At 39.5% G+C, this 144179-nt stretch overlaps 5 protein-coding genes across 7 annotated transcripts in view; 2 read left to right on the top strand and 3 right to left on the bottom strand.

Moving 5' to 3' along the window:
* Positions 1-36609: 36609 nt before the first annotated feature.
* On the bottom strand, positions 36610-38215 carry LOC130091660 (N-acetyllactosaminide beta-1,3-N-acetylglucosaminyltransferase 3-like). Its single transcript, XM_056259674.1, has one exon. The coding sequence runs from the start codon at positions 38112-38114 to the stop codon at positions 36960-36962; it is 1155 nt and encodes a 384-aa protein (XP_056115649.1). The 5' UTR covers positions 38115-38215; the 3' UTR covers positions 36610-36959.
* Positions 38216-49739: 11524 nt separating this feature from the next.
* On the bottom strand, positions 49740-72997 carry LOC130091659 (low-density lipoprotein receptor-related protein 8-like). 2 transcript variants are annotated; one of them, XM_056259672.1, is made up of 13 exons: positions 72892-72997; positions 70315-70665; positions 69220-69339; positions 68675-68800; positions 68149-68320; positions 67839-68054; positions 61844-61962; positions 60094-60233; positions 59727-59871; positions 57360-57470; positions 56148-56222; positions 55171-55325; positions 49740-50743 (listed from the first exon to the last, which is right to left on the bottom strand). In XM_056259672.1, the coding sequence occupies exons 1-13, from the start codon at positions 72953-72955 to the stop codon at positions 50717-50719; spliced, it is 1821 nt and encodes a 606-aa protein (XP_056115647.1). In that variant the 5' UTR covers positions 72956-72997; the 3' UTR covers positions 49740-50716. The 2 variants fall into 2 exon arrangements, with proteins under 2 accessions (XP_056115647.1, XP_056115648.1); XM_056259673.1 differs by lacking the exon at positions 57360-57470.
* A 1458-nt stretch (positions 72998-74455) lies between these two features.
* On the top strand, positions 74456-84182 carry lonrf1l (LON peptidase N-terminal domain and ring finger 1, like). The gene is made up of 12 exons (XM_056259671.1): positions 74456-75174; positions 76558-76673; positions 77623-77745; positions 79062-79262; positions 79358-79583; positions 79959-80067; positions 80863-80977; positions 81481-81602; positions 82010-82168; positions 82259-82421; positions 82571-82723; positions 83687-84182. The coding sequence occupies exons 1-12, from the start codon at positions 74550-74552 to the stop codon at positions 83843-83845; spliced, it is 2271 nt and encodes a 756-aa protein (XP_056115646.1). The 5' UTR covers positions 74456-74549; the 3' UTR covers positions 83846-84182.
* Positions 84183-85673: 1491 nt separating this feature from the next.
* On the bottom strand, positions 85674-102061 carry cabp4 (calcium binding protein 4). Its single transcript, XM_056259522.1, has 8 exons — positions 101942-102061; positions 94167-94202; positions 93894-94086; positions 90786-90816; positions 88161-88304; positions 87356-87465; positions 87057-87204; positions 85674-85751 (listed from the first exon to the last, which is right to left on the bottom strand). The coding sequence occupies exons 2-8, from the start codon at positions 94199-94201 to the stop codon at positions 85723-85725; spliced, it is 690 nt and encodes a 229-aa protein (XP_056115497.1). The 5' UTR covers position 94202; positions 101942-102061; the 3' UTR covers positions 85674-85722.
* A 32307-nt stretch (positions 102062-134368) lies between these two features.
* Positions 134369-144179, top strand: part of doc2d (double C2-like domains, delta) — a 90885-nt gene continuing 81074 nt past the window's right edge. The window contains exons 1-4 of one of the 2 annotated variants that reach the window (XM_056259670.1): positions 134369-134576; positions 136579-137002; positions 137699-137778; positions 138942-139016. In XM_056259670.1, the coding sequence (XP_056115645.1) occupies positions 136597-137002; positions 137699-137778; positions 138942-139016 (561 nt within the window). In that variant the 5' untranslated portion in view covers positions 134369-134576; positions 136579-136596. The remainder of the gene's footprint in view (positions 134577-136578; positions 137003-137698; positions 137779-138941; positions 139017-144179) is intronic. The other variant, XM_056259669.1, reaches the window with a different exon arrangement.

The following is a 144179-nucleotide window of genomic DNA, read 5'->3' as shown; positions in this document are numbered from 1 at the left end:
TCTGTCATTATTGGACAAACTGATTAATCCAGGTGTGCCTGGCCTCAGTAACAATAATCAGGCACACCTGGATTAATCAGTTTGTCCAATAATGACAGACAGGAAACAAAGGGCTGGCTGAAGTTCAGGAAGTAGTGAAGCTGTGCATAAAGCCTATTGGGATTCTGCACAGGGTGTTTATTATAAAATTGACAGTGTTTTTTGACTTTTATTTTGTATTTACGGTGCGGCTTGGACGCGGCGTCCGTCAAAAATAGACTAGGCGCCTATATTTAGCGAAGCGGCGCGGAGAGCAGCTTCTGGGAAGCTTCTGAAACGCGCCGCTTCGCGGCCGGTGTAAACACACGCATTGACTAGAATGGCCGCGATCTATGGAGGGATTATTGGGTCAGATTGAAAACTAAAAGTCTAAAACTAAAAGTCTTAAACGAAAACCAAAAGTCTAAGTTTGAAACTAAAAGTCTAAGTTGAAAACTAAAAGTTTAAGTCAAAAATGAATTTGGTATTTAGGATTGGGCATTTGGTATTTAGGATTGGGCATTTGGTATTTAGGATTGGGCATTTGGTATTTAGGATAGGGCATTTCGTATTTAGGATTGGGCATTTGGTCATTTAGCCATTTAGGATTTAGGATTGGGCATTTAGGGATTTAGGATTGGGCATTTAATCATTTAGCCATTTAGGATTGGGCATTTGAGGATTGAGGATTGAGGAGTGTATGCAAATAAGGAGGCGTGGCCCAAATACTGGAGGCTGGGTTTGAAATGGCTGGTGCAGATGCACCTTATGGACAGCAGAGGGAGCTCCAGTCAGTCCAGTGCTAAGGAGCACACTGTAATGAAACCAAACAGAGCGAGTGAGCAGCATAGACAGTAAAAGAAATGGACACAGCGACCCCATAGACTTCAATGGAGAAAAGTGAAGTCAATTAGAAGCACTCACTTCCTGATTGCCAAGCGTACTGCGCAGGCTCAAACTGAGCTTGACGACGTAGATGTGACGTGAGCAACTTGTACGTCTTCTAGTAGCTGTGCCAAAAGGAATCTGAATCATTCCCTTCCGAATGTTGCAGAGCCGGAGTTCGTGAGTATTAGCTGTCCATGAGCTAGCAGCAGGAGCAACTTTATGACACTCTATGGGCTTCTCCCTTGACTTTATGCCTCCACGTCCCCCCGATTGCGCGCGAGCTTCTACTTCTGTCTATACGGTAATTTATCTACTGTGCGACAGAGAGTCGCGTGTTATGACGCAATCGTTAGCCTATTTTTACAAAAACTGCTTCTACGGGGCCATAACGTAAGATACAAGGTAATGGAGCCTTTTATACATTGTCGTGTTTCTTTAGAAATAAACAATGGACAAATGGAGTCTTTAAACGCCTCAGATGTAAAGTTATTCACTGTCAAAGTGACGCAAAAATGAATGGGAGTCAATGGGATGCTAACAGCAGGTGAAGGCTTGTTAGCCAATGGCGGCCCCCGCTGAGACTTCAGTTTCCGGCTGGTGGATTACCCCCTTGGTGAGCAGGTCTGGAGCGAGGACTGTACTTTATAATGTGATAACTTCAACTTAATGACAGCGTTGTATAGGGGTACTGGAACGGTACATGTATTCCTATTGAACCGAACCGGTAGCCTACGGCCGTCACGGTTCGGTGCACAAATTTACACAGAGAATACACGGTATAAAAATAAATAAAACTCTAAATAGCGATACATTTCGCTCTATTTGCGTTTGGTGTGAACGCAGCATAATAAACAGGCTGCGACGTCAAGGTTGCAATGTTGGAGTGTGTGCTGCAAAGTTCAAACTGCAAAGTGTGTATATTTGTGTACACTCGCAATAAAATACAATATTGTGCTTTTGTCACACTCTAAAATCTTGTCAAACTGTAACCTACAACTGTCACCCAACCAAAATCACACACACACACACACACTCTCTCTCTCTCTCTCTCTCTCTCTCTCTCTCTCTCTCTCTCTCTCACACACACACACACACCTAGTTCGTTCGCGCCCACGCCTCCCCCTCTCTCTCGCGCGCACACACACACTCCAGCATTGCAATCTTGATATCGCAGCCTGTTTATTATGCTGCGTTCACACCAAACGCGAATAGAGCGAAATGTATCGCTATTTAGAGTTTTATTTATTTTTATACCGTGTATTCTCCGTGTAAAAACGCCCGTAGGCTACCGGTTCGGTTCAATAGGAATACATGTACCGTTCCAGTACCCCTATACAATGCGGTCATTAAGTTGAAGTTATCACATTATAAAGTACAGTCCTCGCTCCAGACCTGCTCACTCGCTCTGTTTGGTTTCATTACAGTGTGCTCCTTAGCACTGGACTGACTGGAGCTCCCTCTGCTGTCCATAAGGTGCATCTGCACCAGCCATTTCAAACCCAGCCTCCAGTATTTGGGCCACGCCTCCTTATTTGCATACACTCCTCAATCCTCAATCCTCAAATGCCCAATCCTAAATGGCTAAATGATTAAATGCCCAATCCTAAATCCCTAAATGCCCCATCCTAAATCCTAAATGGCTAAATGACCAAATGCCCAATCCTAAATACCAAATGCCCTATCCTAAATACCAAATGCCCAATCCTAAATACCAAATGCCCAATCCTAAATACCAAATGCCCAATCCTAAATACCAAATTCATTTTCGACTTAGACTTTTAGTTTTCGACTTAGACTTTTAGTTTCAAACTTAGACTTTTGGTTTTCGTTTAAGACTTTTAGTTTTAGACTTTTAGTTTTCAATCTGACCCAATAATCCCTCCATAGCGATCAGCTCCGGTAGCCGTGTCGCAGCCGTAATGCGCCGCAGACGTGTGCAGTGTAAATGAGGGGTTACACTATCACACTAAAGGGCAACTGAATGTTGTTAGTTAGGTTGTTTGTCGGCTGTACGAGACAGTAAGCTAGATCGACATTAGAATAACATACAGATCATATTCTAACATTTCATCATGTTGAACTAAATAACATTGATTAGTTTTATGTACATTTGCTCACCTGTCTAATAAAGTAACATGCAACACTTGCATCTCTGTCAAGTCGAAGTTAGTCGCGGACGTGGAGCTCTCGGCATCTCGAAAGATGTTGATCTTCGTTTTAGACCTCTTTTTGTCTCAAAGTCTGCTTGCCATGATCCATAATGTTTGAACAAAACAACAACAGCGTGAGCGTCGGCGTCCTGCTAGGCATAACGGGCATAACCCAGTTGTCAACGTCTGTCGCCATGGTTACTATTGCAGCACGAGCGGAAACCGGGGCTAACGCGGATATGACGCCATTGACTGGCGATTCCCTCACCCCTGCTCACACACCCCGTTTCATTGGTTAAAATCACAATTTTCTCACGATTTACAAATAGTGGGAAACATTTGGGATATTGTAAGTTATCAACTAAACAAAATATATAACATTGGACTAGTGGTTTTTGGATTTCCATTACACGAGAGTAGATGTTAAAACTTCATGCTGATTTGTACTCGGCTTTCGCCAAGATAAGCAACACTAAGACGTAGCTTTACAGTAACCTATGCTTCACCCATTTACGCTTCTTTCCATATGGTGGTGTGACTCCCCTTCTGTCCGGCATTAACGACTGCAGTGTAGTTGGCGCGTCAGCACACACGACGGCTGCAACTACAGTGTGGTCTCCCTAGTGGACCAGCACGACAACCGTCTGGATTGAGCCAAGTAGGGGACATCTCTAGGGTCTTCAAGTGGGCACCTTCCGTCCTCAGTGTTTCATCGACTCGCCCACGACACCTCAAGAGGGCTCGACAGTGACTCTGGCGTCCCAGAGTCACCCCCCTCCGTCCCCCACTCAACTCAGCCCAGCTTACTGACCTCTACATCCCTCCTGCTGCTGAGACCTAACCACAATCTCACAATCTCTCCGCAACCCAACCATACGCGCCAACCCGTTTGACTAAGGCTGTCGAGCCCCACTGGTGCGTTAATATGCAGTTTCAGTGGCAACGGTTCCGTATGGCATACTACCTACCGCAAAACACAATATCTGCCCAACCACCCGTCATTCACGCAATATACGCAGGAACGTAATGACTGTAAATACTATACAACCTATACAAATAAACCAACAGACTCTTCAAGTTTTCAAGAATTCTACGAAACCGTAGCGTGGCGGCCTGTACACAGCCAGCTAGAATCTTTCTGTCTCAACCACAGCCAGTTGCTGCTCCTTTCTGCTGCTTCAGATAAGTTCTTTAATGTGCGACGCTTGGCCACTGAATCCGACGTCTCTGAGGAACCGGGTTGTAGAGTGTGCCACAAAACCTCGACAACCCACTTCCACTGGATAAACCTGGACTCTCCATCCTCGCTGTTCTGCTTCAGCGGCCAGATGAGCATACCGCAGTTTCTTCCTCTCATATGCCTCATCTACAGCATCCTCCCATGGCACTGTTAACTCTATCAGTTAAACAAAGCGTGCTGATCCAGACCACAAAACAATATCTGGTCGTAGGTTAGTGGTGGCAATCTCAGGTGGAAAAATAAGCCGTTGATCAAGATCAGCCAGCATCTTCCAGTCCCTAGCAGCTTCCAGTTGTCCTGGGCGAGAATTGGTGTTAGCACCTTTTCTTGGTGGTTGCTCGCCTGGGCGGAGGAATATTGTCTTCTGCGTGTAATGTTTTGCTAGAACAGGCGGCAACTTATTGGTCATACTACGCTTGCCTTCCAATGCTAAAGCCAAACATCACAATACTTGGTCATGGCGCCAAGTAAACCGACCTTGGCTAAGAGCCACCTTACATCCTGTCAAAATGTGCCTTAACGTGGCAGGTGATGAACACAAAGGACAAGAGGGATCCTCTCCTACCCAGAGGTTTAGGTTATGCGGTGATGGGAGAACATCATATGTTGACTTAATAAGGAAACTGATCCTAGTCTCTTCCATTGACTAAAGGTCTTGCCAGCCCATTTTGCGTTGTTCCACACTCTCCCATCTCATCCACTCTCCCTGCTTGGCCTGGGAAATGGCCTTTATACACCTCATCCTCTCCTCCTGCTTTCGCACCTCGTTGACTTACTGCATATTTTACTGCAAAAATCCTACATATTTTACCTTTAAGAGGAATAGGAAAATGTTTTTGGGCCAAGCTACCTGATGATGGTAGTAATGCACTGTTTAGTGCGGTTGTCAATAAAAAACAGAAGAAGAAGGAGACATTACCTGAATGTGATCTCTTGATTTATGAGACTATAGGTTACAACACGCTGGCGACGAGGATGGTAGTTCATCTTCCTCCTACATACTTACAATGTGCTGGCAAACCTACAATTTCATTTGGAATAAGGACGCAAATGTTTGAGAACTACCTGTTGGCGATTCATGCAGAGGGAGATGACTGGCCTGATACTCGTGAGCGTTACATTGCTTCACTGCCTCGGAACAGAAGCACAGAGAATTTTCCTGTACACCTTCCTACCAAACACTGGTACAACTTATGCATCTCCACTCACGGCTCCCAGGGCGCACTTTGTACCGAAAGTTAATGTCATTGTGGAGGGACATAAATTTCGCCAAAGGGAGCAAAGGCATGACGAAAATATTCTGCAACATGTGCCTGTGCTCTGTGATATGGTGTCATTGTGTGCACTTGGTCGGTGTCGGTGATAAAGAAAATGAAATGCTGAGAGATCTAATCATTGAGAAAGTGTACAACAGTCGAATTTGTGAACGTTTATTGCTTGAAGCAGATTTAACGTGAGACAGTTGCAATACAAGTGGAAAATGCAATGGCACATGCGAGTGCATTTGCGAAGCCTGCCGAATTATTAGTTAAAAGACTGCACGTGAGAAAAAATTACACAAACAAGAGGCACACAAGAAAAGCAGCTGAGTCGAATGCAAGTGCATTCTGAACGCAAATGTTGTGATTCCAGAACCCATTTAACAAATTCCAAGCAGTACCCAGCATTAAACAAGACTTGTAAAAAATGCAGCAAAATTATAGCTACATTTTGCAAAAGTGTGCCGCTCTGCACGGAAACAGAACATCTGTGAAATTAAAGTTCCTGAACTGACTGTCTTGTACATGACTAGCACATCTGCTGCAAACAAAATTGTGTGTAACATTGAAGTGGGCACATTGTCAGGCACTACAATGCAAGAATTAATTGTTGATACAGGATCTTCTGTATCTTTGTTGCCAAAGCGTATATATATATGTGGCATTAACAAGTGGAGGGAAACAGGAATTACAATTTAAACTAATCCGACTACGCCACCCAGTGGGGCGCCAGGGAAATACTCCCAATAAGGACACGGGTGAGTAGCCTATTACAAATTGAAGGCAAATAAATTATTATGTGAGACATGAGTATCAGAACAAAAAAATACACTTTATTATAAAAACACAATCATCAATAAAAAAACGGACATCATGGACTCTCTCTCTCTAAGAAACAAAGCACAAAATTATAAAAAATACTCCAGGGCTAGGCTTAGCGGGAACAAGGCAGCAACTCAGGAATTCAATCAAACCCCTAAAGTCACACCAAATCAGCCACCACGTGCACACACCATAAGGAAATTGTGTCAGCACCAAGGGGGTAATCCATTAGCCGGAAACTGAAGTCTCCTCGGTGGCCGCCATTGGCTAACAAGCCTTCACCTGCTGTTAGCATTCCATTGACTCCCATTCATTTTGACAGCGAATAACTTTTCATCTGAGGCGTTTAAAGACTCCATTTGTCCATTGTTTATTTCTAAAGAAACACGACAATGTATAAAAAGCTCCATCTTGTATCTTACGTTATGGCCCCCGAGAAGCAGTTTTTGTAAAAAATAGGCTAACTTAGGCTAACTTGTTATGATTGCGTCATAACACGCGATTATCTGTCGCACAGTACAGAAATTACCGTATAAATGGACTGGACTGCATTTTATATAGCGCTTTCACAGACCCAATGGCCACCAAAGCGCTTTACAGTTTGCCTCACATTCACCCATTCATACACTCATTCATACACCGACGGCGGTGTCAGCCATACAAGGCGCCATCCAGCTCGTCGGGAGCAGCCGGGGTTAGGTGTCTTGCTCATGGACACCTCGACACCTGGCCAGGTGGAACCGGGGATTAAACCACCAACCTTCCGGTTTGTAGACAACCTACATGAACCACTGAGCCACTGCCGCCCCATATAAACAGAAGTAGAAGCTTGCGCACAATCGGGGGGACGTGGGAGGCATAAAGTCAAGGGAGAAGTCCATAGAGAGTCATAAAGTTGATCCTGCTGCTAGCTCATGGACAGCTAATACTCACGCTCTCTGGCTCTGCAAGATTTGGAAGGGAATGATTCAGATTTCACTCAGCACAGCTACTAGAATACGTACAACTGTCAGACAGGTTGCTCACGTCTACGTCGTCAAGCTCAGTTTGAGCCTGCGCAGTTCGCTTGGCAATCAGGAACTGAGTGCTTCTAATTGACTTCACTTTTCTCCGTTGAAGTCTATGGGGTCGCTGTGTCCATTTATTTTACTGTCTATGGTCAGCACACTGTGAAACACACCACCGTATGAAAGCAGCTAGCCTCCCTTGTTCCACACAGAGATCTCACTGGCTCCTGGAGAGAAAAGAAGAGAGACATACATTAACCAGGGACTGCAATAGAAACACTGAATAATACAAGGAAGAAAACCAAGATGCAATTTATTTGAATTTATTAAAATGTATTATCTGAGAGGGTTAACAAGAAGAATCAGGTGCTGACGAGATCAAGGGGCACAGGGAATTTGACCCTTCACACACATGCAAACTGTTCATTAAGTCCAGGCAGGACTCACTCTCAGTGGCGGGAGGGTGGGCTGGGCTCGCTTCCATTACCTCGTACTCCACGAGGACTCCCACAGCGATGGAAGAGTCAGCCGGCTCGCACACCTGGTCAGAAGGGTTCCCCTCAGGCTCGGGTGTGATGTCAGGCTCGATCGCTCCTTCTGGCGTGGGCTCCGACATCGCGCAGCCGAGGTGTTCTCTCCGTCTGCGATGGGCACGTACTGTTGTTCCTCGCACCGGGGTGGTACTGGATTGAGAGTGGGGCTGGCAGTGTCCGAGACTAAATCAAATCTGTAACCATGGCAACAAACTAGTCGCAGGAAATAGTCCAAACTGAGTGAAACTGTGACAATATGAGAATGATTTCTGAAGGATCATGTGACACTGAAGACTGGAGTAATGATGCTGAAAATACAGCTTTGCATCACAGGAATAAATTACATCTTAAAATGTATTCAAATAGAAAACTGTTCCTTTAAATTGTAATATTTCACAATAGTACTTTCTTTACTGTATTTTGATCAAATAAATGCACCCTTGGTAAGCATTACGGAGATATATGCACCATAAACTATTCATAAAAGTCCTTATGACTTGTGTTTTATATCTTCTGAAATGGACCAAAATGTTTATTTTATGAATCAGTAAGATGAAACAGAGAACCGAATAAGCCCTTTTTGTGAACAAATCACTAGCTTGTGAACCGGATCAAGCTATTATTTGAAAAGATCTGCCTCAAAAGAACAATCCATTTGCAAATCCCAAGTTCGCAACTTCCCTAATTTGTCAAAAGTGCACATTTTACAGCCTACTCTTATACAATACCTGCTATAGCTTTACATAAGAGCTTTATAGGACTGATTTCGATTGGATGGAGTGAGATGAAGATTTATGCTTTTCATATATCATCAGAACTATTATTGTAATGAAACAATAAACCTGCTTTCCATTGATGTATTTTAAGGGCTAAATTGTTCTCTGAGAACAAAGAATTTCCCTTTTTTTTTCCTGTAACTTAAACTGGGTGGAGGAATTTGTGATGTGAAGTAGTTAAATGCTTGACTTGATTTTCTAAAAGCCTAAAGCCCAACAAAAGGCCTGCAAAAAGTTCTGACATTATTTTAATTAAAGGGTCATGAAACCCTAAACCCAGTTCTCTGAGAATTTAACAGAGGTATGTGTGTTGAACACCATTGAAGACAATGTTAGCATCTGGTAGATTTAATAGTAGGGGGAAAATTGTTAAATTTTAGTTTTTTTCCACTATTTTTGTCTTCCGGGTTTAAAATCTTCATTGTGTCCACGTCACAGGCTGTGAGTGCTTTGATGACTCATCAAATGTCTCATAATTATTCATGAGACTGAGTTTTCTTATCCTATGAGAAGACACTGTCTCTTAATTATTCATGACTCCACGTGGATCTTTCCAATGACAGACATGTCAAACTGTGATTTCGCGCAGTAGATGAGCAAAAGTTCCAGTGCGTTGCATATCTTTCCCTGCGATGCTGCCAGGGCTAGACTCTGGCTGCGAGTGGTTGGTTGGCCATCAACCACGGACACATCTAAACTATGTGTGTGTAGCAAGCATTTTTGTAGCGGGAGAGCTTCGAGAACTGGAGAATGGTGGTTCTCTTACGAGAGGTTCTCTCGTATTGCGTAAGCTAGCTTACGCCAGGGGAAAGATTCATCTTTTCTGAAATATTGAAGCCAAAAATTATCCTTAATTTTGTATCCATTGTCAACGCAGTGCAGCAGCTGCAGACCTTGAGCGGGCTAGCTAGCGAGCTCATGGGTCGCTCTGCGGCAACTGCTGCAGCCTATGGACGGACAGAATTAACTCACGTCCAATGAGAGGCGCTCGCGCCTTCATCACGTCACAGCCCGCCAAACTGGGCGTGGCTAGAGTGTATATTAGCGAGGTCCGAAGGCTGCATCCCTGATTTTCATCTCTTCAGCGAAGCTCTTCGCATCTGATCCACAGAAGCCACGTCGCCGTCTGAGGGGCATTTTAGCGAGCTTGGACAGCGCCTGAAGAAGCCGGCCGTCTTCGCCACCTTCAGCCATCCGGCAAGCCACGCCATCCGGTGACGTATCCTTTTTCAGAGCTAGCTAGTTCCTCAGTGAACTATCACAAAAGAGCACGAGCGTCTTTGTAAATATGCCTCGCACCACCTGCGGTTCATGCCGCGGCCCTCTCAGCGCCGGAGACCGCCACCTCATCTGCGCTCTCTGCCTGGGACTGGAGCACGCAGAGCTCGCTCTCGCTGACGGCGGATGCGACCTCTGCGAGGAGCTTCCGATGTCGACCCTGCGGGCTCGACTCGAAGCATTTAAAACCGAAGCCGCCGCGCCGCCTTTCGTCTCGACGCGCAAGAAGAAGCGCCGCTCCCAAAGGCCGCCGGAACCGGTGCTGGAAGCGACTGTCTCGCCGGAGCCTCTCCCTCGAGCCTCGCTTTCACCCCCCCCCACCCCCCCCCCACCCCCCCCCCCCGCCCTCCACCGGACGTGCAGTTGCCGCCGAGGGGTCGCACTGCTGCCATTTCGGATGACGAGGCGGAAGTAAAGGACTGCTGTTCAGTCATGGCTTCGGACAGCGAGGAGTGGTCAGGCTCCTTCGCCTCCTCCTCGGCCCACGAATCCAGCAGGACCCGCGCCGGAGTCGAAGAGGAATTAATGCGCCTCCTCAAGCTAGGTACTACCCGTTTGCCTGCATCCAAACGCCGTTTTTACGGCGACCCAGAGAAATATCTTAAAAGCAAACATGCCTCATGTGTAGAAAATGTGCCAACAACACAGTGTTCACCCCTACACTCAAGCATTACACTGCCCGTGTCCCTGTCAGAGTGCACTCTCATAAAGCGGGCACACCCCGCTCGAGTGTTAGAGTCAATAACCGCGCCCACGAGCCCGTGCGCGCACCCCCTCTCTGCCCGCTCTGTCACACGGCCAGCCATCACCTCTCTGTATGCAAGTCCCGTGCCCGTGACTATGCTCGCGCATCACTTAATAGATGTGGCTCTTTCCCCATTCACCCCATTCGGGAAGTCACTCACAGAACAGCCTGTCCCTGCTGTTTTTGCGAGCCGTCATGCATAAGCACAATAAGCGCGCTCACACATTCTGTTCAGCTCGCTGTGTGCGGCAATCAGGGCGATTTGGCCACTCACCCTCTAGCGTTACGCTTCAAAGCGTGGGAAGCTATCCCAGGGATATCCAAATGGGCACCTTTGTCAGATTTTACAATCTGGAAGTACCCGCCCTGCAGGCGAAATTACTAGCGGTCTAATACGCTACAGCTCTCCTGGTGAGCTGCACTGATGGGAAACTCTCCACAGACCGACACTGCCGCTCTGTCTCTTTCCCACTATGTGCTTATGTATTACATATACACTGGCCCGCACTCTTGCTGACCAAAATGTTTTCCCCACTCATAGGGCTCCCCGGGGTTTCCCCCCCCTGGGCTCATGCTGTGGATGCTTGGCGCGCACGGCGTTGACAATGGGTTCCCGTAGCGTAAGCTAGCTTACGCAATTCACGAGTTCACACTTACAAATAAGTCAGATAGAATAAATGCATATTTGGCGTGCTGTCCGAGGAGAGGGCTCCGGGCTCGGTATGCGGCCCGAACCCATAGTACTCCCCCGTTCCTAAATGTGGAAGAATGAGCCAGGAGTGAGGAGTCGGGGTGGTGGAGGGATGCTGAAACTGTCAAGGAATGTTAGGTGAGTTGACAGTGGATATTTATATATGCTTCCTCTCGTGCTGATAGGGTAGACATGTAATAGTTTGGTGACGAGTTGATTGGAATGATTTATTTGAACGTGCTCCTCCCGAAACTTGTTTATAAAACATCATTACGAGAGAACCTCTCGTAAGAGAACAAATCGGTTACCTAACGTAACCTCGGTTCTCTCTAGATGAGGGAACGAGTATTGCGTAGCCTGCCGTGCTCGCGCCACAACGATTTTTCGCTTCATTCTATGAAAACCAGGGATGCAGCCTTCGGACCTCGCTAATATACACTCTAGCCACGCCCATTTTGGCGGGCTGTGACGTGATGAAGGCGCGAGCGCCTCTCATTGGACGCGAGTTCATTCTGTCCGCCCATAGGCTGCAGCAGTTGCCACAGAGCGACCAATGAGCTCGCTAGCTAGCCCGCTCAAGGTCTGCAGCTGCTGCACAGCGTTGACAATGGATACAAAATTAAGGATAATTTTTGGCTTCAATATTTCAGAAAAGATTAATCTTTCCCGTAGCGTAAGCTAGCTTACGCAATACTCGTTCCCTCATCTAGAGAGAACCGAGTTTACGTTAGGTAACCGATTCGACTTCGGCCTTGTTCACCAATCCAAGTTAAGTCTTGCGAGTGATGCGGTAACAAGCAAGTCCCGAGGACTTTTCTATTCCTTCAGAGGTGTGTGTGTGTCTAAAATGTAACCCTGACCGTTTTACTTGCCTTAGTTTTGTTAAACCTCTGGGGTCGACAAACGCGCCGGCGCGTTTTGCTGGATTTTTTTCACATAGCAGCAAAATAGACTGAAAATACTCCGTTATTTATGGTCATACAGACTTAAGAAATATAAAAAAATAAACTGTTAAATGTCTACTTTTTTATGTGTCCACTTACAATCGAAACCAAACTGTGTGCTTTTATAAAATAAAGAAAATAAACAGGATGTGCTTTCTGCCTCTTCGTCTCCGTGAACTTTTTTTCGGGAGCACGTCTCTAAACTTAAACAAAACTCAGCGAGTACTTTTCACCCAGGCAAGAGCAGTATATCTTTATAATAATTTAAAATGAATTATTTTCAAATATATGCATTTATAGTGTGTATATAAACAAATGTATATTTTATAATGACATTATAATTGTACATGTACATTAATATGTTTTAAATAGAATTACGATTACTTGTAGGCTAATATACGCCTATGTAGCAGGGTATTCAGTTACTTTTGAAAGGACAAAAATAAGATGTCAGTGTATTTCATTAGACTTTAACTTTGCCAGCTATAAACAATCTAGTATTTCCTCACGTTTTACCACTGATTTTTTTAGTGACAGTTGAAATACATGGGCCACTGGCCAATGACAGTTATCCCGCCCTTCCCTCTCCCCTGCCGTGCCATACCATACCACACCCACTCCCCTCCCTTCTTATCACAGCCATCCACGCCCATTTAAGTTGCATTTTTTCAAAAATATTGTGAGCTAGACTTGAGCTGAAAGAGGGGGGTTTCATGACCCTTTAAAAGTCTAAAATGTGTACACTTGTAGATAGATAGATTGTTATTGTCATTGTTAAAAGAAACAACGAAACATGTTTGGCAGCTCTCAGATTTAGCAGGATAACTATAAACGATGTAAACAGTGTATATAAATAACAGGGACAATTGAAAAAGATAGACACAATGTAAATGAGAATAGATAAATATATCCTAACAAATAAAGACATACGAATGCAAAATAAGATATAACTACAAAGATAGACACAATGGACATAAACATTGAGTTGGTGCAAAGTGAATGATAATGCAGTACATGAATGTAGTGAAGGAAAGAGACGTTATTGCACTTCTTTCTTGGTCATATGCAAACGACTGGTACGTCACTTCGTACCGTGACGTCACTAGGTTCAAAGGATCTAGAACGAGCTGTATTTAGAGCTTGATTAAATAAATGGTTAGTTTATAATGGGGAGGACGTCTTAAGCTATGAAACTTGCAGGAGGTGTTAATGGTGCAAAGACCTCTTAAAGGATTAGTTCACTTTTAAAAAAACTTTTGCTGATAATTTACTCACCCCCATGTGATGGTACCCCACGAGCCGTCACTCATTGACCAATTGTAGGCTTCTGGTAGGGATGTAGACTAGTCACTTTTGAACCCTTTGTTCTAGAAAAATTAAACGTATACACCTGATTCCTGTCATAATGGTGATCACATTCAAGGTCTTTCATAAGACTCCACCCATTACAGTAGTTGCTAGTTTGAAAAGTACAGTATTCAGTTTTTTTGCCACTCCTAAATTTTGTCCAATCCTTACAAAAATTGGTTCAGATGATCTTTGGACCGAGCCGCAGAGAAATGACTAAACATAATTTTTTTATTCATATTTTTTCTAAAGTTACAATGACCCAAAAGTAGTTCAGAGGCTAAATCTTGGCAAAACTTTGATCACTCAATTTTGCTAGGATCGGATTGTCATGTTAGGCAGAAACACAGGAAGCAATCGCGAGTATAATACAATATTTATTTGAAGCACAAAACACACAAGTCCAGGGTGCAGTGAGCCAGGTGGAGATAGGTGACGCAGGGACTTCGATGGTCAATACCGGTGACGTGCAGACAAACGGTGAGACGATCCAAATCCACACGGAAGACGACGAACAGGAAACACCAGGCAGGAACACGAACCAGAAGACAGGGGAACATCAAACAACGATCTGACAAAGGTGAGAGAACAGCGGTGAGTTTAAGAAGCGTGGTGAGATGAACTGCAGCTGGTGATTGTAATGATGAACAGCTGGAGTGGATCAGGTAATGACATACAGACACGCCCCTTGCACACGTGCACTCATACAACAACATAAACACCAGACTAGAAGGAACCAGCGAATACATCTACCGTGACACGGATTAACCATTGGTCTGCCATTTTGAAATTTGTCTTAAATTGCAATATCTTTAAACTATTTGACATATCAGCACAAAATTAGACAGGGATCATCATCAACTTAGCGCCACTTATTGTTCCAGATATAAAAGGATTTTTTCTTATAACTTTTGAAAATATTGTCCAAATTTTGTTGTTTTTTTGTGTCCTTTTGTTCCCTGGCGCATGCCGATTCTGACAATATTATTTGTCATTTTCCATCAATTTGCCTGTCTGCCATATTGAAGTAAATGAAAAACAGTTTTTTTACTACTCCTACAAATTTTGTCCAAAATCTGATCAGATGATCTTTGGACGGAGCCTCACAGAAATTACTGCTGCGTTCAAAACCGCATACTTCCCTACTATATAGTAGGGGAAAAAGAGTAGGCGAGCGAAAACTATGTACGAATCCTCTGTATTCATAAAAGAGTAGGTGAGAATTACCTGGGTGACGTACTAATTATCGCAAGATTCGGACGTACGTATACTTATAGTGCGTTCGAATATGCCTACTTTCCTACTATATAGTAGGAGAAAACAGTACGTGAAAGAAGCAGTAGGCCTACGTTCGAAACATCAGTATTCATAAAAGAGTAGGCGAGAAGTTCCCGGCCGGATGGCTTACTGCTTCCGGCCAGATTTTCGAGTGCTCATCCGATAGATACTTTTCTATCCCAGGAGGCCACGCGAGAGAATTCGTCATTATCAACAATCGCGGAGATCAGGGGGCTGTACCATGAAGGTAGCTGAACAAACTCGGGGTTACAGGATTAGTTTTGAGTTGACAAAACCAAACCGATGCAATCAGGCTTTATTGGTACCATGAAGCAGCTCATCAACTTTCTCTGTCAACTCAGGCTTTGATCTTAACTTATGATTAATCCACGAGCGCGTGCACATAAAAGAGTGACGTCGGCACTGAACAACCAATCGCGTTCGAAATGGATAGAGCGAGAGCTATATATTTTTCCGCGCAGGAGCAAGAGATAATTATTCAAAAATATGAAGAATATAAAAGTGAAGCACGCAGTAACACTGTATCTGCTGCCAAAGCAAGAGAAGATTCTTGGAGGAAGATTGCTGATTGCGTTAATGCGTAAGTTAAACAATTAATGTAAAATGATGTAATCATATTAAAAATGTATTAAATGCTAAAATAAACATGTGTGTATTCGTGTTGATATACATGCATGCATACTGTACATACGTGTGTGTAGATGTATGTAAAATGTGAATGTATAGGCTATTCCTAAGAAAGATTGATATTCATATATTTTTAGATGCAACCCCAACTCCAAACGTTCTTGGCAGCAGATCAAGACAAAATATAAAAATATAATTCAAAGTGGTGAGTATTTACCACAACCTTTTATTATTTTTGTGAACATTTATTCATAAAAACTTGTTTGCAGCAAACAGAAAAAAAATGTGAAATCAAGAAAACTGGGGGAGGGCCACCTCCTCAAAACTGTGGCCGAGGAGTTGGCGCTGAGTAATAATAAGGGACGGCCGATTATGGATGGCATTGCAAGTGCTGTACAGTCTGACCCTGGTGCTGGCTCCTCGAAGCAAGTGACACTGGGTACGTGTGTGCAATGCATTACTAATGTTTTAAAAAGGGTTAAATTTGGCTGACTCTGTTCTGCAGTAGAGGGAAATACAGTGTCCCTGTTGAAGCCAGCACACACACACAGTCTCCCACACAGAGGTCAGTATATGCAGCAGACAGATCACCATGAACATAGCCTGCTTTATAACAGTTATGCTTTATATTTGCCTTTTATTTATTAGGGTGAACCAAATGATGAAGACACTCTGTCTGTGTGTTCTGAGACAGTTGCTGAGGTGAATGCACTGGGCTTTTTATTACGGCACACATTTGAATGTCATAATTAAGTGACTGGCCCTTACACATCTCTTTTATTGTAGGATTTTTCACAACCTGCCCCAGAAACTGAAGCCTCTACCTCAATGGGCTACAGAAGGAATGTGAACAAGGTAATGCTTTAAACCCTTGACATAAGTTACAGTCAGTCCTATGTTTGTAGATAGTCATGCCACTTTTTGTGATTTGATCAACCTCCAGAAAACTTGTAATGATCATGTTTGTGGTGGAATTATTTTTCAGGTGGAAACAGACTCAGTCAGGGCCCTTTACAAAAGGAGCCTATAGAGCTAGACTGCACACTAAAGGAGCCTATAGAGCTAGACTGCACACTAAAGGAGCCTATAGAGCTAGATTGCACACTAAAGGAGCCTATGGAGCTAGACTGCACACTAAAGGAGCCTATGGAGCTAGACTGCACACTAAAGGAGCTTATGGAGCTAGACTGCATACTAAAGGAGCCTGACTGTGAGCTGAGGAGGCTCCACATTTAAAAAAATAAATGCAACAGCTGGATTAAACTGATCTCAGTATGTGAACTTATTTAACCAAGTAACACTTTAGCATGAATATTTATTAATGCAACTTTCTATTGCTCTCTTCTCATTCTGCACTCATATTGTGCAGAATGGCACATGCAGACACTATCTGTGATGCCCACTCTGGTGACTCTTAAACTCCGAAGACAGTTGAAACGTGCCTTTAGGATGCCAAAGATCATCTCTAACTTTTACTATGGTTTTACTGACACATGAGGGTCATGATAGGGGATTATTGTGTAGGTTTTGCTGTCCCAATTCAAATTAACAGTGTTTTACTGTACCACATTTAACTAGCTTTCCTCAAAGCGCTGACACAACATACTCATGGAAAGTAGATTGTTATCTGTTAATTTTACTATTAATTTAAAGATTCATCTCACAGAAAATAATAATTTCACATGTTCACATAATCTCTACCTGAACATTAAGGCTGTGAAAGGACTTTCTATTAACATAATCTGCCTCATGTTCTCCTAGAGAAGTGGAGATTGCAACATGTGTGCAGGCTATTGCTCCAATGACTCTATAGGGAATCCTATCATAAGATTAACCGAATAAAAAAATAAAAAGATTTAAAATAATGCTTAACATGTACTGTATTGTATAGTACATTTGTGAAATTTGCTTTTTGAAAGAAAAAAAAACGTGATGTCACCCTATCAATATATCTTACCGGCAATTTAATAAAAACCCTCTCTTATGGACATGGTCAATAAATGTCTGGGGAACACTATTAAACTATTAATGTACTCCTGCAGAGCGAGGACAACCTTGCGAATGGTTCGACAAACCGTGTTTTCCCCTAGATTCTGTGCATCACCGATCGTGCAAGTTTGTAGGCTACCACTTGCAAAAAAAAAAAAAAAACGCAACGCAATACCATTTATGGTACAGTAAGTACATGAATTCGACGTGTTAAATTATTTATGTGCGGCTCAAGAAGTTCGCAAAGATAAGATATTCCTTCCGCGAAAATCTGTATCTTTCATACAAGTAACTATCAGGAAAGGCAAGGGGATTTTGTCCGGCTAAAAACTCATTCTCTACGATGTGCTCGTCTAACAATTTGCGCTGAGATGTCCACAGGATTTGAAAGAAAATGTAAAGCCATTGCAACAAACACTGGGAATTAGTTACGTCACCTATATGTTTCTTTGCTCACAGCTGATTGGTCAAACTTCAGTCTGAGATCTCGAATCCAGAACTTAACCTGCCCCGGAGCAGGTTAGCCGTGCAGCGTAAGGTACCATGGCAACGAACACCGATTAAAGCCGAGCTACTTTCATAGTACCTAAAACCCAGAGTTGGCGGAAACTAAGCTGAAACATAGCTGGCTAGCCACCTAAACCGGCTTCATGGTATAGGCCCCAGGTGTTTTCAAATGTGAGTAAACACGGTCCCTTGTGTTAAGATTGCATGTGTTGAACTACTGTAGAGTAAACTGTTGAATTGTTGAAGGTGTAAAGACGTTAGACAGTATAGTATAGTTGTGATTTTGCTGTAAAACCCAGTTTTATTATGTATAGTTAACAGGGGAGCTGCAGTAAGGACACGTAAGTTACGTCTCCAAAGTGGATTTACATAAACAACACATCTTAAAGACGCTTATTTTAAATGTCTATTTATATCTGACAGGAAAATCTTCAATAAGTATTGCCAGAGACTATTTGGTATTGCAGAAGGGCACATCACAATATGAAATAGACATCTGAGTGATGTATGTGTGCCATTATGTCCCAGCAAACATTGGTCCGACGGCAACGTCGTGTCCCTGGCCAAAAATAGTTGCGGCCAGGACGTCATAAATCGGTAAAAAATGTAACACAGAACATTTCCTAAAAATGCATTCAGATACATTTGTACATGTCTACAGTTGCATGTATAATTGTTATTTTAACTTTTAGCTCGTGTAGTTATGTTTAGTGTATCGGGTGAGAGGACGTCACCTGGCGACGTCTTTTACACGTGCATTTATAGTCCATCATGACCCTCTATGAAATCCTTGTTAAATATGCAAAAGCTGCGCTTAATCCTCGCATGGTTAATACTGCAATAATTAATGTAGTTGCCCATGAAGTTTTTAAGAGGTTGTGAAGAAGAAGTCCACTGGCGTCCTTTACACGTCTAGTCTAGCAAGACAGAAAAAAATTATCAGGATTTATAATTCTTTATAAAATACACGATTTATATACAAATGAATATATATTTACTTTATCTTGTTTTTATAAATTATAATCACAAAATGCACAGTATAGTCAAGTGATTGCAAAGCCACTGCCTTTTAATCATTATTTTAACCTGTTGTAGGCCTACCTGATGTATTCGTTGTTATTTTTTTATGGAATGTATATACATGTAAAACAGAAATATACCCGGTCACCATTTATGTCTGAGTTGGATGTAATTACCCAAACCCTCTGCCCAAACCATAAACTGTGCTGCCAAGATGTAGTAACAAAAGATCTCGCGATATTACAAAATCCTGCGATGGGATTATCTCGCGAGATGTTAACGCGTTCTCCCCATAGATTCTGGAACTTTGAACAAACACGAGGAGAGGAGGGAGTTGTGTCGATATTATTAAAAATCTACTGTTGGGTAAGTACATTTTGTATTAGATTAACGTGCTTGAGTTTTACTTGTGTGACATGAATGAACCGAAAGAAATAATGCCCACATTGTCAACTGAAATTTACTGAGTTTGGCTAAAATTAGCCAGTAGGCTAAAAGTAACTTTGAAAGTATACAACAACGGTAACGTTATACCAAGTATATTGTTTAATGATACAGTCATTACTGTAACTTATTAATGTAGCCTTTTGAGAGTTTCTTTCAGAAAGTAAATTATCTGAAATGGAATGAAATGTTTAGCTGGATTTTAACATGTATGTTTTTAGTAACTGCTTTAAAAATAAAAGCAGAACATATTTTATACAATAAAATAAAATGTAACGCATGTTGATTACCTTTTTCTAATGTGTCATTCATGATTCATTCATCTTGTTCCATGTTTTTTTTTTTTTTTAGCTGTAGACCATAAAAAATATTTTGAAAATAAGTGCATATCATTTACCTCCAATTTTAATTTTATAATAATTTTATTTATTTAAATATATATATATTCTCTTCCGTTCGCTTTTCCACTGCATAGTACGGTACGGTTCGGTTCGGTACGGCACGCTTTGGCGCTTTTCCACTGCATAGTACGGTACGGTTCGGTTCGGTACGGCTCATTCGTGGTGCTTTTCCACTGCATGGTCCGGTACGGTACGGCTCGCTTCGGCTCGCTTTAAATGGTACCTGGTCTGTTGAGGTTCCAAGCGTACCGTACCGGTACTAAAATGTGACGTAAAAACACTGCAGATCACTGATTGGTCAGACAGAATCGTCACTACCAGCGTCATTGGACACTAAACCCGCTAGATTTAAATAACCAGTAGACAACAGCCAACGCGGTAGCATCTGTTTTTTAAACTTTAAAAAGAAATGGTTGAATCGTGGTCAGTGGACGAGGTGCAGACGTTCCTCTCGTTGGTTGCCGAGGAGCGGATCCAGCGAGAGCTGGATGGGGCAAAACGGAATGAAAAAGTGTTCCAAGAAGTAGCTCAGCTCTTAGCCGCACACGGCTATCACCGGACCTACAAACAGTGTAGGGACAAAATAACGATCAGTCCCACCCACTTTGAAGAGGTACTAACTGCGGTGGAAAAGCAACCGAGCTAAAGCGAACCGAACTGTGCCGTACCGAGTCGAGTCGTACCACGCAGTGGAAAAGCGAAGCGAGCCGAACCGTTCCGCGCCGAGTCGAACCGTACCGAGCCGAACCGAGCCGTACCAGCAGTGGAAAAGCGCCATTAGATGCTGTGAAGAGGTGGAGCCCAAATGCTACAGACTCTGAAATTGATGCAGCTATGGCAGAACACCTGAAACACGCTCCAGGAACAGCTGGTGGATACAAAAACTGAGCCAAACAATGTGTTTTTAAACGGATAGTTTCCCCAAAAATGAAAATTGTCATCATTTACTCAACCTCATGTTTCAAACCTGTATACCTTTCTTCATTGAATTTTCATTTTTGGGTGAACTATCCCTTTATATAATAATTCAGTATTTTGTAATTGGTATTTTAGTTTGGTTAACATTGGCGGAGCAGTCGGTCAATCCCACCTTTCCAGTAAATACGACTTGTGATTGGACTGTACGTCAGCAGACAGCAAAGCATTGGCCAAGAGCAGAAGGCCCTCCCTCCAGGCTTTTTTTTAAGTTGCGAGGTTGCGAAGCTTCATTTTCGCTCAGTCTGAGTTTCAGAGTTTCAGAGCAGAGCTGCGTGACAACGCTGCCACAAATCACGTGAGTCGCAAGCTCGCAACTGTGTGGGCGTATCTCCGCAAACTGGGTGTTGTAAACTCAGCTCTGAAAAAATAGTCTGCAATAGGAGTGCACATGTAATGTAATGTAATAAGTTTCGCCCTTTCGAACCTCAGTTTTCAGAGTTTCAAAACTGTTTTTCACCTATTCGCACACCAGTTTTCAGATCACCATTTACAAGGTTTCAAATCTGGAAAACAAACTATACACTGGGAGAACAGTGACAAATTCGAAACTCTGAAAAAATGATTGCACAGCACCGTAAAAAAGAGTGTTGCACTTCTGAAGAAGGAAAACTCAAAAACAAAATTATGTTTGCAGAGATTTAATTTTTTTTACCCCTTTGCAAGCCTGCAAAAGTCTGTTTTCAGAGTTTCAAAACTTTTTTTCACACATTCGCACACCAGTTTTCAGATCACCATTTACAAGGTTTCAAACCTGGAAAACAAACTAATACAGTGGGAGGACACTGACAAATGTGAAACTCTGAAAAATTGTTTGCGCAACATCGTAAAAAAAATGTTGCAGTTCTGAAGAAGGAAATCTCAAAAACAACATAATGTTTGCAGAGATATTTTTATTTTTTTTACATTTTGCAAGCTTGCAAATCTTATTTTTCGATCTTGCAAAACTTTTTTTTGTAAGATTTTGAGTTTTCGAACACTTAGTTTCAACCTTTCAGAACTTTATTTTCAGTTTTGAATCATGGCAGGATATTAATCCCATACAGATGAGCTGAGTCCGTCTTTTTGGTTTGTTTATGTCATTATTTTCGTTTTAGTTTATTTTTATTGTTTTGAGTTCTTTCAATCTAGTTTGTTCTCCCTTGTCATGTGAACAGTATAGAAAATGTCTTTTCAGATGATTTGCAGGAGGTGTGACTATTAGTTTATAATACAATAAGGTTATATTGTAAAAAAAAAAAAAAAAAAGAAAAAAAGTTCTGACCAATGGAAGAGAGCGAAGGGGTGTCGTCCATCTTTTTTTACAGTCTATGATGCCCTTATGAGACCCTCCATCACTCCACCTGCCCTTATTGCCTCAGATTGTGAAGCACAACACATCACGCAGCAACCTCAGGCACGAAGGAACGGCTCACCTCTGGCGGTCAGCTGATTCATCAGAATAAAGCCGCAGAATGGGAACCGCTGTGTTGAGATGGCAGTAGGATGATTGTAGTTTGAATAAAGCTTTGTTTTATGTGTTGACTTATGCATTTGTTTATTGTGTGATGATGACTTTCATTCATTCTTTTACTAATTTATTAATATTTCTCATTGTTGTCAGTAAATAAAATATAATTATTTAATTAATTAATGCTTTAATTAATTGTTTGAATGAAAATGTAGATGTGTTCACTATATACACATCTAGAGTGTATTCATGCATAGCTATGTCATATGACATACATTACATGTTGTTTGTTTTATTGAATTATATCATTTTCAGTAAAAAGTAATATAATTATGTATTGGTCAGCATTTATCGTTGTTATTATTGTATGTTTTGGGGTGGGATAGCAATGCAATTCATTCTGGGGTAATATTAATTTTTAATATTAATGATACCAGTATAAAATCAACAGTTTTCTCCAAAGGCAAATCTTCACACAGCTGCCCAACGTCTCCTTTGTTCAGACATTACAAACCCTGAGGAAAACCGTTCTAGGGCTGTCGAGTTACTGATGTAATGAGGTATATATAGGCTATATATATATAAAAATCATGGGTTTGCATACATAATATGAGATTTTATACACAGGAAAAAAGAACCTACAAGGTTGAATATCTTAATATATTTTTTCTTAATTCATTAAAATACAATTAAAAATGCATTTTTTGTTATTTATAGGCCTGAGGGATGAAACGAGAGGAATTCAACAAGAAAAAGAGGAAAACAAAGCAGTAAGACACTTTTGCTTGTGGATGAAAATGTTTGGATATAAAATAAAGAAATGAACAACATATTCAAGAGATGACAAATTTGGGATTTCGTAATAGCATAGACAGTAAAACAAATGGACACAGCGACCCCATAGACTTCAACGGAGAAAAGTGAAGTCAATTAGAAGCACTCACTTCCTGATTGCCAAGCGTACTGCGCAGGCTCAAACTGAGCTTGAAGACGTAGATGTGACGTGAGCAACTTGTACGTCTTCTAGTAGCTGTGCCAAGAGGAATCTGAATCATTCCCTTCTGAATCTTGCAGAGCCGGAGTTCGTGAGTATTCGCTGTCCATGAGCTAGCAGCAGGAGCAACTTTATGACACTCTATGGGCTTCTCCCTTGACTTTATGCCTCTACGTCCCCCCGATTGCGTGCGAGCTTCTACTTCTGTCTATACGGTAATTTCTTTGCGACAGAGAGTCGCGTGTTATGACGCAATCGTTAGCCTATTTTTACAAAAACTGCTTCTACGGGGCCATAACGTAAGATACAAGGTAATGGAGGCTTTTATACACTGTCGTGTTTCTTTAGAAATAAACAATGGACAAGTGGAGTCTTTAAACGCCTCAGATGTAAAGTTATTCGCTGTCAAAGTGACGCAAAAATGAATGGGAGTCAATGGGATGCTAACAGCAGGTGAAGGCTTGTTAGCCAATGGCGGCGCCCGGGGAGACTTCAGTTTCCGGCTGGTGGATTACCCCCTTGCGTAATAGAGGGTTCCCTTTCAAGGCGGTCACTTCGACATTACGTCATACTGACGTATATGGGAACTCCTCCCTTCTCCATTTTCACTGAAATCTTATAGGATAACGCCAGCTGGAGACAGCTGGCCAATTGACGCAAAACATGCAAATGCTGACCGGTCCGCGGGCAGTATAAAATAGCATGGGCGCGACAATTACGTCAGAATCTCTTTCTTCACGCTAGAAGTCTTATCTGAAGTCATCGTGGAAGTTGCAATAGAGGTTACTCACCATGTTTCCTCCCCGCATCCGATGGCTGCTACATGCCAGATATGTGCGGTATTGACTCGCTCTACCCAAACAAGGATCTACCGAGGCCGCACTCACGGACGACTGGCATACGTGCTGGTCTACCAGTGCGTGCCCTCATAAACTCCGGGCATCAGCAGGGATGAGGCCCACTGCCGCCAGCGGCAGCTGGTGGGCCCTCTCACGCCCAAAGAAGAGTTGACAGTCGTTCTCCCCTGTGGCCCAGTGGCGGAACCTGAAGCCTTCGCGCGAGAGACCCGTGTTCGATCCCGGCTCTCGCAGCAGATACATTTTAAACCTGCCCGTCGCCTCTCCGGTCCTTTTCGCGGGCTCGCAAGACGGACTCGACGCGATAGGCTTCGTCGGAAAGGATACTTTTATTATTTTACTTAGCCCGGTATCTAACAGCCAGGCTACTTCAAGAAAGATTCCGTCTTCACGACGTCCTATGGTAAGTCATGCGAAGACGCATCCAGAGAGACGAGGCAAGGCGATGGCTCTGTGTCTAAAGGCGCGAAAGTGGTTGTTTCCCCCTGTGGCTCAGTGGCGAACCCCAAAGCCGTCGCACGGGAGACCCGTGTTCGATCCCAGCTCTCACAGCAGATAAAATTTAGTCGCGCCGCGGCCAGACATTAAACCGAAACTTTTGATCTCTATACGTCCAGCCTTCCTCGGTGTCTCTCTTCGTCGGCACCTCGTCCCGCCTAATTCGGCTACAGCCGCCAAAACGGTTCGAACCCGTAACGAACCGGATCTTCACCGTTGGCAGAGGGCGGGACCGGGAATGTGGCGACACAGGCCACGGAGAGCGCCGCGTCAGGACGCCCCGCTCTGGTAATGGAGGTGCACAGCTTACAGCTTATGTCGTCAGGCTGCCCTGTATCCTTCAGTGCAACTGGCCATTCTGATTTAACCACGTATCCACAGTTGTTGTCGCTACGCCACTGACGCTGTGTTTATGTTCAGACTACACACTGATATGTGCTATGATTTGTGCCGTCATATATTGCCCTGTTTCTTTCAGTGCGAATGGCTATTCTGATTACCACGTATCCACAGTTGTTGTCGCTATGCCACTGACGCTGTGTTTATGTACACACTGCACACTGATATGTGCTATGATTTAACTGTTATATCCTTATATATTGCCCTGTATCCCTCAGTGCAACTGGCTATTCTGATTTAACCACGTAATCACAGTTGTTGTCGCTACGCCACTGACGCTGTGTTTATGTACACACTGCACACTGATTTGTGCTATGATCAGTGTTGTGCTAGTTACTAAGAAATAGTAACTAGTTACAGTTACTAGTTACTTCATTCAAAAAGTAACTCAATTACTTTGTTGATTACTTGCACCAAAAAGTAATGCGTTACTGTGAAAAGTAACTTTTTAGTTACTTTTTTAAAGAAAGTTCTTTAATGTTCCCATTAATGCCCTTTTATGCGTTATGGTCTATACAAACACAAAACTGACTTAAACAGAAAGTAATTTTTAAACACTATTTTATTTAAGTCAGACCAGCACAAACTGAATATATCACAAGGATTTCTGAAATAAATAACAAAACAAGCATGTGTAAAGCTAGTGATGTGTTTGCTTTCTCAACATTGATATGTTCATGCAGCTGACAGTAATACGTTTTTACTGCATGAATGAATATTTGAGCAATACAATTGTACCTTGATCATTCTTGTTAGTTCATAGTAGGCTAATTAACTAAGGTAATAACAGATACAATAACAATTTAAACTCAATTTCAAATGTATTAAGTAAATGTTGAAATTAAAAAACTAACAATGAATGATACTTCTACAACATTTATTAACCATATTTAATGCTAAAATTGTAATCTCATTGTAAAGTGTTACCATTTTATATGATTCAAGCTTATAGAAGATGGCCATATTTAAATATCTGCAAAGGCCAGAGCATTAAAATTACATAAATGTAGACCTATATATTACATGTATAGTCTTTCACTTTATTTGCTTAAATTTTAGAACACTTGATTAGGAAACTTGATGTCGCTGCATGAACATATCAATGTAAGCATTGCAATCACGTCAGCTTTAAAAATACAACTTCGCCGGCTAATGAATGCATAACAGTGACCAGCTGGATATAAACTAATGCAAATAGATGGTAACAATTGCGACATAAAACATCTGGGTCAGGTCTGCGTGTGTTTTGGTCACATTGCTTTAATCGCTTGAGGTAAGTTAGCCGTTACTAATGTTATTCCTCTCAGACTCGACGGCAAGCTTCTGTTCTTTCTCTGTTGATGCAGCATCTAGACAAAATATTACTTTATAATGATATGGCAATGTGTACTTTAGTGTTCTGTATTCATACCGTTTCGCTGTCTGTGTTTTAAATGCGCATCTGAAGTGCTCAGCGCTCTCCGTGCAGCTTGTAATCTCCGTGCTCGCGCGGCCTCACGTGTTAACGTAAACAACTCAGCCAGTGAGTTTATGTGTCCTCTCGCTCTGTATAATGCTAGCAGTCTCTTCAGTGATCTCGTACTGTGTAACAGCGCACACTTCTCAGCCGCTCCAGCAACTAATTAATTTAAAAAAGTAACGGACAACGCACCATATGGTAACGATAACGGAGTTACTTTATTTAAAAAGTAATGCGTTACAGTATTAGTTACTGTCAAAAGTAACTGCGTTACAGTAACGCGTTACTAGTAACGCGTTACTGCCCAACACTGGCTATGATTTAACTGTTATGCCCTTATATATTGCCCTGTATCCCTCAGTGCAACTGGCTATTCTATTAACCACGTAATCACAGTTGTTGTCGCTACGCCACTGACGCTGTGTTTATGTACACACTGCACACTGATATGTGCTATGATTTAACTGTTATGCCCTTATATTTTGCCCTGTATCCCTCAGTGCAACTGGCCATTCTGATTTAACCACGTAATCACAGTTGTTGTCGCTACGCCACTGACGCTGTGTTTGTTCACACTGCACACTGATATGTGCTAAGATTTGCGCCGTTATATGCTGCCCTGTTTCTTCAGTGCAAATGGCTATTCTGATTACCACGTATTCACAGTTGTTGTGCGATGAAATGACGCTGTGTTTACGTGCACTCTACACACTGATATGTGTTCATGATTCATGCCGCTATAAATTGCCCTGTATCCTTCAGTGCAACTGGCTATTCTGATTCACAGTTGTGCGATGCCACTGACGCTGTGTTTATGTACACTGATATGTGTGTGTTATGCTTATGCCACGATATTGCCCTGTACCCTTCAGTGCTACTGGCTATTCTGATTACTACGTATTCACAGTTGTTGCGTTGCAACGGACGCTGTGTTACGTACACACTACGCACTGTTATGTGTATGATTTACGCCATTATATATTGCCCTGTTCCTTATCCTTCAGTGCAAATGGCTATTCCGATTACTACGTATTCACAGTCTTGCGATGCAACTGACGCTGTGTTACGTACACACCGTACACTGCGTTATGAATTTTGCCGTTGTTGCCCTGTATCCTTCAGTGCAAATGGCTATTCTGATTACTACGTATTCACAGTTGTTGTGCGATGCAACTGACGCTGTGTTACGTACACACTACACAGCGTTATGTGTGGGGATTTATGCCATTATATGTTGCCCTGTAATTTTCAGTGCAAATGGCTATTCTGATTACTATGCAGTACGTATTCACAGTTGTTGTGCGATGCAACTGACGCTGTGTTTATGTACACACTACACACTATGTGTTATGAATTTTGCCTTTGTATTTTGCCCTGTATCCTTCAGTGCAAATAACTATTCTGATTACTACGTATTCACAGTGTGGTGCGATGCAACTGACACTGTGTTACGTACATACAACTCACTGTTATGTGTATGATTTATGCCATTATATATTGCCCTGTTTCTTTCAGTGCAAATGGCTATTCTGATTACTACGCAGTGCATATTCACAGTTGTCTTGTGATGCAACTGACGCCGTGTCTATGTACACTCTACACACTGTATGTGTTATGCTTATGCCGTTGTACATTGCCCTGTATCCTTCAGTGCAAATGGCTATTCTGATTACGTACACAGTTGTTGTGCGGTGCAACTGACGCTGTGTACACGCTACGCACTGATGTGCTATGTTTACGCCGCTAAATATTGCCCTGTATCATCAGTGCAACCGGCTATTCTGACTTACTATGTATTCACAGTCGATGTCGCGATGCCTCTGACGTTGTGTTTTTGTACACACTAATGTGACTATGCTATCGCGTTGCCCTGTATCCTTCAGTGCACCTAGCTATCCTATCTAGTGTGTCGCTACGGCGACTTGCGCTGCATCTGTGTCCACACTGAAGCGATTATGCAGTTATGTTGCTAACGTAACTGACCATTATGTGAACTGTGCATATTCATGCAGTCTCGGTCGCTTCATCGACTTGCACCGCATTATACACTCAGATGTTTGATATGTGCACACTGATGGGTAATGCTGTTATGTTGCCCTCTATCCTTCAGTGCAACATCCAGCTATCCTATCTAAATGCATATTCAGTTCTGTCGCTATGGCGACTACACGGCACGTACAAGGACGTGTTTTTGCTATTTTGTTGCCCTGTTTCCTTCAGTGCAAAACTAGCTATCCTAATCTAACCGTGCATATTCACAGTTCTGGATGTATGTACGTAAACGGATGTGTTATGCTGTAATGCTGCCCTGTTTCCTTCAGTGCTGCTAGCCATCCTAATCTAACTATGCATCTTAGTTTCTGAAAAATGCTGTACGTGCATGTGCTACGCTGTTATATTGCCCCGTTCCTATCAGGGCAACTGGTTATTCTGTGCAAACTCATATATACACAGTTGTAGCTACAGTTATGACTGTTTGTTTGCTTACTGAGGTGCTATGCTATTATGGGGCTATTTTCTAACTGCGTATATTCACAGTTGTCGTCGCTACGGCCGCTGGCACTGTGTTTATGTACATTCAGTTATGTGTTGATTTGCACTTCTGTACATTGGCTATAGAACATTGGCTATGTTCTACAAGGTGGCACCCCAGCCCCAAGCTGTGGAACCTTCTTGTGTGTCCGCTGCTGGGTCCTTAGTTGAGCAAGACACTTCACACTGACAAGTGCTGAGAAACGGAGCTCTCCCTAAGATGGCCTTACCACCGGCTCTCGCCCCAGCGAAGCACTTGGAGACTTACGCTCATTCTAGTGAATGTTGTCGCATTGTCTCGGACCTGATGACTGCAGCGTCACTCCCAGTCCGATACCAAGCTACGTTCCGAAGTCGCTTACACCGTTCAGAGCACAGGTTGATCCCTGCCCGCCTTATCTGCTGAGTTTCAGCCTCGCATGATGCCGATGCTCAGAGTGATGTTGGCCCTGTAAGGGATTTGTGGATGTACGTGGATCACTTGGCAGCAGTCTACCAGCTGTTGTGTGCTTGGTGGATGGTACTAGGGACGTGCTGTTTTATACAGAGACTTCTCTCTGAATTCGATGCTTTAAATGGTTGCTTAATGCCTATGGGATTTAGGTATGCTGGCTGTCTTCTCAGAACACATTCGCCAGGGTTCCAAGTTTGATGCACCACCTTAGCGTCGTGGGTTCGGTGAGTTTTATTAATGTACTCATGAAACTGTTACCACCAGCTGTGCAGTAGTCTGTATTGCAGAGTTACCATTGCTGCTAACTCTGTGTTATGACTATAAGGTTACATAGCTGTTTCCACATTACGCAGTAGTTCCAACGTACTGTTAACTCTGTGTGTGGCTTAAGGTTATGCAGCTGTCACCGCTATGCCGTCAACACTGTGTTAGCTCTTGTGCTCGAGTGCTTATGGTATTCTGCTGCCCTGTCCAGTGCAGCTTTCGCCTCATTGCAGTGGATGCGCAACTTGGTAAGACGGAGCAGACGTTGGTCTAGTTTCGCCTATCAGTTTTGAGTGCTCCTAGCGGCGCTGCTGGCTTAGAACTGTTGTTCCTGTGGGAGTGTAGCTTGAACCCGTTCAGGGCTTATCTTCACTGCGCTCACGGCGGGATTCTATACAGTTCCCATATACGTCAGTATGACGTAATGTCGAAGTGACCGCCTTGAAAGGGAACGTCTCCGGTTACTATCGTAACCTCGGTTCCCTGAGAGGCGGGAACGAGACATTACGTCAACCGCCGTGCTCGCCGTTTGATCAGCTGTGCTAGCGTTCAGTCTTGATTCTGACGTAATTGTCGCGCCCATGCTATTTTATACTGCCCGCGGACCGGTCAGCATTTGCATGTTTTGCGTCAATTGGCCAGCTGTCTCCAGCTGGCGTTATCCTATAAGATTTCAGTGAAAATGGAGAAGGGAGGAGTTCCCATATACGTCAGTATGACGTAATGTCTCGTTCCCGCCTCTCAGGGAACCGAGGTTACGATAGTAACCGGAGACGTTTTCACCAATGTCACGTTCTGGGCGGTAACCCGGATGCGCGGCCATTATGGAGGCACTCGGATGTAAACAACGGCATGGATTGCACTGTTTATGTACTACTGAACACATTGTTGCACTAATAAACCATGGTAAAAACACGTAGTAGGTGCGAAATCATATAGAGAAGGACTTAGTAAGCAGGAGAGAGCGAAACATTTTGACAAACTAAAGTTAATATGTGGTAAAGGTCCGAACGAGCTAGCTTCTCTAGCCCGTACTGCAGTTCTTCCTTCTATTTCTTATCCCGACACAGGCTACGTTCAGATTGTCAGTCCAAAAAAGCACATGAAATCCGTTTCAAGCTACATCCATATGTGGTTTGAAATCCTATTCAAATCTCATATCAGGGCATCGGCTTCAGTCGATTACGTACGTTACCTATTCTGATTACGTACACAGTTGTTGTGCGGTGCAACTGACGCTGTGTACACGCTACGCACTGATGTGCTATGTTTACGCCGCTAAATATTGCCCTGTATCATCAGTGCAACCGGCTATTCTGACTTACTATGTATTCACAGTCGATGTCGCGATGCCTCTGACGTTGTGTTTTTGTACACACTAATGTGACTATGCTATCGCGTTGCCCTGTATCCTTCAGTGCACCTAGCTATCCTATCTAGTGTGTCGCTACGGCGACTTGCGCTGCATCTGTGTCCACACTGAAGCGATTATGCAGTTATGTTGCTAACGTAACTGACCATTATGTGAACTGTGCATATTCATGCAGTCTCGGTCGCTTCATCGACTTGCACCGCATTATACACTCAGATGTTTGATATGTGCACACTGATGGGTAATGCTGTTATGTTGCCCTCTATCCTTCAGTGCAACATCCAGCTATCCTATCTAAATGCATATTCAGTTCTGTCGCTATGGCGACTACACGGCACGTACAAGGACGTGTTTTTGCTATTTTGTTGCCCTGTTTCCTTCAGTGCAAAACTAGCTATCCTAATCTAACCGTGCATATTCACAGTTCTGGATGTATGTACGTAAACGGATGTGTTATGCTGTAATGCTGCCCTGTTTCCTTCAGTGCTGCTAGCCATCCTAATCTAACTATGCATCTTAGTTTCTGAAAAATGCTGTACGTGCATGTGCTACGCTGTTATATTGCCCCGTTCCTATCAGGGCAACTGGTTATTCTGTGCAAACTCATATATACACAGTTGTAGCTACAGTTATGACTGTTTGTTTGCTTACTGAGGTGCTATGCTATTATGGGGCTATTTTCTAACTGCGTATATTCACAGTTGTCGTCGCTACGGCCGCTGGCACTGTGTTTATGTACATTCAGTTATGTGTTGATTTGCACTTCTGTACATTGGCTATAGAACATTGGCTATGTTCTACAAGGTGGCACCCCAGCCCCAAGCTGTGGAACCTTCTTGTGTGTCCGCTGCTGGGTCCTTAGTTGAGTAAGACACTTCACACTGACAAGTGCTGAGAAACGGAGCTCTCCCTAAGATGGCCTTACCACCGGCTCTCGCCCCAGCGAAGCACTTGGAGACTTACGCTCATTCTAGTGAATGTTGTCGCATTGTCTCGGACCTGATGACTGCAGCGTCACTCCCAGTCCGATACCAAGCTACGTTCCGAAGTCGCTTACACCGTTCAGAGCACAGGTTGATCCCTGCCCGCCTTATCTGCTGAGTTTCAGCCTCGCATGATGCCGATGCTCAGAGTGATGTTGGCCCTGTAAGGGATTTGTGGATGTACGTGGATCACTTGGCAGCAGTCTACCAGCTGTTGTGTGCTTGGTGGATGGTACTAGGGACGTGCTGTTTTATACAGAGACTTCTCTCTGAATTCGATGCTTTAAATGGTTGCTTAATGCCTATGGGATTTAGGTATGCTGGCTGTCTTCTCAGAACACATTCGCCAGGGTTCCAAGTTTGATGCACCACCTTAGCGTCGTGGGTTCGGTGAGTTTTATTAATGTACTCATGAAACTGTTACCACCAGCTGTGCAGTAGTCTGTATTGCAGAGTTACCATTGCTGCTAACTCTGTGTTATGACTATAAGGTTACATAGCTGTTTCCACATTACGCAGTAGTTCCAACGTACTGTTAACTCTGTGTGTGGCTTAAGGTTATGCAGCTGTCACCGCTATGCCGTCAACACTGTGTTAGCTCTTGTGCTCGAGTGCTTATGGTATTCTGCTGCCCTGTCCAGTGCAGCTTTCGCCTCATTGCAGTGGATGCGCAACTTGGTAAGCCGGAGCAGACGTTGGTCTAGTTTCGCCTATCAGTTTTGAGTGCTCCTAGCGGCGCTGCTGGCTTAGAACTGTTGTTCCTGTGGGAGTGTAGCTTGAACCCGTTCAGGGCTTATCTTCACTGCGCTCACGGCGGGATTCTATACAGTTCCCATATACGTCAGTATGACGTAATGTCGAAGTGACCGCCTTGAAAGGGAACGTCTCCGGTTACTATCGTAACCTCGGTTCCCTGAGAGGCGGGAACGAGACATTACGTCAACCGCCGTGCTCGCCGTTTGATCAGCTGTGCTAGCGTTCAGTCTTGATTCTGACGTAATTGTCGCGCCCATGCTATTTTATACTGCCCGCGGACCGGTCAGCATTTGCATGTTTTGCGTCAATTGGCCAGCTGTCTCCAGCTGGCGTTATCCTATAAGATTTCAGTGAAAATGGAGAAGGGAGGAGTTCCCATATACGTCAGTATGACGTAATGTCTCGTTCCCGCCTCTCAGGGAACCGAGGTTACGATAGTAACCGGAGACGTTTTCACCAATGTCACGTTCTGGGCGGTAACCCGGATGCGCGGCCATTATGGAGGCACTCGGATGTAAACAACGGCATGGATTGCACTGTTTATGTACTACTGAACACATTGTTGCACTAATAAACCATGGTAAAAACACGTAGTAGGTGCGAAATCATATAGAGAAGGACTTAGTAAGCAGGAGAGAGCGAAACATTTTGACAAACTAAAGTTAATATGTGGTAAAGGTCCGAACGAGCTAGCTTCTCTAGCCCGTACTGCAGTTCTTCCTTCTATTTCTTATCCCGACACAGGCTACGTTCAGATTGTCAGTCCAAAAAAGCACATGAAATCCGTTTCAAGCTACATCCATATGTGGTTTGAAATCCTATTCAAATCACATATCAGGGCATCGGCTTCAGTCTGAACGATCGGATTTCGCGTGGTATGTGAATCTCACGTTAAATGTAAACGTCAGACGTTGTTAGAGGAAACACGCTGAAAGTCGCTGTCGAAACAATTCTGTGTTGTTGCAAAGTGCCGGACGAGCAGAACATTATTATTTCTGAAACATATTTTGAAACCAGCGCGGAAAAAAAGCTGTAGTACAAAATATCCTCATACAGTTCTGCAGCTCAAGACACAGTAGTCCAGCGCGGCGGCTACACATTTCCATGTTGTAAAATTTAAATAAGACGACATCTCTATTGCAAATGCAAACCCCTCCAGCAACACAATGTCAGTGCCATATTGCCCAAGAGCTGCATGGATACACACATCGGATCTGAACAGTTGCGATACACAGTGTGGACATCATTTTAGATCAGATTCCAATCGGATACAAAGATAATCGGATTTGGACTGACAGTGTGAATTTAGCCATAGTTAAATACGTCAACATTTCAGCCATAGTCAACGCTTCATTAACACATGTCATGTGGTTGATGAGCTGATGCTGTGCCTCTCAACCACAAACGCCTTCTTTCATCAGTTTTTTACACTCTTCTCTTTAACTTTTGGCAGTAGATAGAACTCGAAATGTTTTTTCCCGATGCGACCGATTAGTACAGACCAAAACTCGACCATTTTTCAGCAGCAATAATCAGCCAAATTTGCAAGTCCGTTCAGTTCAATGGCATTGTTTACGTTCAGTGCCTCCAAAATGGCCGACTTCCGGTTTGATGACGCGTCGTGAAAACCCTCTATAAAAATAAATAATATCGTTAAGGATAAAACGGTGGGTCACATTAGTAGAATTAAATACAATAACTTAAATCAACCCTAAATGTCAAGATATTTACAGATAGATTAATTAAACGTGTCTTCAAAACTTTTAAGTTATTTCGCTTGTGATAATGCGTCATAGGTCACATGATAACGTCAACATGGCAGATGTCCGGTTCGCAATCGTTCGCAATACCCGTCACCTGTGTCTAGCCCTTTATTAGTCTGTTTGTTCCCTCCCTTTGTGTTCAGTCTTGAGCCTATATGCTGTGCCTCAGTGCTCAAGGTAAGTTTGTTCTTTATTATACCTTTTGACCCTCGTGTCTATTTTGTTTCACTGTATTATGGAAGCTTGGCTTTCCTTGTTTATTTGTACTTTGTATTTTTTTTTTTTTTTTTTTTTAAGATTATACTTTTGGAAAGGAACACAGGCTTTCTGGCTCATTGCTTTTCTGCTTTTGGGTTCAACTTTTGGGGAGTTAGCTCAGTGGAAGACACCTTGCACTTGAGCGCTGCAGACCCGGGGTCGATCCCCGCCTAGGCAGCCCTGTTATAAATTATTAATCTTCAGTGAATGTTAATTTCAACATTTACTAATATATTATTAAAATCAAATGTTTGCATTTATTAACATTACATAATGCACTGTGAACTAACATGAACAATAAAGGAACAGCTGGATTTTTATTAACTAACAATTAATAAATCTGTAACAAATTACCCAAAATCTTTATTTTGAGTTCTTCAGCTGGGTGCATGCATGTCCCTGGAGTGGCGTGTGGTGATAAGCAGTGAACACTTGACCAGAAAGTGTGGGGTTTGAATCCCCTATGGTGAAATGTCCAAATTGTTCATGATATGCCAAGTACATTCATGGCTTTATTTGGCTCTTTATTGAAACTGTTGCTTTCTGTCATTTGAAAGTAACAAATCCTGTCTAAAAATGTTCACCGTGAATATCACTTTTCATATCAAAACAGAAGTCTTGTCATCTCTGTGACACATTATGCTTAGCTACAGAATACAGAAGTTTGTGTTTAAATTTGTGTTTAAACCATTTTGACATGAACCATTTTACCTGTACTCTGTCAAAACATATATATATTTTTAAGAATTTAAAGAATTAAGAATTTTTAACTTTAAAAAGTAACCAAAGTATTTTTAGCAAATTTTTCAACTCATGGAACCATTGAAAGGGCTTGACCCTGTGACTGCAGATAGGCTATTTGTTTTGCTTTGATCTGGCCTAATTATGTTATTGTGTTTCCTTGAATAACATGTACTGAATTTATAAATGACTGATGATTATGATATCAATTATACTGTCAGTACTAAACAATCCTATTTTATAAATAACAGTACAGCTGGTTATGACAATGGTGAGGTGCTGCTGAAGTCTATGTAAGAGTAAACTCAAGGGAACTGCTCTGAATGATTCAGTGAGTGAGTGAGTGAGTCATACTTCAGTGGATCTTTGGTGCATAAAACAACAAAGCAAACTAAGAGAATAAAGATACATCTACACAACACCGTGAAAAAATGCAAATGATACAGCATTTTATAACTATTTGACCTTTGAAGATGGTATTTGCCTTTTATTAATACAAACATTTCTAGAAGAGAACAGGAGAGTTGTCACTAACAAACTTTATCACATGTCAAAACGTAGCCTATCAAAATAATTTATGTCGTATTTATAATTTGAAAACACACATTAAAGCATACTTGAACAGACGCTTCTCTTTAAAATGACTTGCACGTAGTCCAGTGAATCTTGCAATTCAGATTCGTGATTCACGAAATGAATAATTCAGATGAACCATCTGAATTTGCGAACCGCTTTGATTCAAAAGAACTGAAATGATGGAAAGATTCTATCCTGCTGTACTTTGTTACAGTACAGCACCGTAATTCTTAAAACATTCAGAGGTGTAAAAACCTTAATTTGCTTTTGCAGCAATCTGCATAGACTGTGTGTAAGTGAATGCCACTTCATACTACACTTAATTAACTATCCTGATAAAATTAGATTTAAAAAAGGGAAAGATATAGATTTATATCTCCATAAGCACTCTCTAATTATTTAAAAGAAAGAATAAAACCATAAAGACTACAACGTCTTCTGCTGAGAAAGAAATCAACCACCCTTTTCATTTCCGTTAAAGTGCAATAAAATACACCAAATAATGTTCTTGATAAGTGACAATTGTAAAACATGGTGTAGAAAAAAAGTTAATTCATTGATTATAAAAGAAACTTGATCACATCAATTCCAGCAAGCTATTATGTTTCCCTTTTTAAATGAATCACACACCCTGTTCTTTTGTTTATGGGCTTCCCTGAAGAGAGGAATTTGTCTTTCCACATTGCAAATGTGGGTTTTGTATTTCATCCCACATCACAAAAATCATGTGTGGCAGAAATCTGTGGACTAAAATGATTTCTCTGTAATAGCAAGGGTGAAATTTGTCAACGTTCTCAGCTGGGACATGCAGACCAGCGGTTCTTACACCAAAGTGGGATGTAGGTTTAAGGCCAGCCTTTTCCAAACACATTCCCATGTAAACATCATCAATGGGCAGTATAATTATAGAGTGAGACATGTTGTAGATTGTTCTGGCCGTGAAGCCCGAGAGAAGAAAGCCTCCTCCACCACAGTAAGGAGGATAGCTCTCAGACTCCTGAACCTGCACTGGGACAAAGTATTTACTTGAAGAGTGTCTAATAGGACCTACGTTCTGGATGAGGTGCCCGGTAAAGAGATGTTTACTTCCATCATTGTCCTCTTGACCTTGAAGATACTCAATCATATTAAATGTATTGGCAAAGATGTCATCGTCCCCGTTTAAGAGAAATCTAGCCTGTGGGCACCATCTTTCCATCCACTCTAAGAAAAGGATCTGCTTCAGTGTGAGGTTAAAGAATGAATCATTGAAGTCCCACTGTAAAATGTCCTTGTTCTCATTGTTCTCCAGCTTCAATAGCTTATTCAACCTGCGCTTCTCGAAGCCAGTTTTAGTTGTTCCGATTATGAAGACTCTACGGATCCACACACCTTTGTGCAGTCGTTCCTCAGCCCATGTTTTCCGCAGGACTTCTCGCCGCTCGTAGTTTTCTGGAGAACTCTTGATGACCAGCAGAAGGAAGACATCTGCAGAGTTCAGGGGTCCGCCACACTTATTAGGCTGGTCGAGCAGCATGGGAAAATTCCTACAGTGTCGGTAAAGCAGGAAATCTTGGATATGACCCGGCAGAGTAGAAAATCCAGTCACCTCATAAGCCGACATATTCTGCTGACAACGTGAAGACAACGGCTGGAAAATTTTGGATCTGGGCAAATGGATTTGATGATGGAACATCTCATATGTGTCTTTGCTATTTGATATCACGTCGTCTTCAGTGTCGTTTTTGTTCATAATAATGAAGAGACACACAGCTCCTGTGAGAATTAATGCTATTGTCTCTGTGTTTTTCTTTCTCATCTTCGCACCTGTTTAGGAAAAGAGACACAATTCACAGTATAAACACAAAAGTTCTCTCAACAAGGATTTTTCAGACCTAATTAAAAAATATTAATTCAAGGCTGTCCATGAAACTTAATTAATGAAAGGTATAGTTCAGCTACAAATTAAAATTCTGTCATTTACTCAGAAAATATTTTATTGGGGGGTTGGATATATATATTATCATTATTACTATGATTATATAATGTGTAGATGTGTATTTTTATAAAGGTTTTTTTTTTTTGGTTGTTGTTTGGAATAATATAGTGTATATAAAATATCTACTTTTGTGTTCTACTGAAGGGGGTTGGATTAACAGTCCCACTTTTATTATATCATGAATTGAAAATCATTACAATTACAAGTTATATTTTGTAGAAAGAGATTTTTCGTTTTTAACTGTATTTTTATTTTATTCTGCTCTTCTCATGACAGCTGTATGAGATATGTAAAAGACAATTGTGTCTAATGTCAACAACGCATATGCATATTTAATGTGTGTGTGTTTTGTTTTTGTTTGTTTTTTGGTATTAGTAGCACAATTTGTCATTGTGTTAAACTATTACAGTGAATCATGTGTAGAAGTTGTATCAGTGCTCTGTGCCCTGCGTGGATGTAGTTTTCATGTTCTGTTCCAGTGAAGTCCTGACAAAAAAAATCCGCCTCAATGTCTAAAAGATAATGACTTTAAAAGAACTAATTGGCAGAAAGAACAGAATACCATGGTCGGTGCAATTTGCTGTACTGTTAACATATTTGAAACTTGTATGGCATCAACTGATTATCCATATGGTTATAAATATGTTTCTCTATACGCTATAGATCGAGGCTGGATACTCTTACTCATTTTTCTAGGCTTATATGGAAGTGTTGAAAACTTTGCTTTCAGTAAACTCTCTGTCAACTGATTGAACCTCAACTGACTCTAACTGTAATTCGAGTTCAAGTCAGGTTTGAAACAACATGAGGGTTTTCAGAATTTCAGAACACACATTCACACTTCATGCACGTCAATGTCCTTAAATTCTTGGCATGCAGACCTTTGGTTTGATGAATGTTGAAACTCAACAATAGAAATGCACTGCACTACACAAGGAAACAATAGAACAAAGGAGAACCTCAGCATTTCCAGTTTACAACATTAAAAGTTTACAGGGCACATTACAGGCCAAACATTCAGTATTGCTTATCATCAATAATCCTAAATTTGTTTTTGGGAAAACATAACACTGTTATAAATTACAGTATGTGAAAGCTAGCAGCCAATAACTAATTTGCTCTTCATGCTTGGTTTTGGATTCACTATAATGAAAGTTTCTTAAAGATACTTAAATCATCAAACTGCGCATGTGTAAAACATTAAAAGCTCACTGAAATGATACTGGGAGAGCAGACATAATGAAGTTCTCACGCTATTCTTCTTCGGGCACGATCACTTTATTAGCAAAAATCTCACCACTTGCTGGTATGTTTAAGTCACACTCAGTCGCTACTCTATGTATGGTCTAAAATGAAATTGCCTTCATGTTTTGCCACAGCAATTGCGAGCAAATTTTCTATCATCTTCGCAGGAATTAAAAATGAAGATTGTACAAAGTAACGTATTTTTGGCAACTGTGAAAGTGAATAGCACATAGCAGGCACATACCTGTATTTACAGGTATCTTTCAGTACAATATGCATCACATGATTATATACATCATTGTTTTCAAATACCTGTGTTTTCACAGTCCACACTACAATGGGAAAAAGGAGTTTTGTAATTGATCCACTTGGGAGCGTCTTAAAGAAAACTTAAAGAAAGGAGCACTCAAATTCTGCACCTAACAGGACTAATGTGGTTGTTTTGTAGCTATTTTTAAAAACACACAGACAGTTGTCAAAAGCCTGACCAGTCAAAGACAGAAAGAATAACCTTCAACTGAACTATCTTGACAGGAGCCACATACATCTGCCTTTGTCTAGAGTCACTGCAGCAGGGGTTGAAGACAGAAGTTGCTTTAAGTTTTTAAGTAGGGGTGGAACGGTACACAGAAGTCACGGTTCGGTTCATACCTCGGTTCAGACATCACGGTTCGGTACGATTTCGGTACAATGGAGTGAAAAGCAAAGCAAAAATGCAGAAGGCATTTTTATAAATGTCTTTAACCTTGTATTTTTTAAAATAAGTTTTATTAATAAAGGCATAGAACCTGTTTATTTGTAGTGCACTGACAGTAGTTTTATATAATTAGTTTATTAATTAAATTATTAAAAAGACGAAAAGACCTTGAGATATGTTTGGTAATTGTACCTGAATGAATTTAAAATTAATTTGCTATTTCAGATCAAGATATTTGTTTTCCTTCATTTTAATTAACTAACTTTATTCTCATCTGAATTATAAATAATTGATTTCCGTATAAAATAATACTACCATAAAAACTTGTTAACAGTTGTAGGTTACAGTTTGACAAGAGTTTAGAGTGTGACAAAAGCACAATGTTGTGTTTTATTTCCAGTGTACACAAATATAAGTAAACAATTTGCAGTTTTAATGATGTCCTGTATGAAAAAAATGACGGAGTATGTTTTTACGTTTCCACTGTTCGATCGCCCGTGCCTCTCTCTCTCTCTCACACACACACACTGTTCATCGCGCGATTCGCGCCCGCGCCTCTCTCTCTCGCACGCGCGCGCACACACACACACACTGTTCGATCGCGCCTCTCTCTCTCTCTCGCACACACACACACACACACTGTTCATCGCGCCTCTCTCTCTCTCTCTCGCGCGCACACAGACACACACACTCCTGCATTGCAATCTTGATTGCAGCCTGTTCATTGCTGCGTTAACAGTCACACCAAAAGCGAATAGAGCGAAATTTATCGCTATAAGAGGTTTTTTTTATTTATTTGTACCGTGTATTCTGCGTGCAAATTCGTGCACCGAACCGTGACGCCCGTACCGTTTCGGTTCAATACGAATACATGTACCGTTCCACCCCTATTTTTAAGCATATGTATAACAAGCTTTTCAGTCAAATCTTGACATGACTGTCACAAGATAAGTGCATGATCTTAGATCAGGTGAAAAGGGCAAATTCGGTTTGCAGATTTCCTCAAGATCTATATACATTTTAAACAATGACTCTTAATTAGCCTACTGTATAAAATCTTATGTGCATTTACATTCTCAAATCATGATTATGCATCATAGCCACAATGTGTAAGTTCTTGTAAACATTGTAAAAATCTGTTCAAAAATCATCGATGTGAAACAGAGAGACCTTAATGTCTTCTGTAACCAACAAATAGTTCGGAAGGCAGCGAGTATTAGCCTCTCCGGGACATGCAGGTGAATTTTCTCTGTTGCCTTCTGGGCTCTGGGCGTCGTTATGCGCTTCCTGTGTGTAGGCTAAGACGAACCGCCACTCCAAATCTTTCATCCCTTCTGCGATCAAACTTTTAAACTCTGTGTAGGGTTCTTTGGGGTATTTAAATGTGCACATAATTGACTGCTTGTATGTTGTGAATAATGTGTGTGATTTGTGTTATGTAGCCTACTGTTGTATATGCTGCTCTTAACTAATTGCCCCTTGTGGGATTAATCCAGAGAGCTGTGTAAATTTGGAAGATTCTCCTTCTGTTTAACACTATTTTGGCGTAAGTTATAGGCCTACAGGCTACATTTAAATAACATGTTAATTTTGAGGCATTTGAATAATGTACAGGCTACTTTAGTTAATCAATCATTTGCACTGAAATGCATTTTTAAAGGAAACTCCTATCTCCCAGCTAACTGTCAATAATGATTAAAGAAAGCTTTCTTCTAGAATTTTCATTTTAGGGTAGACACATGTTTTAACTGTAGGCTACAACACATTAAAACAGCATTAATGTCGAGTAGTTTGAGAAGCAATGGATTGGAGAAGTAAAATCGTAAAGGAGGAAGTTTTAAAAAACCAAAGTTGTTGCACAGTGTCCGGATTCTATCAAAACGTTATTATTATTATTTGGTCTATTAATGTCAATATAAAGGCAACCGTATTTTTCCCCCTCTCATTTACAAAACTGTTTCGTTAAATTTGACATTCAAAAGCCTACATAAGAGCCTATAGCCTACATAAGAGAATCATAGCCTATACCATAAAAATAATAGCCCTAATTAGATTTAGCTATAAAACAGACAATATGCTACTGTTAGTAGCATTGTCGTCGCATTAGGTTTGTTTTCTAATGGCAACCGAAAACCAAAATAATTTAAACGCATTTAATTCAATAGTTTAACGAAGCAGATAGAAACCATATTTATCTTACCTGATCGTTAACTTCTTCGGATACCGTCTCAATAAGTAAGCCTATTTTTAGGTTTGTTTTACTCAAATCAACAACCATCCCCACCCTGTAGTGTATTCACTGCTCACACTCTCTCCTAGCGAGGAACTGAAGCCGTCAGCCGTGGTGTCTCTAGAGGAAAGTCAAATCATTAACCTGTTAACTGTCACCCCCCTTTTTCTTGCATAGACATAAAAATCACTATCCAAACTTAAATGGTTGTAATTGAGGAATGCTTTGGAATATAGACCTATGGCTGGTCTTGTTTTAAAGAAGACATTTTCCAGATTATTGTAGAAGTCTAGAAATTATAAAAATGAACAGAAAAAAAGTTATATAAGTTTGAGTTTATGAAATTGTGTAATGTAAAAATATAATTATTAATATTTTATATAAAATATATATATTACAAAATATATTTTACTCTAAATCTGCAAGAAAATTAAAGACAAAAATCTGAACAAGTTGTATTCCAAATTTTAGATTGATATCTAAAAAAATGAGCTTTCAGTAAGATTTTATTTGGGCGCAGTACCCATCTTTTTCACTAGACTCCATTACTGCCCATATAAGGGCGCCTCCATTTTCATATATGTTTTGAGTGATCTGAACCATGTATTTTCATAATTTTCATACAATTTATGAAGTAGACATCCTATTCAGAAGTAGTATGGGTGGTTTGGCAGTATTTGATTTGAATTCAACCTCTAATAAATGCATAAAAAGACTACGTTATAGCGTTACAGCTCGTAGCCAATCACAAATCGAGAATCCATACATTTTTATTTATATTTAAAACATTTTCAGACCTTTTTTTCTCATAAAAATGGAATTGGTGTTATCTTTTGAACTCATGGCATGAAAACAAACTGAGGTTTCTACCAATCTTTCATGATTTTTCGTGTTTATTGTTATTTCAAAATAAAGGCCTAAATACTCCTAATGAATATGAAATATTCTTGTTGCAAATTGATAAATTACTGCTCCTCTGTAATTTATTTTAGATAACAGCCACCAAATATGAAAACTAGAGATTTTAAGCTTTCAAATGATATATAATTTGGCAATATTACTTTAGGTTTTTACTAAGATATTATTGTTTTAAACATGCAATGGCAAATGGAGGTTAAGTGAAGGTTAAGTTAAGAAAGAAAGTGTCTCAAAACCTGGGGCCTATACCATGAAGCCGGTTTAGGTGGCTAGCCAGCTATGTTTCAGCTTAGTTTCCGCCAACCCTGGGTTTTAGGTACTATGAAGCTCGGCTTTAATCTGTGTTCGTTGCCATGGTACCTTACGCTGCACGGCTAACCTGCTCCGGGGCAGGTTAAGTTCTGGATTCGAGATCTCAGACTGAAGTTTGACCAATCAGCTGTGAGCAAAGAAACATATAGGTGACGTAACTAATTCCCAGTGTTTGTTGCAATGGCTTTACATTTTCTTTCAAATCCATGTGGACATCTCAGCGCAAATTGTTAGACGAGCACATCGTAGAGAAAGAGTTTTTAGCCGGACAAAATCCCCTTGCCTTTTCTGATAGTGTATGAAAGATACAGATTTTCTGCGGAAGGAATATCTTATCTTTGCGAACTTCTTGAGCCGCACATAAATAATTTAACACATCGAATTCATGCACTTACTGTACCCTAAATGGTATTGCGTTGCGTTTTTTTGCAAGTGGTAGCCTACATACTTGCACGATCGGTGATGCACATAATCTAGGGGAAAACGAACGATTTGGTTTGTCGAACCATTCGCAAGGTGGTCCTCGCTCTGCAGGAGTACATTAATAGTTTAATAGTGTTCCCCAGACATTTAGTGACCATGTCCATAAGAGAGGCTTTTTATAAAATTGCCGGTAAAATATATTGATATAGGGTGACATCACGTTTTTTTGAAAAAAAAAAAGCAAATTTCACAAATGTACTATACAGTACATGTTAAGCATTATTTTAATCTTATGATATGATTCCCTATAGAGTCATTGGAGCAATAGCCTGCACACATGTTGCAATCTCCACTTCTCTAGGAGAACGTGAGGCAGATTATGTTAATAGAAAGTCTTTTCACAGCCTTAATGTTCAGGTAGAGATTATGTGAACATGTGAAATTATTATTTTCTGTGAGATAAATCTTTAAATTAATAGTAAAATTAACAGATAACAATCTACTTTCCGTGAGTATGTTGTGTCAGCGCTTTGAGGAAAGCTAGTTAAATTTGGTACAGTATAAAACACTGTTAATTTGATTTGGGACAGCAAAACCTACACAATAACCCCCTATCATGACCCTCATGTGTCAGTAAAACCATAGTAAAAGTTAGAGATGATCTTTGGCATCCTAAAGGCACGTTTCAACTGTCTTCGGCGCTTAAGAGTCACCAGAGTGGGCATCACAGATAGTGTCTGCATGTGCCATTCTGCACAATATAGCCACCATAGAAAGGAGCCAGGGGGGAAAGAAAGCAATAGAAAGTTGCATTAATAAATATTCATGCTAAAGTGTTACTTGGTTAAATAAGTTCACATGCTGAGTGAGATCAGTTTAATCTAGCTGTTGCATTTATTTTTTAAATGTGGAGCCTCCTCAGCTCACAGTTAGGCTCCTTTAGTGTGCAGTCTAGCTCTATATGCTCCTTTAGTGTGCAGTCTAGCTCTATATGCTCCTTTAGTGTGCAGTCTAGCTCTATATGCTCCTTTAGTTTGCAGTCTAGCTCTATATGCTCCTTTAGTGTGCAGTCTAGCTCTATATGCTCCTTTAGTGTGCAGTCTAGCTCTATATGCTCCTTTAGTGTGCAGTCTAGCTCTATAGGCTCCTTTTGTAAAGGGCCCTGACTGAGTCTGTTTCCACCTGAAACATAATTCCACCACAAACATGATCATTACAAGTTTTTGGGAGGCTAATCAACTCACAAAAAGTTCCTTGACAAACACCTGTTATATATGTCAAGGGTTTTAAATCCTTAATTGTTCACATTTCTTTTGAAGCCTGTTGAGGTAGAGGCTTCAGTTTCTGGGACAGGTTGTGAAAAATCCAAAAAAAAAAAACAATAAAAGAGATGTGTCACTTGGGCCAGTCCCTGTTTTATGCCACACATTCAAATGTTTGCCTTAATAAAAAGCCCAGTGCATTCACCTCAGCAACTGTCCCAGAACACAGACAGAGTGTCTTCATCATTTCCTCCTCCCTGATAAATAAAAGTAGGCCAATATGTTTCTGGTGTTCTGTCTTCTGCATACTGACCTCTGTGTTGGGGAGACTGTGTGTGTGTGCTGGCTTCAACAGGGACACTGCATTTCCCTCTACTGCAGAACATACAGTCAGCCATATTTAAAACTTAAAATAGTAATGCATCGCACACGTACCCAGTGTTACTTGCTTAGATGAGCCGGCACCAGGGTCAGATTGTACAGCACCTGTAATCCCATCCATAATCAGCCGTCCCTTATTCCTATCAGAGCCAACTCAGTGTTTTCTGAAGGAGTGGCCCTCCACTGGTTTTCTGAATTTCACTCTTTTTTCGGTTTGCCTCAAACAAGTGTTAATAAAAAAATAATACAAGGTTGTGTGTAAATACTTACTAGGCTACTTTGAATTATATTTTTATATTTTGTCTTTATCAGCTGCCAAGATTGTTTGGAGTTGCATCTAAAAATCAATGAATATTAATCTTTATTAGTATATACATGCACATTTTTTATATATATTATAAAAATATAGGCTATATTTCACACACACATACATTCATAGCCTATTTATACATCATTTTACATGAATAAAGAACGTATTTATTTAGCTTACACATTAACACAATCAGCAATCTTTCTCCAACAGTCTTCTCTTGCTTTGGCAGCAGAGACCGTATTGTTTCGAGCTTGTAATACATATTTAAATTCATCGTAATTCTGAATGAATAGGCTTGTTTGAGATGAGCAAAATCTGCGCAGAACCGATCACCGGTGATCAGCGCGAGATGCATGCCGGTTAGAAATGTGTCCGAGTGCGGTGCGCCTTGCTCTGATGTCATGCTGACGTGTGTCAAAAAACTCTCGCGACCGCAAGGCGCACGTGTCGGATTCTGCAGTCGCGCGCAGTTGCTCTCCACCGACTGCGCTGATCAAAAGCATGATGGGAAACGACTTGCTGACGGCACAGCTTAATGCTCATTGGTTTAAACAACCGTGATGTATTGTTCTCTTTTAAAATGTTTGATTTTAAAACTCTGATATCATGTTTTATGTGTATAGATTATGTGTGGATATCCCCAAACTCTCTGACAGTGCGATCTATGTGATGTAATTTTTAAAAAAATAAATAAAAATAAAAACACATATCTGTAAAGAAAAAAAATGACTCATAAACATATAGGCCTATTTAAAATGGAATTAAATAAGTACTTTGGGTGTCTTGTTCATTATATTTATTTTCATATTCAAGCAACAAAACTTAAAATAGCCTACATCCAGTTTATTAGCAACACCGTGCACGAGTGTGAATCCCGCGATATCCGCCTTTGATCTCACAGGTGTCAGATCCACTGCGAGAAGAGCGATCTGTCCGGCTTGCCTGCGCTTTTTTCACTCCTCCTCTCACTGCAGCCGCCTACTCTCGACTACATTTCAGGCGAGGCAAGGCGCATCTCAAACAAGCCTATTATCTCTTGCTCCTCCGCGGAAAGAAAATAGGCTTGTTTGAGATGCGCCTTGCCTCGCCTGAAATGTAGTCGAGAGTAGGCGGCTGCAGTGAGAGGAGGAGTGAAAAAAGCGCAGGCAAGCCGGACAGATCGCTCTTCTCGCAGTGGATCTGACACCTGTGAGATCAAAGGCGGATATCGCGGGATTCACGGGATTCACACTCGTGCACGGTGTTGCTAATAAACTGGATGTATTTTAAGTTTTGTTGCTTGAATATGAAAATAAATATAATGAACAAGACACTCAAAGTACTTATTTAATTCCATTTTAAATAGGCCTATATGTTTATGAATCATTTTTTTTCTTTACAGATATGTGTTTTTATTTTTAATAAAAACTAAAAAAAATCACATCAAATAGATCGCACTGTCTGAGAGTTTGGGGATATCCACACATAATCTATACACATAAAACATGATATCAGAGTTTTAAAATCAAACATTTTAAAAGAGAACAATACATCACGGTTGTTTAAACCAATGAGCATTAAGCTGTGCCGTCAGCAAGTCGTTTCCCATCATGCTTTTGATCAGCGCAGTCGGTGGAGAGCAACTGCGCGCGACTGCAGAATCCGACACGTGTGCCTTGCGGTCGCGAGACTTTTTTGACTCACGTCAGCATGACATCAGAGCAAGGCGGACCGCACTCGGACACATTTCTAACCGGCATGCATCTCGCGCTGATCACCGGTGATCGGTTCTGCGCAGATTTTGCTCATCTCAAACAAGCCTATTATCGCTCTCGCTCTATCCATATCGAACGCGATTGGTTGTTCGGTGCCAACGTCACTTTGGTATGTGCACGCGCTCGTGGAGTAATCAAAGCCTGAGTTGACAGAGAAAGTTGATGAGCTGCGTCATGGTACCAATAAAGCCTGATTGCATCGGTTTGGTTTTGTCAACTCAAAACTAATCCTGTAACTCCGAGTTTGTTCAGCTACCTTCATGGTACAGGCCCCTGGTGTGCTGCCTACACAGCATGATGAACAACACCCTCAAGGTAGCCAGCTCACTGGCTAATCATTTGTAAAAAAAAACAACAACAAAAAACAACAACATTACATTTATTAGCCAAACGGTTTAATATAATATACAGTTTTATTATTAAATATATATTTTTTTTTTTTACAAATTATTTGATTTCTTCTTCTGAGACTAACAAAGCAGCACACATTTCTGACTGTTTTTGCAAATATATATATATATATTATTTAAATATTATTATATAGGCCAATATAATATAAACAACTCCAAGACAAGTTGTTATTCCAAGATAGACCAGAGCCCCTGTAAGACCTAAATCCCTTTAGCTTTTCATTTGGAAAAGAAAACAAACAGGGGGATGTGGCATTCAGAGAGGGGAAAGATAAACGCTCGTCTGCACACACGTCTTTGAGAGAGAGATGAAATTTAACAGGCTTTACTTCTGGACGGTTGCACACACACCTTATTGTCTTCTGATGAAAAGGCAAGGAGATACTCAAACCCTTGCAAAAAGGCATTTCCTTTAAAACATGATTGTTCAGTGCATCGTGTACTTGCGTGTAAAATACTTTAAAACACTTATAATAAAATATACATATATTTGCTCAAGGACAGTAAAACAAACTCCAATAAAGTGATTTCAGTAAATTCAGCATGTAATATTGGTCCTGGAACAACAATCCTGTTGATTCAAGAACATGTGGAACTAGGGGGAAAAAATTGTATAGTAAAGGGAATGCAAGTTAATATACACAAAGAGGATGTGTAACAGGATGTGCATTAAGACAGAAGCAATAGACCCCTCCCTTAAAGGGCCCCAAAAGTGAGACAGAAACCGTATAAATTGAAAATCAAATAGGAGATGCTTCAGTAGACTTAATAAAACTGCCTTTGTATAGGAACAGCTCATTACGTAATAAATTGCCTGTCTGCTAATCTTTAACATGTTTGCTCACATACTCATTTTGGAGTGGCTGTAGGCTATGTAAACTGTGAAAATGACAGACTTCTCTCTGATGACGTATGCTAGATTTCTCCAATCATTTGGTGCAATTAAACCCCACCCCTGCAAACTTGCATTCATCTGCCTTCATCTGCCACATCTTAAAATTCAATACACAACGATGCAGAGCCAAATCCCCACCCCACATTTTTTTATTTTTTGGATAATCTGTTAAAATCATATTCACGTCACAATACGGAAGAAAATATCTCTCTCTCTCCCTACTTTGATTTCACCATGACTTTGCAGTGATTCAGGGCACATTCCACAATGTTCAGACTGATAACAAAACTGAAATTATTCAGACATAATATAGCATCGATATATAATATATATATATATATACACACATGATCTAAAACAACTTTGTCAATTTTTTTGTTTTGTTTTTTGTTTCAAATGTTAACTTTTCTGGCTTTACCGTTCACAACTGCTTCTTAGATCCCACTATGACTCTGTGTGTGTGTGTGTCTACTTTACATTCTTGCTTCTTACATGACTTTAACATAGTCTTTACATTTACCGGCTTTAAATGCAAATTGCCTAAACCAAAGCCACTGGGGTGGCTTGATCACAGTCTCTAACTGAGCAAAGATTGGGACAACAAATCTGGCAAATATTACCTCTTTAATTCAAACTTATTTCAACCATCTCTGTATGGTCTCTTTATGCAATGTTAGGTAAAAACAAATCTGAAAACGTTACAATTTTTTCTTATTTTTGTTTAAATTAAGTAACTGCTCATGGACTGGACCCCCAGGATCACTTGACCATAAAAAGCTTAACCTTGTTAAAGGGCATGTGAAGGGATTCAACAGCTCAAAAGTACAATTTACAACTCATATCATTTATTTCACCAAGCCCAACATATGACCATGAAACGCATTCAAAACACCTTTTTTCAAACTCAAGACTGTATATAATCAGAAGAACTAAACCTGTTTTTAACACTAACTTAAAGTAAACAGGAAGTGATCGAAACCAAAAAATAAATAGCATTTCTTTTTTTCTCCTCGCATAATATAAATATAACACAACTATAATCAAAGGCATTTCCAACATCAGCAAATTTTAAAATAAAATCTTTTCCTAACTGATTTTGTCTCTATGCGCACATGACGAAGGCAAGACAGAGATTGTCAACTTAAATGGTGAATGGAGATTATTCCCTTCACAAATGACAGCAGAATACACTAAACAGACCAATATCTTAAAACAAGTTCAAAACTAATAAACGTCATGTAATATCTCACAGATCTGTTGTGTCACTACATGATCGATTAATTATTGACATGGAGCTCTGAATACTCTCACCGTCCTATTTTGGGGTGATACACATAAGTTAAAGGACTAAAAAGTCTGATACAGTGATGGTAGTGTATTTTTATACATGCTACACTGAGTTCAAATTCAGTTTGACTGGTGTTCTGTATGATTATCAATCATAAATAGACATTTGAAAAAAATATAACAGCATTTTTGGGGTCACCAAGCAGGATGATGTGATGGAATCCATCTTCCTGTCTGGGTCCTGTGATATCTACCACAGGAAGGGTGCAGTTTCCATTACCGGAAAATACTGTTATCATGTTGAACCATTCTGTATGGCATCCTGAACACACAAACAACATATTTTCTATGCAGATAAGCATGCATCTGATCATTTGAACAAGAAAATCAATATGCAAAACACCATATAGCAGCTGCTATTCGAAATAAACATGTTATAAAGAACACAACAGAAACAAAATAACTGAATCATTGGGAGACAATAGCCATCAAAATTGAATAACTTGTTTCCTTAATGCATTCACTGATGAAGTATTATAATTAGGGTTGGGCGATGTGGCCAAAAATATCACAATATTTTTTTTCCATATCATACTATAACATGATATATATTTATCATGATATTCATTTACCATTAATGGGGAAGGAAATGCTTTCCACATATTTGTTAGATCTTGAGAATGACAGAACAGACAGAATTGTCACAACAGAATTGTTTAAATTAAAAACATGGATAAAAAAAAATATGATATTCCTTATATTACTATTATTACTTTTAGAAGTACATTTGATTTTAGTATACAGTAGTGATATATTTCCGTCGTTAAGCCAAACTTTTATTTTGATGGTTTGTTGTGAAGATCTTTCCGTTTTAGTTTCAGTGTGTATTTGACAGTAGTATTTCTCAAATGAAAGGGTGAAAAGCTTGTGAAGTGACTCTCAAAGCAGTTCAGGAAATTAAGTCATAGGTTCATATCCACATATATTGAGTGAGTGTCACATGTGTGAGCTTGGAGAGCCTGCTCACTGCAGAGCAAATGGGTGGAGCTTAACCCTCTGGGGACCAAGAACGCACCCGTGCGTTTTGGCAGATTTTTTTCACATAGCAGAAAAATAGACTTAAACTACTCCATCATTTCTGGTCATACAGAGTTATGAAACATATAAAAAAAAAACTGTTAAATGTTAAACTGTTAAGACGTTTTTATGCGCCCACCTACAATCGAAATAAAATATTGTGCTTTTGTAAAATAAAGAAAATAAACAGGGTGTGCGTTCTGCCTCTCCGTGTCCGTGAACTTTTTTTTTGGAGCACGTCTCTAAACTTAAACAAAACTCAGCTAAATTCACCCAGACATGAGCAATATATGTTTATGATCATTTAAGTTTGTACTTTTAAATTATCTAATTTAAAACTAAAATAAATATTCCCTGTTTATGTAATCTATATAAAAAGAGAGAGGTGTCAGCCGTTCTCATTATCGTTCTCGCATCTCATTATTCCGCTAATGTGACACGCCCATGGAGAGCGCGCACTATTCAAACGCTAATAATCTGAAGCAACACATTGAGACGTGTAAACGCCCACACAAACTCGGTAAACACACTATATTTAGTCAGATTTATGTACTGTCGTCTTGCGCGGCTGTGAGGAATAATCCTGGGACATTTACCTACCTCAGAACAAGTGCTGGTTTATTTTCACTTCGAGGAGCGAGCTGAACTGTAAGTGTTTTTATTCTTGTTCTAATTCGCAATATATAATAACGTTAGTGTCTGTAAACGCAAAAATAGCCTACTGTTTAAATTTGAATCATGTTTCTGTGTGTGTGTGTGTGTGACTAGTTTTGGATAGATTATAAAGTTAACTCTAAAATAGACATCAAATAAGCTTTTGTTAGCAGTTTCTGCTCATATGTTAAATATATAGTATGTTTTGTCAATAAACTAATCAACTAAGAATAGTGTTTGTTCCAATGCAAGCTATATCAAAATAATGAATCCTTAACTTTGAAATATGTATGATAAAATGTATTGGCCTACTAAGACATTTATGGAAAAAGACAATTTTCTTTTCAAGATGTTTCCAACTCTAACTTTGAACCAATTCTGTAGAATGGCCCATATAACCTATTTGAACAGGATTTGTTTCCAGGTATGACTACAAATGTGCTTTTGACTTTCATTTATATATGTATGTGTATGTGTATGTGTATGTGTGTGTGTGTGTGTGTGTGTGTGTGTGTGTGTGTGTGTGTGTGTGTGTGTGTGTGTGTGTGTGTGTGTGTGTGTGTGTGCGTGTGCGTGTTGTCCTTGCATTCTTTCTTGTGTGACACACCTGAATGAAAGGCTCATTAATATGCGGGGTCTTTGTCTTCTCAACCACCTAATTATTCACAATGGGGTTGGGCCGTTCACGCCTATTCGCATATTGCCTTGGCTAACAAAAAAATGTTTTTTCACAATTTAAAAGAATCTATTATGTTATGTGAATGATTAGAAAGGATGATTTTCAGATCATTTTCAAGCAAAAACTCTAGGCCACAACTTCCATTAGTCAAAAGTCTTGTGGTATGTGTTTAGTAGTTTAGTATATTTAGTATGTGTTTTGTGGCTTTATTTCAGAAACTTTAATTTTTAGTTTTTTCAATAACCATGCATAAACAATATTCTCTCAAAAATACAAACATGTACATTAGGGGTGTGACGACACGCTTATCTCACGAGACGAGACGAGACACGAGATTGGGTTCACGAGAACGAGACGAGATTTTTGCACAATTTTTCAGAAATCCTCAATGACAAAATTCATGACTGGAAAAATAGTATGCAGGTGCATTTTTCAATGTTTTAACTAATAATCTTCTAATGCATGTCATTTCAGGTCTACTTTATGAGTATGAATTATCAAATGCATTGAAAGAAAACAATATTCAAGCACTGTAAAAGGTTTTTATTGACTGGCTTTTCTTCTGTATGATTTCACATGAGTCTCTTCAGACCTTAATGTACATGTAAGAGCTTTCAGAGCTTCTGATTGAGGCTGTGTGTGACCTCCTAACTGAACTCCTTTACATACATTTAACAGAGAAATAAAAACAGTATAAATAACAAAAATAAATAACAGTTTTCTCTTAGTCTTATTAAGTGCAAACAATAAGTGCAACCATAATCAAAGTTAGCACACAGACTCTTTATAATTGTTGTGAAATTGCTGTTTTATTTTGCACCGGCAGTTATAGGGTTAATGCAGTGAGTTCGGAAAAGGCCGGGTAGAGAGAAACGAGGCTGGTGCGTTTGTCTCTACAGCGTTCCGATTATAAGTTCAGAAACGGAGCTTCCCTTGTCTGTTGTCCTTTATACGTTACAGTGCTGGGTATTGGGAGACGGACTATTGTATGTATGCAGCCTAATTTGTGCACAATGCACATCAGGGAGCTTGTGTTTTACTTTCACTTACAAATTCGTGACCGCGCGTATAGGGAGCAGCGGTGCTGAGCACGCATATTCTAGAAGATAAGACATTTATCAGACGTTTAGTCTGTTGCGCAACGAATCCTCCGCTCCGCCATCGTCACGCGATCAGTGAACTGGGATTCGTGCTGCACTGATTGCAACAGCAACTCGTGCTGGATGAGCAGAGCAGACTTTCACATTAGTTTATAATGGTTTTTATTTTTTTTATAAAAACAACAAAACGATAGTTTAGGCGAATGTGAGTGTAGCGGTGAAATATTCATGGCGATATCGCGAGACAGCTTTTTCACTCGACGAGAAATCTCGTCATATTTAGTCTCGCGAGATCTCGTGGCACGAGATCTCGTCACACCCCTAATGTATATACATGTTGCTCACATATTATGGTAGCCCTGTTTGTGCTAAATAGAGTGTAATTTCACCTGTGCCATTAATATGTTTATAAGCAACTGAAAAAAGCACAAATGTCAGGGCATGTCAAAACATCTCAAGGACCCCAAAAACACCTTGGTCCCCAGAGGGTTAAAAGTCCGAAATTTTCGCACGTTAAAAAATAAATACAACCTCACGTTATGTCAATCACGCTTGCACACTGCCTCTGAAACTTTCGTCCGTCATATAAAAAAAAATCGGATCGGGTTCGATTTTCTGCGTTTTTCACATCTGTAGCAAGCAGTTTAAATGGTGTTTTGACAATTCACAGCCACCGAATCACGAATACAAAAGAACGCATACAAAAATTGCGGACTCAGTGTGCAAGGACCTTAAGTCTAGCTAGACATCCAGTGAGGAGGAGCGAGTGTACTTTGGGCCTAATAGACTGCATTTTATATATGGGTGGATTATATCTAATGGGTGGAACTGCAATATCCAACCACACCCTAACCCTACACACAACTCTATCCCTCCACCCCATTAGACGTCCAGAGAGGTGGAGCTGGATGTCATTTGACTCTGCAGTGAGCACCACTTGTGAGTTTGTGTATCAGACAAAACCGTGTGCCGTTCATTCACGGATAGACACACAGAAATCACTTATTAGCAACATGCACTGACTAGCTGTTTTCGCGTTTATTTCTGCTGTGTGATAGGCTGTCAGATTATTAATCCATATTGAGAAAAACTGTCTAGACCTTTTCGTTATCGACGTACATTTTATCGCGATGTCAATATGATATTGTTTTACGCCCAGCCCTTTAATTGCAATACATTAATTTCAATTCATGGTCATTCCATTTTGAATGAATCATTTTTTATTGTTGTGGCTCTTACTTTATGCTTGTGTACCACAGGTAGCTTGGATAACAGAAGAGGATCCTGGGATTCTTTAAGAGTCACATCTCCAAGAAGAGAAAGAGAACGAGAGGCACAGAATTCAGACCGCTGCCACCATAGCACCACCCCCACCAACAGCAAACTGATGATGACTAACAGACAAAGAACAAATAAAGGTTATCAAGGGAACATTAGTCCAGACATTTCTCAAAAAATCCTGAATGCATTAAAGGGGTCCTATTATGCTTTTTCACTTTAGTTAGTGTGTAATGTTGCCGTTTGAGCATAAAACATATCTGCAAGGTTACAAAGCTCAAAGTCCACTTCAAAAGGAAGACATTTTATTTAACAGAAGCCACTTTCCAAGAACTATAATGTGTTTTTTCCGGGCTTTATGAAGTCACAATGTTACTCATTTAAATAATCCCCACCCATGGAATACGCAAAAAAAAGGGGACGAGGCCTGGTTGAGCTGCTGCTATGTCAAAGAGATGCTTTATTTCCACCCCTTTTCCAAAACTCATTTGTTTGTCCTTTTCTAAAGCTGACGAACTTAAGAGTGGTTAAAATGTATTGTAAACACTGTTCCTGAACATTATAATCCCAACGTTTATCTGTGTGCTGCACATTTTACGGAGAACAGCTTCCAGAACCTAAGAGAGTACAATGCAGGCTACGCATAAAAGCTTCTCCTGAAATGGAGCAGTTTTCATTTTATCAAGACAATCTGTTTGGATCACTTGTATGTCTTATTATTTGTAGTTGCATTTTCTATTAACAATTACAACTTGCGTTCGAGTAAGACTGGGGAGGCGCTGTAATAATGTAAAATATATAAAAAATGATGTGTTTTTTTAACAATCACGCATGAAAGCATATTCTAGTACACCCCAAAAACAAAATCAAGAGTTCAAGACTTCCTAAAAAAGCATGATAGGGCCCCTTTAAGGTTGCAACAGAGAAGTTGAACCAACCAGTCAAAGACAGAATCCATGGAAATCCTGAATCAGGAAGTGGGGTTCCTGTTCCCGACTGCAATGGATCTTTGTCTGAAAATACAAAGTAAAACTAAAAGCAAGAGGAAGAAAACTAAGAGGAAGAAAGGAACACTTTCTCTTTTTGTTCTTGACACTGAAAGCTGTGCAATGTGCATACAATCAAATTCTACTGTACTGTGCCACAAATGTAGTTGCCACTTAGTTGAAGCCAGGCAAATTGCAAAATCTGAACTGCTAAATGTGGACAATAATGCATTCAGACATTATAAACATTAACACCATGGATGCCTGTTAAGCTCATTTGAAACAATGCGTGTTGTGAATAGCGCTATATAAATAAAACTGACTTGAGAAAACAAGGCATAGTAAAAAAGAAAAAGAAAAGCTTGAACAAATGCTGCTACATGAAACCATTTAGAAAAAAGAAACAATTAGTCTCAGTCATCCTGCTTCTGATCTCAAGTTTTGCTTTTGTATGAGACCCTTTTCCAGTAATTGTTTCGGTGAGTACACAACTAACTAAACTGTCCCTCTTATTTGGTTCTCCCAGTGCACTGTAGTGCTTCACGAGATCCGGAGGGCATTGCAGAAGACTGTAGAATAAAATAAAAAAATCTAACAAATTTTAGAAACCAAGATTATATACCGGTATTTTTCTTTTCAGCCTATGCCATGTTAATCATTCAGTATTTTATCAGATCCATGCATTTTGTCATAATTGTAATACATTTATAGTCAGTTTTTAAAATCACAGGTTAGAACCAGTAGTTTAAAGCATAACAAATAAACAAGGCTTGTACAAAATTAAATGCACACAAGACACAGTTGAAAAAAAAAGAAAGAAAAAAAAAAAACCAGAAGTGGTATTCACAGCAAAGGTGTGATGACAGATCAAATGCAGCATTTTGGAAAGTACATTTCACTTTTTCAAAACTCATATTAAGATTCACAGCACCAATGAAACAGCATGTTAGAGCACACAAAGACTTTCCACTAAGCAACAAAAGGCCACTTGTAGCAACTAAATCAAAACATTGTGTTTGACATAGCAGGTGCTTACCTAACAAAAGAGCAAAATAAGCAAGACATGGTCTACTAAATAGTAAATTGTACCTCAGTCAGTAACTAACAAGAACCTGGGATTATGAAGTTTACCACTAATGTACACAGACACAAATACTCACGTACCAAAGTCAGTCTGTTGTGGGTCAGAGCAAATGAGTTGAGGTTTTTCAGAGAAGAGATCCGTGACGCAGACTGACAAACAAACCTCTCCAGAGATACCGCATGCAGCATGACCTGAAGTTGCATGTGCAAACACACAGGTACAAACACATCAACACATCGAAAAATATTGCATTTCTCTCTATGTATTAGAGTTGTCAGTAGATTCAAACCATGTTTTGGTTTTGTAGCTAATGCGATTAACCACAAATTCTTTTGAAGTTGTTGTAATAAACTAATTTTGTTTTATTACTATTTGTCACATTTCAGAATGATAGTCATCAGAATGGAAGCAAGAATTCTTTAGTGACCAAAATAAAATCGTACACAAATCTGCACACTCTATACGTTCTCTATGAAACTAAAGTTGTCAAATGCATCCTGTGTTGTTTTCTTTAACACTACTGAATAAGTTTATATGTGTCATTTGAAGTTGGCATTTTTAAGATAATGGAAAACATAAATTCAGACAAGTTTTTTCAAACTTATTACCAGCAGAGTATAACTTAGGAGTTGTTAACATGAACTAACGATGAATAATCATTTGTACAGCATTTATTAACCACATCCTTGTTAATGTGTTCATGTTAGTTCACAGTGCATCAAAGTTAGTTCACCCAAAAATTTAAATTCTGTCATTTTTGGTTTGGAACAACATAAGAGTGCGTAATTGATGACAGAATTTTTATTTTTGGGTGAACTAACCCTTTGATGCACTGTGAACTAAAATGATCATAAACCTTTAACTGATGGTAACAGATAGAACTTTTGATCTTAAAACTGTATTAGTAAAAGTTGAAATTGACATTAAGATTAATAAATGCTGTACAAGTATTGATCATTGTTATTTCATGTAAACAAATGAAATCTTATTGGAAACTGTTACCACTAGTAGTGCATCCTTGTAAGTACGTGTAACACTAGATTAAGGTATTTTATTTACCTAAAAATATTTTTTGCCAAAAAGAGCAAACTACAGCTACAGGTTTTTATTTTATTTTAAACAAAAAGCATACATTTACCACTACAGCATAATCAATTATTAACTCTTTCCCCGCCATTGATGGAATTTTCCGGCTTTATGTGTTTACAGTGTTTTACGGTAGGGGGGCGCTATTACGCATCTTCTGAATGAGTACTGAAACTCCTGATCAAAACATATGTGAAGAAAATGCAGAAATAAGCAATATCATATGTAATCATATGCATATGTAAAATAACGCAATCACCAAAAATAAACAGCAAATAAATCAAAACGGCCTAATGTCACTCAGTAAAATGTCGACCCACAACAAGCTATAGGACTGTGCAAGCATTAGGGGTTGATGGACTTGATCTACTCCATCTATGTTTTGACCATCATTCTGAATCCGATCTGGATGTAGTCTGACAAAAACGTGATTTTCTTAAGTGTTGATAAGAAAAGAAAGCATGAAGCTGGAATAAAACTGCTTTTAAACACATTATTTTCTTTAAAAGCAGAGGGTCTCTTCTTTCTTATGATATATTGCATGTTAAGATATACACACAACAAAGTATTCTGGGGGGGCCAAAAGGTAATAAGTTATTAAGAGATTTAAGGATAACCTGTAAGGAGGGTTTGTCTTCCAGGCAAATGGCACTCTACCCCCAAGAGGTATAAACTCTGAATGCAAATTGCTATTGTTAGCAAATGTTTCTGTCTACATAATGAAATGCAGCAAGGGGCTCGGCGCGATTTGTAACTCAGATTAGCCCATAATGTTGAAGGACCACAGGGCTTCAGCATTATGTATTTTTCTAAATGTCGGGTTTAACCTGCATCTTTTACTCATTTGATGTTATTATTTTGATTATTTTTTGAACCGATTATGAATTTGGCACGATACATTTACCTGACATAATAAATTGTAAACATTTGATTTTATTCTAACAAACTCTGACATTATTTTCAGTAAAGAGTTAAAAAGAATAGTCAAACATTGACTTACATATAATGATGCACAGATATCATTAAAAACTTTTCATTTATGGAGTCAGATGAAATAACAAGTTAGTACATCAAAAAATTATTTCATTTAATCAAATTACTTTGCCACGAGGAAAGACAGTAACGCATACCAGCATTGGATCGATTGAGTCGGGCTTACACTATATCCGCACAATTTGGCATGTTTCATTGCATTATCACATATAAAACAATTGACTCCAAGCACAACTATGCAATATACTTACAAAATCTTAAACACATTTTTAATGTTATCTAAACAAAGGGTGAAGAATCTGAAGATATCAATTTTTCTAGGCCGGACATTACTTTTGGCCACTAACAGTGTAAAGATTTTTGTCTACCTGCAGGCTGTAACAGTGGCTGAATGATAACCAGCCCAGCTGGTGAAACGGATCCGAGTCTCTGAGACACCTGGAGCATATTGCCGTTGTGCTTGTCTGCACTGCAGATGGATTTGGTAAATTGGTCACTCCAGTACACTCGACTCTGCAGGGCATATACATCAGAAATTCAGAACTACTCCATTATCAATGGCATTATATATTTTATAATATTAATATTTCCATAAAAATCAAAACACATAATATGTGAATATGGATAATATAAAACTTTATAGTGTCACAGGTGTTTTCGTGTTGTTGCCGTTATAAAATCAACTGTGGTCATTCGTATTGAAATTAATTGCATGCATTGTGTTACGTACTGTACCTCAAATACGGCCAGTCCGAATGGCTGATCTAGATAACCATTGGACTCTACAACCATCTTTCTATGTTGTCCATCAAATGCAACCCTTGATATTGTGCGCAGACCTGAGTCAGCCCAGTACAGCAGACCACGAGGGATATCTTAATAAGGAAAGAAAAAATATATCAATCAGCTTATTTATTAACTTTAACTTGACCAAAATAGATGACACAATTAATGTTTTATCAAACTCTTATTTTGTTTTCTAACTCTTATCTAGTTTTTCTTGTTTGATTAATGGATTAGTTTAAAGGGGTCAAAAGATCAAGGAAAATCCGTTTTCTCATTTTTTGTCATATAAGAGGTCATTGTACAATAAAAATAACCTTTAAGTTTCAAAACTCAAAACTTCCTTGTTAGTCCAAAAATGGCTTTAATTGAAACCAAGCTCCGAAAACTACTTGTTTCGGATTTTGTCACATTATTCCGTCATTGTGTGATGAAAGACTACGTCAGACTTCGTACTTCCGCTCAATTTCAGTTCGCGATAGCGACCTATCTCTCAGTTTTCCTCCGGCCTGAAAACAGCCGGCCAATCAACGAACAGAGGGCGGGCTGAGAGCTGTGACGTAGACGCTAAGCGCCGAGTTTAAGATTGTATTTTGGATTAGGGAAATCGAAAACGACCGCGGATATGGAGATACGGGATGCAATTAGCTCTGTTGTGGAGAATATTCCCGGCATTTGCAAACTGAAGCCCGAACAAGAGTGTTTGTTAAACATTTTGAATGGAGGTGATGTTTAAGTTGGAGAGAGAGGTGATTGCGCTATGTGATTGGCTTACGGGTAACCAATGATTTTATACTTCAGACAAGCGTTTATACTTCAAACTGAATAGTTGTGAAAGTTGCGATTTGCTGTTCTTTCCTTTGCTTCAGCATTTATGGGGTTAATGCATTGGATTAGCCTATTAGAACAGTAGCACCTCATTGCAGTACACGAGATCCAGAGGGCGGAGTTGGATCCAGATCTAAGGGGTGGAGATGGGTAGGATTAGGGGTGGGGTTAGGGATCAGGGGGCGGAGATGGGTTTTAGGTATATGTAAGGTGGGATGGGATCTGGATCCAACTCCTCCCCCTGGATTTCATGTTCTGCAGTGAGGACCATCTCCATTAGAACGCATGTATGTGATCCAAACCATTCGCTGTAAGACTGACTAAAAGCTTCAGTAAGCGACATCTTCGGTTTAGTCATCAGTAAGACATTCCAATGAGTTTAACTTTATTAAAACACGACACTACAAATGACAATGAATTATTTTTTTACTTTATCGAAAATGATGAACTATTAATAACCTATAAGAACGACAAACAATGGTACATTCATTCATAATTTAGTTTTTATGAAACACCGCAAGTCATACTTTGTCAATTATAACTGTGGTAACTTCAAGTAGCCAACTTAAACTTTATTTGCCACAACGAAGACATAGGCTATGAGCATATGTAATACGTTGTTTCAAATTGTTGGCAAATGTTTCAACTATGTAACAAGATATTTTTCAATATTGGAAGTTAGAATAGAAAATATCTTATTACTTCTAAATTACAATTTTTTTTATGTGATCTTGATAACATTATAAGTGGACCTCAGAGAACATTATAAAAAATGCCGTTCATGACCTCTTTAAGGATGAGTTTGGTTTAATTTATATAAATAAAAATCTTGGTACCTGGGACCTTTTTGTAAAGTGTTACAGAGAAGTCTAACCTAGGGAGATTGCGACAGGGGAACGTATGGATGAATTTATCAATGATATTCTGCTTGTCCCATCCAAACTGACTCGCTCAATTCTGGGAGACGCCCCACTCTCTGCCCAGAACAGATACCTAGTGGAAGAAAAACAGGTTTAGGACACAAACTAATTCAAACAAATTAAGGAACACAAACAAAGATGTGTAGAACATTTACATTTCTTTGAGTCCATATAATGGAAGTGGATGGGCCACTCAAAGCTGACGCTTCAAGAACCACGCAAAATAAACAACGATAATCCATAACACTTTAGTTGAGAAATCAGAAGCCGCGTTTTCATTACAGATTTGCGCAAAACTTTTGCGATATTTTCTATATGTCGATAAAAAAACATTGCGAAATGACACAGTTTTCATTAACCGATGTTATGCGACTAAAACATCTTTTTTTTTTTTTTTCGCGATAAGTCATTCTAAAAATCATGGCGACGGCAACATCGATAACGGATGTTGTTCTTTATTAAGGAGGAACAATTAAGACTAAGATCAACAAGATCTGTGCAGACACTAAACTCAACTGGGTGGAAGCATTGCCCCTCGCACTGATGAGCTACCGTATGCAGACCAGCAGAATCACTAACTTGACTCCACATGAGATGTTGACAGGAAGACCCATGCCTGTGGCTCACTTGAGAGCCCCATATGAAGGGCCACCTTTAGAACAGCTCCAAATGGAGTTAAGGACATACACTCACCGGCCACTTTATTAGGTACACCTGTCCAACTGCTCGTTAACACTTAATTTCTAAGCAGCCAATCACATGGCGGCAACTCAGTGCATTTAGGCATGTAGACATGGTCAAGACAATCTCCTGCAGTTCAAACCGAGCATCAGTATGGGGAAGAACGTTGATTTGAGTGACTTTGAACGTGGCATGATTGTTGGTGCCAGAAGGGCTGGTCTGAGTATTTCAGAAACTGCTAATCTACTGGGATTTTCACGCACAACCATCTCTAGGGTTTACAGAGAATGGTCCGAAAAAGAAAAAACATCCAGTGAGCGGCAGTTCTGTGGGCGGAAATGCCTTGTTGATGCCAGAGGTCAGAGGAGAATGGCCAGACTGGTTCGAGCTGATAGAAGGGCAACAGTGACTGAAATAACCACTCGTTACAACCGAGGTATGCAGCAAAGCATTTGTGAAGCCACAACACGCACAACCTTGAGGCGGATGGGCTACAACAGCAGAAGACTCCACCGGGTACCACTCATCTCCACTACAAATAGGAAAAAGAGGCTACAATTTGCAAGAGCTCACCAAAATTGAACAGTTGAAGACTGGAAAAATGTTGCCTGGTCTGATGAGTCTCGATTTCTGTTGAGACATTCAGATGTTAGAGTCAGAATTTGGCGTAAACAGAATGAGAACATGGAACCATCATGCCTTGTTACCACTGTGCAGGCTGGTGGTGGTGGTGTAATGGTGTGGGGGATGTTTTCCTGGCACACTTTAGGCCCCTTAGTGCCAATTGGGCATCGTTTAAATGCCACGGCCTACCTGAGCATTGTTTCTGACCATGTCCATCCCTTTATGGCCACCATGTGCCCATCCTCTGATGGCTACTTCCACCATGTCACAAAGCTCTAATCATTTCAAATTGTTTTCTTGAACATGACAATGAGTTCACTGTACTAAAATGGCCTCCACAGTCACCAGATCTCAACCCAATAGAGCATCTTTGGGATGTGGTGGAACGGGAGATTCGCATCATGGATGTGCAGCCGACAAATCTGCGGCAACTGTGTGATGCCATCATGTCAATATGGACCAAACTCCCTGAGGAATGCTTCCAGCACCTTGTTGAATCTATGCCACGAAGAATTGAGGCAGTTCTGAAGGCAAAAGGGGGTCCAACCCGTTACTAGCATGGGGTACCTAATAAAGTGGCCGGTGAGTGTATATGAGACAAATGACTACTACACATGAAGCTATTCATTCACAGGAACAAATCAGAGGGCCTAGAAAAGAAGAGAAAGCGCCCTGCCCAATAATCCCCGCCGGAGACCAAGTATATTTAAGAGTCTAGGAGACAAGAAGAGGAAGTAGATAGTTCAGAAGGGAGCCACGAGGGAATAGAACAAAATGCCCAGACAGAACAGAGAGCTGAAGGTGAATATAATAATGTTACTGAACCTCATTCTAGGGACGCTGAACACGCTCAGCGGTCTGAAGGTGAGAAAGCTCCTGATACTGATCTTAGCATTGACAAATCTGCTGTAGCAGTTGCCTCAGGCACAAGGCCTTCAGAAGAACAGTCTCCTGAAGCGGGACCCTCCACCACTGAACCAAACCAACAGGAAGAGTTTGTCACACTCAACCTCCAGGGGCCTCATTTATAAAACTTTGCGTAGGATTTGCGTCAGAAGTGGCGTACGGATGAAACATAGGACGTGCGTACGCACAGAAATATTCGGATTTATAAAATCGTGCGCACGCACATCCTACGCATTTTTCCCTTAATAAATCACAATCAATTATAAATTTAGCGCAGCTTTTGCTGCTTCATGTCACGCCCATAGTTGCCCATAAATAGTCCGTGAAACGCCCATAAGTTAATATTCATCGATTGCGAAATCATGGCAAACATAGAGAGGATAGAGGAAATAAAAAAAACGTAACTTCACTCAATGTGAAGTAGAAGTTCTCTTTGCCGAGGTGGAAAAGAGGAGAAAAATGTTGTTTGGAGGGCACAGTGTGGGCATTAGCCTACTAATGCCAAAAAGGCACTTGAGTGGCAAAAGGTTGCAGACGCCGTATGCTGTAGCCTCACAACCTCGGACTGTGGCCGAAATAAAAAAGAAATGACAAGCTACAGATGTCGGTTATAATCTACTTGGAAATGGGAAATAGTTCAGCGCAAATGTAATTTCTTGCAGCTTTCTGAATGGTTGAGACATATGTCATACGTTATTTTATCAAAAATAAAACAAACTAAAGGCATATGCATGAAATACCTGCATGAATACCATGATTCCGTAGCTGATAAAGACATTTTTACTATGAAAACGACTTTCCCCAGTGGACAAATAATACATCTATCTATCTATCTATCTATCTATCTATCTATCTATCTATCTATCTATCTATCTATCTATCTATCTATCTATCTATCTATCTATCTATCTATCTATCTATCTATCTATCTATCTATCTATCTATCTATCTATCTATATCTAGCTATATCTGCTCCGCCTGACGGACACATTGGCGAGAATATCAGTTTTGTACATTATTTCGTTCTGTTTACCATCTTATTTATGAGGATGAATTGTATAACATGCCAATATTATTGCAGAACATATTTCACTTTTCTTTTTGCAAATATGTGTTAATTTGCATTTCTGTTGCAGATCGATCAAACGGGTGTTCATGTAGGCTGTTAATTGTAAGACTTGCTTTGTCACGTCTTCGTGTTATTTATGAGAGGCAGTATTGCCATTTATTTTACACAACGGTCTACAGTTTCACACACTTTCACGTGTTTCTTCCATCTGCCGACGGTGTCGCCATTTCTCATTTCACCCGTTTTTGTGCGTACGCCTGGGTCAGAGCTTGCGTGAAGGACTGCACATTTTACCGTCAAGTTTGCTTTTTATAAATACCAATTATTGCGTAGAGAGCGGCGTACGCCGCCTTTTGTGCATGCGCAACGTTTATAAATGAGGCCCCAGGACATTGATCTCCTACATCTACATCGGCATTCCAGACGTTGAATAAAATGAATCACCCTAACATGACTAGACCAAAACGAGAACCACTTGAAATATCAAAAATCAAGCAATAGCCGATTATTTCTGGTTATGTGGAGGCAAGCGACTGAGGGTTACCATGATGGATTGGAAGGGACTCTATTTTCTAGTAAGACTGTCCCAGAAAGTAGGAATCGTAGAATGGGATCCTAAATAATGCCACAGAAACATTGGAGAAACTTAATAGACAGAAACGCAGAGTCAAAAGAGCTTATGCACCAGACCCTAAAGTAAAATTAGACTCAGTTGGACAACCAAGTGGGATACCCCATGAATTTAAAGCCAGAAATGAAATTGCATCAGGTTTTGAATCAATTCGCGCAATTTGAAGGGTAATGGAAACACGGCTAATGTCTTCTGAAGTGAAATGGTAGGTGTGTGTGTGAGAAAAATACTAATATTTTAAACTTTTTAAACTATAATCCATTGCTTTCAGGCAAATGTCAAATGTGGGTTCATGAGTTCATACCGGATATGTCAGCGCATTGTGAAACTGGCACTAGAAGTGATGGCCTATTTTTGTAATGTCATGAATACTCTATGCAGTCGGAAATAGCTCTCTGATTTTACATAGGATGTGGTGTCAGATAAAGCTGCCCAATCTCTGTTTACATTTTTCTTATTGTTGCTACAGGCAATCTGTCAATTCATCATGCAAAATAGGAGGACATTGAAGAGAGAGGAGTTTTGATAAATGAGTTGGCATAATGTACAGATAAATGTACAGTTCGTTCTTTTTCTTTTTTTTTAATCATGCTTATCAAGTTCATTCAGCAATTAAGTTAATTGAAATTGATCTTAACCTGCAAAAGTTTAAACCGCTTTGGATAACACTGCCATGTTAAAGATTAGTGAGAAGGAAGCTCCTACTTATTTAGGTATGGCTATTTTCTTGTTCCTCCTCCAGCACAATCAATATGAAAAGAGGTTATTGTTGGAGGTTTCTAAATTTAAACGGCAAGTTAATAAAATCGTTTGCAAAATGAGACAAGGTGTCTTCAGAGAAGAACAAGCAACAGAACAGGACAACACAGCAACATAGACCCTCAACAGCCAAGATTTCTACATTTATAAATGAAAAAACTGTTGTGTAGGTTTCCTTTACTGTATGAACACATCATATTTGGTTTATTATATTATGATAAAAGTATGGAGAATGAGGGATATACATTATTAATCTTGTGATTAATAAACCCTATCCCAACCCATAACTAAGTTCTACCTGAAATCAGTGGGAAACGATAGGTGAACAAGAATGGTGTCGTTGTCACATTCATTTGTTGTCTGGTCTTGTGCATGTTAACCTCAATGACGATTGTTAGATTTGTGATTCTCAGAGTGCTGTTGCTTGCTATGTTCTTTGTTTTGGTCAGTATTTTATTTCCCTGTGTTCTCTAGTTCTTATTGACCTTTTGTTTAATTAAACACTCCTCTTCCTGGTTATTATGTTACATTGTTTGTGTAAGAGCTAAGATAACCAGGAAGAAAGAACAAGATGTACTACATCTGGAGTGACGTGAAGGTGAGTAAATCATAAGAGAATTTTCACTTTTGGGTGGAGTATACCTTTAAAGACCCCATGAAATCAATATTGACCATATCTTTCATGGATAAATGTTAGTGTGCACAATTCGTCACAATAACATTATTCTAAAGGAAAAAAGTATTTATTAGTACTTATTATACATCAAAATATTAGCACTTGTATTTATAATATAAAATATATTACCGGTACATCGTATGTCATAATTATATTAATTGTGCAAGTATAATATTTTTGAGGAGTAGCTAATATTAATATCAAATAACATTTAAGGAAGAATAGCAAAATAATATTGACCAATCATTTCCATCCACCATATTACTCAAATTCCTATGAATTGAATAAAGTCTTGTCCTACATTCTTTTCCAGCAGATTTTTTCTTTCTTTCTGGTTCACATTTATGCAACTTTTGCCCGGTTTCACAGACAAGGCTTAAGCTTAGTCCCAGACTAAAATGAATGTTTGAGCTATTTTAACCTAAACAACTTGCACTGACAGAATATGTCAGATGCACACCAGAGATATATATTTTTTTCTAAGGCACGTTTATAAAAGCTACTTAAATGTCCTAACTGAACTAAGACCTGCTCTTGGCTTAATTTAAGCCCTGTCTGTGAAACCAGGGCTATGTGATTTATATAGAGAAGACAGTATTTTACCCTAGCAGTGGCTGGACAGCAACTGCAGTAGGTCTGGAGAGTCCAGACACGAGCTGTCTTTGTTTGGAGTCATTCAGAGAGGCCACGTGTAAAGCATGAGTACTGGTGCTGACCCAGTACAGAAGCTCATGGATCCAGTCTACAGCCAATCCCTGAACACCTATGGAGGCCTTTAACAACACAGCTGGTCTATGGTCACTGGCATCTAAAGACATTCTGAAATAGACATAAACTGGCTTAAATTGTGTGTTTTGAGATAAAATGTATGAATAGCATATTCATTTTCTAGTTAATCAATATGGCGCTGCACCTGTAGATGACGTCATTCTCTGGACTTGTCCAGTATAGCGTGTTATTTGCATTAAGTGCTGTAACAGGTCCTTGCGAGACTCTTTTATACGTGATGTTTCTTTGCTCAGAGCCGCTGAGGTCCATCCACTTAACACCCTCATGAGTGCTGACCACCACATGACCAACAGCACCTGTACAAGACCAATCCCTCACCCGAATCAATGTTGCTACTGTTAACTAAAACTATTAAAAAATCATTAACTGATATAAAATAACTATTTACTGCTACAGTAAAAAAAAAAAAAAAAAGATGCATAATTACAAGCATCTGACCCTAATCCAAACCCTATAGTAAGTGCATGTTGTTAATTAATGTTACTCAGTACTTAATTGTATAATTACACTATAACAAGGAGACTATAAAGTAAAAAAATATAAAATGATCATAAATAATATCAAATTATCACTGATACACATGCAAAATATTAGAGATCTGCAATTTTGACTGTCTTTACAGGACAATTACATTTAAATAATCCTCTCACCTGTAGCTTTGCACTGTCCAGTCCCAGCGGTCAGTTCATACCCATTCTGACATTCACACGCAGGAGATCCATCGAAACTGCCGCAAATTTGATCACACACATCTGAATCAAGACAGTGGTCCACATCTACAAGTGAAAAGTTAGTATTTGAGAGAAAAGTTAAACCTATTAATGCTAAAAAAGTTAAACCTATTAATACTAAAAAACTCAACCATGATTATTGGCATAACCAAAGAGAGAAGGATTACTGCTTGGCTAATTTTGTGTAATTAGTACATTTTCCTGTATTAAAACTGCAAAAAAAATCATTTCATTTGACATGGAGTGGGTCGCCTCTCGGGGAGGAAATGTTTAGATCATATAAACTGTTGAATACTTATTGTTTTAACCACCCTGTTCTGGATGTTATTGTTAATGGGGAAAAGAAGAAGCTAATCACCGACAGTAAATTAAGCATTTCTACAATGGCGTTTCTGGAGCAACACTGCATGCACTGGATCACATGATATCATTTCTCCAGTTAACCTGTGTAAATCATTTCTCACCCTCACAGTGTGTGTCCGTGACCAGCCTCATTCCACTGGGGCAGTCACACATAAAGCCAAATGGCAGATCAATACACATGTGAGAACAGCCGCCGTTATCGATCTCACATTCGTTTTGATCTACACAAAGACAGAAATAGAGAGTGAAAGAAAGACAAACAGTGAATTATGAAACATTCATTAATGTTGTACTTTTCGTACTAGTCTACATTACATATAGTCTATTTTTAAAGAAATTAATACTTTTATTCAGCAAAGAGCAATGTTATTTTAGTTTTTATTTAGTTTTATTAATAGAATTTTGAATTGGTTAATTTAGTAATTTATTTTATGTTCTTTGGATGTATAAGAATACATTTTTCCTTTAGAATAATGTCATAGTGATGAATTGTGCACAATAACATTTAAAGTAATAAGCAATACTGTTATTTAAGTTTAATTTATTTAGTTTTTTTTAGTTAGTTATTCATTTATTTAGTTAATAGTTTTATCTTAGTGCTTCAACTTAAACTTATTTCAATTTATTGCCAAGGCAACATTTCTAATTTTCATTTAGTTTAAGTTTTTCAACTAATAAAATAATATTTTATTTCAGCTTTATTTTAGTAAACAGAAATGTTACTAAAGTACTGTAAATATTGATAGTAAAAACATGTATAACCGGATCCTATTTCAAATAAATGCTGTTGATTTCTCAAAGAATCCTGAAGAATATGCATCACAGTTTCACAAAATATTACGCAGTTTTCAACATTGATAAGAAAGGTTTCTTGTGAAGCAAATCAGCACTGAAAACTGGAGTAATGATGCTGAAAAGACAGCTTTGCGTCACAGGAATAAATTACATTTTTAAAATATATTAACATAGAAAACAGTTATTTTAAATTGTAATAAATTATAATATTTCACAATATTACTGTTTTTATCAAATAAATGCAGCTTTTGTGAACATAAAATACTTCTTTCAAAAACTCAATATAAAATATTACATTTTTATAACATTTTAACCAGTAGTGGAATACTATTTTTCATTAATATATATAACACAAATAACAATAAGCTTTATATATACGGCAGAAATAAACAGCAACTCACCACAGTTCTCTTCATCGCTGCGATCTTCACAGTCAGGGGAGTGGTCACACCTCCATGAATTGGGCACACAGTGTCCATTAGCACATCTGAACTCTGACCTGGTGCATGTCTGTGGTTTAGACAGCGATGCGCATGCGTCTAACTGTTCATCTGCTCCATCTGAGCAGTCCAGCTTTCCATCACAAATGCTGCGGGCAGAAATGCAGTGCGCTGCCGCCACACAGTGGAAGGAGCCACTAGTGCAATTCAAACAGGAGATCTCATCGCTTCCGTCGCCACAGTGGTCCACACCATCACAGCGCTGATTCACAGGCACACATCTGCCGTTATTACACACAAACTTTGGAAAACCTGCGAAAATAAAAACTGTTCTTTAGTTCTGGAAGATGAAAGAGGACAGTTTAAAATTTGAATAGCTAAAGACTATCAAAGAAAAAGATCAAGTTCTCTATTATGTGACTGGACTACATTTAGTAAAATTGTGCAAGTAGGTGAATTAGGGTAATCTGGGACATTTGTTTCTTGCACTTTTGGCAATTTACTGTATTGTCAGTTACCAAACTGCAACATTTAACATGGCAATAATATAAAAAATAAATTATTCATAATTTTTGGAAATATTTCCAATTTTTCCAAAAGATTTGGAAATAAGCGCAAGTTTAGATGTATTTTATGCTATTTTTATCCTGTCCTAATTGATAATAAAAAAAAGTTTGAAAATTTGTAATTTAATTTTACATTTTAATCCCTATTTTATTGCATGTATATAACACAAACATCTTCAGAGAAAAATCTAAAAGTTTTCTTTATGACTTGTGATTTATGTTCTTGTTACAATAAACTTACACAAAACTTATGCCCAGTTGCAACAAACTGCTTATGCTAGGAAAGCCATTAAAGTTATAAACTAAGGGCGTTTTAACCTAAAAGGTTTGTTGCAACCAGTTGTGACCCTTGGATTATTTATTTTATGAGAGTTTCCTATACCTTATGATAATACACAATACAATAGAAATTTAAATTCAGTTCCGTTTTCTCCCATAAAAGCTTTTTAATTTATGAATATCTTGACTTTTTTTTTATTGATTGAATGAATGTTTGAACTAATTATAATAATAAATTACTTTTTGCACACTTGTTAATTAGTTTGCACCTTTCAGTAATTTCCAACCTGGTAAAACAAAATAAGTAATGAATAACTGTAAATAACAAATGAACAGATTTTTTATTTGAATTTGAAACAGCCAGTATCCAATAGATACTGATAATATTGTTATCAAAGTGGATAAATGTTGTGTTGCAAAAATGAGTATACCCTCCTCATGAAAGTTACAAAATAAAACTAAATAAATATTTTCTGGTGCAAGTTGGGGTAGTTGTGCTTAATCAATGCAGTCATGAATTCACACACCATATGTGATGTAACACAAAATCTTGAAACAGAAGATGCTACCTTCTCCTTATTCCCTGCGTCGTTGGTCACTTTTTCAACATGACAATGACTGAAAATTGTTCAGTGTACAATTATTTCACCTGACCTTAACTCTATTGGGCACTTGTAGAGGATTTTGAAGAGACAATTATAGCAACACTCCCCATCAAACACTGAAGGTGGTCATCATCCAGGAGTTAAACAGTAAAACACTTAATAGATGTAAACATTTGTCCTGAACTTGGTCAGAGCAGTATACTTCGGAGGACAAATGACATACTAGAATACCGGTATTACATATTTGTTGAATTTAATCAAGGGTGTACTTATTTTTGCAACTCTTTGTCAAAGCAAAATTCACTTATTTACTTATTTTACAGATATTGATGAGATATTTTTCTCTGTTTTAATTAAGTGTATTTTTAATAAATTTTAATTTAGTCATCTTTCCATGAATTGTAATCTAGAAATATAAAAATATCATTATATTCAGAGGAGGTGTGACATATGTATGTGTGTGTGTGTGTGTGTGTGTGTGTGTAACATATTATGTTAATGTGAAAAACAATCCAGAGTCAAACTTTTAGATTATGTAATAAATAAATAAACTATATATTTTTTATATATATATTTGTTATTAAGTATGCATTTTATATAGACAATCAGCCCTTTGTCCAAGTCCTATGGTGAGATAAAAAGAACCAAATTGAACTAGTTTTATATTTCCAATAAAATACCCAACATTTCACAAACATTCCAGCGCCGCCACTGTAAGTAACGTTACAGTGGGCTATTATCTCACGCATGCACGTGGAACCAACTTTGACAGAATACCAAGGACATGCTGTACGATGCTTTACAACATTCAAAATTAAATACAGTGATATTATATTTACTTTAGTATATTTAAAAGTGCACGTGCTTGACAGTAATTTTAGTAAGTGAGTATATCTTTATATTTCGCGAGGAAACTCGGAACATCAGTTTGACAGAGCATGAGGCGTTCGATCCAATCAGATGGCGTGACAGCGCCGCGTGCAGCGTGAGGTCCAATAGGAAAGTGTGAACACTAGCGATGCATTCAGACATATTAAGCACATGCATTATAATCCTCTGTCCACACATATTTACAAACCATCCCTTACCTTCCGTTAAAGGAAAACGTGACACACAAGTCAACAGCAGTAAAAATGCACCAAGGTGTTCCATGCCTTGCTCAGCGTCCTCTAAATTACTTGTCGCGAGGCAATTGCGTCATTTCCGTACTACAGATTATGTAGTCACCCCAAAAGATAAGTGACTCCAAAAAGTTTTAGGAGACTAATGAATGCCATTGGCATTGCATTAGATAACAGAATATCAAACCAAATATATATTTTAAAAACACATAGAAAAGCTAACATTTAAGTGCAAAATTACAAAATAAGACATTATAAATTTTAAATTATAAAACAATAGATACACTGACTATGAAGATCTGTGAAAACGTGATGAACTACAGCTTTGGTTACTCTGATAGGAAACCTTAATTCTCATTATTCTCTGATGTACAAATCTTTCCATTCATGTCTAGTAATGCATCCTTCATTATTTATAGGCTACACATTCGTATAGGCTATGTATGCAGATGCACCTTTTCAATTCCCACATTTGTGCAATCCATGCACTACAAAATATTTTTCAGTAAAGCATAGTTCACATTTTATTTATTTCTGTCCTCTCTCTCGTATAGCCTAGTATTTTTTTGTGTTTTTGTATTTATTGCAATTTCAATTCTGTTTCTATTCCTATTTATGTTTATTGCAGTGACTCAGTTTTCCCCAGAGATTAAAATAGCATTCGGAGAACTGAGTTTATATATAGCCTACATCCATTAAATCGACGTTATCAGGTGGTTAAAAGTAATTTAAAAGCAAAAAATCCGCGATGATACATATATATGCATATAATAAACAACAATTGCAAATATAGGCTACATTACTAGTTTTGAATCACAAGCTAGATTTATTTTATTTTTATTTATCTCTTTATTTATTGAGTAGCGAGCATTGAAGCATGCTTTATTTTATAAAGTGATGAGCGACAAAATTATTTCCCCAGTCTAAATGACGCTATAGGCTGATATAATGATGATAGAGGCTATACTGATGCTTGCAAAGGGAAAATGCTATCAGACTTATCTTGTGCAATATGAAATTACGTATGTGCGTCGTTGACCTATATATTACATGACTACCGACATTCCTACAGTCTTAACACCGTTGAGTAACATAGACCCAGACATTAACCTATATTCTAGACCCCCAGTCAACACAAAAAAACGCAGTTTACATTTGACAGGAAATTATTCATATCCTTTCTCGTACCAATTACATATCAGTGCAACAACAGAATCACAATTCCCTGATGTTATCACAAGGGAAAATCATGTAAGTTTCTTTTTCTTCACTAAGACACGCAGCATAAAAGTAAATAACACATGACAAGCTGATGATAACTGATGACACACTGACATTTTCTAATTAAAATCCACGCATTCTTTCATATGAGCCCTTTCTCGCTTTAGACCCAATCGTATCGCACGTTACAAAACTCAGAGATTCGTGTTTTGTAATGCGCCTCGGCGGCCAATAGGCGAGCTCGCTAATGCTCACGTGATGATATTTTTACGTAACAATCGGACAAAACGACTGTATGTTAAGGAGCGCGAGTCACAACGGTCTCTTGTACTGTGAACTGTAAGAATGCTTTGACATATTTTTTACTTATTATATTTGTCAAATTAGTAGTGGCGTATCTGTGAATGTCATTCGTAAGCATGTCGTTGCGAAGACTAGACCAAGAATATGCTTTGGAGGAAAGGGGAAGGTTTTTTATATCATCTGAAACGGAAGGCGACTGGGACGAGGATAGCCATGTTGATCATCGTCAACTTGTTTTATTCAAAGCCGATGCTTTAGCTTCGGAAAATCGTCTTAAAGAGGCCGTAGATATGTTTTCCATGGCTCTCCGATATGGCCCTGTCCGGCCAGACCAGCTGAGCAGTTTAGTTGGATGCGTTCTGCGCAACTTCAAGAAGAAATCAGAAGAGTCGACTGCAAAAAGTGAGCCGAGGTGGACATCGGATTGTGAATTTGACTGTCCTGGTTGTCATAGTTTCGTAGCCGATCCCGTGACGGTGCCATGTGGACATACGTATTGCAGGAGATGTTTACAACATAGCACTTTTTCTAAATGTAAACTGTGCAGTGAAGACATTGGGAGGAGGCCCGGGGAACCCCGATTGAATGTGATCTTATGTGGACTTTTAGAGAAGTGGTTCCCAGAAGACGTCAAAAGAACTAAATGTATAGGGGAAGCTGAAAACCTATTGAAGAGTAAACAGTACGACGATGCTATTGCACTAACGAGTCAATTATTAGAAACTGGTAAGTTCAAATCCTTCCTTGTTTCTAAAAATATTTACTAATGCCAGGGGCAAGGTTACTAGATTACAACATCGTCGTCTTATATTATTCTTATATTACAACATCAACATCTTATATTATTTATTAAAAGGGTGCGAGGTAAAAAGAGTTCAGCTGACCAACATTTGGATTGACAGCCTTAACTTATGTATTAGCCCCGCCCTCCACGATCATGTAACTGGCGAGTGGCTGTATTACAAAACGTGTTGGCAAGACGCATGCGCACTCGGCACGCGTTGTGTAAGGCAGGTCGTGACACAGTGTTTTGTAATCTGAAGCAAACAGAGTTTTATAATAACAACTAGATCAGTATGTAATATACACAATGTGCACAATGCAGGTGTTTATTTAAGAGGGAGATGCCTATGGGTTGTCTAATGTCTTGTAGCTTATGGTAAGAAACTGCTGGAATTGAAACGACTGCATAACCTCACTATATATATATATATATATATATATATATATATATATATATATATATATTATAATAGGGATAAATAGTAATTTATATCTAATTTATTGTATCCTAATTTTTCAATAAGACCCAATGGAAACTTGCATACAATAAACTTAAGTATACAGTATATTGCATTTTAAGTCTCAGTTTCCCACCCAGACTTCTTATTCCATCTGACCACTACAGGTCAATCTGTGGTCATTTTATAACTTTGGGTTTATTGCAGTGTGTTTACTATATTTGCAGCAGTGTGTGTCACTCATGGGGTCACTAAAACTGGTGACCCCTGATAAATAAAACAGTCTTTGATTCCCTTATTGAATAAATGTATATTTTGAGAAACACTTTTATTCTCTTTTTACCCAAATCAGTGGATCTTAAGCATGATACATTTATTATGTGTTTTTTATTTGCATTGTTGAATCCTGAAAATCTACCACTATATCATTTTTGTTTAGTGACAGACAGGAAATATCTGATAATGTTGGTTATATAATGGGTACACAACCTTCCAGTCGTTCTGCACAGAAATTACGACACTTCTTCTTTGATAATCCTTTGCCACATCGTGTTAGGGATACGCATCTTGATAAAAGTGTTGGTTCCAGATCTGTAATGTCAGTACGTCACTGTACATGTTACAGAGACAGCGTAATCAGAGTGCGGCAGTCGCATCTCTTCTGTCACGTCCTCATTTGCCCTTGTGAAAAAATGGCAGTGCTGCAGTGTCACATCCTCTCTCCTGTTCTTCTTGTGGCATTTCAATGCACTCCTTTTTATCTATGGAATCAGTAGTATTATGATTATTGTCATAATGCCTGTTTGACTGACTTAAAGCTTGGCTTTTGAGATTTGCCATGGTCTCTGATTCTTTCTCTTTCTCTCAGACTCTAGTAATGTGTGGGTGCAGGTGTGCCATGCCGAGGCTCAAAGAGGAATGAAGCAGTACCGTAAGGCTTTGGAAAACTGGGAGTCCTGCCTGATTGCTGCCCCATCCCCAGAGGTACGTCTGTGGATTTTCCTAATGCGTACTTTCTGCAACTGCTACAGATGGCTAATTCATTTCAAAGTACATCAGGATGCTTTTACAAATGTTATAGTAGCTGGATTGTTGCTTTAAAATCAGGTGGCAAACTCAAGTTTACAATTTACCAAGTATCCATATACAGCCATAATTCAAAGGATCAATGCGTTCAAAGCTTTATTTTATTTTGAGGCTTTTGTTTTAGAAAAAAATGGCAGTTGCAATAATGGCTTGAAGCTAAAATGCTATAATGTAACTCTATAACACATTAATTCATATATACACTTTTGCTAGAAAACAGTGACATTAAATGCAAAACTGACTTGTTTACCATACACATTTCACATTTCAACAAAGACTCATCTAGCTATATTACCCAGATAGAGAATGTTCCCATGTTGACATATTTAATTTGCAGATTTCACAACAACAATTCTAATTGTCACAGAAAAGGACCATCCTTCCTTATTATTTAGCCCTGCTGTTGCTGCTTTATTCTTGACCATAAAGGAGTTTGAATGTTTTTCTTTTTCAGTTCTGATCATTGCTATTCATTTGAATTTCAGCACTGCCGCATATGACCTACATTTGTTAAATTAGCTCAATTTCTACTACAATTATTGTGGTGGTGTTGTTATTGGAAACCCCTGTGAGGGGATGTAGTTGTGTTAAGCACAGGATTAAGGTATACAGGATGTTTGCCAGGCTGACAAGTGAGATAAGGAGATACAGACAGGTAGGGATAAGGCAGAGATGTGGGTCACTTGAATGTGTATTTATATTGTAGTGAGTCACAGAGTGTCTAGCTGTGTTATTAGCATTCATTCATAACATGACTAGACTCTCAGCCCCATTCTAGTCAGATTAACCCAAACAGCATCTGTACTCCTGGAAGCTAAACTCACTCTGATCTGTCCCTCTCTTGCAGGGATATTTCCGGAAAGCAAAACTTCTCCAAGAGATGGGTCATGTGGATGAATCCCTGCAAGTCTTCCTTCAGTGTTTGGCATTGGATGAAAACTTCCATCAGGCCAAACAAGAGGTGGAAATGGTGAGATGAATATGAGTTATAATAAAAATTGGGCTTCAGTATGTTACCAACCTGTATTTCAATATCGATACTAAATTAATATTTTTAAACCCCAGTTATATTATAAATAATAATTATATAATTATATTAGTATATAATAATAATATAACTATACTAATTATATAATTATACAAATAATTATGTTGTATTATGTTGCATATATAATATACCATTATATTTTATTATATTTATATCATATTATTAAATGTTTGCTGGTCTGATGGAAATTACAGAATGGCTAACATTGCTTACAGCATCATTAAGCAGTCTGTGTAACATGTTTTGCTACTTTGCTGTAGTTAAGGCCATCTAATATGGGAGCATGTTGGTTTATCAGCTTAACTCTGCATTTTATAAAAAGCCATTTGTTGGCACATTAGATATGGTCTCTCATGATAGCATTGATTCAGATTGATTCACTGGAAATGTTTTATGTTCAAGATACAGTTCTAGTTATTTGTGTCCTGAAAGCTCAACTTATTGTAATGTGCTGTGGCCAAACTGATGTTTCATATCAGTGCTGGACCATAATTAAATTATGTAAGATAATTATTACCGGTGAAGCTATGTGACTTTCTGCTTAAGCAAACAGAAAGACGAGGAAAGTGCGCTGTGAGTGTTGCATAATCTGTGTATCTTTCAGAGTGTGTGTGTGTGTGTGAATAAGGGCTTAAAACACATTCTCTTATGTAATTAAGTGCTTATCCTTTGGCCTACATTAGGACTGAGAACAATTGTAAAGAGAAAATCATGATCTCTAAATGACATTTACTAAGATTAGTGTCTTAAATAACAGTTCTGAATCTGAGGCATAAACACTAGCTAGCAGCATCTTATTCTTGTGATACATTTTTTTAAAGAGAACACAGCGAGATTAGTTGTGTACAGCACGCACTACCGTTCAAAAGATTTGTGTTGGTAGGATTTCTAAACTGTTTTTGAAAGAAGTCTCTCATGTTATTCAAGGCGGTATTTGTTTATTCAAAAATACAGTAGAAACTGTATTATTGTGAAATATTATTACAATTTAAAATAACTATTTTGATATATTAAAACGTTTAATTTGATTTAAAATCCAGTTTAATTCTGAATTAAAGTATTTATTTCTGGACAAAATAATCTTACTGACTCCAAACTTTTGAATGTCATATACAGTGTATATATATATATATATATATATATATATATATATATATATATATATATATATATATATATATATATATATATATATAGCTGCATTGTTTTCTAAATTGAACTTTCTTCTTCATCTTCAGATCTTGCATGACCTGTTGGCTCCAGCCTGTGATAATGTCAAGGTTGGATTGAGAGAGACAACCCACAGCTCTTCATTTCACTTGCGCAGTAAAACTCTGGTGTCTGATGGCCAAAATCTAGACCAGCAGACCCAGTTGCAAGCCCAGCACCAGTCTGACACTCAGGCAGCATCTGCCCACCTTCCCTCTAAAACCTCAGAGGTATACTGGTCACCTTAGCACCTTTGCACCATGAACTTGATGACAGCGACATTAGCAGCTCTTAATATTTTATCACTTCATTTCCTTGTCTGCAGAAACCAGGTCGATCTGAAAGTCTGGAACGCTCCGGCCTGAGCAGAGCTCACTCCCTTCGTGCTCACGGGATAGGGGGAGGTGTAGAGGAGGGGCTTAAAAGAGTTAGCTCCGCCCCCCAGTTGGGTGACCCAGAAAAAGGCACGCTGCTGAAGAGGAAGCTGTCTGTGTCTGAAGCAGGGCCTAGCGTGGCTTACAGCCATGGCAGTAAATATAAAAAGCAAGTTGGTAAGTCGTGATGACAACACAAGGATATGTAAAACTGCATGTTGAAACATTTTTACACACTGTACATCTGATCATTTTTATGACAAATACTAAATACTACTAAATTGTAGCTGGGGGTTTTCCAATGACCCCAGTAAATCCATAACCAGGCTAATTATACAGGGCTTCCCTAGAATGATTAGTCAACTTAATTCAGGCAATCCACTGATTAGTCGATCTTTAAAAGATGTCGGTTTTCGAGTTTGCCTTATTTCCACTGGCACTGTGATCAGTATCCATTACTATCGTCGCTTGAAAATGTCTGTAATGTCGCTTGAGTTTGTCCTAAATAAAGCAGTGTCCTCATCTCTCTGCTCTTCTACCTTTCTCCTTCAGTGACTGCCAGTGCAGCTACTCCTGTGGTTACTGAGGAAACCAAGGCCTATCAAACCCTGCCAAAAGACCTGCTGGATCCAAATGATTTTGAGTGCTCTCTCTGTATGAGGTGAGGGAAGAGCGTGTTTTTAGAGTCAAATCGTCTAAAAGTCCTATGAAAAAAACTGAAAATAATAAGTTATTAGACTGTTTCTCCCATATATACATTATAATGAATAATATATATATATATATATATATTTTTTTTTTTATTATTATTATTATTCTTTAAAAAAACCATACAATTTCTTGCAGATTCCCAATATATTTTTAATGTATTTGATTTTTTTTTATTCTATGTTTTACACATTAATATTTCAATAAGCAACTGAAATAAGCAAATTGGTTTCTGAAAAAATATTGTTTATTTGATGAAAAAAAAAAAGTTTCTGGCAGAATTCCCAATCATTTAAAATTGTATTCTTTTTAAAAAATCGTAACATTTTATGTTAAAATTTTACTTAAAAGGAATGTGTTCAACAGCAAATTAGTTTCTGCCCTGTATAGCAATTGGTTGGAAAAATCACAAAATTTCACTGTTATTGGTATTGACTACTGCTAATTTGCTATGGTGATGACTGTGGTGCTGTCCACTGGTGATCGGACCTGAAATGAAGTGTAAACAGTGTCTTAGTATAGCTTCTCTTGAATTACTTGAAAGAGTACACGTAAAAAAGGCAAATTAATGTAGCCTGTACTGTTTCCCTGAGAAAACAAAAAAGCGTCAGATGTCAGACAGCAGGTTTATTATGTGCCAGTGAAAGTGTGCTTGCTTTCACCCTGTGTGATTTTTGCACGTCACTTAAATTGAAAGTGTCAGTCAGTGTTTAATATAGCTCAACAACATCTCTTATCTCTTTTCTAGATTATTTTATCAACCCGTCACAACACCCTGTGGTCACACGTTCTGCAAAAACTGTCTGGAGCGCTGCCTAGACCACAATTCCCAGTGCCCTCTCTGCAAAGAAAGCCTGAAAGAGGTTTGTATCAACATTATAGACTGTGCATTTGGACGGCAAGCTACATTCAAGTCATTAAAATAGCGTTCAGGGTTCAACAATAAGAATAAGATAAATTAAATACTATTTTATTAATTAATACAATTTAAATTTATAATAAAATTTATTTAAATGTATTTACGTTTTAGCAGCATAGTTTTACAAGTATGAAAAAAGTATTTACATTTTTCATACATATTGTCCAAATTTTACTGATTTATTGATAATGTTAATTCTTCATTTTGCTTCCAAGACTCACATTGACCTCAGGCTATTTGGTCATCCTTATTGTATGTGCACTGTGCATAGTATTTTTTTAAAAATAAACAACATCAAACATTTTTTTTTTACATATTATACACTGTTTCATATATTCAATTACATTTTAAACTATGTGGGTGTTAGTAATTGCTCCTATTTTTTCTGTATTTCTCTTATTCATCTCTCTCTTGCTGTTCTCTTCCTCTTTTTCGTTTTTCATACAGTATCTTGCCTTTAGAAAGTACACAATCACACAAGTGCTGGATGACATCATTAAGCAGTACCTATCCAAGGAACATTCAGAGAGACTGAAACTGCATGCGGAGGAAACTAAAGAGCTCTCAGAGTAAGTTTGCACAATTGCTTCATTTGTGGATAATTTAATCAGATTCATCGTTTTGAGTCTTTGTTGAAGCGTTACATAATGTGAAGATGCTTTTCCACGGATGCCAGACTTACCATTCATTTATTTTGCATAATCTTTTTTGTTTGAATCCATCAAGTTGTAATTACAAAGAGAAAAATAATTAAATGAGATTAAGTACCTTTCAATTGTAAAGTTTTTAATTCACCAAATTATATCACATTGTGATTTGTATTGTTACCTTGATATAAAATTACTCTGTTAAACTTAATTTTCAATAAACAAATGTTTCTCAAACACAAAGTCTTACACACACGGTCTTATATAATCTAATAGTGTCTAATCTTCAAATCACACTCAATCTCTTCTCTGTTATTTGTCTTCCCTAGTTTAACAAAGAATGTGCCCATCTTTGTTTGCACCATGGCCTACCCTACTGTGCCTTGCCCTCTTCATGTGTTTGAGCCACGATACCGTCTCATGATCCGACGCTGCATGGAAACTGGGACACGTCAGTTCGGCATGTGCATCAGTGACCCCCAGAAAGGGTAAGCGTGTGCTTATATGTGTTCTCATGGGGCTGTGAGCATTAAGTCTGTTGGATTACATTGCTGATTTTTATAATATGATATGTCAAGGTTTGTGGACTTCGGCTGCATGCTTCAAATCCGAAGCGTGCATTTCCTCCCAGACGGGCGCTCTGTCGTGGATACAATCGGAGGAAAGAGGTTTCGCGTCCTCTCACGCGCAATGAAAGACGGATACTGTATTGCCAACATCAAGTATCTGGAGGATATGAAGGTACGCACTTCTGTGGATTTTTAGATGACTGTAATGTACAGGAATGCAAGATATAAGACTTGTTTTATTTGGAAACTTTATTTCCTTATCAAAAGTTAAACTAAGCTTTAATTAAAGATATAGTATAAAAGAAATTTGGTGTGTTTTAGGTAAAAGATGAGGAAGAATTGGAAAAGCTACAAGTTTTACATGATCAGGTGTACGACCAGGCCCGTAAATGGTTCCAGAACCTGGAGAACCGCTTTCGGAACCAGATCCTGCAGCATTTTGGGCCAATGCCTGAGAGAGAGGCTGACATCCAGGTATTTCCCGCTTGCTTAATCCCTACTACTGAAAGAAGCCCCGCCCCCCTTCCTTTCTTTGCCCTACAGTAGGCTGGGCGGGAGGAAGTAGGTCAAAGTGTATTCAGGGTTTCGATTGCATAAGTGCATTTACATCATAAATGTGTCAGAAAGAACGGAAGTGAATTTGGCAGCTTTCGCAAACACAATCATTATATTTCAGAAGAGGAATGGCATGCTTTGAATAATAATGGCGGGAGGTTGCTGTTGTGTAAGCTTCATGAACGTAGCCGGTCCTTATATGGCCTTTTATCAGCATTTAGTTTAGTTGGTCTTTCTCTTTTACAAAAGAAAGCATTATATTTACGGGGCATATCATGAGTCAAATTTTCCTTGATCTTTTTAAAATTAAAAAAGCTATGTGCTATTTTCTATGTACTACCATTTTTTTTATCTAAAAATCATACTGACATATAAAGTGCACTTCAGGAAGCATTTTAAAATAATAATAAAAATTGCAGTTCATGACCCCTTTAGAACTAAAACAAGCTATTAAAAATTAGTTTTCATTAAATAAAATAAAATAAAATATAAATATTACATGAGAAACTTAACGCAATGGAAATTAGAAATACTAGTTTAGAAAATAAGTACTAAAATGACTAAAACGAAATAGAAATATATCTAAAAACGAATTAAAATGACACAAGTACATTAAAAAAACTAGAAAAAAAAAATTCAAAATATTAATAACTACATTAATAGTATACGCAATCTGATGTAAAAATAGAGGAAATGAGCATGTACAACTATATATTCAATAACGGGTGATACATTTCCATTATCAACAGATAAAGATAAATGTAAATCGGCAAAGAACCGACATGGTGGGGATGTTGTAGATCCTTAGGACATGACCCCCTTATTGTACTTAAATCAGCAGCCTGATCTTAAGACACTAAACACACTTTCTTTGTATTCCAGGCCACACCTAATGGTCCAGCGTGCTGTTGGTGGCTGCTAGCTGTTCTTCCTGTTGATCCACGCTACCAGCTGTCTGTCCTCTCCATGACAACACTAAAAGAACGACTAGTTAAGATCCGACACATCCTCACCTACCTGCAGAACCTTCCCAGGGACTAGAGCTTCCTCACAAACACACACAGAACTCCCTGTCACTCTGCTGGCCAACATGCAAACACTCAATGGTGCTGACTGACGAAGAACTAATGAGATTCCAAGGAGAGTCCACTGAAAACTCAGCACAGATTTACATCTGTGTGCTTAGATGTAATTCATGCAGAGAATTACAAGAACAAAGTGTTTGTTGTTTCATACCGATCTGTTAATCACCATCGGTTTTCTTTGTGTTCAAGATGAGTGTTAGACGACATCCCTTCCTGTAGTATTTATTGTTCAACAGCCTGTCTGATTTTGTTTAGGAGAAACAATCTACATAAAATTCTGTTTCTGTCAGGTGCCCGTAGCCTCCATACAGTGCTTTCGGGGCAGAAATGTTGCTGGAGAGCATTCCAACATTTTCAACATGATCATGCTTTGCGTGTGTGTGTGTTGAAGTGGACAGGGAGCATCTACAAAAAAGATGGGCACCAAGATAGAAGGCAATTTTGAATATCTTTTCTTCACTTAAAACTCTGGAGAAACAAAAGCAGAAATATCGCTTCTGAGCATCCATCCGAGCTTTCTTTCTTGACCTGTTAAGCACGCACAAGAGGTTGTTGTCGCCTAAGACAGAGACAACTCTCAAGATGCACTTGTATTTATTTGTTACTTTTGCAGTACTGGGTGTTAATGAAGCTTGCACAGTCCCTTCCTGTCTCAAACTTTTAGCTCAGAGATGGGCACGATACTGGTAAGCGTAGGTTTATTTCATACTGAGGAAATAGTTAGGACTTCCAAATGTCTCAATAGTTTAGTTTCAGACGTATCATTCATTTTTGCTGTGGGTTTGCTCTCAAAACAGCACGCCACCATATTGCAAGTGTCTCTTTTGGGTACAAGCTGCACTCTGTCCAATGCTTTAAAGGTCATTTTTGAGAATGAGGTTGAGATATTTATACACAAACAAATCGCAAAGGGAAACTTGCAATATTTTGACAGATAAAAACAAACTATCGTTAGCTGCAACCAGCACCATACTGAAAGGAGACCCAGCAAGCATTCTGCATATTGACAGTGGTGGATGCTAACTCACTAGCTCATACCTGTGTGGTGCTTGTTGTGTGCAGACTAAACTAACTTTTGCCTTATAATACCTTGTTGCATTCTGCTACTATGGTATAATGCGTCCGCTTGGGTTTTTGCACTCCTGTTGCCGGAGAACTAATTCTGTGGTTTAATTTACTTCATTCGCCTCTTGGTCCTTTAAGTGTGTAAAATATGTCAAATAATGGCTGTTATATGTAAATCATTTTGTTTTAAAAAAAATAATTTTTTTACAGCTATGCTCAAATATTTAAGTTGTCAATTTTCAAATAAAATGCACATCTTTTTCATTGTATCTTTGTTAGTTTATTTATTTACATCCATCCATCTATTTAACAAACCGCTTTTCATAGAGTCATGGGATGTTGGAGCCTATGCAAGTCCGCAAGGATTATCCATCCATTTTCCAAACAACATGTCCAGGGACGCAGGGAAACTAGAGCCTAATTTATTTTTATTAATATTATCATTATTATTCTTATCAGATAATAAGGATTATTATTATCGTTACCTATATCCTCCACTAGGTTGCAGCAACGTCACTGGTTGTGCAACAACAGCTGTTTCATAACTCACAGATTTATTGTCCCGTACGTACACTACTTATTATTTAGATAATCCACCATCCTCCATCGAACAAACAAGAACATTTTGACACAGTTTCGGACCTTTATTGAACACAAATACTCTGTACAGTTCTACATAAATCTCAGCAGTTCATGCACACCGTATTTAACAACTTAACTGACAGGTTTGATGATTTCATGATTGAGCTCTTATGGAAATCCATTCAGCTATCGGAGAGACAGCATCATGACAAACTCTGAAAGAAAACAGAGACAAAACTGTCAGTTAATATAAAATATTGGTTCTATTTAGTTTACTACGAGGCACACCACACGATAAGAAGCCTTTTCCCTGAAATGTCACTTGGGGGGTTCCGTAATCAACGGAATTCGTGTGAAAATGAAGCAAGCCTTTTTCAGAAGTTCATCCGATTCTTGAAAGCGGTAAACACACATGTGGCTTTTCCCCCACTCGAGGTCTAAGTTACCTTCCTGTGCTCCTTTATCATTATTCATAGTTAGTTTATTTATAGAGATTAAACATGGAGGTGGCGGGAATTGTCTCCTGAGGTAGGCTAATTGATTGACAAGTCAAGATGAACAAGTTATTTCGTTTATAACTCCATTTTATATCAAATCAAGTAAATATAAAGTTCAAGACTTCACCCTTACATATAATTTGATATAGAACAAGTATGCATATTTGGCGTGCTGTCCGAGGGGAAGGGCTCCAAGCTCGGAATTGGTTCCGACTCCGAAGGTCCGAAGTCCGAACCCAGAAATTAAGTGTGGAGGGATGCTGGTGGAAGACTGTCGTGGCGGGATAGAGGTAGGTTGGCTATACTTTCTCCCGAATTTTTTATTTATTTTATTTTTTATAAACATCATGTCGAGAATAGCTGCGTCTGTTGCTCCACAGTTGGGGCAAACAGGTAAAAATTATAGACCTTATTCAGAGCAGCGCGCCATGACAGGAAAGCGAGGCTGTGACGGATAGACTTGCCGTGTTTCAATGGCATCTGCTGTAAGATGTATGAAGCTCCTAGATCACATTATTTTCCTCCGCTCATGTTGTCTGGAGATTTTTGTGTACTGAATTTATTTTTTAAAAATATTTTTGCAGTGGCAGAACAATCCAAAAACACAGAAAAGCAGATCCACAGCAAGAGCCACAGAAAAGAGGGCTACTGCTGTTTCATAGTCTGGTCACTAGATGGCGCTATAGAGTTGTTTTTAGTGACTTACCGGTACGTTGGTTATTACTTTTATAGTGTTATAGTTGTTATAGTTATAGTTGTTATACTTGTTATAGTTGGTTGTTGTTTTGGATGTTTGTTACGTTACACGTTCCTTTCTTTTGCTTGTTCTCTACTCAGTGAATGTTTTGAGCTTTGATCTACTCTGCTCAATAGTCCAGAGAAAGTCTTCTCACTTCTCAATATACATTTACACTCATTAAATCACTTGAGACCTTTTAGATGACTCCACGCGGACAGTTACATGTAAACCCATGCATCATTTCCCAGAGTAGTACATATTCAAAAGTATTCTGCCTTCCTTACCATCAAAGTCCACGTTCCCATCTCCGTTGAGGTCTATGTCTGTCAGAATTTCTTCCAGTTCTCCTTTCTTCAGTTTCTCACCGAGCAACGTCTTTGTGGACTCTTTCAGCTCCTCAAAGGTGATCCGTCCATCACCGTCACAGTCAAACTAAGAGAGATATTCAGTTTCATGAAGATATAATATTATTTATGCAATGCAATATATCACGATTTGATGTTTGTGGGGTTTTGTTCTCTATTTAATGTACACTTCAAAGTGAGCTTCCTTTGAAGGCAACTTTAGAGTGTGTACTACTCACCTGTTTGAATGCACAGTGCATCTCCCTTAGACCGACCATATGAGCAGTCTCAGCCAACATCCTGGGCCCCATTAATTCACAGAAATCATCAAAGTCCACATGACCACCCCCTACAAACACACACATACCACATTAACACTTATCTTTACATTTAAACTGGCATACACTACCGTTCAAAAGTTTAGAGTTGGTAAGATTTTTTAATGTTTTTGAAAGAAGTCTCACCAAGGCTGCATTTATTCAATCAAAAATACAGTGAAAACAGTAATATTGTGACATATTATTACAATTTTAAATAACTGTTCTATTTAATATATATATGTATATATATATATATATATATTTTATATACATATATATATTTATATATATATATTTATATTATTCCTGTGATGGCCAAGCTGAATTTTCAGCATATTTACTCCAGTCTTCAGTGTCACATGATCCTTCAGAAATCATGATAATATGCTGATTTGAACATTTTGATTTTGTAAACATTTCTTATTATAATATTGAAGACAGTTGTGCGGCTCAGTATTATTGTGGAAGCCGTGATACTTAATTTTTCAGGATTCTTTGACAAATAAAAAGTTTAAAAGAACAGCATTTATTTGAAATAGACATCTAACTTTATAAATGTCTTTACTGTCACTTTTGAATAATGTGTCCTTGGTAAATAAAAGTATTTCTTTCAAAACAAAAAAACGCAGTGACCTCAAACTTTTGAACGAGTAGAGCTTAGGCAGTGTATAAATAGACACAAAAATGCCATCAGTTGAAACTGGTTTCAAGCATACACACTCACATTTCATTTTTATCTGCTGAATGATCTCAATCAGTTCCATCTCTGTTGGCATGTATCCCATGGTTCTCATGCAGTCTGCAACATCTTTGTAGTGCAAATACCCATCCTGGTCATAGTCAAACTCTTTAAATGCTACATGGAGCTCTAAAGGGTAAAGAAATGTAATCACATTTAATCACATCGCCAACTTTTCTTCAACTTACCGGATATAGTATTCTGCTATTTGTAATGGGCTACATGTTAGTGAGTGTGTACAAATCCATTGTTTTATTGTAAGAAATATTAGATATGTTCTCATAATAATAAAACGTATCCTAGTATAAGAGATAGATAGTTTAAAACACATTTATCTGTTTCCCCTCTTAAAATGGTGCTTTTGGCCTGTCCCATATTAGCAGTCTTGGCATCCTTATCTGTATCCAAATTGTATTTATTATTTTAGTAACTGAAATGATTTATTTTATCAGAATTTGTCATTAATTAAAATGTGCTACTTCTGTTTAATTTACACAGTTATTAAATGTTTATTAAAAATCTGAGTTTTATACTGCGTTTAGACAGGGTTTTTCAAACTGCATTTGTAACAGGGTTGCTAACATTACAAATCTCATATACAGTAAAATGAATAGAAAATTCAACATCTGAAGGTTTTCCTTTCCCTGACCATTTTTGAAAGGAAAAAAAAAAAAGAAGTCTAACCATGAATGGATATATGATATAAGGGCTGCCTGATATTGAAGAAAACTACTTGTTAAATAATGCGATATTCAATATGTGATACAATATTTCTTTTAGTGTGTAAAATCAACTTAAATCATATTTCAATATTTTTAAAAACAGAAAATGATATAGGCTAACCAATATACACTCACCGGCCACTTTATTAGGTACACCTGTCCAACTGCTCGTTAACACTTAATTTCTAAGCAGCCAATCACATGGCGGCAACTCAGTGCATTTAGGCATGTAGACATGGTCAAGACAATCTCCTGCAGTTCAAACCGAGCATCAGTATGGGGAAGAAAGTTGATTTGAGTGACTTTGAACGTGGCATGATTGTTGGTGCCAGAAGGGCTGGTCTGAGTATTTCAGAAACTGCTAATCTACTGGGATTTTCACGCACAACCATCTCTAGGGTTTACAGAGAATGGTCCGAAAAAGAAAAAACATCCAGTGAGCGGCAGTTCTGTGGGCGGAAATGCCTTGTTGATGCCAGAGGTCAGAGGAGAATGGCCAGACTGGTTCGAACTGATAGAAGGGCAACAGTGACTGAAATAACCACTCGTTACAACCGAGGTATGCAGCAAAGCATTTGTGAAGCCACAACACGCACAACCTTGAGGCGGATGGGCTACAACAGCAGAAGACTCCACCGGGTACCACTCATCTCCACTACAAATAGGAAAAAGAGGCTACAATTTGCAAGAGCTCACCAAAATTGAACAGTTGAAGACTGGAAAAATGTTGCCTGGTCTGATGAGTCTCGATTTCTGTTGAGACATTCAGATGTTAGACTCAGAATTTGGCGTAAACAGAATGAGAACATGGAACCATCATGCCTTGTTACCACTGTGCAGGCTGGTGGTGGTGGTGTAATGGTGTGGGGGATGTTTTCCTGGCACACTTTAGGCCCCTTAGTGCCAATTGGGCATCGTTTAAATGCCACGGCCTACCTGAGCATTGTTTCTGACCATGTCCATCCCTTTATGGCCACCATGTACCCATCCTCTGATGGCTACTTCCACCATGTCACAAAGCTCTAATCATTTCAAATTGGTTTCTTGAACATGACAATGAGTTCACTGTACTAAAATGGCCTCCACAGTCACCAGATCTCCACCTAATAGAGCATCTTTGGGATGTGGTGGAACGGGAGATTCGCATCATGGATGTGCAGCCGACAAATCTGCGGCAACTGTGTGATGCCATCATGTCAATATGGACCAAACTCCCTGAGGAATGCTTCCAGCACCTTGTTGAATCTATGCCACGAAGAATTGAGGCAGTTCTGAAGGCAAAAGGGGGTCCAACCCGTTACTAGCATGGGGTACCTAATAAAGTGGCCGGTGAGTGTATATGTTTTACATTCTTTCTGGGAAAAGAGAGCATCACTACAACTTCTGAAAGTGGAGAGCAGTGTTTTAGCATTACATAAAACATTGTCACAAATTTCAAATTTGACAGTGTCATTTCAACTTATATAGTAATATATAGTTAAATCAACCTGAAAACTTAACATCAAGAACATCCAGGTAAACAAAAAACACCTGAAACTAGGGGTGGACAATTAGTTTAGTTATTATATATAATTGAACTTTACATTAGTATAGGCTACATACTGTACCTGTTATATAATCTATGTGACTGTGCAGCTTAAGCGTAGAACCATCAGCACAGGCTGACTCACTGCTCTGGTATTATTAATGCTGCTTACTTCTCTATCCTCTGTATGCCATTCACCATTCATGACAATACCAATTCATTTTTAATCAAATTTATTTGTGTCAGATGTTATTGAATTTTGTCAGTTGTTTATCTTATGCTGAGTGTGTGCAGCATCTGTATTGTGTTCGTCTATGTGCTGTGCAATGGCTCGGATATTAAATATGCATGTTTTGTACATACCGTCTAGTTCCTCTGGCAGTAAATCTCTGTCCTGGTGAAAGTAAATGTGTGTGAGAGAGAGAGAGAGAGAGAGAGAGAGAGAGAGAGAGAGAGAGAGAGAGAGAGAGAGAGAGAGTGATAGAAAGGTAGAAAGGTAGAAAGGTAGAGGGACAGAGAGATGAGAGAGAGCAAAATGACCAAAAAAACTGTGACACAAAAAACAGCTAAATATGGAAATTATTACAGCATGAGAGCTGAACATCCTTAGAGACATCGCCCATTTTTAATCACTAATAACTGAGGTTTATGTTAGAATGCTTATCAAAGCTGCTCAGTGGCACAATGACGCATGGAGTGTGTGTGTGTGTGAGGGGGGGGGGGGGGGGGGGGGGGGGGGGGGGGGGGGGGGGGGGGGTATAATTGGATTACACCATAACATGTCCAACCATGCCTCACATCAACGCTTATACAAACAAGAACGGGGAGAGATGCGGGGAAATATTTAATCATTTTGCAAAAATAAACTGCATAAATGGTTAAGGGGCAATGTGTGGGGTGGGGTGGGGGGGATAACCGTTTATAATAATTTATAAACGGTTTATAAATGATTGCTTATTATTATTATTATTATAAAATGTTATTGCTGTATTTGATAAATGGATATCATCACATGCAGTTTTATTCAGATTCATGGACATATGCATGCTTTAATATGATTAAATCTTCCATCTTTTTGAGCACTTGAGCTAAACTGAGACGTGAGTGTTTAGATGTTTAAGACGCTGCTTTGTTGATCTTGATTTATTACAATATATCATTGCCATTGTTTTGTCTCAAGATGCGCACCATGTTTTGTTTTTTTAAGCATGTTTATAAAAGCTACCTAAATGTCCTAATTTAACTAAGACTTAATCCAAGCCCTGTTTGTGAAACCAGGCCTATTTTACTCTAGTCGTATTGGAACTGGTGACTTGTAACTCGTAATGAAGTCTTTTTCGCTGTAAGGTATATGGTTTTCAGGTATTTTTTACACCTCTGCTCTGCAGCTCATGCTGTTTATGGAGCAAAGAAGATGCTTTTAGTTTATAATTGTAGCGTCCATTGTCCAACTGAACTAAATGGTTTTTATTTCTATAAAAAAAACAAAGCAACAGTGGAGGCGGTGCCGCTGTGGCCAAGTGATGTAATCGGTGTACAGCTGAACACCATGTAACAACGGTAACCGACTACCACAGCAAGCCTCTATATGTATACTACAACTTTTATAAGGCCTAAAATTGATTTGTAAGGCTTTGCTAACTGAGAAATATTTGCATTTTTGGTGCCCAAGGGCATTGCCGACTTTCAAATGTTTCATTCACTGCATTTAGACTTTTGGACCAAATTCCCTAAAACACATATTTATTATTAAAAATAATGCATTACTCAGACGTCTCTGGAAGAGGGAGCAGTTATGCAACTTGTGAGTTGCTTCAGGCTATGTACCCATAGATATATGCTAATAGGGTCCCTTGTCTATTTGTTTTTATTTCATTCATCCCTCCAATCTGCCAAGCAGGAGCCATGGAGCTTTAGGCTGTGTGCATACATTGGTATATTTTCCAATTTGTGTCGGAGCACCTTTGTCTTGTTTGTCTCTTAGACTCTATCCATTTTCTCTCTCTCTCTTACTGTTCTTCAGTCTCTCTGTTTTCTGGCTGTTTCTTGCTCGCTGGCTCTCTGATCTCCAGACATACTCTTGAAAATATAATCAAGCATCTCCGAGTTTAAATGACTATGATTCATGAATCATGACAGATTCATAGCATCGGTTTTAACAGCTGGAGCAAGATGCTTGCTTAGGTCTGGGCTTCAGTGTACCAAAATAACTTAACTTGGCACTTGTTATTGACCTGATTGAGGAGGAAGGTGGTGCGTTGACAGGCGGCAATATTTTCTCAGAAGATAAATCACAGATTATGAACCTGACCTTGTGCTAAATAAAGACGCATTGATCCTGGATATATGTGTTTGAATAATCCATAGGTCAAACAAACTGGCTAAGACACCTATAAAAGGTTCACCTGTCTAAATTAAACCATCTAGAATCTAGACTAGTTTGCTGGTCTTATTTGGCCTCTCGGGGTGGTTTTAGAGTGGTTTTGTGCGCTTTTCAACTGGTCAGACTAGCTAAACCATGCAGCTTAACACCAGCTTGGCCAGAATAGGAGACCATCTTAAGCCAGCTCAGACCTACTTACGATGGTTTAATTGTTTTTCCCAGTACCATGGTACAGCGATTGTATCAGATGGTAATACCATGATTGCTGAATCAGTGTTGTAAACTAAATATTGTCAGATATTGTAAACTAAAACTATTAAAAATCGTTTTCGATAATTGAAGTAAAGCTGAAATCAAACATTTGAATAAAATATAAGTATTAGATGAAAGCTTAAACTTAATTAACTTTAACTGGAAAGTAGAGATGATGGCTACTAATTTAAGTACTACAATTGCTCAAATTTAAACTGAAATAAAAAAATTAAAGCTAAGCTAAATAGAAAATTTTATGTTTATATTCAAAACTAATAAAAATGACAAAACAACAAAATTGATAAAACTTAAATTAAAATGAAAACTGTAAATATTATTAAAGCAGATTCAAATGTCACTTATTCAAAACAATAATAAAGACTTAGCTTGATGATGCTGTCAATGAGCGTGGAATAATGGGAGTTGCCATCTTACCCTCCACAACCAATGGAAAGCAATCCGACAGGAGTAATCTCTTTGATGGGCGGGGCAAATGTATTAAAGTTTTATTAACGTTAGAATGAAGCTGGATGGGGCCAAGAGCCTGGGATAGTACTGCTCCTTTCGTTTTGATGGGGTTTTTTTACGATTAAAGTTACGTTTAACGTCCGCCTCCTTCCCTGAACTTTGTTAGTTAAGTTTGATCACTTAAATGCACATTATTTTATTTCACTGAAGTACCTTACTGAAGTAAATACCACGTTACATGAATATGGTAATCATTAAAAATAAAATACCATGGTATATAAAAGTAGCATTAGGTACCTTTTTTGTTATCCTAAACATTTAAGCTAGCATCAAAACTAGCAAGGATAAATCTAAAGATGTAGATTTACCTGTCCAAAGAGAGAATTAAGGTACTGTGTATATGCCGCAGCAATAGCTGAATTCTGGCTCAAAGATCTACTGCTGCGGCGTTCTTGGCTGTCAGATGAGTCCCTGTGACCTGAGTTTTTCGAGTCTTTGGAGGAGTTACGAAGAGCAGAGCGTGGAGGATGAGCATCTGATGAGGATGAATGACCAGACGAGCTGCTAAAGGGAGAGAAGACAGGTAGTGACCACACCGCACATCACCTGAATCAATGCAATGATTTAGAGCCATCTCGTACCTTTCTTTTGAAGAGGTTTTACTCCTCTGAGACATGCTAGTAGATAACAGAGGGGAGAGTTTAGATATTCAGAAGTTTATATACCATTGTTCTTTCCCTACTCGTTTGCGAATTCGTCCACTTTGAAATTGTAGTTGTAACAATTATTGCAACCATGCCCAGTCCATTGACATTAACATGTATAGAACATAGTAGCAGCTTTCCTGCCAAGTTACTGCTGGTTTACCCGAGAGCTCAGTGGTTGTGCAGAGGCCTGATTCCTGTTGAAATGCCCGTTGGGTTGCAGGCATTATAATAGTTAGAAAGGTCATAGGCTGGAATTACAATGACCGTTCCAAATGGCAACAATTTGATGCTATTGTTTTCCCTTTGTAGATTGGCTTCTTTTTGAAGAGAAGGACACACGGCATAATCAAACGCATGCTAGCGGCAGATCCAAGAGGACGGACCGTTCCTCCGAGCGCTGAATTGGATTACAATGGAGGCCGACAGGCGCACTAGACAGGCTATAAATTACAATCAACAGTTTAATATGCCCAAGCCAAGCAGCAAACCTCTGTCTGTCCTCTGCCCATCAAACAAGTCATTAAACCGAAATTGTCAATGGCTCCTTACAAGCAACAAGGATAAATTCAAAATGAGCAAATTGTTCACACAAAAACATTTATTTCTTAATGCCCTGGCGTTTTGATTCTGTAAAAATCAGTTGTCCTCCATTCAACATTTGGAAATGTTCAAATAGAAAGGAAAATACCAAAATAAATCTCTTCAATGTCTTATTTGTTTCTCTTAGACCATAAGCAAAGTGTGACTGATCAGATTTCAATCCTTAAAAAAGATGTCTCAAATTAGTCCAAGACCAAATTATGCTAGACAGTGTTATCCACGTATATAGAGTGGAATAGTCGGGTTCCAGAAATCCCGTTCTTTTTTTTCCATAGGGAAATTGAATTTTAAAGATAACTTAAGGCAATATACCCCTGGTGAATAGGGTAAAAAAATTAACTAGATATCTGTTACATGTGTGTCCTGAGTTTCCCCCCGTTCATAGTGTATTTGGTTTAGTCCTGTGTTCGTTTTCCCGCTCCTCGTTTGTGTTCAGTTCCTTCACCTGTGTCTAGTTAATTTGCCCCAGCTGTGCCTTGTTTCCCCTATCTGTTCTCTGTGTATGTAAACCCTGTGTTCTCCTTCACTCCTTGTCGGTTCTCGTTTATGTAACGTTGATGTTAGGTGTGTTATCCTCTGCCCGTCTGCCTGCCTGTATCCGTTTGTTGTTTTGCTTTATTAAGTAAAGTCTATTGTTTTTGGAACTCCTGATCTCCTCGTCTTCCTCTGCCTACACACCCCGTAACAGAAGAACCGACCGAAAATATGGATTTGGCAGCAGTAAAGATCATGCTGCTTTCCCAAGAGGATCTTTCCCTCGAGGCCCACACACAGAGGTATTTGGACTTGGTACCCTTTGTCCATTATGATGACACCAGCCTCTGTGTGTTCTTCCGGGCAGGTCTCAACGCCGAGACCACAGCACGCCTGCCCGGAGATGGGCCTCGGGGGAACTTCGAGGCCTTTGTTGAGTGGGTATTGGCGAGCTGTGGCTCTCCCTTCACCATCGGTCCAGGGGAAGAGGAGGAGCTTATTGACTGGGACACAGAGCTTCCGCCACTGATCCCAGCCAGCCCAGCCAAGCCCTCGCCGCTGGTTCCGTCCAGCCCAGCCAAGCCCTCGCCGCTGGTTCCGTCCAGCCCAGCCAAGCCCTCGCCGCTGGTTCCGTCCAGCCCAACCAAGCCCTCGCCGCTGGTTCCGTCCAGCCCAGCCAAGCCCTCGCCGCTGGTTCCGTCCAGCCCAGCCGACCCTTCATCGCTGGTTCCGTCCAGCCCAGCCAAGCCCTCACCGCTGGTTCCGTCCAGCCCTGCCGAGCCTGAGCTTCCCCGCAGCCCTGCCGAGCCTGAGCTTCCCCGCAGCCCTGCCGAGCCTGAGCTTCCCCGCACGCCTGCCGAGCCTGAGCTTCCCCGCACGCCTGCCGAGCCTGAGCTTCCCCGCACGCCTGCCGAGCCTGAGCTTCCCCGCACGCCTGCCGAGCCTGAGCTTCCCCGCACGCCTGCCGAGCCTGAGCTTCCCCGCACGCCTGCCGAGCCTGAGCTTCCCTGCACGCCTGCCGAGCCTGAGCTTCCCTGCACGCCTGCCGAGCCTGAGCTTCCCTGCACGCCTGCCGAGCCTGAGCTTCCCTGCACGCCTGCCGAGCCTGAGCTTCCCTGCACGCCTGCCGAGCCTGAGCTTCCCTGCACGCCTGCCGAGCCAGAGTTTCGCGTCACGCCTGCCGGGCCGGAGCTTCGCGTCACGCCGGCTGAGCCAGAGCCTTCTCCGCTGGTCCCGTCCAGCCCTTCAGAGCCTTCTCCGCTGGTCCCGTCCAGCCCTTCAGAGCCTTCTCCGCTGGTCCCGTCCAGCCCTTCAGAGCCTTCACCGCTGGTTCCATCCAGCATAGCCGGGCCTTCACCGCTAGCCCAGCCAGAGACTTTCCATGTCCCTTCTGCCCACCCAGAGACTGTCCCAGAGCCTGTGATTCCCCCCAAGAAGGTTTTGGGGGGGGGATATAGGCCACCCGAAGGTGCGTCTCCGCCATGGCCGCCCGAAGGTGCGTCTCCGCCATGGCCGCCCGAAGGTGCGTCTCCGCCATGGCCGCCCGAAGGTGCGTCTCCGCCATGGCCGCCCGAAGGTGCGTCTCCGCCATGGCCGCCCGAAGGTGCGTCTCCGCCATGGCCGCCCGAAGGTGCGTCTCCGCCATGGCCGCCCGAAGGTGCGTCTCCGCCATGGCCGCCCGAAGGTGCGTCTCCGCCATGGCCGCCCGAAGATGCGTCTCCGCCATGGTCGCCCGAAGGGGATTCTCCGCCATGGCCGCCCGAAGGGGATTCTCCGCCAGGACCGCCCGAGGGGTGGTCTCCTACTCCGCCATGGCCCCCTGACCAGCCTGCTCCGCCCTGGAGGCTTCCTGCTCAGGGTAGGCCACGCCCTCGTCAGCCTCCAGGGCGCCCGCCCCCCCACCCCTATTGAAGTTATACGGCGCGAGGACGCGCCTTTTTGGAGGGGGCGTTATGTTACATGTGTGTCCTGAGTTTCCCCCCGTTCATAGTGTATTTGGTTTAGTCCTGTGTTCGTTTTCCCGCTCCTCGTTTGTGTTCAGTTCCTTCACCTGTGTCTAGTTAATTTGCCCCAGCTGTGCCTTGTTTCCCCTATCTGTTCTCTGTGTATGTAAACCCTGTGTTCTCCTTCACTCCTTGTCGGTTCTCGTTTATGTAACGTTGATGTTAGGTGTGTTATCCTCTGCCCGTCTGCCTGCCTGTATCCGTTTGTTGTTTTGCTTTATTAAGTAAAGTCTATTGTTTTTGGAACTCCTGATCTCCTCGTCTTCCTCTGCCTACACACCCCGTAACAATATCATCATACTTCTCTATTTAATTGATAACATTAAAGGGGACATTACACAGGCAGTTTCTGCCAATCTGAGTTAATCTTGAGTACCATATATCCGAAGAATCTTTAGTTTTATTAGATGTATAAAAGACAGATACACTGTACCTAGTCTTTCCGAAAACAGGGAGCTCTTGGAGGCGTGCCGTGCAGCGCTGCCGACGGCTTCAGTAACCTGAACTTGCATGTTGATGGGCACGCTCTGCTGTCGCTCTGGTTGATGTGTGCGCACGCTCTTCCTGGAGAAGTGCCCATACAAGGAATTGCCCCCTTTATCACGTCATACAGGGCCATTTGGCACAGAAATATTCCGTCATACGTCCAACTTTTTTTTTTTTTTTTTTTTACTTTGGCCATGTTTAGCATGAGAATCCAACTCTTTAACAGTTAAATAAGTCAGAATGCATGAAATGGCATTAGACATCCCCTTTAAGAACTGCAAACATTTTTTGTATTACATGTTTTGGTAATATTTAAATGTGCACTAATTTCCTGAACAGAAATCTGAACACTGGATAAAGCCAGGTTCATTTTTTTTAAATCCCCATTGTTTTAGGAATAAAATGTATCAAATCAGGTGAATTGTATATGAACAAACCCCTCTGTAAAAACCTTCAGAATATGGATAGAATTGAACTGTGAAGTTTGGTGCATGTAAGTGCTGCTGAAGTTGAGATTTCAGAAAAAAATAATTTTGAGAAAACGGCCTTTAAAGAAATGTATTGTAATGGAAATCTAAATACGCTGCGCAAATGGATAAACAAGTGCAATAAAAGCACCAATTAAAAGTGTGTTTTGGATGTTTTCTTGAAACAACACTTCATGGAAAGCAAAATAGCCCAAAATCTCAAAATTGACCGATGCATGAAGAAAACATTTTTGCCTGTAGATAAACCTACTGTGAGCTACAAGGTTATTGATTGATGGTATATGGTTTTGTTAAAGGCATTATTTTTAATATTTATGTTCAACAGCAGAATTCCTGGTGGAAAAACAACATTACCTGTGATTCTGCAAAGAAATCTCCACCAATCAGAGAACTGCTATAAGCAAATAATGTCAAAAGAAGTATTTAGTACCCGCACCCACTTCCATGAAACCACCTCTTTAAATAAATATTTTTTATTTCTCCATCCTTTTAAATTTAATTGTCAAACACAATGCTTCATGGGATTGCAGTTCTTTCTATCATTACGTTATACACAGTCTTGTACTTTTGTCTTTTTGTCAGATTTGTTTTCTAATACTTTTTTTCCTTCAAATTAAAGTTTGTAATGTTGTAATTTACCTCTTAGCTAGTTGGTTGGCTTTGTGGCTTATAACTCTAACAAAGACTTTTTAAAATCCTTATGGGAAAATTAAATATACAAAAAAAAAATACTTCAGGAACCAAGGCCAAAGAAAAGGTGGACAGCACTGTTGCATTCTACAGTCACTGTTGTCCATCATGGCAATGTGTATCAGTCCTAAAATCCACGTAACTGAAACCGGCGCTACTTTGTATACATATCATGTCCGAATATTTATTTATTTACTTGCTTATTATATCTCTTATATGAGATAGCCTAACTGAGTCAAAAGCAAGGCTTTGATAAATCAATATATTGCCTCAATAAATTACATCTGAAGAAACTAAAAGCTTACTTTAGGAGATGTTTAATTAGTTTTTAGTCTTCACAGCCCAGTCACAGCAAACAGATTATTCATATTTGAATAGATGAGATGAACTAAAAGACGTGAGATCCTCCTGCTCTTGGTAATTTGGTGAATCTATTTCAGTGCATTAGTGACACTCACCAATTGGAAAAACCTGCCTGGCTAATCTACAAGAGTTATTAAACTAAGTGACCAATTGCTGTCAATCAGCACGTTGACACGAGCAATTTCAGCTCCTAATTCTTTTAATTGGAATAATTTAACAGAGGAGTGGTGGGATAATTATGGAACTAATAGAATCGTCCAAGAGAGCCAAAGCGGTGCTGGGGCAAATTACGCTAAGATACCGATCCTTTTTGATGCGAGTTGTGATACACCGAAAGTAATTATTTCTAAAATTACATATGAGATGATTGGTTTGCTGGAATGCTGCAAACTGTGACATCCTTGCACCTTGTTTTTTTTTTTTATTAAAGTTCATGAAGTGACTTTTTTTCTTCTTTTTTTTTATGGCAGGCACCTTTCAGAGCTGGCCTTCCAAAAATGACTGCATCTGACAGATGCAGATTAGATCAAACATGGACCTTCAGAGATAGAAATCTTGCGCACCCTGAAAGACTCAATCACATTGAGATATCTGTTCTAGCCAAGGACATCAGATACAGGCTTTCAAATGGCTTTGTCTTACTGTTTGACAGGTGAATGCTATATCTTAGAACTTAGATAAACTTTTGTTACATTTATAATGTCAAATAATATCAATTTATATTGATTTAAAGCAACAAATTGCAAGGAAATCGCCTTAGGTTAAATAGATGGGAAGAAACCTTGGGAGGATCCAAAACTCAGCTAGGAAAGTCTTATCTAATTTTTACATTTATAAGCTTAATGATTTCAGTCGTTTGTTTGTCTTTATATATAACATCTAGCCTATATGGAAGCCCATTTTGTCCTCAGAGTAAAAAAAAAAAAAAAAAAATTATTAAAAGTAAGTAAATGTTTATATTTGATCATGGTTATTTTATTTCTCCCAATTGTGACTTTATTATCTTGCAATGTGAATTTATCTCATAATTGCAACTCTTTGTCTCACAGCACGATTTTATATCTTGCAATTGTAACTTTATTTCTGGTAATTGCAGCTTTATTTCTCATGATTTCAACTTCATATCTTGCAATTGACTTTATATCTTAATTACATTTTTGTTTCTCATAATTGCAACTGTATTTCTCATGTTTTCATATCTCACAATTATGGCTTTTTTTTATCTTGCATAGCAACTTTGTTTTTGACAATCTCACTTTATTTCTCATTTTAAACTATATTACAATTATTTGGTTTAATTTTACTCTGGGGCGGAAACAGGCTTCTATAGATATGGGGACCAAATGTCCCATGGATATAAAACCTTAAGGAAAATGGCTTAACGACATTTAGTATGTTTGTTATGAATATGTAAAAAAGCAAAAACTGTGGGTTAGGTTTAGAAAACATATCTAGGCATAGAAAATATCAATATCAATTTTAAAAACGATAGAAGTCAATTGAAAGTCCCCACCATGGTAGAAAAACATACATACACTACTATACCATTAAAAGGTTTGAGGTCAGTAATATTTTTTTAAGTCTCTTATGCTCACCAAAGCATTTATTTGATAAAATACAGTAATATTGTAAAACATTATTACAATTCAAAATAACTGTTTCTATGTTAATATATTTTCAGATGTAATTTATTCCTGTGACTACTAAGCTGAAATTCTTTAGTCTTCAGTGTCACATGATCCTTCAGAAATCATTCTAATATGCTGATCTGGTGCTCAAGAAACATTTCTTATTATCAATGTTGAAAACAGTTGTGCTGCTTAATATTTTTGTGGAAACCATGATAAACTGTTTTTCGGTATTCTTTGATGAATAGAAATTGTTTTAAAAAAGCAGTTAATTGAAATAGAATCTTTTGCATGTGTGCTAAGGATGCACATAATAAAACGGTAAGTTGAAGCCCCTTGTTCACTATATCTGCCATGTTTTGTGATCTTCTCCTCGTATGATCCAAAACAAGGCCTTTGGCTCTAGATCAATCACAGATTGCAAGGACTTTCCTGGGTTACATCTGAAAACAAGCCACATAACAATACCCATGGAATGTTCAGACTGGCGCGATCGATCCCCATTACCGATTTTGTGTCATGGTGCTGAAATGAGGCCGCCCCCCTCCTTTGTCATTACGACCACGCAGCGATGGGATTTATCTTGCTCGGCCTGGCAGCCCCTGACAATCCACTATCAGTTGCTGTGTTTAGGGTAGCGGCTGTTTACACCAAAACGCAACTTTACATCTGACTAACTGCATTCAAAGGCTCATCACTTCTCTTTGGCTGCCTTTCATGTCCTTAACATTACTGTAATTATTCCGTAATTATGGTCTTCTCTTCCTGTCAGTTACTGTACTAATACAGCAAAGCTTTTGAAAAAGATTGCCGCTATGGCTGTCACTATGTGCGTGATATGTTACTGTTGAATATGCTTTGTTGTCTGTGGCGTTTAAAGTCAATTAGCCCCTTTAGCAACAGTGAAAAACAAATTCTGCAAGAAAGAGATTATGCAAGCGACTCTAAAATCTTAATTCATTATATTTTCAGCTTACCTTCAGGATGCGAAGAGCAAAATGTACAGTCCAGAACCACTTGAGTCAATCTTTTAAAATCAATTCCTCCTCCTCTGAGAGAACGTGTGGATTGACTGTAAAAAAGTGACCCTTCACCCTCCTTTGATAATCCAAGTAGGTGATAATCTGTCTAAATATGTTTGGATTAGCATGTGAGATGAGCATGTTGATGATGTGTTTGGATTAAGCTGTGCAAGTGTTCCTGTGAATGTGACTGTCTGAATCAGACATATTGCTCTACATTTGTCTGTGATTGCATGTATGCATATAACAGATATCAGCATGGTTATAAAGCTTCTGGGGCTAGTTGTCACACAAGGCTGTCTCGGAAACTATACGTTTTAGTCAAACGTCCAAAAACATATGATATAAAGTAGTCAACATTTGAAGTGGATCAAAACCTTTCATCAAAGTTATACATGAATTTTGAACAATACCCGTTCTCGTCTTAGGACAGTTTTGATTAACTTTTTTGATCCACTTCAAATGTTGACTACCGTATACACACACACACACACACACACACACACACACACATACACATACACACACGGTGCCTTGCAAAAGTATTCATACCCCTATGTTTTCTTTCACATTTTATGTTGCTGCCTTATGTTAAACTACTTTAAAAACTTTTTTTTTCACATCAATCTACACTCCATGCACCATAATGACAAAGCAAAAAACAGATTTGTGTTGCAAAAACAACTTTGCAAATTTATTAAAAAGGAAAAACTGAAATAAGTACACTGGTCTTCACAATCACACATCACCTGCGAATAATACACAGACACACACAAAAAGAAAAAGAATCGCACAAGTAACGGCCGACAGGGACGTGACAGTCAACCTTTCTGTTGAATTTGTTTTATTTTTCATAATTTTCCATTGTGAAAGTTTACCGACAACATCGCCAGACATTTGGCCACGTTGTCACAAAAGATCAATGAGTGTTAAATGAACCGTTTTCTTTTTCCTGACCAATGATGGTGGAAATGATCAATAGCATTTTTTTGTAGCCAAGACTCTAATATATGTGTCTATATAAAAATTGATCTTGACTAAAAAAAGTATGACAGCTAGCCCTGGTCTCGCCTACACACTGTTTCTGTGCACTATAGATACAGATACAGCAGTTGACCACATCAGCCAGAGGTCCATCAGGCGAGTTTATCTGAGAGATTGATTCCAACTTTGTTCATGAAGTGTGAATGAACACTTAACACGGCAGTGACAGCTTGCAAGGCTCATGAATGTAATTACAGCTCCAAATCGTGACATAAATAAGCTCAAGCTATTGCATATAATAAGGTCGTAATGAAAGGCTGTCATGAAGGCACAAATTTGGATCATGTATTTAGGAATAGGTTGGATACATCATTGCATGGACTTTTAATTAAGCCACAGAACTTAACCCTAGGGCAGAGGCTCATCTTGTTGTCTCGAAGATAATCACAAAATTTTTTAATTAAGATAAAAAATGGATAGTAATACAGTCGGGGTATGAATTCAAAGTTCATAATAAAGCTTTATAATGAAAAGTCACATAAATTAAATCTCTAATTTGTGCTCACAGCAAAATATATAGCTGGCCAAGAAACACAAACCCCTCTTCGGTGCTGTTTCTGTACCTCTAAGGCTAGGAAAATGCTAGGAAAATGTCAAAAACAAACTTGCGGGATAAACATACAGAGTAATGTACTGTAGCCTACTGTACATTATGCCAGAATAATCTGAATAATTATGCCAGATGGTTTTTAATGTTTCCATGACTCTTAGAAAGGTCATGGGTTCACATTATTTCAGGATTATATTATGCATGCTTACACAATGCCAACCATTTTCAGCAGCTTATTTACTTTGGTTTTCATAGTATGTCATGCGTTATAATTATCATCAGAAAGCAACTCGCTGTGCGTCTTAGTAAATTAGCTTTCTTAGACATGGACTGCAAATATGTCAAAACACTGTCCATCAAATTTTAGGCCTGGTATACAAGAGAGCAAGAGTCATTATTGATGTTTTCTTGGCCTCTGTTCTTCCTCCTTGTCCTTCATGGCATTTGTCAAAAGAAAGCGAGACACTTTTTTTCAGTTCTTCCTCCTGATCGCTGTTTGGGGGGGGGGGGGGGTAATGTTGAGGTGGGCATGCCGGGAGAGATGCTGTCATAGTCTATTACACTCGATTATGCTTACTGTGCTCTAAAAAGGCCTGATTTTGCGTTGCACATTTCCCTCGCAACTTTTTTTTTCAAAAGGCAAGTCAAGCAATAATGTTTTTCTAGTGTGAGCTCCCAATAGATGTGGGCCATTTAAAACCGAGCAACAAAACCAGAGTCAGCGAATTTAACTCACACTGCTGATACATAAACTCCATATACAGAGAAAATGACAGATTCTCAGAATATCCATGGATTCATTCTTCAAAGATCCAGTGAATGCAAGAAAGTTGTCATTGCGCGGCACGCATCGCAGAACGTGATAATGTTTACATTTTAGTGGGTAGCAGTGTGTTTATCCATGCGGGCTGAGGGTGAACATGGCCTGTTATTAGGGTTCGGGTGTGATGGTGCGGAATGCTAGAGGTGACCAAGATCCTGCAGGAGCACAAAATGGCAGCATTCAGCTTCATTAAACTTGGCTTTAAAAATCGCTAGACACACCAAAAAATAAGATGTCTCAAGCTGGCATGTGCATCAACTATTGGTCTCGCACACGGTGAGATGTATGAATAGGTCCAACACTCAAAAACAGACCATTGTCATACACACATTTTCTTTTTGGGGATTTTTCTCCACCCGTTCCTTACAAATGCATACTGGGCCAATACAATTGAGCGAAGATCAGTAATAAATACTATCATAATGAATGAGTGCCATTTTTACATACCATGGTATTTACATAGGGATTCACTACACTATATTGCCACAAGTATTGGGACACCCCTCCAAATCATTGAATTCAGGTGTTCCAATCACTTCCATGGCCACCACAGTTGTATAAAATCAAGCACCTAGGCATGCAGACTGCTTCTACAAACATTTGTGAAAGAATGAGCTGCTCTTAGGAGCTCAGTGAATTCAACCGTGGTACCGTGATAGGTTGCCACCTGTGCAATAAGTCCATTCGTGAAATTTCCTCACTACTAAATAGTCCATGGTCAACTTTTTGTGGTATTATAACAAAGTGGAAGCAATTGGAAACAACAACAACTCAGCCACGAAGTAGTAGGTCGCGTAAAATCACAGAGCGCGGTCACAGGGCGCACAGTGCGCAGAAGTCGCCAACTTTCTACAGAGTCAATTGCTACAGACTTTGCGTGGCCTTCAGATTGGCTCAAGAACAGTGTGTAGAGAGCTTCATGGAATAGGTTTCCATGGCCGAGCAGCTGCATCCAAGCCTTACATCACCAAGTGCAATGCAAAGCGTCGGATGCAGTGGTGTAAAGCACGCCACCACTGGACTCTAGAGCAATGGAGACGTGTTCTCTGAGTGACGAATCACGCTTCTGTCTGGCAATCCAATGGACGAGTCTGGGTTTGGTGGTTTCCAGGAGAACGGTACTTGCCTGACTGCATTGTGCCAAGTGTAAAGTTTGGTGGAGGGAGGGTTATGGTGTGGGGTTGTTTTTCAGGGGTTGGGCTTGGCCCTTTAGTTCCAGTGAAAGGAACTCTTAATACTTCAGCATACCAAGACATTTTGGACAATTTCATGCTCCCAACTTTGTTGGAACAATTTGGGGATGGCCCCTTCCTGTTCCAACATGACTGCGTACCAGTGCACAAAGCAAGGCCCATAAAGACATGGATGAGCGAGTTTGGTGTGGAGGAACTTGACTAGCCTGCACAACCCCATAGAACACCTTTGGAATGAATTAGAGGGGAGACTGTGAGCCATGCCTTCTCGTCCAAAATCAGTGCCTGACCTCACAAATGCGCTTCTTGAAGAATGGTCAAAAATTCCCATAAACACACTCCTAAACCTTGTGGATAGCCTTCCCAGAAGAGTTGAAGCTGTTATAGCTGCAAAGGGTGGGCCAACTCCATATTAAACCCTACGGATTAAGAATGGGATGTAATTTAAAGTTCATGTGCATGTAAAGGCAGACGTCCCAAAACTTTTGGCAATATGGTGTATGTTGGTACGATAATCTGTTTTTTTTATTAGGCAAAATATATAAGCTGTTTATCAATTCTCTGAATAACATGAAAATAATTATAGGCTTATCAGTATTATCCAGAATTTTAATACCAGTACATTCCTAATTTAAATAGTGCTTCAAGGTATTTTAAACTAGAAAAAAACTAAACAAAAACTTTTACCCCATGGTACAATGTCCAAAAAAATTTATGTTTTTTTTAAAGTGGTTTCCTTTCCGGCTGACTGAAATTCACTCTATTGTATATCACTCTTAAAATATCACTGTAATTTTTTGGCGTCTATGGTTCCATGAAGAACCTTTAACATCGATTGAACCTTTCCATTGCACAAAAGGTTATTTGTAGTGTGAAAAGTTTCTTCAGAATCAGATTATTAAAATGTTTTTTCACACTAAGAAAAAAAATGGTACTTTTAAGAACTGTTTACTGAAAGGTTCTTTTGGGAACCCAAAAATGGTTCTTCTGTGACATCGCTGTGAAGGCCCCCTTTTGGAACCTTTATTTTTAAGATAGTTGGCGTTTTGTCTCTTTCAATTAGAATCAGAACTTCAGTTTCTATTATTACACGGTTCTCCAGTGTATTCATGTTTTTACTCGCAGACAACTGACCTTGATGGACTGAACAGAAGAAATGAACTGAAGAAAATTTCCACGTCAAAGAAGGCGGAGCCCCAGAGCCACACCTACCTATTACATAATCGCCAGAGACCAATGGTAGTTCAAAGGTGTTTACCAGCCAGAGCAAACTTTTCTGGAAAGTTTGCTTAGGCAAGCTGTTTCAAACTCCTGAAACAAACACAAAATGTAGTTCGCTGAAAGATTTTTTGGGGAACCAAAAATGGTTCTATTGCTTAACCCCCCTTTTGGAACCTTTTTTTTAAGGGGTCCTATTATGCCCTTTTACAAAGTCTTGATTTAGGTTTTGGGGTGTACTAGATAGAATATGCTTGATTGTTCAAAAAAATTTATTTTTCACATATTTTACATTATTACAGCACCTCTCTCCCCAATCTGACCTGAATGCGCCGTTTATTTCCTGTTTCGATCAAGACCCTACTTCAGATATACGAAATGTGTTGTGTATGATTGGCCCAGTGTATTGTATTGGCACTGCTTGCACATGTTCTGGAAATGTCATGCCCCTTTACCAGTTTCATCTGCTCAGGTGTAAATATTAAGGATGCCGTCAATTTCAAACCAATGAAGCCTGATTCAGACTTAAGAATGTTAACAAACAAGAGGATCGTTCGGATTTCATGCACAGACTTTGCAAGCACTGATTTCACAGAGCGTTTCAGAGTGGGATGTTGTTGTTTTTTTTGTAATTTTCTTATACATTTTAGATACAAAGTTATACATTTTAGATACAAAGTTATACACCATTTAATCTTAAAACTTGTCGGAAAACGTCTGGGGTTACGACTGTAACCCTTGTTCCCTGAGAAGGGAACGAGACACTGCGTCCATATGACACTTTGGGGAATGCCCCCAGAGTAGCGTGTCTGAAGCATGAATGAAACTATTCCAATCCTGATTGGCATTGGCTCATGACGTAACATGTGACGGCATACACAGAAGCTAAAGGGACGCCGGCACACAACAGAGTTAGCTTTTGCGATGAAGCAAGTTGCTTTAAGGCAGGGGAAGGCGTGGCGAAGGGACGCAGTGTCTCGTTCCCTTCTCAGAGAACAAGGGTTACAGTCGTAACCCGAGACGTTCCCCTTCGAGGGAACTCGCACTGCGTCGATACGACACTTTGGGGAACGATTACCCACTATGCCCCAACGAGCCTTGCCTGTCCCTGTGTGAAGCTGCGCACAGACACACTTAGGACGAGAGCACTAGAGTGCCTGGTAGGGCTGTGAATCTTTGGGTAGGCAGCGAATCGATTCGATTCATGATTCATAGGTTTTCGATTCAAGAACGATTTTTGCAAATTCAGAAAGATTCGATTCAATGCGATTCACATTAAAATTCGATGCGATTCGATTCTTAATTTTTTATATGCATTCATAGGATTATTTCAATGCTTCACCCAATGGGTCTTAGTCAGGGTGTGAATTATACAGCTGCCTTCGGGGGTCAGAGAGTGGGAACAAAAAAAAACAACGACATTTTGTCTATTGTTAACGTTAGTTCATGTTAGTTTTTAATGAATCTATTATTATACAAAATATTTCCAAAGCCTATAAATTAGCATTTGTAAAAATGTAAACCAAGATTTAAAAAGGCTTTAAAAGTATAGTTAGTTCATCATGCTAACTATTTTGTAGGAATGGATACACAACCTTAAAGTGTTCCTGGTACATTAAACATCCTCCATTGTGAGACTAAAAATACCATGAACTTTCCCAACTAAACCTTAACTAACGTTTCCTCATGGAATAGCTAATCTTTGTTCTCTTTATCCGACTGAACATTTTCCTTGTGATTCTGAAAGAAAACGCGCCGGCTGTCTACTTGTGCTATATTAACGATTACGAATGCAACTTTAATGGGCATCTGATTGATGGATAAACTACGCGCTCTTATTTCAGTGTAATTAATGTTGTAGTTATTTCATCAGTTCAGTTTAACGACATTAAGTTACATTTCATTCATCATTCATGATTAATCGGAAGCGTGTGCATTTTAGACACCTATTATACGTTTCCTCTTTCCATGTAATAAATGCGCACCCTTGAATAAGTGGGGTTTTACTTTAACTGCTCAGGACGGGTATGACCCATTTCCGTAAAACTTCAGTATCTTATCTTAAAGAAAATAACGGTGACGTTTCCACGCAACGAACGCGTTGTTTCATAGCAGTGACCGCGCAATGATATGGCAGCTTTATCAATGGCTTGCTTTCTCGATAGAGAGCTGTCATCTGCTCATGTGAACACCAATGGCTGTCCCGAGGAGAGCTCAAACATGGACTGCTCAAAAATCTGCAGATGAGAGCTATATGGGACCGAGCGCGAGCGAAATCCAGTGAAAGATGGTAAGAGTGCAGCGAGTATGTGAGAGCTGTGAGGACGCGAAATGACGCCGCACAACGCCTCATTAATTCGCGCATGTAGTCATTTAATGTTTATATGTTTTAAAGCACTGAATCGATATAGAATCGCAAATTATTCGATTCTTAGCATTTTAAATCGAATATTGACCGAAATAAACGATTCACGATTCGAAATACATGTTTCAAGATCGATGCATATGCATCGTCAGGATTTGTAATCGATGCATCGAGAAAACGAATGAATCGTTACACCCATAGTGCCTGTCGTAGAAGGAATGTCCAGGCTATAGAATGTGATAAAAGTATGAGGGGTGGCCCATCCTGCTGCATCGCACACTTCTTGGATCGGGGCCCCTGAAAGAAGGGCTCTAGATCACCTGATAGGCCATAGAGATAGCCTGAACGATCCAGTTACTGATGGTCTGTTTGGATGCGGGAAGCCCCTTCTTGGGCAACCCAAAGCACACCAGCAACTGGTCTGATTTCCGCCATGAAGAAGACCTCTGGACATAAATCTTGAGAGCTCTGACAGGGCAGAGCAAATGAAGTCTTTCTTCATCCGCCGTCACATGAGGTGGGGGATGAAAAGCCTGCAGTAACCGTAGGCCGTGCCACATTAGATGGCACTTTAGGCACATAGCCTGCCACTTTAGGCACATCTGCCTGCCTGGGATGCAAGATAGCCTTAATATCACCTGGAGCAAACTCCAGGCACCCGTAAGATATAGAAAGGGTCTGAAGATCTCCTACTCTCCTCAGAGAAGTAATGGCTAATTAAAAAGCTACCTTGAAAGAAAGGTTCTTGGCCTCAGCCGACTCCGGAGGTTCGAAGGGGGCCTCAACAAGCCCTTCGAGAACCACTGCCAGGTCCCATGTGGGAACTCTGGTCCGAGTCGCAGGTCTCATCCTCCAAGCCCCATGGAGGAAACGTACAACCAGCTGATGTCTTCCCAAAGGGCCATCACCCAGAGGAGTGTGGAAAACTGTAATGGCAGCCACGTACACCTTGAGTGTGGACCAGCAGAGAAGCGATCCTAGAGGAACTCTAGCACTGAAGCCACCGGGCAGTTAACTGGGTCCACCTCACGCTCTCTACACCAAATGGTGAAACATTCCATTTTAGGTTGTACAATTTCCTTGTGGAGGGAGCTCTAGAGCTGAGTATGGTCTTGACGACTACTGCTGACTGGCCAGCCTCTCAGTACTGTGCCCCCTCAGGGGCCAGAGCCGCAGTTTCCGTAACTCTGGCCGAGGGTGAAATATTGAGCCCTCTGCCTGCAACAGCAGGTCCCTCCTGATGGAGATATCATATGGAGGGCCCTCTAGGAGTGATATTATGTCTGAGAACCATATTCGGGCCGGCCACAGTGGGGCTACTAGCAGTAGACAGACCCCTTCGTGACAGACCCTCTCCAGAACTCCCGGGAGCAGAGTGATCGGGGGAAATGCGTACAGGCGCCGCCTCTGCCCCGCCTGCACCATGGCATCCAACCCCAGCAGGGATGCGTGAGAGAAAACCACAGTGGACAGTATGTTGCCTCTTGAGACGCGAACAGATCCACTTCCACTGGGCCGAACCTCTCGCATATCGACTCCACCACCTCATAGAGGGCGTGGTTTCAGACACCCCTGATGATTTAGATGGGACACCACTGACATATTGTCTGTTCTCACAAGAACGGGGTGACCATTGAGGTCTGGCAGGAAACACGTCAGAGCTCAGAAAACCGCCAACATCTCTAGGCAATTTATGTGCCAGGAAGAATGATGGTCCTGCCATAGACCTCTCATAAAGCGGCCGTCCATGACCGCGCACCAGCCCGTGAGGGAGGCGTCTGTCGAAACGGCTTTTCGGCTACATGAAGCTCCCAGCACAGGACCTTGGGACAGGAACCAAGGTTTCTTCCACATAGATGGGGAACGACGGCATCTGCGTGTAACCCTGATAATGCGGAACAGGTTCCCCCTCAGGGAAAACCCCTTGGTTTTTAACCACCACTGCAGGGCCCTCATGTTCAGCAGGCCGGATGGAATCACGTTGGATGCTGCTGCCATGAGCCCTGAAATGAGCCATTTGAAAATGTTTTACAGTGATGACCCTGGGGGGGATCCAAACAGTATCACACACCGATCGGGTGTGTCACCTCCCGAAGTTTAAGGTGGGCAGGAAGCTTTCAGCTTTCAGATGTGCTCATGGTAACAATTCAAGTTCCCACAGGACAAACAACACCAAATAGGACAGACAATTGTACACCAAGCACTTGCTGAAGAGCAAAAAGCTAACTCTGTTGTGTGCCGGCGTCCCTTTGTAGCTTCCGTGTATGCCGTCACATGTTACGTCATGAGGCAATGCCAATCAGGATTGGAATAGTTTCATTCATGCTTCAGATGCGCTATGCTGGGGGCATTCCCCAAAGTGTCGTATCGACGCAGTGCGAGCTCCCTCGAAAGGGAACTATGGTAATACAAACAACAGTAATCGATCACAAAACCATGGTTAATTTTTCTAAGGGGCGGTGAACAGCTTTATAAAAGTGAAAGCTTACCAAAGCTACGGTTAACACTATATCAGCACTAATGTTGGCTAGCAGGTGAGCAGAGCCAAACAGCTTTGCCCTTTGTTTACATCATAGAAATAACATAATATAATTGTAACTGTTAATAGATAACTCAACTAGAAATAATAAGACATATGAGTTGTGATCCATAAACAACAGCTTGTCCCGACAAAGTGGGAATTGCTCCATTTCAGGACAAGCTTTTATGCGTAGCCTGCATTGTACTCTATTAGGTTCTGCAAGCTGTTCTCTGTAAAATTTGCAGCACACAGATAAACGTTGATGTTAAAATATTCAGGAACCGTGTTTAAAATAAATTTTAACCTCTCTATGTTCGTCGGCCTTAGGAAGGACAAACAAATGAGTTTTGGAAACGGGGTGAACAAAACAGCGTCTCTTTGACAGCGACAACACAGTCTTCTCTAATGCAGCTCCACCAGGCCTCGTCCCATTTTTTTGCGTATTCCACGGGAGGAGATTATTTAAATAAGTAACATTGTGACTTCACAAGATCCGTGTTGTAGTCTAAACGAGTCATTCGCTGTAGTTCTTGGAAAGTGGATTCTGTTAAATAAAATATCTCCATTTGAAGTGGAGTTTGAGCTTTGTAACCTTGCAGATATTTTTATGCTCAAACAGCAAAATTACACACTAACTAAAGTTGAAAAAGTGAAAATTCATAATAGGAGCCCTTTAAGAGTGTAGTTTTCTTACACATTCTCACATTTACGTCTAGTTGTTGATGTTGTGCAAGTAATTTTTCAATGAGTATGTTTGTAGTGTTGATTTATGTCTCTATGCTATTCATTTTTATCTCTCCTTCCTTCCTTCCTTCCTTCCTTCCTTCCTTCCTTCCTTCCTTCCTTCCTTCCTTCCTTCCTTCCTTCCTTCCTTCCTTCCTTCCTTCCTTCCTTCCTTCCTTCCTCTTGTTCTTTTTCTCTTATTATTTGCATTTTTAGCTTTTCTTATGTCACCTTCAGATCTGGTCTAAGGCCCTAAGGGTAATATCTGGCACACTCCATTTATCTATTTATTTCTAGCAGTATGCTAAATAGGGCCAACCTGTATTCTGTATATCTACATACACATACATGTACTTTTCTCTCTGGTGTATATATTTGAAAAAGGGGCAGAGCATGCTATCAATCACAGCCATGTCAGTTTCTCTGGCAAAACTAACCTATTATCAGTCATGTCAACAGCATGAAAAGCAAGGCCCCATTAAGGAGAAACAGGAGGAAAGGTGGAAAAGAGGATGATGTATAAGAGAGAATAAATGCAGCAAGGGGGAGAGGGTAAAGATGAAGAGGGAGGGAGAAATTGGGTCATTTGGAAACATGAAGTGGCTGAGTTGGCACCAAGCTGTGAGTGCTGTGGTTGGTTAGTCCCCAGCTCAGGATTATCCCTGGAGAGGGACTAATTTAAACCCATGAGTGAAGAGTTTACAGAGAGAGTATGCATTGTGATAAATACTGCATAACTGCACACTGCTACGTGAGAGTTATGTAACTTCAAAGCCACAAAAGAAACTTCCCACTCCGTTATTTATTTTCCTCGACCCTGAAAAGTACCGCAGTGAGAGCAAAATATCTTCAAAATTCTGGACCCATGCATCAATGCAAATAATAAATGATAATTAACACATTTTCTATTAAAATAATTATAGCGCTGTTCTTTGTAAACAGTCTCTCAGGCTCTTGCAACATCTTCAAGAATAAATCATTTGTAATCTGTCTGAATGAATAAACTCTCTTTTATTGCATTGGTTTAGTGATAAATTACCTGTTATTTCAAAGAGTCACAATGATCAATTGAATAGCCTAATTATGATTGTTTAACTACCATAGTGTTAATATTTTTAATTAGAGCTGTTATGATGTTTGTGAACAACTTTTTGAGTGAATCTGATTCAGATCTGAACTTGTTTGCCACCTACTGGTATAATGCTGATTCATGAATCAGCTCAAATGATAAATTAGTAGTTGATTGATAACATGGATTTCATATTTTTATTTCATATTTTAATATTAATATTTTTATTATTTTATTAATTTTATTAATGTAATAATCTTTTTTGATTCAAATAATCTTTTGACATTTTTTTAAAAAAATACAAATAGTCCACGTATAATCTCTAATTTTATAATTGTTCATTAAACATGTATAGTAAACATTACACTTCAAGGTTCAATGAGGATCTAAATAGATCATACGTAGCCCCGCCAACATTGGTTTAGTATGATAACTCATGATAACTTGCGGTAACTCTACATTAAGTAAATCCACTTCACCAGCTACCGTAAGTTTTACCTTAAAAACGCAAGTTGAAAGACAAAATTCTAAAGATGGCTCCTCTTGTTTCTCTGGTGCATAAGTTCTACAGGTCCTTCTCAAAAAATTTGCATATTGTGATAAAGTTCATTATTTTCCATAATGTAATGATAAAAATTAAACTTTCATATATTTTAGATTCATTGCACACCAACTGAAATATTTCAGGTCTTTTATTGTTTTAATACTGATGATTTTGGCATACAGCTCATGAAAACCCAAAATTCCTGTCTCAAAAAATTAGCATATTTCATCCGACCAATAAAAGAAGTATTTTTAATACAAAAAAAAAAAGTCAACCTTCAAATAATTATGTTCAGTTATCCTCTTAACCAGCGCCCCATTTTTTGAGAATTTTCTGAAAATGACATACCCAAATACAAATGTCTGTAGCTCTTAAACCCTATGGTCCACATTCATAACTCTGATCTTTTTTTAAACTAGACACTTGAAACTTTGTTACCCAAGAGTCATTATTACTCAAAGTAGCATAGGAACAGAGTAAAACAAGGTAAAATTTACATGAATGTGACTCACGATTTCTTTTAATTAACTTCACTTAGGGAAAAAATGATCAGACTTTTATGTTAAGGGCCTGAAAACACCATAAAGATAAAATTGAATGTCTGACCATGTTTAGATTCAAATTTGAGGATGATACTCCCAAAAATGTAGTTTCTGTAAGCTTTTATTCAAGAAAAGTATAGGCGTCCTTTCCAAAATGCAATTTGGAGACTCCAAATGGACACCTGGCACCCAAACACTTTACATAGGGAGTAAACACTATAGGTCTGCAACAACAATTCAGAACTGTTATGCCCTTCAAACCACACAAGAAAAAAACGATTTCAGCACAACATTTGAACATTTTACCAAAATTATCTTTATTTTGAACAATTCTAATAGCAAAAACAGTGATTTCTCACTACATGTATAGACATTGCAGAAGTGTTCATTTTCCAACTAATGTATAAAATATATAAAAAGAAAAACATAAATGTTTTAGAACATTTGTAATTACAAACGTGGTTTTTACCCAAATAAATTGCAATAAACTGATACTTATAATGAATATCCTATTACTTCCTGTTGCTCTTCGTCATTTTCTGCAAAAAAACCTTCAAATCTCTTCTGTAGTCGACGATCCATGATACAGATGCTCAGATATAAGCTTTAGAGTAAATCCGTGCATTTATGCAAGCTCCATGTGTCAAAACATCGCGTTTATGTGTCTGTTTACATTCTGGTCGGCTGACTATGTGTGTGCGTGCTGCGCGCGTGGCGAAAGCGCACATGTGAATGAAAACTTTGCGCAGTTGAATTTGACGAATGTGCTTGCATGAACTGTCTATCACTGCAATCGATTTTAGTTGGCTAATACTCCCATCAATCAAAACGTAGCTCAAAGGACATTGGATAGCATTATCCAGGCTTTTATCCAGTCGAAAGCCCAGCTGCGCGATGGACAGCGCGCTCAGCCTGTCAGGGACTCTCTTACTGTTTTGGTCTGTAACAGAGCCTGTGATTGAACGAGAGAGAAGTAGGATGTATCATTCGATCCGGAAGAGTCTAAACTGCGGGGGTGAGATGGCTTTTGAGTGTTGGAATATGGATTAGAATCGATATTTCTTTGAAAATGAACATGATGCGAACTCTATCTCGAAAACGCTCATGAAAACAAAGGAGGATATTTCATTTTTTTCCCCTATTTTTCGTTGTTTTGGATTAAAAAGTGGGATGCATTTTGAAGAGTGGACCCTTACATTGAAATGTATGCTGTTGTTTCTTGGATTCTTCCGAACTGATCTGAACCATACGAGATGAAAGATGAGTATAGCGGTTCATTTTGCTCATTTTCAAATGAGCAGTCCTTTTGCATTTTATTTAACCCTTTCCTCTCTGGTGTATTGATTGCAAAAACAAGTCTAGAACATGGTTCTTGAGTGTTTTAGCTTTCAAATGATGCATAGTTTATGATAGTCAGATGAATATTTGTTATAAAACAAAGCTTAAAAAAGGTAATAAAAGTATAGCCACGCCCTCGACGGCCCGCTCGCGGGCCGATGCGGGTTAAGAAGTTATGCACTCAATAGTCAATACTTGGTCGGGAATCCTTTTGCAGAAATGACTGCTTCAATGCGGCGTGGCATGGAGGCAATCAGCCTGTGGCACTGCTGAGGTGTTATGGAGGCCCAGGATGCTTCGATAGCGGCCTTAAGCTCATCCAGAGTGTTGGGTCTTGCGTCTCTCAACTTTCTCTTCACAATATCCCACAGTAATACCATGGTCAGTAAACCATTTACCAGTGGTTTTGGCACTGTGAGCAGGTGCCAGGTCATGCTGAAAAATGAAATCTTCATCTCCATTAAGCTTTTCAGCAGATGGAAGCATGAAGTGCTCCAAAATCTCCTGATAGCTAGCTGCATTGAGGGCCCTTGATAAAACACAGTGCACCAACACCAGCAGCTGACATGGCACCCCAGACCATCACTGACTGTGGGTACTTGACACTGGACTTCAGGCATTTTGGCATTTCCTTCTCCCCAGTCTTCCTCCAGACTCTGGCACCTTGATTTCCGAATGACATGCAAAACTGAGCAACAGTCCAGTGCTGCTTCTCTGTAGCCCAGGTCAGGCCCTTCTGCCACTGTTTCTGGTTCAAAAGTGGCTTGACCTGGGGAATGCGGCACCTGTAGCCCACTTCCTGCACACGCCTGTGCACGGTGGTTTCTACTCCAGACTCAGTCCACTGCTTCCGCAGGTCCCCCAAGGTCTGGAATCGGTCCTTCTCCACAATCTTCCTCAGGGTCCGGTCACCTCTTCTCGTTGTGCAGCGTTTTTTGGCACACTTTTTCCTTCCCACAGACTTCCCACTGAGGTGCTTTGATACAGCACTCTGGGAACAGCCTATTTGTTCAGAAATTTCTTTCTGTCTTACCCACTTGCTTGAGGGTGTCAATGATGGCCTTCTGGACAGCAGTCAGGTCGGCAGTCTTACCCATGATTGCGGTTTTGAGTAATGAAACAGGCTGGGAGTTTTTAAAAGCCTCAGGAATCTTTTGCAGGTGTTTAGAGTTAATTAGTTGATTCAGATGATTAGGTTAATAGCTCGTTTAGAGACCCTTTTCATGATATGCTAATTTTTTTAGAAGGACCTGTATAGAACCCTGGGTTCTTGAGTGGATTTTGAAGAACCCTTTCAAATTGTCAGATTTAAAAAATATTGTATATAAGTAGAAAAGTCTTCAATGATTGCATAATAATTTCATGTTTAATGGGTTATTTAAAAAAAATCTATTGATAAAGTATGTTTTTGAGCTGTTTAATTCATAAACTTAAATAAAAATTAAAAATGAATTAAAACTAAATCCATTAAATGGTGCCATGATGGGAACCCCAAAAAGGGGAAGCGCCTGACAGAAAACTTTAAAACTTTTATAAAAACCTTTCATCTAAGAGTGCATGAAACATTTAAAAATTGTTTTGAATAGCATGACACCATGCATGCCATATATTTCACGTCATATCAATTAGACAAATGTTGTACCTCACAGATACACGGATAGTCCAAACCCTTTGCTAATTGAATCATGGCTTGACCAATCTATCATAATCCTTCTTTGAAGTTTTTCAAGACGTGTGCAATGCATCATGAACAAACCACTTATGCTTCCATTTGGAACGCTGTTGATGAGTTATGACTGTTGTTGCATCCCACACAGTGCTTTCAGCTTTTCAGAGTGTGTTTTGTGAGGCAGTTGGGTAACTGGAAACTAGCTTGTCTCCCCCACAGATGAACAGAAAAAGTCATGTCTGTTGAACTGAGGAAAGAGAGAATTTGGCACAGCAGTGCTTACTGGCTGTCAGGACTACAGATGAGACTGACAGAGGGCTAATAGGACCTGCCTGTCTATTATGAAAGAGAAAAAAGGAGGGAGAAATGCAGAAGCGGACATTCAAGGAGTCTCAAATGGACAGGCACTGTTATGCTTTATCAGTATGTGAAGGTGAACGATGACAGAGGTCGATTCTTCTGAGATTAAAAACGAGAAACTAATGGGACGGGTTGTATAAATAATACAGATTAATGTTGGCATGAAAATTTTCTAAATGCATGTTATAGATGTTATTGTGAAAAATTCATACACTTGGATGTATGTCACAATACAGAAAAGATGTCGCTTGAAGGGTTGGTCAAAATCCCTTGCCTCTTCAAATACATATATAATCATATATCATTTTGAATGGTTATATACTTCCTTTATAAAAATCAATAATCAAATATATTCATTATCACATAATAATTTTTATATTCTTGTGCTTGTGAAATTATATTTTCTTAAATGCATGGATGCAAGTAACCAGTTTCTTTTAGGTGCATTCCAATCTTACTTTGAGATTGCACTTAGTACACGCAGGACACGAAGGCCACGGAACCCACAAGGCCGTTTGTCTCTTTCTCTGGGATCAGTAGAAAGGTTAGAGGGTCCTAAAGGCAGCGTGGGCACATATGATTCTTCGCTGGACATATGGTCAAGCTATATTGAGCGTTACTATCAAACTTGAATTGTTGTATTAAAATGTATTCTGTCCAGTATATTTCCTTCCTTGGGAGTAAATGCCAGTGATCTGTTTTTCTCCCAAACGAGTGAATGTTTTAGCAGTATGTTTTGGTATACTTAACTGATAATAAGGAGCTCAGACTCTCTTCAGCCTTGATGGGAGCTGTTATTTGCTAGTGTCTGTTATTTGTGTGTGTGCGTATGACATTCTATGTAGGTTCTGGACGGTCGGACCAGACACCCCGGCGCCCTTCTCTAACCTGCGAGGCCACCACAGGCCTAAATCCAATGAGTGGACGACAACTATCTTTACTAATGGCGATAGGCACCCCTATCTCCTCACATGTGTTAAATTGTTTAGGCTTTAATGTTTCTTAGCCAATGAGAATCATTCAACCTGTAAGCAATGACGTAGCTTAAACCTTGGAAATGGTATAACTGCTGTGATCTTTGTAACTGTAAGGGAGGCGGCCTACGAACTCCTGTGTGAGTCTTGAAGCTGACTTCTGCTGATGAAAATGCAAACTATCTTCAGTAAAACTTTTCTTTAATTTTTTTATAATTCTGACTCCGGGTCTTCATTCTTCATATCTGGTTCTGGGTCTTTGACTGTATACCCCTTACAGTTATGGTGGAGGATGCGCTGGCAATTATTCTCGGTGACACCCCTGGCAAATCAACAAACAAGGTAGTAAGCTTTTGTTAATTGTTAGGGCTGTCTGACTGGAAGAGATTTTGAAGGAGAGCGGGAGAGCTTCACTCCGATGAGGCGAGTGAAGCTTCACTCCGATGAGGCGAGTGAAGGAGTAAGTTAATTATACTGCTGACAGTATAAGAAGTCGCTGAGAGCGTCGTTAAGGGTAACGGCAGTAGACAGCGCAAGCGAAGCGTGCTCTGTGGGGGCCCCGCTGGGCATTACTGGTGTAGCACCACCCCAGCAGAGTACGTCCCTGGGCTAGAGGTCCAGTGGCACCGTAAACCTGCTCAATCTCTTCCATCTCAGATAGGGGATCCCCGAACTTAGTGAAGTGAATCAGGCAGTTAGGGATACTAACAATAATAGGGTTGTTTGCCAGGGATGCATCAGGAACAATTCCGAGAGAAAAATTTAAAAAGTTGTGACCCAAATTGGCATGGACCAGTATATGTAACTGTGATTTTGGAGTATACTTTGCAGTTTCATCACGCAGAAGCCAAGCTGTGTTGTTCAAAGATCGCCGCCTCCATTTCTGCAATAACTTCAGGTGAGTATGAACCATGATTAAGATATGGCAGAAAAATGTAATAACTTAATCAGTAACCTGAAGAGTCCTGAAACAAATAGTGAGTCAGGAAAAGCAAACGCTGTAAGCAGCTGTGCTCTAAAGCCCTCACTTCAAAGAAATTAGCAGAAATGATTAAGTAAATGGTAGTCAGGATTTTGATTCTGATTGGAAATTTAAAAAAAAAACTTGACTGGCTACAAACAAACAAAGAAACTGAAAAATTAAAATGTTTAGCCTCGTATTGCTTACGATGATTACAAGAAGCAAGTGAAAGAAATTCTGGGTCTGGGATAATTTCCCTGGACAAGCGACTAAAGTTAAACAGACACTTTGTGAAAACAACTTAGAATATTTTGCAGCTTATGAAAATTAATGTTCTGCCAATAATAATGATGAAGATTATGATTGGGTTATTATGATTAAATCCGCCACTGGTGGACTGTAAAAGAATACAGAGAACTGCTTAATCAGTGGCTCTGTTTACATTCCTGAATGGGACACACACTGCTTCAAGGGCGTGCTTGTTGGAGCCGTTGAGGCTGACACATGAACCCTTTTGAAGAAAAGATCTATAATACTAATTTTTATAAGTGAATTGATGAATACAGGTTGATGTAAAATTAATGACTCCAACAAATGTGAGTTGCAAAATATATCAAAGTAACTAAAAGGATGATTGTGTTGTAATTCAACATTTTAAAAAGGTTTTAGATGATATAGAGAGACTAATCTCACAGATGATTTACAATAACTGCAAAAGTATCACAAGCAGAGAGTGCTTGCCTCGTCAAACTTAGTGTGTGAATCCTAATTGGAGATTGATAAACTCCAAGAGAAATCTTAAGTCAAATATTAAACTATGGTTGAGAACTTGACAATTAAAATTGAGATTGAGAAATGTGAAACGTTATTGAGAACTAGAATAATTATTTTTATGTAAGAACAAATAAGCAGAAGCAGTACTGGATTAACAGTTGCTAAATGCTGATTAAACAAACAGCTTGAAAAGTTGACCATGAAAGAACTAGAAGCTGATGTTTTGCTTTCAAAAGATAAGTTTGTTATTGGCTGTAATGAAACAGTTTGCTTATCTGAATCTGATGTGTGCTGTGGCTGAAACTGCCAGTGCAACAGACTCAATCTGAGTGGAAATTTGTAATGCCTAAATTTCCTGATGTGTGGGCAAAAGACAAATATAAATAATATGTTTATTTGAAACCGTATGTAATATCTGGCAAAGATGCCTTAAGCTGGGATAGAGTTAAAAGATGGTAGATAAAGTTAGACGTTCAGAGTGCAGTGTACCAGTCCCTCCCTCATTCAATGTCTCTCTCTCAGTCAATGTCAGCTAAAAGCTGTTACCTGAGTCGGTGTCATAAGTGATAATAAGCTATTTGTAGTGACATCTTTGATTAGGTTATTTTAGGACCCGTAACTTCTTTGTCTGATCTTAGTCCCCACCATGAAACGGGGGAGGGGCAGACGGAAAAGTACACTGAATGTACGGTTGTGATCTAAATTCACTGAGTATAATCCAAGTAGCTAGGTTGCTGCTTTTAAGATAGTTAATGGATTTAAGTGATTAAATACTGTTGTTTTTGACCTGTCTCCCTATGTGAACACTATTAGGCAATCGGAATGGCTCTGGTGACTCTTGAACGTGCCTTTCCTAAGCTCTAGAAAACAGCTGAGTTCTGTTGAAGCAAACAGCCTGTGATGGGAAAGAGCGGTCACCAGTGGGCACGAGTGGCTACTCAATGACGGGTAAGACCTTCTATTGGCCAGACAGGGGGCAACCCAAGCCAGAGTGGATCACGTAAAGTCACTGGGCATCTCAAGATGGAGGTGTTTATGTGAGAAAGGTATGAGAGTGGAGCGGATGACTGTGAGGCCAGCAGCATCCTTTATCGTTAGGGCGGATGCGCTGTGAGGAGTTACAGACAGTCTGACCCAGAAACGTGATGTTCCTCTAATACCAATCACCAGAAACCGCATTCATTGTATGGCTTGTTTTTTTTTTATTGTGACAAGCGTCTGCAAATATGCCAGGGGAAAACACCCTGATGGAGATTATAGATAAAGGGCTAACAGGAGTGGGCTTTCAAGAGCCAGCTGAGGCCATGAAGTGATTCCCATTAGTTGTTGTGGAGACAGTAGCAAAACTTTTTATGTACTGGTTTGCCTTATGGGCAAGGAAAATCATAGTGTTGATTTTGAACTAATAGGTCTATGACATAGTTTTAACTCCTGAAGGTCGTTAGACATGGTGGTGGCTAAAGATGAAGACAGCTTTTGTAGATTTGAGAAAAGTCTGGATAACAAGGTGAATGGTCAAAGATTATTGTAACGAATTTAATATTACATTTTATATAAGTTACAGTCTTAGAAATTTATTTATAGTGAGAGAGACTGCTTGAGCAGAGGAAGGGATGGTAACTGTGTCTGTCTTTCCATTATCGGCCTGCTAGAGCAAGCTGAAGCAAAATAATGATAATGAAACAAAACAACCCAGCTGACCTTGTTAAATTCTAATGAATAATGAACAGGCATGCTTTGAAACTGGTTGGGAGACCATGTAAAATTAGGTAGAAGCTACCGGAAAATGGGAAGTTTAAAATCTTATTTAAAATTTAAATCTTTTAGCAATAATATAAAGAAAAATGAACATTGAAAATGAACAGTTAACATATGTGTGTCTAGTATGAGTGCGTATGATGGTGACAGCACTTTATGTCTTGTATGTATTAGTTTGGGGTACTATTATTTCCTGATTTTGAGGATATTGTGTCATTAACCTCTGGAATTAGTGTTTTATCATTACAGATGGGTTAAGTGAAATGACCAACTTTAAAAAAGTTGATAATTCTAAGACAATCTGATGAAAAGACAATGCAGAACATGGGACGAGCTTTAATTGGAGTGGTTTTCCAGCTCTGTCTGCTATTGGTAATTATGAATGCTTTTGTCATTTATGATATTGAACTGAATTACTCTCTGGATTAGTATTTTATATAAATTGGAATTGTAAAGAAGATTGCCGTCCATTCTGGGGTAAAACTCTTGTCTAAATTCAACTGAGGGTCTAAATTTAAATAGACAACTAGGTGGGATCATAAGGATAAACGTAAAAAAAAATATATATATATATATATAGACTTGACGGCAGAGAGACAAAGTGACACATTGGCTAAGTCACTATCCAAATTATCCAGAGTGAGCTCCCTCATTTTTTATTGAAAGGCCGGAGGGCGAACAAAGAAGGAGTGAATATAACTTCTAAAAAGAAAAGGTTTTATTTCTCAATCCCTTGAATGTATGTATGACATTAGATGTCTAAGAAAACTACAATATAATAAAGGTAAAAAGAGAAAGCAGCTATATGGCTGTGGGCTGGGATCTGAGTAACATAATATTTTGGTTTCTGTAAAACTGTAAAGATAAGTGGAACTGAGACAAATACTGTGAGAAGTAGTTATAATGAAAAATAAAGTTGAAGTTAATGATAAGAAAACAAGAGTATTGAAGAATTAATAAAATACCATGATTCCCCTAACGAGGGAACTTTAAGTGTCACTAGGCTGACAGTGGTGAGAGACTCGGATGCAGAAGGAACTGGCATGTAGGGCAAGATGGAAGAAATATAGTAGAAGAAAATGTATGTAATGAAAATACAATTTCTGATAGGATTTATGGAAGTCAAATTAAGTTTAAATGGTATGAAAAAGGTTAGGGTTAGACATTGTATGATTGACAGGGATTCAAGTGATATAAGGATAAGGAATGAACAAAAGCTTTATTAAGCAGAATGGGGAACGATCCTATATTTTAGTGGTAAAATAATGACTGAAATGATGATGTGAATTTGTTTTATTTTATTTCTATTTTTGAAACAAACAAAAAAGGGTATAAGATGTTATACAATTAAAATGGTACATGCTATGTGACTGTAAACTGAAGGATGATTTCAGTAAAGACTTAAAGTGCTTACATCGATTATTATGGGTCTTAATTATTAATATTTTATTGTTTGTTGTTTATTTTTTAGTTAGACAACCATTGTGTTTTAAACCTAAAGGGTCTATAAAAGGGGTAGTGAAAATAATGGATTAACCATCCAACTTTGTTTATAATAAAAGGATTTGGAACTCATAGTTTTATCAAATAAAATAAAAAAACTAGTGCATATATTCTGGTATTCATGATTATAGACAATGTCTTTATTTAGGATCTGAGTAGTGACTGTGGATCTAGCCCATGCTAGGAATACAGCAATAGTGCTTGCTTATTTAGCCTGGCTTCCAGAGAATAAATATGTACTTGTTTCGTAATCAGTTATGTGTTTTATAAAAATTTTAACCTGACTGATAAATTGAGGAAGAATGACATTGATGTCCTGTTGTGAGTGGAAGGTGGGAGAGCCTCTTAATGGGGACTGGAATTTTTAGTATCCAGCATGTCCATGATGAGGTGAAGAGACAAGTGTGACCCGTCAGGGGAGCATGCGTCACCACTCCTCCCTTCCGTAGTGACCTCACTGGTTAGACCAGACGTGGCGGTATTGGACCCCACATTGGTCTAAAACGGGGGACTGAAGGGTTGGTCAAAATCCCTTGCCTCTTCAAATACATATATAATCATATATCATTTTGAATGGTTATATACTTCCTTTATAAAAATCAATAATCAAATATATTCATTATCACATAATAATTTTTATATTCTTGTGCTTGTGAAATTATATTTTCTTAAATGCATGGATGCAAGTAACCAGTTTCTTTTAGGTGCATTCCAATCTTACTTTGAGATTGCACTTAGTACACGCAGGACACGAAGGCCACGGAACCCACAAGGCCGTTTGTCTCTTTCTCTGGGATCAGTAGAAAGGTTAGAGGGTCCTAAAGGCAGCGTGGGCACATATGATTCTTCGCTGGACATATGGTCAAGCTATATTGAGCGTTACTATCAAACTTGAATTGTTGTATTAAAATGTATTCTGTCCAGTATATTTCCTTCCTTGGGAGTAAATGCCAGTGATCTGTTTTTCTCCCAAACGAGTGAATGTTTTAGCAGTATGTTTTGGTATACTTAACTGATAATAAGGAGCTCAGACTCTCTTCAGCCTTGATGGGAGCTGTTATTTGCTAGTGTCTGTTATTTGTGTGTGTGCGTATGACATTCTATGTAGGTTCTGGACGGTCGGACCAGACACCCCGGCGCCCTTCTCTAACCTGCGAGGCCACCACAGGCCTAAATCCAATGAGTGGACGACAACTATCTTTACTAATGGCGATAGGCACCCCTATCTCCTCACATGTGTTAAATTGTTTAGGCTTTAATGTTTCTTAGCCAATGAGAATCATTCAACCTGTAAGCAATGACGTAGCTTAAACCTTGGAAATGGTATAACTGCTGTGATCTTTGTAACTGTAAGGGAGGCGGCCTACGAACTCCTGTGTGAGTCTTGAAGCTGACTTCTGCTGATGAAAATGCAAACTATCTTCAGTAAAACTTTTCTTTAATTTTTTTATAATTCTGACTCCGGGTCTTCATTCTTCATATCTGGTTCTGGGTCTTTGACTGTATACCCCTTACACGCTACTTCCATTTCATCACAATTTTTACTATATTAACATAAAAAAACAAGTATTAAATTCAGCTAATTATAGGAAACCCTTGCCCGAATATCTAAATGCACTCTGTAATGTGTAAACTTAAACTCTGACATAAATTATTATTTTTTTACCTTTGTAGGGCTGAGCGAATATGGGTAGAACTCTTTACTGCCCTAGTACTTCAGAAGTCCCTTTTAAAAGTATACTTGTTAATTAAATGTGGCACAATGGCCTTCATCATCACAGTATGCTAATGCCTATCTAGTGCAAGGGAATTATCAATATGCTAATTGAGGACTGTTGGGCCAGCATGTAACCTCATGCTACAAGAAAGGCTTTTACAGCCTCTTCTGCACAGCAATGCATTATTTGTTACAACTAAGTTTTCTATACAGTATGTTGTTTTACGATCATTTAACTGCTGTTAAAGTCTGTATTTTTAATGAGTGCTGTCGTGGTGTTTCGGCTGTGATCAAGTCTGTGTTTTTGAATTAATCTTTTGAGTGAATCATTCAATGATTCACTCTTAATATTCGCTCACTGACACGGTCGCCACATACTGCTGTAACTTGTCACATGAGTCAATAGCTACATCTGAAATAGCTGCATCTGAATGTTTTTATTGTCATGTGAAATACCAGCAGCAGTTGCATCTCTTCAATGCCATTGGCCTCATGGGATATTAAAGTGTCATTTAATGGCCTTCATCATCATTTAATGGCCTCTCTTGGTTTGTGTGTTTGTTGCTGTCTTGTCTAGGAGGTCTGTTGTGTATGACGTATTTATGTTCTGCAGAACAGGAACCTGCTGAAAATCAGTTTTATACTGAGTCAGGCCCGATTGTCTTTAATCTTTTCCTGTTTAAAAATATAAAATAAATAAATAAATAAATGCTCACTACAGGATTTTTCCGGAAGTAGAAAGTCATCTGGTTACTACACAGGCAGTTTTATGAATACTGTGAATTCGTACATACGTCTTGGGATTATGTGGTTCCTTGAGAAAGGGAAAGAGATGCTGCATCAGTTACTGAAGCTAAGAGGACGCGCCCCTGCAGAACCCAGTGTCTGAGGCATGTGTAACATCACTCCATTCATTGGCCAATGCAGAGCGACGACTTTGCAAGGTGCATGAGAACACTTCTTCAGATTCGTATTGTCTGAATGTATGACACGCAGGTATGCCCAAAGCATGGCAACACGATGCAGCGCCTCGTTCCCTTTCTCATGGAACCGGGGCTACATACGTCACCCCAAGACGTTCCTATTCAAGGGAACTCAATGCTGCGTCAGTTACTGACATCTGTCCAGACTGGAAGAAAGGAAGAAGAAAAGAATGAAAAAGGGGACTAGAGCTTGGGCAGTACCCAAGCTCAATTACTTTTCCAGTCAATCAATCCATCCTCTTTTTTCGCTGCATTCACAGCCTTCAGATCTGTGTGCAGCTTTCTACTATCATGGCGCATCCCCCCCCTCCTCGGAGGGGGAGCTCGTGCAGCCACACTCGCCTTCTGCTCTTCTCTCCAGGAACTTGTTCCTGGTAAGGGCGCAGACGATTCAGACCTGAACCTGGTGAGGGATTTACTTCCCAAAGATGGCCGACTACGTTCTCGCCTCTCTTAACCTGTCCACCACCATCTCAACGGCAGTACCAAAAAGTCCAGAGGGTGAGACAGGGGCATCAAGGAGAACAGCTTTATCACACTCCTTGATGCCTGACAAATTAAGCCACAGATGCCTCACAATCTGTAGTCCCCAGGGGAAAGGTAATTTGCTATCTCCTTTCCACCCAAGGCATCCTTCCATAACCCTTTTTGTCCAGCCCCTCTACATTAGAGTAACTTAAAGCCGAATGAACCATGCGAGTAGAGTATGGATGTCTCCATGAATCTGACACCTCAGTGTGCAGGGAGATACAATGCAGGTATCGTTCATCTAAGCGATCATCTGCAGTCTCGCATTTCAAACCGGACCAGTTCAGGCTTATTTGGGCTGTGGCATGAAGTAACATGAATTTGTCTTTTTCGTTTAACCCATCCAAGTTAGTGCACACACATTAGGAGCAGTGAGTAGTTAACACACTTGGAGCAGTGAACCAGTTAACAGTGAACACTGAGAATTGAACCCGCAACCTTCAGGTTACGAGTCCAACTCTCTAACCATTAGGCCACATAATATACATCTCTACTAACACCACGTCTTTTTTGTCAGAATCATAGGCGAGCAATTAGTCCTTGTTTTTCACAGAAAAAGCCACTGAGTTTCCACAATGGAGCCAGCAGCATAAGGACAATGGCGTCCACGATCGCAGCCTGTGCACTGCCTCAGGAAATGCGGGGCCAGAGCCACGGGGCTCAGCGGCTTGACTCTCTTCTCTCCTGAAGAGAGCCAACCAGGAGCGGAGCTTTCTCAGTGAGAAATCAAAGCAATAAATGCATCCAACTCCCTTGAGGGCTGAATGTGCATGCTCAGCTCCCAGACAGATAACACGCAGCTCGTGACCATTGCCAGGCGTTATAAAACGAGGGCATGGAGGGACACAATGTTTGAATTGTCTGCTCGCTATTATTCTGCTTACCTTCTCCTTTCTTTACACACACGACTATCTTCACACAGCACACAAAGAAGCGACTTCCTGAAGACAAATATGCTGATGTCGTGTTCCCAGGAGCCCTTCTTATACGCTGGGGGGCACCTTGCGACCTCATCGCACTGTGTTGGCTAATGAATGGTTTGATGTTACACGTGCCTCAGACACTGGGTGCCGCGAGGATGAACCTCAAGTGTATCAGTAACTGACACAACGTAGACTTCCCTCGAAAGGGAACTATACTGTTTTCTTTTCACATACTGTTTGTCGCCTATTATAATAATAATAATAATTATTAATTTTTATTTGTATTGCTCCTTTCTCAAGCTCAAAGCGCTAGCATATAGTACAGTGTGTGATTTGGGATGCATCCAAAGATTTGATCAAGTGGTGTTCACTAGATTTCGTATAGGTCATACGAGATTGACTTTTCTGCTTAAGATCCCCCGTTCCATTTTATTCCTTTACATATTTTATTGGACCGTTCCGCTTTTAATTCAAGTAGACAACGTTTTTGGTAGTAAGCTCTCTTAAGGATTTGTTTAGTAAGTTTCTTCCTTGTTAGTCCAAAAACGGCTTTTATTGTTACTAAGCCCAGTGAACAACTCATTGTGGAATGTGCATATGTGAAAGACCGCCTCTGCAGAAGGAAATCAACGCCTACTTCATCATTGCAACTTTGGCCCCGCCCACTGGCATGTTGGAGGAGAGGAGAGAAGAGCACCGGATCATTCACTGGACTTAAAATAACATTACCTTCCAAAGTATCCTAATGCTAGGAATATTTATTTTCAACAATGTGAATGTCTCAGTTGAGCATTATTTATTTGTATTCGCTACATTTCACTGTGGATTATTTGGTAAATCGGCGCAGGCTTTGAAAACAGACTTTTATGATATGGACTCGACAGTAATGCGACCTGTGTTACTTCTAATGCCTGATCTGTGACCAGGGATTTCTGGTAATGAATCATGTACAGTCAGATTTTCTTTGCTTATGTGTCAGTGAATTAGGGGTGTAACGATATTTGAACCGAACCGAAAAACCGCGATACACCACCCACGATACGTATCGCGATACTCTCATGGCGAACCGAACACGCCCCGCCCCCTGCTGCCCCGCCCAGCCCCGGCTCATTGCACCTCATGTGTTGTGTACACAACGAATACAGGGCTGTTGCCTAACCACCATTAACCACATATAAGCGCAATAAGCTCAGTGTTTTGTTACTTTTGATAATAAGCAAGGTGTTATCTTTCAAATTATGTCTATTTGATCACGAAATGTAAACAATAAATGCCGTTTTGGCGCTCTTAGATGTGGCGTGACAGATATCACTGTATGCATGCGGCAGCGCGGAGCGCGATCATCTCTTCCTCAGTTACAGAATAAACATGAATGGACACCCGAAGGTAAGTTGAAAGATACAGTATACTTACTGAAAGGCATCATAACTTGTGTAAACACCCAATCAGTGTTTCAACAGCGGAAATACGTCAATAAAACGCTTAGTTTTTCACATAGCTTTATATTTACCTCAGGCAAGTCATTCAGTGTCCACAGCTTGCTGGTTTGCTAACTCTCACTAAATAAATGCTATATATTAGCCTATATATTATATTTTACTTAACCTGTTTATGATATCTTGATTATTTAATGTATGTTTAAAATAGTTGTCATGAAAATAACAGCTTCTGTGTAAATTATTATATAACAAATTAGAGTAAAAAGTAAAACATGTTAATGCAAAAATTGCCTTATCTGTTGTTAAGCTTTAATGTTATAGTAATGTGCAAGTAAGGGCTGTAGTTTACAGCATTAGCAGATAATTTTGTTATCCTTGAGAAACGTTTACTTGTAATTGAATTAATTTAAAGACAAGGACACAATTTGTTAATTAAAGCACTGTTTAATAAAAAATAAAAGCAATTTTAGCTTTCTAAACCCCCCTACCCCACCCCCACCGAAATGAACCGAACCGAACCGAGACCTCAAAACCGTGGGACGAACCGAACCGTCAGGTTTGTGTATCGTTACACCCCTACAGTGAATCAAACCTGACTAAACGGTCAACTTCACATTCTTTCTCTTAGTAGGATGAAAATAATCTCTTCTTTATACTGATTAAATAATAGAAAATGACCATAGAACGCTCCCTTTACAATCGACGGAGCTGTCAATCAAACAGTGCAAGTTTATCAGTGACTGAGTTTTGGACTCTCGCCAAAACTCCTTTTATAACAAAGTCCCTTTTATCTATAGTATTTGGTTATAATCAACGAATCTCTTATTTACATTGTGTTTGCACTGTTAGTTATGAAAGCATTTGTTAGTGTGCAGAAATCGAGTTGCAAAGACGAGATCACTGTATTCATGCACTCAACATGTCTGTGATCAGCTACAATGCTCATCACTGCAACCTTTCATGACACTATCTAAATATAATGCTATAGATCTTAATATAATGCTATAATAACCAATTTTCACGATTAGTAAACCTTGAGAGCTGTTATAGTAAAAACTTGCTAAAAGTTTTCGAGAGTTCCACATGTAAAACTAGCTATTTCATATGCAAAGATGTTAGCCAATCTCAGCAGTGGGCGTAACTTACACTGATCACGTGCACTTATATCATTATAAATGCACGTTAGGAAACAATGTAAAACAATGAAACAATGCAGTACAGTACATGACCCCTTTAAAATCTACAACTACTACTTTGGATGCATCAAGTTCATAAATCAGTGAACAAACCTAAATGAGTCATTTTGTCAAACAGAATAAAAAGTTTGGTAATCGAGCATGATTACTTAGTCATGTCACTTAAGACTCCCACCCGGCCTCCCTTAGAAAAGAGCGGGCAAGCTTGTACGTTTGAGGACAGAGACATATGTGCAAGGGCAACTGTAGAACATCCATCTATTCTCATCCCAGTGTATTAGGAGAAACGATATATATATTTACACACAAGATATATCTGTGCGAGAACCCTTTTCAGGTTGTGTATGTAAATCAAGGTGAATTCTTTCTGTCCCATGCTAATGTAGAAACTAGCTCGGCCATAGCATTTGTAATGGGGGATGACAGGTTATTTGTACTGGTGTATCAGCCAGTGATTATTACTTATCTATGCGGTAAAAGAGAGTCAACATACCATCATCGTGTTTGTGCGTATGCGGCTCTTTCCAGTATGCTCATTTACCTTCTCCTTTAACATATTCTGCGAATATTGATGAATATGCACCGGATATAAATTACAAATAGATAGGCAAATATCTTTTAAATGAGAGACAATCGCTTTGCTTCAGCAGATCCATCCTTTATTTTTTGGTTTTCTAATGTCAGAAAGCAAAAATAGATTTTCATACATAATTCATTATTAACACACTCTAATATTTTGTATTTATGTATGTGCATTTATCACTGCAGTGTTGGATTTCTGTGATGAGTCATACTCAAGTATTTATTACTGCATATGGTAGGGATTTTAGGAACACGTTTGAATGCTCTAATATCCATGTTACGGTACCTGCGACATGAGAGGTACTCTCATACACAATTGTACTGAGATTGTGACGGTTGACCTTCATGTGACAAGGTGACCTTCGGCTCACCACTTTCAGCTCAAAAGCAGCAGTGTTTTTCTAATTGCTAATTATTTTTGCAGACGCATTACTAAATTGGTTTCAGTGGTGCACAAATTACCACCTATGCCAAAAAAAAACGCAGGTTCCAGACATATCATCTCTCAGTTCGCTAGCGTTTGTAGAATAGTGTTTTTCCTTTTTTCTTTTTTGGCATAACTGCTAAGCGTCATCTTTCTTGTCCCTCCCTTACCCTTCTATGAGTTTGTCATGAGGGGTTTACAGAACCTGACTGAGTTTGTTTTTGCTCCTCAGCAAGATTTCTTCTAAACTGAGCCAAGATATGCCATATCTGGGACTTAAATGAAGTCGAAATTCACACTCTATCTTCACTGTGTAAGTCACATGCCAGCCTGTTATAAAACACCATCTGGAATAAACATGAATGTTTGTTTTTTGTTTTTTTACAAATGTCCAGTTGTAAACAATGTATAGTACATTACATTTTTGAGTTAGCTATTTGTTTAAGGGTGGTATTGGTATAGGATTAAATGCTTTAATAAAGTAAAATAATCAGCCAAATAAAACACTTTGTTTTGTGTGCAGAGTGGGCTATACGTTGTGATGACAGGAACTTTCTAAAACTGAGAATGATTTTCATGAAACACATTTTTCTGACAGAACTCCTGAGGAGGCAGAACAGTAAAATATGAGTATATCTCTAGCTAGCATATCTCAGCACCAACTGGTCACGTACAAGCTCCCATGATGCTTTTTTCCCCTCATTGTTTCCATAGTCAGTGCTGCAGCAAAGCTTTGATGATGGTGGTTTTTGTGCAGTTTTTCTGTTAGAATAGATACTTTTTCCTGACTAAACATTCTTCTGCTTTTACTTTACCAGCATTCAAAATGTTTTTTTCTTCTTTGTGTATATAACAAAGATGATATATATATATATGTATATATATATATATATATATATATATATACATATTGGATTTATGATTAATAAAATTAAAGCTCCCCTGTGGTGAAAATCACCTTTTTAATGTTGTTTATATGTCTATGTGGTGTTTTTAATATGCTTTCAGACCATGTGCAAATTCATAAGTCAACACCATTGCTGAGTATTTTCTCCTTAAAACTGCAATGAAAAAAAACAGTCTCAAACCCGCCGTTTGAAATCGCTGGTGTCTGTGACGTCACAAACTACCTTGTAACCAATCATGTCAACATGCCGGCGGGCTTTAGCATATCATTAACAGTGAACTAGCAGGGGAGTCTCAAGAGGAGCCAGGTTATCCCGGTATATTTTTCTGTTGATATGAAACATCTGGTAGATTTATGTTCTGAGTTGTTCAAAGCGTTTCTAAGGATGCTGATTTTTAGAAGGCAGCTGTCTGACTCTGAGATGGCAAACAGGAACATGGTTTGTGTAACATTAGCAACACATTATTAGCTGTTTGATAACATAATCAAGCAAAAGGCTAATCATATTAATTACCGTTATGTGTCCGACGTTGTCAAGAGCGACGCCATTGTGCAGCGTTTACCTCAGTAAATTGACAGAGAGAATCTCTGAGCTGGTGTGAGTGAATGGAGGCGGGGCAAATTTGAATATTCATGAGTCCGCGCATACTAAATGAGGCAAGGGTGTAGATACATTCAAGCTATTCACAGGAATCTTTTTTAAAATATGTTATTTTGGTGATTGGAGTTTTAGGGATAAGATTATTGACTACAGTGGGACTTTGTTTTCACATGGATTAGTTCAATTACACAAGTGTGTGTGTGTGGGTTTTTTTTTTTTGTCTATTGGTTACAAACACCTAGTTTATCCGAAATTAGAACTGTGAATTTGATCCTGCAAGCTAAAATGTATAATAATTTATATTATAATACATTTTATGATAATGTAATTTCTTATAATAATATTTTTATATCATCATATATTGTTGTTTAAACAAGTCAACACAATAAAATCACTCAGGCAAACACACATCATGAATTATTATTATTTTTTTCATAATTGCTTTACCGAAAATGTTCAACTCGAGGACCGAATCATTACGATTTCGAAAACAAATCATTTAGCCCTAGACTGTGTCTGAAATCTCATACTCTCTTGAGTAGGTACTTATTTTGAATAAGTAATTACCACATGACTGCTAAAAAATATGTTCTATAATATGAATGTGTAGTGTGACTGTAATCTGGACGTACTACATTCGCCATGTTGTCCTTATCATGTGACCTACCAGTGTTAGTTCCGTTGCTTCACTGCCATTCATAAATCCTCTCCCACGGCCTCATGGGATAGTAAAGTGCCGTATACACAATTCAGAGTACTGTGAAATTGAACATACTACTTTTGTCACATATTGTTTTTCGCCCTGCTATATGTGATTTCGGATGCAGCCTTTCTGAACATCATGGTGAGTGAATAATGTCAGAATATAAAATGTTTGTTTTTAGGTTAACTATTCCTTTAAGGTAATATGGCTATACAGAAAGTGACTTAAAAAAATATTCACTTGAGTAGAATTCCGTGACAACTAGCCCCGGCGTTCTGTAACTTCTCTGCAGTTCTTTCTTGATTTTATCTTTTTACAAACTCACTATGCCTTTTTTCTTTCACATACATCCTCCGTTTCTCTCTCTCTCTCTCTCTCTCTCTCTCATCTCAGCGCGCTCTCTCATTGTTAAATCTCAGCAATACTGTGAGAGTGGCAGATCAGTGAACACGGTGCGCAGAGAATTTATAGAAAACGTCACAACCGAGGCACGAGAGAGAGAGAGAGTAGTGAGAGGGGAGGGAGAGTGTGAGAGGAGGACAGAGAACGAGGGAGGGTATATTGATACAAAACGACGGTGGTTTCTCTTCAGTGTGTGTGAGAGAGACCATGAGTGGAGACAAGATGGAGTGCTGGAACAGATGAAGACTGTCATTGGGTGAGTGTGTATGTTGTGTGAATATGTGTCTGAATGCCTTTGTTTTTGTCCACTTGATAATGCAGGTTTGTGTATCAGCTTGACCACCTGTTAGTGTGTGTGTGTGTCTGTGTCCACATTCACATGCACATCCACACATCTGCGTGTCTCCTAGTGATTGTATGTTGCCTGCAGGTGTATTTTTATATATGAGTGTACATTGGAACACATTTCTGTGTGTATGTGTGTGTTTATAAGTCATTGTGCACTAGTAGCTGTGTTTATCTGCACTTCTGCTTAACTCTGCGTATGATGTGTGTCTGTTGGTTCTCGCCAACATGTGTATGTTATGCAGCCTGACAGCCTTTGTGTGCACGTGACAGTGTTTTTTGTATCTTACTAGCCTCAAAATAACTATCTTGCTACACATGATGTGTAGCAAGATAGACATCTGTATGTGCAAAGCACAAATATTATTGTTGATTTATGTTTTTTGTGCAACACTTCAATTTTAGTCAAATAATTGAAGAGGCGAAGTAAAACTGTGTAGTACATTGTGTGTTTGATATTTTAGACTTACAATAACATTCATTAGTGTGGCATTGCCAGCAATCACACAAAACAGAAAGGGAAGAAAACTTTGTTTTGCCTCATAACAGTGCCATTTGATCTCGCTTATTCTATTTTTGGCTTGTTAGACGGTCTAGTTCATGAGACAAGAATTTTACGAACTACAGGGAAAGATGTGAAAAACAGAGATTGAAAGAGAATGTGTGAGACAGAGATAGATCGCACAGAAGAGGACTCGTATGAAACCGACTCTATATCTCTGTCCTTAGGGAAGTAGTGTAATCAAAACAGCCGCATTACTGGTAATGAAAGATATTATCAGCACAAAGTCTGTCACACGTCTTTATCTGTCTGGATCAGGGGCCGTGGGGCATTCTTCTGTTTCATTTGTCACACCAAATATTTCATTTTCAGTTTTGCCTAGGACAAAAATTGGCACCACAAAATTGGTTGGAATTGTGTAAGATGATAAAACATATTTTGAATTAAAGACATAGTTCACCAAAAAAAATATTTACTTATCCTCATGTCTTTCCAAACCTATACTTTTTGTTTTGAGAACATATTTAGAAACGATATTTAGCAGACTGTCCAAGCTGCTTTTTTCCCCACAAAGATATTCTAGGGAAATTACCATTTTTTTTGTAGTTGTTGTTGTTGTTTTTTTGTTGTTGTTTATTTGAAATGAAATTAATAGGGTAATTTACTATTTTTGGCAATTAACTAAGGGTAATTAACTATTTTGCTTTATTTTATTTTAAAAAGTTTAATTTTACATTTATTTTAAAGGAAGAGGGAAATGACAATTTTTTTTTTTTCAATTTTTAATTTAAGTTCATTTATTTAATTTATTTTTTATTCTTCTTTTTAGGTTTAATTTTTTAACCCATTATTCCTTATGCTTTATGCATAAAGCTCACTTAATTAGATTGAAATTATTCTGAAAACAAGAAAAACTATTTGCTTATGGGTTTAGAAAAGTAAACATTAAAAAATACTTAAACTTAAAAATTACACACTTATTTCAAGAAAATGTACCTTTAAACAAATCCACTATCTTACACAATTTTGCTTCTCTTAAGGATCTGGTTTTAAGGATGTTTATATTTTATAAGACATCTAGACAAAAAAAAGAAAAGATTTCTTTTGTGCTGTTTTTGGAATGGGAAGAATGTACAGGATGGTCAAATGGGTCCGTGTTATATTCTTTTTATTCCTATATATATTTATATATTATTAATATATAATATTTTTTTGTATAAAACCGTTTTAGTATGGTTGTTAATTAAAAAAGTTATGTTGGTTTAAAATCTCTCTCTCTCTCTCTCTCTCTCTCTCTCTCTCTCTCTCTCTCTCTCTCTCTCTCTCTCTCTCTCTCTCTCTCTCTCTCTCTCTCTCTCTCTCTCTCTCTCTCTCTCTCTCTCTCACAATCTCAATCTCACAATCTCCACAGTTCTTTCCAGTGGTCCCGATGAGCGTCTCCAAACCACCTCCACCCCAATCCCATTTCCCCCCCAGCAACCCTTCCTCCCATCTCTCCCTGCCTCCATCCTCCTCTTCCTCCCTCTCTCCCTCCTCCCCTCCCTCCGCTGCGGGTCCCCCCAGCCCCGCTGTGCCTCCCCCTCCCTCCCCGGTGAAGATCTCCATGCAGGAGCACTTTGCCATCAATGTGTGCCCCGGCCCCATCCTCCCCATCCCACAGATCTCAGACTTCTTCCCTCGTTTCCACGACTTCCCCATCACCCCCCTTCCTCCCCGGGAGAAGCAGATTTTAAAGGACAAAGACAAGGACGGAGACGGGGACGGAGAGAAAGACCACAAGAGGGAGAGAGAGAAAGAGGAGAATGGAGAGTTCGTCGACTCGGATGACGATGACAGTGAGTTTGCCTCGTGGCTAGTGACTGTTTCACGTTTGTATCCCTTTGCACGTGTATTTTACGCTCCGCTCTTCTTCTAAGTAATCGTTTTGCAGATGCATTTTTCACAAAGCTACTGACATCCCTCTGGAACGACCTGAGGGTTAAGTGCTTCTCTCAAGGACACAATGGTAATAGTACCTGGAGGAGTCCTTGTGGGCTTCGAACCTACAACCTGTGTCATTAGTAGCCCAAATCTTGAACCACTAGACCACATCAGCCCAATCACTTTCTTTCATTGCATGCTTCTCTATTACATAACTCCCCGCATAGATAAATCCATTGACATTTCATGTTCTGGATTCCCTTTGTTTGACTGACTGATTTTATTCACCAGTAAGCAGCCAATGAGGCATGAGCTCTTCCCATCTGCCTGGACCTGCATCTCACACTGTTCAGTATTGATTGCTTTGTGTGGCGTTGGCCGGATTGGTGTGAGTGTGTGAGATAACTGAGGTACGCGATCGGAGTGTTAAATAGTTCATTAGTCTCTGTAATGGTGCATAAACATTACAAGCCCTCTGTATGTGCACAGCCCTGATTAGGTCGTTACAGGCAAGACTGATTCCCTGCTTAGTCGTTTGGGTTGTTATAGGCCTCTATTTTTGCTAATATAATGCGTGCAAGATATTAAGTTATTCTTTTGGTTTTTTTCAGCCTACCTGGGAACTCTGGAGTTCAACCTGCTATTTGACCAAGACAATAACTGCTTGCACTGCACCATCCACAAGGCCAAGGTAGGTTTACACACACACAAACACTATTGGGTGTTTGTTCAACTATAGGCATTGTTGGGCTTGTGCACTTTTAAAAATAAACTCTCTTAAAGCACATCCACACTCTCACTCTTTCTCTTAATTTTGTTATATTCTTCCGAATCTAATGAACATTTTCACCACATCTCCAATTATGTATTGTGTTTAATAATATTTGATGGTGGAAATGACATTTGAAATCCTGTCTTGCTATGGAAAATGTTATAGCCAGCAAGCATTATACAGTATGTTTTTGTACGCTTTGCACCATATGGCAAATTTAATAGCTTGTTTGGAAATTATACACAATAAAAAGATTCTGATCACAAATTATATTTTTATATTTCAACTTAATTTTTCTTCACAACGCAAACAGGTGCTTTTGAAAAACCTCAAGAGAAATAAGACGAAAAGTGTTTGTTGTGGTTAAAATGAATTGGAAACTGATGGGCAGTCATAATTTAATTTCACAGATTATTTTAAAAAATTTAGATTATAATGCAGTTGTTGTAGAATGTAATAATGTATATTTTAGTCTTGGTCTGGGAAAAGAGTAGAATAAAAAAAAAAGTTTAAATCAACAACTGGAACATAAAATTGCCTGTAGATGAAGAAAACCTTTTGCACAAATTGACATTTTGTGGCTTTTAGTCTTTGCTAGGGTACTTCTTACAATTGAAATATTAACAAATTGCACAAATCTTTTTTAATACGCTAATATTATATATATATATATATATATATTTACTCATTATGCAACCATTTGCAAAATATTGTCCAATAAAATGCTGTCTTTAATGAGTATGTCCATACCATTACTTACTAGAACTGTGAATTTACTAAACACAAAATGTACTTGCATGCATATAGTGTGCCAAATGAAAATAAAATATTTTATTTCATGGTTTATCTTCAGTAAGCAAAAGATAAACAAAAAAAAACTTAAGTTAAACAGTCTTGACTCTAATGTCACACGTGTCAGTGCATTCGAGGATTCCCCTCTGGTCCAGACAGAGACACAAGTGTGCATATTACTGGAAGGATATGATCTATCAACCTCTTACCCCGTCAGGAGTCAGGACATGTGTGCACAGCTTATGTGACATGAAGTCTATGTGCTTTTGTGTGTTTGTTTGTGCCCACAGGGACTGAAGGCCATGGACTCCAATGGACTGGCTGATCCATATGTGAAACTCCACCTACTGCCTGGAGCAAGCAAGGTCATTGCAACCTACTCACATGCACACAGCATGGTTAAACTCTCGCAGCACCATCAGCGCAAGTTGTGATTCCCTGACACTCACGTACACACAGTTCAACACTTTCATTGCACAAAACACACAAGCATTATGTGCGGATACATCGCCGGCAGGGCCGCCTGTGAGCACTGAAGCTGTTCATTTGAAGAACGTGTGGTGGAAACTGGTGGATTCAGTATGTGCTTCAGCACTGAATTATTCTCGCTTTCATTTCCTCTGCATGTAACAAAGGCATGGCGCTCTAATCTGTTCAAAGGAGGACAGGCTGAGACAGGAGCAGCCAGAAGCGTCCTGCCTTCTCTCCAGCGGTTTTTACTCTTCTCCATCCTCCCGCGCTCTCGTCCAAATCTCTGCCACTATCTCTCTGTCTATCGCCATATGACCCACTTTGACCTTGGAATACCAACACAGTGTTGAGTGCAGGATGGGAGGGAGGGATGGAAAAGAGAGAGAGACAGATGAGGGGGGACAGCAGCAGGTGGTTGTCATGGAAACAGCACAGATTGTTACACGACTCACGTCAACAGAAAAGCGTATATATACAAGAGGGAAAGAGAAAGCGAGAAGCGTCACGTCTTGCGTATGCTTCCATGCGCCAACCTGGTAAATATCGACCGCGAGGATTATACAGACACCTCTGGGCTTTTAAAAGGTGTGCGAGCCGGAGGTGATGGACGAGTATGCGTACGTCCACCCCTCAGACGTACAGACACGCATGCAAGTACGTGGGTGTGCAGGCATTTAAAGAGCTCTCCTTTTGCCCTTTTACACGCTTCATGGTTTCATATGCATCCACATGCGATCTATTAAAGGAATACTGAACAATTTGTCCTTTACTCACCCTCATGTCTTGCCGTATGACTTTCCTTCTACTTTGGAAGATGAAAAGATCTCTTTTGTCCGTGCGATGAAAGTGAATGGTGACCATGACTGCTTGGCACGATTTTCAGTAGTCACTTAAATTTCAATCTGTTCCTCACATCAATGAGTTGTATGGCTTCAGAAGACTTGGAATATAGTGCAAAAGTACACTGCCCGTCCAAAAAAAGACGCTGTTTTTATTTAAGTAGACAAATGCTTAAGAGTCTATGACTAGATCATTATTGCTGTGATTATTATGTTTCTAGTAGCATGTTATTTGTTTTGGCAAAAGTTCTTCTAACCCTAATTGACGGAGTGTGTAGCTTTTCATTTCTTAAACAACCATGTAGGAAGACACATCATTGGCCATATTCCAGGATCACAATGTCAAGATGCATCAGCTCAAATCCAGACCTTAAATTCATTGAAAGTCTTTGGGATGTGCTGGAGGAGACTTTACAGAGTGCTCGACTCTTGCATTGTCAATACAAGATCTTGACCAAAAATGTATGCAACTCTTGATAGAATTTTTGTGATATTATTTCCTAGCCTGGACCCAACGTCAGACCCAAGTCTCATTGAAACTTGGGTCTGGGAACCACATGTTCATTTTCTCGTATTTGAGGCGTGGTTTACGAATGCCCAGAGCCGTTTATTGGGTGCTAAGAATGTCTATCAAACGCGCCTGTACGTTGCTCATAGCCAATCGTTTCAATTATACCAGATGACGTATGCAGAGCGACAGAAATTAGACGAGGAAGAAGACGATGGGTCAGAGATTTGTGTGTACACGATGGCGTGCCGTGTACGGCCGTTTCACACCGCATGCGTGAGCGGCGCGTATCTTTTTCGGCGTGCATGTTAATCAATGAGTGCTTCACACCGGGAGCAGTGCGTGAGCGTCGAGCAGGAGCGGCGCGTGAGCAGCGGTGAAGCGGGGGTTTCGGCGTCGAATCTGTTTTTGCTGCACTGCTCACGCTCAATTAAAGTGAAAGCACACTTTTGATGGACAAAAATAAACATGATTTCACATAAAAAGTGCCCAAAATGCACAGAATAAGCATGTCTAGTGAGTTTTAACAAGAACTTGAGTAGGCAAAGAAAATAAAATCTCAAAAATATTTATATAAGATTTAGGCTACCCGGTAAAAACTTGTTTTTAATTATTCAGTTTGGGTGAAAGTTGTGTATTATATATATACACTCACCGGCCACTTTATTAGGTACACCTGTCCAACTGCTCGTTAACACTTAATTTCTAAGCAGCCAATCACATGGCGGCAACTCAGTGCATTTAGGCATGTAGACATGGTCAAGACAATCTCCTGCAGTTCAAACCGAGCATCAGTATGGGGAAGAAAGTTGATTTGAGTGACTTTGAACATGGCATGATTGTTAGTGCCAGAAGGGCTGGTCTGAGTATTTCAGAAAATGCTAATCTGCTGGGATTTTCACGCACAAGCATCTCTAGGGTTTACAGAGAATGGTCCGAAAAAGAAAAAACATCCAGTGAGCGGCAGTTCTGTGGGCGGAAATGCCTTGTTGATGCCAGAGGTCAGAGGAGAATGGCCAGACTGGTTCGAGCTGATAGAAGGGCAACAGTGACTGAAATAACCACTCGTTACAACCGAGGTATGCAGCAAAGCATTTGTGAAGCCACAACACGCACAACCTTGAGGCGGATGGGCTACAACAGCAGAAGACTCCACCGGGTACCACTCATCTCCACTACAAATAGGAAAAAGAGGCTACAATTTGCAAGAGCTCACCAAAATTGAACAGTTGAAGACTGGAAAAATGTTGCCTGGTCTGATGAGTCTCGATTTCTGTTGAGACATTCAGATGTTAGAGTCAGAATTTGGCGTAAACAGAATGAGAACATGGATCCATCATGCCTTGTTACCACTGTGCAGGCTGGTGGTGGTGGTGTAATGGTGTGGGGGATGTTTTCCTGGCACACTTTAGGCCCCTTAGTGCCAATTGGGCATCGTTTAAATGCCACGGCCTACCTGAGCATTGTTTCTGACCATGTCCATCCCTTTATGGCCACCATGTACCCATCCTCTGATGGCTACTTCCACCATGTCACAAAGCTCTAATCATTTCAAATTGGTTTCTTGAACATGACAATGAGTTCACTGTACTAAAATGGCCTCCACAGTCACCAGATCTCAACCCAATAGAGCATCTTTGGGATGTGGTGGAACGGGAGATTCGCATCATGGATGTGCAGCCGACAAATCTGCGGCAACTGTGTGATGCCATCATGTCAATATGGACCAAACTCCCTGAGGAATGCTTCCAGCACCTTGTTGAATCTATGCCACGAAGAATTGAGGCAGTTCTGAAGGCAAAAGGGGGTCCAACCCGTTACTAGCATGGGGTACCTAATAAAGTGGCCGGTGAGTGTGTATATATATATATATATATATATATATATATAAAACTAAAGTAAACTAGCCAGAAAATATTATATATAAACGTTCTTTTAGTTTATGTAACACACAGACAGCTACATAGCACAACCCAAATCAAACCCGAGTGTGTGGTTTATTTGTGTGTTTTGTTTTTTATCCGCGGAGTTGCAGTCTTGTAAACATATCGAAAGTATAACTGAAACTAATAGATTGGAGCCATTTTCTGGGTTGTTTTGTTGTTTAACATTTAACTTATATGCGAATGTTGTACACCTCCCCATTACAAACTTTCAAGACTATCAATGTTATAAAATGACCAACTTCTAAAAACAAATGTATAGTTGTCTTTGTAAAGAATTGCTCGCTTATATTATGTAGCTTTGGAGCCGCTGCTGTGACATTGTACAAACGCTTCCAGTGTGAATACTCTCGCGCGTCTGCAGCTGCAGTGACGATGTAGTTACGCTGACGCGCTGCTCAAGTGCCGCTCACGCTTGCGGTGTGAAACCTATGTGTGAAACGGCCGTAAGGCTGCATTGAAAGGTAACTTCGCGTCTGCTACCATCTTGGATCCATAGGTATAAACAAACTGCTTCGGTGTGTCGCATAGACGTCGTCATCATCTTGCTGCTCCCTCCCCGTTCTGTGATTGGTTCCCTTAATGAGGCGAAAATTTGGTCCATGGTATCCAGACTACCTAGCAGCGTGAATAAAATCGCGCTGCGGCAAGGTAGTATGGGGAAACCCAGGCTAATTATTTCCATTCTTTCACACTTTGAGCCTGATGAATCTTGACATTGTAGGACATCGTGTTATTAGGATGTGAAGAGACTTTCAACCAGCATAACAAACAATGTTTCTAGAACAAATCGCCTACCCTGCCTTTAATGTTTAACATTATACTAGTTGTCAAGATAAATTAATTATCATAACGAAATTTAACACCGTACGAAGGAAAAAAATATGTTCTCTTTTGAAACCACATGTCCAAGAATGTGAATGACAAGGCCGGCAGCACATAAATAAATACCATAATGTAAAATTAATAATTTTATGCACATTTAAATGTGATCCATTTCCATTTACTTTTCCAACGAACACAAAATTGCCACATATTTTCGAGTTCAAATGCAGTGTTCGCATTTATTTGCGCATTAAATTACATATCAATGTGTGTCTTATATTGTGATATATTGTGCCTTTACTGCATATTTTTGTCAATACATTTTGGAGACATGTTCTTAAATATGACACATATATAACAAACACATACATACATGCAAAGTCTTTAATCATCTCCTTATATTTAATCCTATTGTATTAACCCAACTGTTCCACTATCTCGTATCTACTGAAGGTTCCCTCGGTACCCGTGCCTTTTCCATGCTCCTTTGACTTACGCCAGGTACTAAAGTGAATTTAGTGTGTGCGCCTGAAAAGAAAAGACATGGTTCTACGTCTAAATAAACTAAATTCTTGTTGAGGAAAAGGAGACAGAAACATAAATTGTGAATGTGGAGGCCAAGCTTAGGTCAGTGGGGTCCAAACTAAAACTGAAAATAAAAAAATTTAAAGAAAAATCAATATATTAAAAAAAATACTACAATAGCTAGTCTCCATCCACTTTCATTGTATGGAAAACAGCATCCTGAACATTCATCAAAACGTCTCCTTTTATGTTTAACAGATGAAAGTCTCACAGCTATAGGACGACATGGTGATGTGTCAGTTTTGCATGAACTATCCCTTTAACCAACTTCCTCTCATGCTGGCACTCCATCACCATCCCATAAAAAGTGCAGGAAGCAGAAGGAAAAAAAAGCGAGAGGGAGGGAGAGATTGTGGG

The sequence above is a fragment of the Rhinichthys klamathensis genome, unplaced genomic scaffold, assembly GCF_029890125.1.
Source record: "Rhinichthys klamathensis goyatoka isolate OS25496 unplaced genomic scaffold, OSU_Roscu_1.1 h1tg000169l_1, whole genome shotgun sequence".
In the NCBI taxonomy this organism is placed as follows: domain Eukaryota; kingdom Metazoa; phylum Chordata; class Actinopteri; order Cypriniformes; family Leuciscidae; genus Rhinichthys; species Rhinichthys klamathensis.
The sequence above is the reverse complement of the archived record's forward strand: the minus strand, read 5'-3'. Positions and strand labels throughout refer to the sequence as shown.

What these genes read in the sequence shown, in the direction of transcription:
- lonrf1l (XM_056259671.1), top strand. Translation starts at nt 74,550, where the DNA reads ATGTCATTCGTAAGCATGTCGTTGCGAAGACTAGACCAAGAATATGCT. An exon ending in GAGTCAATTATTAGAAACTG is followed by an intron (nt 75,175 to 76,557) that starts GTAAGTTCAAAT and finishes TCTTTCTCTCAG; the next exon opens with ACTCTAGTAATGTGTGGGTG. An exon ending in AGAGAGAGGCTGACATCCAG is followed by an intron (nt 82,724 to 83,686) that starts GTATTTCCCGCT and finishes TTTGTATTCCAG; the next exon opens with GCCACACCTAATGGTCCAGC.
- LOC130091660 (XM_056259674.1), bottom strand. Translation starts at nt 38,114, where the DNA reads ATGAGAAAGAAAAACACAGAGACAATAGCATTAATTCTCACAGGAGCT.
- cabp4 (XM_056259522.1), bottom strand. Translation starts at nt 94,201, where the DNA reads ATGTCTCAGAGGAGTAAAACCTCTTCAAAAGAAAG. An exon ending in ACTGCCAGAGGAACTAGACG is followed by an intron (nt 88,305 to 90,785) that starts GTATGTACAAAA and finishes TTTACCCTTTAG; the next exon opens with AGCTCCATGTAGCATTTAAA. An exon ending in TGCACTGTGCATTCAAACAG is followed by an intron (nt 87,205 to 87,355) that starts GTGAGTAGTACA and finishes TATCTCTCTTAG; the next exon opens with TTTGACTGTGACGGTGATGG.
- LOC130091659 (XM_056259672.1), bottom strand. Translation starts at nt 72,955, where the DNA reads ATGGAACACCTTGGTGCATTTTTACTGCTGTTGACTTGTGTGTCACGT. An exon ending in TCGGACTGGCCGTATTTGAG is followed by an intron (nt 59,872 to 60,093) that starts GTACAGTACGTA and finishes TATGCCCTGCAG; the next exon opens with AGTCGAGTGTACTGGAGTGA. An exon ending in CTGTGGTACACAAGCATAAA is followed by an intron (nt 50,744 to 55,170) that starts GTAAGAGCCACA and finishes TTGTGTGTTCAG; the next exon opens with GATGCCATACAGAATGGTTC.